At 46.9% G+C, this 144,179-nt stretch overlaps 1 protein-coding gene, 1 non-coding gene and 1 pseudogene across 2 annotated transcripts; 1 reads left to right on the forward strand and 2 right to left on the reverse strand.

Annotated features, from left to right (window-relative positions):
- Positions 1-1,425: 1,425 nt before the first annotated feature.
- On the reverse strand, positions 1,426-120,765 carry LOC135909537 (venom metalloproteinase BumaMPs1-like). The gene is made up of 13 exons (XM_065441519.1): positions 120,655-120,765; positions 90,262-90,455; positions 88,402-88,497; positions 88,204-88,330; positions 73,620-73,658; positions 73,417-73,541; positions 52,648-52,719; positions 52,465-52,595; positions 33,390-33,439; positions 29,591-29,699; positions 17,409-17,549; positions 6,495-6,642; positions 1,426-1,590 (listed from the first exon to the last, which is right to left on the reverse strand). Exons 1-12 carry the CDS (start codon positions 120,692-120,694, stop codon positions 6,501-6,503), a joined length of 1,266 nt encoding a protein of 421 aa, XP_065297591.1. The 5' UTR covers positions 120,695-120,765; the 3' UTR covers positions 1,426-1,590; positions 6,495-6,500.
- TRNAS-GGA (transfer RNA serine (anticodon GGA)) lies at positions 95,672-95,746 on the forward strand. The gene has a single exon. It is a non-coding gene; the product is annotated as a tRNA-Ser (tRNA).
- On the reverse strand, positions 106,315-107,664 carry LOC135909545 (uncharacterized; annotated as a pseudogene).
- Positions 120,766-144,179: the final 23,414 nt, after the last annotated feature.

Consider the following 144,179-nt stretch of genomic DNA (forward strand, 5'->3'; position numbering starts at 1 on the left):
GTCATGTTGTCATCAGCCTTGCGACAGAGGGCCAGCACATCCTGTATGTACACGACATAGGATTCTGTGGACGTCTGAGCGCGGCACGCAAGTTCTTTTTTAGCTGCCAGCTGACGACCGACAGGTCTGCCGAACAGGCCTCGCATTTTTTCTTTGCAAACATCCCAGCTCGTTAGGTCAGCTTCATGTGTGTCATACCATTGCTTCGCAGTTCCCTTCAGATAAAATATTACGTTTGCAAGCATCATTGTAGGATCCCACCTGTTGTTGTCGCACACTCGCTCGTACATCGTAAGCCAGTCCTCGACGTCGACGTTGTCCGTGCCACAAAATGTTCCCGGGTCCCGTGGGTGAGTGAGGATGACCGTGGGCACGGGCTGCCGAGGCGTTGTCGCTTGTGTCGGTTGATTTGCCATTGTGGCAGCAGGTAGATGACGTCCGCTGCGAAGTTCCGTGGTGGTACCCCGCACCTCCACCAAAATGTTGCGGGAAGAAAGCAGGCCCACGAGTGTAAAATAACTTATATTTACAAATGATGGATATGGCGTTCAGGCAACCGCCAGACTTCGTCTTTCTCTAGTCCAACTCAACGTCTTCCTTCACTTCACCGTAACAATATTATTAGCAAATTGTCTTGCCAGTATTAGCGATGAGACGCGACGCTTCTCAACCTTAGTTATTAGGGCCTCGTTGAAGGTTGCTTTGTTCATTTTAGGTGAACACGATGCGCGAACCAACACAGATGCGCGAACGAAATCACGGTAGCACATGTTTTCCTCGACGCGCGCGCCAGTTCTGCCGAGAAAAAAAATTCCGCCAAGGAGGTTCCGTCGAGATGCGCAGAGAGTAGGGCCATCTGGTGGCAGAAAAAGAACCAAAATGCCACGTGACCAAATGCCACGTGACTTACCTAAACTCTGATTGGTGGACGCGCGCGCGCGACGCGTTTTTTTCTACTCCGAGCAGCAACACGCGGCGGCGCGATTTCGTGATGGATCCTGCTGGGCACGCGTCAAAATGACGCGCGCGTCCCACCATCCGCGCGTCAATCGCGCCTGAAATCGCGCCATGCGGTTCCGCCTTAAGACGACGCGAGCAAATGCATGTCGCTCACTTTTGCATGTAGTGTGCCACGCTATATTTTTGCATCTTGCTCAATTACACAATTAGTCAAGATTAATTAACGAACTGCTGAAACAATGAAGTTAGGGAGAAATTGCAATTAGAAAGTTGCAGAGAGGTTTGCAAAACGTCCGATTAGGCAGTTTCTGTCTTGCTATCTGTTAAGTAGTAGTGTCTGCCAGCTCACGGCGGATGCCCGCGAAGTACAAAAAAACACGTCGTGACATGCCCGCTTGCGCGTCGTGATTGGGGTGCGAACACCCCAATAATTTTAACTGACTGGGCTTAATTTGCACTCAGACGTGAGGAAACCCAATACGTTTTTATTTTCAACGTGCACATAATTTGCCGTGCCCGAAAAGTCACTGAACAGCTGCCTCCTTCTTGGTTGGGTTTTCTGTCCTTAGCCTGGGGTCATATGATTTGCCTTTCTTCTACATATCTGTTTTTAGGTTCTTATCCAGGACCCTGAAAATGCATGAGAAAATTATAGTTTTTTATCCACAGTATCTGCTCATTGTCGCGTTCACTCTTTTAGTGCCAGTATAGAAATCAAGATAGGGCAGCATCATTATGTCTGTAAGAAAAGTGCAGATTGCCTTTGACGAGTAAATAGATGAACCTTTCTGGGTCATCAGTTAATTGTTCAAGTTCTGAACCATACCATTCAAGTAACCACAATTGCCAGCGTTGCTGTCAGTCGACTGCTTTATATAAAACATTCGTAGAATATGCCGCACAATATGGATGCGATTCTTTCCAATTCCTTACTATAAGAAATTTTCCTGAGAGGTTATTTGGCGAGGAACTCGTTCGCAGGATAATGTGGTGTTAAAGGAACAAAAAAATATGCGGGTTCCACGCACTATGCAAATCGATGTAAGCGATGGAACCGATGTGTGTGCTTTCATTCAGAGTGATTAGCGGTGATGTTCACGGCGAATTTTTAATTTCTTTAACGCGTAGTCTAATACGAGAGTGATAAGTTGATAGTAAGCCTTACTTAGCCTGCACCACTCCTGTATATCAGCGTAATACACCGTACGCACAACCAGACGTGCTTGCTTCAGACTTTGTAGTACGTAATTGTTTGTAACCTCTGAAAAGGCTAGCATTTCCACTGACTCACACGAAGAATCGCCTCGTGACTGACGGGTCAAACTAGTATTGTATTAGGGTGCTTGTATTAGGGTATGTGACAAAAACCCCATCGGATTATGAGGCACGCCATAGTGGTGGCCTCTGGAATATTTTTGACACTCTGGGGTTCTTTAACATGCACCTGAATCTAAGCGCAAGAGTGTTTTACAGCGAAGCTGTACATCGCTATGGTTCAGTTAATTTTTTTTCGCCGAGAACAAAGCTATCATCATCAATCGCTCACACGCCAGTAAGCACTCATGCTCCCGTAAGCAAGCAAAATATGCAATGGCTCATAGTCCCGTAAGGCAGATGCTACAAGCACTCAGCAAAGGGAAGCCAACAGTGCTTAAATTTGTTCTAATCACGCATACAAATTACAGAACAGCATGTCGAAAATTTTCATCAGCAATGGCCCATACTCCTGTGGGCAATGGCTCATACTGCCGTGGGCATCGGCTCATGCCCCCTTAAGCAAGCAAAAATGCAATGATTCAAAATTCCTTAACGTTCACGGCTACTCACTTTGCGTGAATTAGCTGCGATAACAGTACCCCTGTTGTCGTTGTCGGTGATTTCAATGTGGTCTGCACCGAGAAGGGAGTGGCTTACGCATTCCGCGTTGCAGACATATCCGTTGCGATGCCACACCGATCCGGCCTAATCGGCCAGGCGTACGTGCAGCGATTTGACATTATCAAAGAATGTGATTGTAGCTGCGAGTGAACTAGTGACCACTGATCAAGACAATAAATGAGTGTGCGTACCTTTCGTCACGATGCCAACCCACCAACACAATAAATTAGTTCGTCCCTTTGTTCAAAATTATGTGTCACCTCCGCGCCGAATTCTAAGCAGCTTCGCTGGTGAACTACATTCACAGAGTTGAATTAATCGTAATTTTCTTTTGTATTTAGCCCCTGTGGAAATGCAGCTGCCGTGGTCAGGATCGAATCCGTGGCCTCGAGCAATGTCACACCCACGAACCTACCGCAGTTGTACAGAAGTGTTGTATTGACATGCGACCTTTTCCGTAGTGTCGCCTAGACGCTACGGCGCTTTAATGCGGAGTTCCGTCCGCGCGACCTGCGGCAGTTTTCTGCTTCACATATTTGTGCGGTGTTTATTTTACAGAAACATTAAAAACATACCGTACTATGCCTTCTGATTGCCTGCAACAACTGCTGGGTCTAGTAGTGGCGCTTTTTCTTGCTTTCATACGCCACCTTTTCACTATCCGGCAGTACCACCGCCTGTATGGGAACTGCGAGCGAAGAGTGGCAAGGATGTTTTTTACTAGTTTTGTGACTGCTTCTGTACTACCCGTCCTCTACATCCTCTCCCTACCTCCTCTCTGCCAGTTTACTTACCTCCCCTCTGGACTTGCATGTTAGTAGAAAGGTAGATGCTGCAGTTTCTGCAATGCTTTTTTGGGGCGTAACATAATTACAGGGAGCTCCAGAAGGTATTGTGCACACGCGACAGTATGGAATGGTCCAGATAAGTTTCTGACGTCACGTTACCTCTCTGCCACACTCCTGTCATATATGTATACGCTCTGAACCATCTGCCGACGCTGCGTGTAGTACGGCAGCAGCAGCAGTGAAAAAGTCAAAGGAAGAAGCAAACTTCGCTTTCGAACTACAGAATCTCTCCACTCTGGTTACGAGTGAGAAGAGGTGATCGCTGTGTGCCCTTTATCTCATGGTGGATCAAATTGACGAGTGGCCGTTCAGGTTGGCCTGACACTTATTCTAACGCTACCCGCCGCGGTTTGGCTATGGTGTTATTCTAACGCCACCCGCCACGTCTCAATGGCTATGGTGTTAGGCTGCTGAGGACGAGGTCGCGGGATCGTATCCCGGCCACGGCGGCCGCGTTTCGATGGGGGCGAAATGCGAAACCACCCGTGTACTTAGATTTAGGTACACGTTAAAGAACCCCAGGTGGTCGAAATTTCCAGAGTCCTCCACTACGGCGTGCCTCATAATAAGAAAGTGGTTTTGGCACGTAAAACCCCATTATTATTTTTTATTCTAACGCCGAACGACCTGAGGCGGTGGTGCCACGACCCTTTGCTGCCGAATGTCGACGTTCTGCAGGAAGCAAATTTGTCGAGCTTATCAGCAATGTTTGGAAAGAGCCCGTTGAGGAATTTTTTAAAGCACACTCAACTGTAGGTGAGAACACGTTCCAGCAACGTGTAGCATCATAGACAATCTGGATAAATTTATTGCTTCTTTGTTGATGCAGAAGCGTGGCTTAAAAACGAGCACTACAGTTGTCGCTGGAAAACCGGCCACTCGAGTAATGACGTTGTGAAACGTAGTAGGAGGAGTAGGAGCACCAAAATGAAATGGGAAAGATCAAACACAGGAACGTGCTGCTTTGAAGAATAATAGAGCGAACACTGATATAGTCATGAAACACATTACTGCTTGAGCACTGATCACTTGGGCTAGGTCGTATAGCTTCAGATGTTGCACAGGGTTCTTATATTATGCGCTTCCAGCTCCCGCCATTTCCCATTTACAGTTAACAAAACATATGAGGGCACCTTCAACTAACAAGGGAATCAACCAGCGTGACGAGAGACCTGCTAAGACCAGTTGCTCATTATTCTGACGCTCTTCAGAAAATGCTGGCACTTTATTGTTCTGTTTTTGCTGCCATCGTGTGCCATTCTAATGATCAAGTTGCCGCGCCGATTCCAGAATTGCAAAAATGGTATCGTATTAGTGACGTCACTGCATGGAATAAGTTTTGCATCGCAGCGTACATTTGCTTTCGCGATTCTCTATGGTTGCTGCGACCGCGGGTTATGTTCCTCTTGGCGTATGTCTGGCTAACGTCATTGCGTATTTTTCATCTCAGTTTTATATAATATTTAAAATTCTAGAAATCACACTTCAGACAAATATCCATATGCTTCCTGTTATTACTGACTCTCTACCACATTCTCGATGTGTCCTTTCATAGCTCTTACAGTGATCTTAAGCATACCTTGTGTAATTGTGCATAAAAGAGTTCTCAGACAGTGGCATCATCTCCTCTATGCAGGGACCAGTAATGCAATTTACTCTAATGCAAGACTTGAAGGCCATTGCTTAGAAGTTCAAATTTAAATTCATTTTGTTTCACTAGAAATAACCTGGATGGCTGCCTATGCTAAAAACTGTAATTCAGCAGCTTGACGGAGCCCCAGGGAGGCGTTACATGGCGTGGGCATCAATAAACGCAACGCTGTAGCCATCAAGAGTAACAGACCACATTACGTTGCAACAGAGGCCTGTAGACAGGAATAACGATGCATATTTACAGAAATATAAGCGCACAGATAAGTAACTTTGCTGTGGTGGTAGACAGACACATATAAATGGCGTATGCGCTTGGAACGCATTTTCTGGACTGCGCCAGTTCCGAGATGTTAGTTTGAAAGTGTCCAGCGAGATGCAATGGAGTTGCAGTTACATTTTTTGAGAAAACGAAATTTTATACATGGAAGGAGAAACGTAACTGGAAAACCATTGCATTTGTTCTAGCACTTTAAACATATTTGGAAACTTGTGTGGTCCTGAGAATGAACTCAGAAAACTTGAACTGAAATGATAAGTAGCGCAACTTCGGTGTTGTGATAAGTAGCACTTGCTTGATTTGAACCGGCGGGCAAACATAAGGTGAGCAAAGTGGCGGCCTAACAGCGCTTACTAGAATTTGCATGCTTTGTACACGGGAGGGATCAGAAGTGCGATATGGGCACAAAATGACACTGTAAAATTTCGTCTAAAACATGAGCGGTGATTTATTGCACATCCAGTGCACACCGCGGAAGCGTGCTGAGATGTTGGATAAGACAATGGAGGAATCGCGAAGATAATTTGGAGCATCCATCGCGGTGACTGAATATGTGCATATGGTGTTGCACTACGGAGTAGATGGTCGCTCGTCTGATCCTTGGCACGGCAACCAATTCCCACCAGCACGGAATGCAAAAAAAAGACGTTTTCAAGCTGCATCAAATTACGTTATAAAAGTTCTATTGGTCAAAATTATTCCGAAATCTCTCCACTACAGCCACCCCTATAACCCTTTCTACAGGTGCGGACGTTAAAGCCCACAATTTACTTTAACAGTTAGGAACACAATCAAAACCACATTGGCGGGAGGTAAATCCGGCCCAGACGCATCTATGATCTATTAGTTTACTTCTACACAATGTGAGCGTCACGTACCTTAGTCTACGGTGTGTTCACGCGTGTTGAAATGTTGACTTTGCGTTCTTGTGGAAAATGTGCATCAAGTGAACTCACAATAGCACGTGGAAAAATGCCCAAAGCACTTGTCGCTGCTGCGTATTGTAGGCATGTAGCGCCACCTGACCTGTAATGAAGAAATAATTGACGCATTCCTTGGCATCACAAATCATCTCATGGTATACTCTCACGGCGTGTCTTTATGGTAAAACTAATCTCTAAAGATATATTTTTGGAAAGACTGTCACAAAAGAACAGAATGACACAACTCATCTCACGATGACTCTCGGCGGTTATGCGATTGCCATTCGAGTGATTTAGTGACACACCGCATTCCTGAAGTGACCTTTGCTTAACACGTGTAGTAGCCATTCTGAGACTTTGCTTGCTTCAACTATAGTCAGCGCATTAGGATTTTACTTGGCCGGAACACGCTCGCGTCAAGTTCAGGACACACGAAAAGGAGCTCTCTAGCTGGTATGCCTTCAAGAAGAAGCTGCGCGACCTCTTTGGAAACCCCACCGGTCGCCACCTGGCTGCAAGAAAAGAGCTTGCTATCAGAGTGCAGTCTTCGACTGAATCGTATGTGCCGTACATAAAAGACGTGCACACACTTTATCGGAAAGTTGACGATAAGATGGCAGAGGTTGACAGAGTAAGCCATATCCTTTAAAGGGAATGCGGATGACGCGTTGAGCTTGTTGACCTACAACAATGTTTTCACCATTGATGTCATTGTGAAGGAGTGACGCCGCTTCGAGCTGGTTAAAAGCCTCCACGTCGTTTCACAGTTCCCCCATCTTCCTAACAGGGCTGCGACATCATCCTGTGTCGGCCTTACACTGCACCGACTTCAATGAGAATGTCACGCTTATCGCTCGCCGCAAGCTGGGCGCTGCACGTCCAGCCCCGTTTCATCCACGCTCACTTGACCACACCACTGATAAATCAGCACCAGTGATCTCCTTCATCCAGGAACTTGCGCGGCATGAATTTGCCAATCTCTGCTTTCCTGCTGCCTGCTCCGTCTCCGGACATAACGCGGGACTGGTGCCGACAGCAGTGCCTTGCAGCGTCCTCTATTCTTCCAGAATGCGCAACCCTACTCGGTGGAAACCTCCGGAGAAGCCAATCTGCTTCCTTTGCCACCGAGCTGACCATGTACTGCGGCACTTCCTGGACGTTCCAGTATTGGAGCTACTTTTCCCCATCTCCTGGCCCATATGCCGATACTCGCCGGCATGTACCTCACCGTATATCTCCTACCTTGGACGTGTCTCAATATGACACCCGTGCTGCTCGCTCGCTTTCATCTCAGTGCCGTCGGTCCGCGTCGTCCAAGCCACGCCGCTGTTCGTAGGCGACCGATTAGGGTCCCTCCAGGACGGCAAACTAGACCATGCCGCTCCTGGGGGTAGCGCTGCATTAATTTCGTCGTGCAGAAATCCACCATTGACGCTCCCAACGAGCCGCAACTTATTTGTTGTTCCCGTTGATGGTGTCCCTTTGACGGCGGTAATTGATGCTTGAGCACAGGTGTCCATAGTGACTGCTAATCTCCGTCGCCGAATAAAGAAGATTCTCCCACCTGCTATTGTACGAGAGTGACTGTCGCCATCACTGGAATGTGCACTACCCGTATAAGTGTCGCCGGCCGCCACGTTCCAGTTTTTATTTGCAGTGCTGACACATTGTCCCCACGTCCTCATCATTCGAACTGACTTTAAGGCGCATTCAGCTCTAATCGACTGTTCTGCCGGTGCCTTTTGCCTCGAAATTCCTCTTCTCCCCATACTGGGGCCAAACTCTTGAACAAATTTAGTGCAACCGCTTTCATCCGCCTGTCGACTGGAGGCTTCGCTTTCGTCGATTAGCTGACATGTGTCCCTATGCCCGATGGTGGTTATGTCGTCACTACTGCTCTTGCTGTCTTTACATTGCGCAATATCACTGTTTGCCACTCTGTCGCAGCCATTGCCGAAAACTGGACATGCCTCGTCGTCATCAATTTTGGCCAGAGAAAGCAAGCTCTACCCCTAGGTATATCGGTTGCCATGCTGTGTGCTATAGCAGATCACGTCACGACTTTCTCAGTAGGCGTCTACTACGGTTCTGCACCATCTCCATAAGACGCAATTTGCCTCGAGAAAACATTTATTCCCATGATTGCTGCGGACCTATTGCCTGAACAAGCAGCAGCTCTATGACGCCTTTTGGTTTCCTACAGCGACATCTTCGACCTCACCAACTGACAACTGGGTCTCACTTTACTTTTTAAGCATCCCATGAATACTGGTGATGCTAGTCCCATTCGTCGCCGGTCATGTCGAGTTTACGCATCAACGTGTAAGGTTATTCAAGATGAAATAAACAAGATGCTTGCGAAATGCATTGCTCGTCGAGCCCTTGTGCGTCACCCGTCGTGCTTGTTAAAAGAATGGGGCACGTGCCGTTTTCGCGTAGATTATCGTCACCTAAATGAGTGCATGAAACGGCCTTCCGAAAGATGTGGTCAATACAAAATATGTTTTTCAATTCATGCGCTTACTTGATGCGCATTTATATAAATAATTCTGATCATTAGTAAGAACTTCAACTATGGTCTTGTTATTGGTTGTATTACTTATCTTATACGTATATGTGTATAAGGTGTGCGTATGTTTTTAATTTCGCATGCAGAATGCTCTCCCTCCCTGTAGTGACCTTCAAGAGAGGGCTAACGTATTCCTGAATAAATAAAATAAATAAAAAATAAATAAACCGCATTGTCAAAAAGGGCGTCTACCCATTGCGTCGCATTGACGACGCCCTCGATTGTCTCCATGGTGCCAACTACTTTTCATTAATAGAACTTTAGTCTGGCTATTGGCAAATTTCTGTAGCCGAAAAGGAACAAGGGAAGACCGCGTTTGTCACTACTGATGATCCATGTAAATTCAAAGTTATGCCATTCGGTCTACGCAACGTCCAAGCAACGTTCAAATGTAATATGGAATCCTTGCTTCAAGAGTTACGTGGTCAACATGCCTCTGCTACCTAGACTATCTTTTCGTATTTTCGCCTACATTTGAGACACACCGTGAATGCTTATTAGCTATTCTTCAAATATTCCTGAAGGCTGTGTTTCAACTTAATTCACCGAAATATCAATTCGGTCGCTGGTAGATTACAGGGCTGGGCCACCTCGCCAACGCTTCCGGTATTCGACCAAACCCGCAAATGTTTGTGCCGTCTCGTCTATTCCCGTCCCTAATTCTGTCAAAGACACCCGAAGTTTTGTAGGACTGTGTTCCCACATTCTACTCTTCGCGAAAAAATTCGCAGCGATTTCCCAACCTCCTACTGACGTTCTGCCGTTTACGTGGGGTCCCGCTCTAGCTGCCGCTTTCGCCCACCTGACCACCTTTCGCAACATGCCACCAATACTAGCCCACCTTGCCCCATACCCTTCTACAGAGGTCCATACTAATACCAGAGGTCACTGGATTAGAGCGGTCTTACTAGATCGCCAACAGGGAAAAGACCATGTTGTCGCCTATGTTAACCGCCTGCACACAGCAGTGGAGCACAATTATTTGATTACAGAGCGCGAATGCCTCGCTGTCGTCTGGGCGTTTCCGAATTCCGGCCGTATTTTTAAGGCATGCTCTTCTCTGTAATCGCAGACTATCACCATACTCTGCTGGCTTTCATCACTCAATGATCCTATCTGCCGGCTGGGTCACTGTGCTCTGCGCCTACAAGAATATTTCTATGCAGTAGCGTACAAGCCCGTCCACCGACATCAAGACGCAGGCTGTTTATCATTTCATGCAGTGAATGCAGCACCCGGTTGTTTCAAACACCGATGCCAAAGCTTGTGTTTCTCCATTTTTCAACTGCTCGACATCACCCACGAGCAACACCGTGATGCCACATTTAGAGCCATCATTGATGGCTTGGAATGCTCCGGGATAGTATACTGCTACAATGTTCGTCCCAACGGTTCTGCCTTACTCCTCGTCATTCCTAATTAAGCTCCGCCAGTCAGCTCTTCTTCATGAACTTCACGCCTTACATTTTTTACACGACGTAATTTTTGCAACATGGAGTTCCACACGAGCTACTCGCTAACCGTGCCCGGACATTTCTTTCGAAAGTCGTCGCCGACATCCTGCAGTCCTGCTCAACCAGTCACAAGCTTACTGCATCTAACCATCCACAAACTATTGGTTGTAAGGAGCGTCTGAATTAAATTCTGACACGCATGCTTGCAAATTATGTCTCGTCCGGCCATACTGATTGCGTCCTTGCTCTAGCTGTTTTCACATTTACATACAATTCCTCGTGCTATGACACTGTCGGTTCTTCCCCGTTCTTTCTGGTGTTCGGCCGAGAACCAACGTTGCCGCTGGACACATTCCTTCCATCCGCCATAGCAGAGGCCAGCGAACACGCACTTGACGCCACCATCAGGGCTGCCGAAGCACGCGAAATTGCCAGCGCTTGCCTCCTGACCTCCCAAGAGAACCAACGGCGTTCGTAAGATCGCCAACACAGAGACGTGCACTTTCACCTGGATTTCTGGTGCTGCTTTGGTCCCCAGCCACTCACGTTGGGCTACCAGAAAACGTCGCAGGCCTGCGTGTTACACGCAGCACTGTCACAACGTAAGCTGGAGGAGCGTCTACATATGAGCTTCATTTTCCGCACAACGCACTACAGATCTTCACGTCATTTTCAGAGAACAATCGGAACTGTCCGCCCCGCATTGACGGCGAGCTGCGGCTTGTCCTGCCCTGTGCACAGCGGTCTGCTGAGCGTGATGTTGCCTGGTTGCTGACGCGTGCGGAGCTCTATGAATTGCTTCTTCGGGTTCGTTCGTCCCTTGCGAGGAGGCACCATAACGTGCACCGAGGAATAAACAAAGCTATCCAGACTACGTGGCATAGAAGTCACATCCCTTGACATTGCATCCCCTTCGAAACGGCATGGTGGCAAATAGTCACCAAGGGACCTATAACGTAAAACTATTCCGATATGTTTCTATTCCAATTTCCTGACGTCAAATTTGCGTAACCACCGACGCAAGCACCGGGCAGTCACCCATAGGGTTGTCTGAACAGACCAATCAAACGCTCTCCTCGTTCATAGGACGTCCCTTTTGTTTGCTTGAAAAACGAATAACATTGCCTACACTGAGCAGCTTGTTGTATCTAATTGACCACTTGCAGAAGTCGGAGCGCCACCTAGCGCGAAAAACAGGAAGCTTGCGCCTCGCCGCTTGGTTGGAAGACATCCCGGCTCCAGCCTTGCTTTGGTACGGCGGAGTCGAGTGGCGACGTTGTGTTTGCAGAGCTTCTTTCACGTTTTGTGAAAGTGTCGACGTTCTTTGGTAGTTGCCATATATGACCTGCCTTAAGTATGATTGAAGAGGACTTCATTCTCTTGCCGTTTTTGCAAATGGGACGGACAGCTGACTTCTCAGAGCGCTGGATAACGAGCGACAATGCGTGGGGTTATCTTCATGCCAACACTTCGTCCGTCTGTCAGGCACACCGCCGATGGGCTTTAAAAAAATAGAGGGTTAAGTTAAGCACATAAAACTTAACGTAAACACCGTGGACCCTCCAATTGACCTCATAGGAGCTACGTACACGAAATCCATGAAGTCGGGCATCTACGTGGTTACAGCATAGTTCACAAAAGCCATTGGCGACATTGCCGGAGAGCACTGCGAATGTGTGGCTGGATGAGTGCTTTATGCCTGTCGCATTCCCCGAACTCTTAGTTGTTGCATGGAACAATAGATGTACACGTTCTAGCTTGCAAATTTGATATTCATCTCGTGTTGTTTCGCCAAACAGCTGTGCTGCATGCTTGTGGTTTCTGAAGCCGTATCCCAAATTTCGCATGCGCTATATGTACGCGGTAGGTTATTCAGTCTGTTTTTGCGAGCGCTAAGGCCTCAAACCTTACGCCAACCTATTTTATTATACGTTATATTAGCTTAAATATGGGCAGCGCATGCGTCCGCAGGCCAGTACGCTCCCGCTCACTCGCGAATACTCATCAACGCAGATAGTTTGACGAATTGGTTCGAAGTCATGGTGGAAGAGAGCGCAACACAACTGACATGTACGGAAAAAAAGAAGACGAGCGCAGACTCACAAATTACATGACGTACATAGACTGGCCGCATCTGTTTGCGCCGTTTTTCACAAATCGCTTAATCGTACTCGCATATACTCAGGGTCACTCAGTGACGAGCGCGAAGGAAAACTGCATTCTTTATATTTTACAGCGTCAGCGAGCCCTGCCAGCACGTCGCTGGCCTTCTGTTGAGCGTTGCAGAAGTGGCAGGAGATGACAAGGGAATAGAAGTCGCCTGCATAAGCCACAGATCCTAGAATGCACTGTTAGCTGCCACGGCGTGCCGTCCGGGTTCGACCGCTTCACCGCTGCCGTCCACAAACTCCTCCACATTAACCTTCGTGGGCGGAAATCTGAAGAAATTACAATTTCTATTTCCACAATAATAGCTTGTGCAGCCGAAAGCGACTCAGTTGGCCGGCATGTCACGCCTGAGCTGCCCAGTTTGCTTTCCAACCACGGAGACGGCGCTCACGAAGCGCCGCCCCGCGGCCGGTTTTGGCGCATGCGCAGTCGTACTTCTGCAAGTGGTCAATTGGCTCACAAGAAGCGAGGAGAACGCTCAAGTGGAGAGGGATTCGATGGGGCCGAGCCACTGCACTGAAAACCGATAACCGGATGAAGAGGGTGGTGCTGGCGTCTGCGATTGGTCGGCTTTCCCTTACTTAGCTTGTGGTGGCTGGTCGAAAATCGCGGCGGCATGCAACGGAAGCTTAAGAATGACGCTAAAATTGACCCTCAGCAAAGAAGAGTTGGCAGAATGAGGTAGTAAACGTGCCGAAAGTGCTTGAAAACGTTACATGGTCACGCAAGAAGTTTTATTATACGCAAATACACCCATGCTCTCCGGCAGGTGCGAGTAGCCAGCGTCTCAGCGATCGGCGGCAGCTATCTTTTATTCCTTTCGGAACGGGGCAGCCTGCGGCTATTCCGAAAAAAATTCAGTTTTGTTCGGCATATTAATGCATCTCTATCGCGTACACGTCACTTTGACGCGGTGAGTTCGTGCGGTTTTGTGACGTCGCGTGACAGGCAGGTGAAGTGGGTGCAGCCCGAAAACTTTTCACCAATAGCCGAGGGCTAATGGCGAAAAGGGGTCGAATCAGAAATAACTGTTTTTCTTTTTTCTGTCAAATCATGCATAATCAGTGTGCACACATCATATCAGATGGGGAGGTATTGCGGTTTTTGTAACGTCGCGTGACAGACAGGTGAAGTGGAGGGTGGTCGAAAAAAGTTTTTGACCAATCACGGCTGGCTGATAGCAGAATTGGAATAGAAAAGTTTGGAATAGTTTTACGTTATAGCGCCCCTAGTCTGCTACATCCAGGGTCACCTACATGTAGCATGCTACTGCTAAATGTCAGGACACCTGGTGGAATATAACCGAACTGCAATGCAAAGTTTGTACGTATCGACGCTGCGCCGTGCGTATGTGAAATGACAAAATGACAAAATATGATGGCAATGTTGATGATGATGCTGATTGTATTCCCTTTGAAGCAGGACGGTGAAAAACAGCCACCAAGTCTGCCTAAAATGATCGGGTATATCATTCGCGTTTTTATTTACATCAATATTTATGGATCTCCATAACCTTCTTTTCCTTCTTCAAGATTTCTCTATTAACCTAGGACCGCTACCTACGCAGCTGCGACATGGCGTGCCACCTGGTGTAATAATATATGACTGCAATGCATGTATAGACGCAATGTATAGACGCTACGCGGCGCTAACCTTGCATTGCGAGGCAAGTGGCATAATACGATGCTAATGATGATGAATATTTATTGTCATCCCCTGTGAAACGTGGCGCTGACATAGTTACCTAGCCAGCTTGATTTATTCAGGCACCACAATGTGTTCTTCAAACCTTCTTTAACTACCTTGTACTGATACATGTGCAATTGCTACATGATGTCTTACATGGTGTAATAATATGCAAGTGCAATGCAAAACGGGCACCTATCGACGTTACGCAGTGCGCATGTCACATCTCGTGTCTCCTCGCACGCTAAGACGCGTTTATAGGGCATTTCCCGCTGATTGCTAGCAAGCACTGGCGTGGTTCTGTTTCAGCTTCACACGGAAACCTTGCCTGTTAAAACGTGGTTGGAGGAAAGAGGGATCGATGTGCCATGGGGAAGCAGATGATTTCTGTGCAACAAAGCTGAAACAATAGAACATGTTTTCATTGATTGTAATAATGCCATATTCCTTTAGGATATATTACAGAGAACTTTAAAGATAGACCTACCCATCAATCCACATGGCATTCGCTTTTTGCCACCTGAAAGTTATTTTGAACAGATGGATGTTATCTTTTTAGTTGGACTGCACGCAGCCTGGTGTAGCCTGTTGGCATATAGACAATGCGATGTTAAAGGACGATCTGTGTATGAATATTTTGTGGAAATGGCTGTGAAAGTACGCGACGTGTACAAGACGACTGACTGTGATGAAGCTGTGGTTTCCAATGTTTGATACTTTAACACTTATAGAACGAGTGCGATCTATGATCACAAGCCTTTTGAAGCTTGTAGCCAAGCAGTTATAAAAGAAAAAAAAATGGCGTGGCTCTGTGGTAGGGTTGCTGACTCCCACGCAGCGGACCCGGGTTTGATTCCTGCGGGAACTGAATGTTTTCTCTTTCCTGGCGAAAGCTGCTATGGACACCGGCAGCGGCGTACAGCTATCGCCACCAGAAACGGTTGTTGGAATAAGCGCATAGCAGCTTACGCTGTAAAAGTTCCTGTCTCGGTACATACTAAGCGCTGCGTGCCGTGATTCCAGTGACATATGACATTGCTCCAGTCAATGTTCAGTGCCTCATCTCTCCCACATTCGCTGACGTTGTGCATGTCGCATGTCTGAAACCTTATTTCTCCCACGTTAACACCGATATTTAGACGCACAGTGATGGTGGTTCTATATATATATATATATGTATTTATGTATATATATATTACACTCGGTCACGCTGCTGAAAATGGCTCTGGGAATGACAACTTGCCCCTGGCACCTCTGGCGGGCGGTATCCGTGACGGTATCGCCGCCGCGTGATGTTCGCCGGTGCGAATTCGCACCGGAAAATACCGGACATTGAACAGCGGCCGCCCGAACTGACGTGCCGCGCAAGCAGTGAGACCATCCACTCACTTGTTGGGTGCGTCTTCGCAGCGTTGCAGTGGATGAAGCAGGCTTCGACAGTGCACTCAAATTGCCTGAACTCGGTGGAATGCCGCGTGCCTCGCACGAATGGTCCGACGGCATCGCGCGATGGTTTCTGGAGCACCTCGAGGCATCTAGCGCGTCCTTTGCGTCTTTCACGTACGGGCAGGTCTTCAAAGACCTGCCCGTACATAAGCTGCGTTACTCGCCTTCGTTTCCTTCAGCGAGGCCTCACTTAGCGTGGGGCGAACAGCTACGTATTCGGCCAGTGACTCCGCTGAAATTCTAGCGTATGAAGAGCATATGTGGTTCTGCCTGCTGCGATCCACAAACATATCGCATTCCTGGAGTGCTAGTGCCTAAAGGAGTGGGTGCCTCTATGGGCTCTGGTGTTGATGAATTCGGGAGCCACTTCACGGACTGCTGTGACGGAAAGTGGCCACGCTATCTAAAATTGATGGTGCAGTGTCGAATGCCGACGAATAGACAAAGACTCCCGGTGGAAAAAAGGGCAGGCATCAGTGGTCTATGACAGAGCAGGCTGCGAGCCCTTTTACTAAAACATTGCTGGGTGCAACTGCAGTGGCGAGATGGTGCCGCTCCCGATCTTCACTGGGTTGCCGCCGCAGCATCTCGGCTGGCGGAGACTGCCAAATCAGCAGCAGTGGTGGTCTTCTGCGTGTTTATGGGTTGTGGTTCAGCTGGTGGCGCTGGATTGTGATGCGCTGCCTTCTAGTGGGATGACACGGGAGCAATGGTCGGCATGCGCTTTCCATCGCCTGGTGTGGAGCCGACAACCGTTAAGCCGGTGTATGCTGCGGGGTAGCCTGCGCAGGCGCTGCTGGGCACCACTGCAGTGTCAAGGCGGTGCACCTGATGAGCTCGGGCTGCAAAGCAGTGCAGGCCGCGCTCGTCAGGCGTACATGAGTGGGCGGAAAACAGACGTCAAAGCTGCACTTCCTTCTGCACTGGACCGGTACTTGTGGACTTCATGGCTGTCCCACGCTCTGGCGCAACCTCGAATACCGAGGGGCACTATGGGAATGCTGGCACGATGAGTGGCATGGGAGTCAGCTGTGGAAAACAATGACGACAAATGCGCGAGCATCGGCACGAGCAGGTTAACGGTTATACCGAGGGACACCAACGAGCAAGCCGCGGAAGAACTCGGCGAACGCGCGCAATGGCACCCATCGCGCTCGCATGGTTACGCCGAAGGACGGCGACGCTCAACAGAGGAATGGGCGCCAAGGAGCTGCGCTCTAAAAGGAGGATATCAATGTTATAGGCGTATACAGCAGAGTTTACGATCAGAAATAGGCTGTAGTATGTGCGCCAGAACAATGCGCATATTGCTTGGGTCACCATATACTACATAGATTCAAGACTGCTAATTGTGCTAGTTGAAATGTTGGATTCATGGTTACGATACATCAGCGACAACGCAATGGACAAAGAAAGGAAGTGCACAGTACGAGCGTTGTATATATTGTGCTACATAGATAGTTGAATTGCTTGTTGAGTCTCCTCCAAGAAGTGCGTAATTATGGTCCATCAGGTGCATGGTAGAAAAGCTTCCAGAATACTTACGTTATATATTTCTTGATTGCCCTTTGGCTGCAGCGTGAAAATTCATCCCTGTGTGCTCCATGTGACTGTGGACTCATTACGTATCCCTCTCGGGCAGAGCAATTCACTGAGGTTCCTTCGCCATCGTGGTAAGAGCCAAATCTGCATTGAAAGAAGGAAGAGGGATCACGTTGCAAGTTTCATATCTTGAAAACGACACGTAATATGTTTTAGAAAAAAGATTTTGTCACTGCTATCCAATTTCGTGGTGGTTGCTTCTGCATTCCGAGACACTGGGAATATCTCGCTAAAGGTTTGCCATAATAAACAAATTGAGCCACAGGGCAGGTGAAAACTGGCCGTCAGCATATGCCTATGTCAAAATTAGGACGAAATTCCCCAGAATGCGTTTGTTCCACCGAGTGCGTTGCTAACTGCACTCGTGCAACCCCAGTCAAAAAGCTTAAGAAGCGAGTAAGAAAACTAGCTGAGTACATCGAAGGAATTAGTGCGAAGAAAATGGGTCCAGACTGACAATGATGTCAGGAGCGCTGAGCGATAGAGAGGTGAAGATTAAGTCGGTAACAAAATTTCATGTCGAGTAGGAAATGAGCAACAGAAGAAGCCCAGTCCATGTTTAAGGAAAGCTAATTGAGGCGAAGTGCATATTTCGCGATAAAGTTCAGTAAACAGTGAAGGTATTTGAGTAAACAAACACAAGAAATAGGTTTGGTTATTACGAATTTCTACATGTGTCTCGGATTCACTCACTCTGTTTTTTTTCAAACAGTATTTCCTTTCCGATGAAAACAAAGTCGTCATATTCAACACGTATGTGAGAATCACTCATAAACCAACATTTCTTAGTGAATATGACTTAAACATCTTTTCATCAAACGTGTTTGTTTACTTCTATGTAGGTCAACGCGCCTCGCTCAACCCGGCGCAGCAGCGCAAGGATGCCGTGGCGTCGCTTGTTCAACTCAGGATTGCGGGTTCGATGCCGACGGCGGTGACCGCATTTTCAGGAAGGCGATATCCACAGACGTTCATTTATTTAGATATTGCAGTCTTCACCAGCCTACTTTTGTGTCCACTGCAGGACGAATGCCTCTCCGAGCCATCTCCAATTACCTTGTTTGTGCTGGCTGTTTCCAACTTGAGCCTGCAAATTTGGTAATTTCATCACCCCATCTAATTTTCTCCCATCTTCGACTATGCTGCCCTTCCATTGGCACCAATTCTATAAATTCTGTAAAGGAGAAGTGAAGAGAAGACAAGAAAGATGAAAAGGCGAGAGAGAAAGATGGAGATCGGAGAGGAGGACAGGAAAAGGCGACTACCGATTTCCCCAGGTTGGTCAGCCTGGAGGTGCCGTCTATATGAAGCACAGGCAAAAGAGGTGTGTTGCCTCTGCCGATGGGGGGGGGGGGGGCGCCTTAAAGCTCCAAACATCCGGTATCGGCTCAACCCCCAGGATCCCCCTGTCCCCAGACACGGCTAAGCCGCGCACGTCTACACGCGGGCGGTTCCAACCCTCGTGTGCTCGGGTACGTAGCGTCGCAACACACCAATCTCTTGCTGACGCAGACGACCAAGTGGGGTCTCCCTTTCTGCGACACAGCCATTCTTTTGCACCTCCCTCACACAAAATTATCAACAAGAGGCGGATCCTTAAAATCTCGTAGATGCGTTTCGGTCAAATCGTACACGCTAATAGCTTTGAGCAAAACATGAACAAGGTGAATGCAGGTGACAACGTTTCGACAAGTGGACTTGTCTTCTTCAAGGCCTTGAAGAGACAAGTGCCGCTTGTCGAAACGTTGGCTCCTGCATTCACCTTGTCCACGTTTCGCTAATCGCCTTGAATTTCCACCTCCCGCATTCCTCGTATTTACGCTAATAGCTTTGTAATTTAGCTGCGTTTGCATGTTCAGCCATTTCCCTGCTTCTAGCTATTCTGCATGTTGATGTAGCAAATATTACCGCCTCTGTTCTTGTCATTTGTGCGTTACTTCTTCACTCTTGGTGGTCTAACTCTGACCTTCGCTGGTGTGTGGCTATACTGAACACCTCAACTTCCTTCCTGATTGTCTGGGGCCAACCTAATGAAGCTAGTGTCCATGCTGCGAACTGACGTCCACCGGTGTTGCTTCGCTCTCGCGAAAATGTATTCCGCCACGCACAGAAACGCCTACGCGGCCGGTTTGGTGCACTTGACCGTTGATGTCAGCGACCATGAATTTATTGCCTTACCTAGCGTGTAAATTTGCCTCTTTAATGAAACCACTGCCTCTTAAATTGCCTGATCATGGCTTTCAACCTCTGGTACCATGCACACTGGGTTTTGCACTTCCTTCGAAATATTCCAGAGATCGGCAACTACTTTGGCTGTTTGCTTCGCGATCCCTGTCCCCTGTCCGTGCAGTACGCCAATCACTCCGCCCATTATCACCACTAGATTCGTCGCCTCCATTGTGTCCCAGATGTGTTGCTTGGCTTTCGCTGTCCCTTCTTTGATCGGTCTTTCCGGGAGCGACTAACCTGCACTTGCTCGCCTGCACCAACCCTCTCTATTATCACTTTTGATCACCCATTTGCGCATGTTTGAATCCTCCACACAAGGCCACTCGACGCTTTTTCTTCTGCTAGCTGCTGAAGGCTGAAACTGGGGCGGCGATGCCCTCCCTCCCTCTCTGATCCTCACCCTTCGATTTGTCATCTTTCGCGGCCGGGACGTCAGTGGTAGTCCTTTCGTTATCATTATTGACGTGTGCGCCATTGCTTGCCTGCGCGGCGGTTCAAGTTTCCTAACCTGTTTGGTGCCAGCCCCGTTCTCCGAGCTCGCATCGAAGCATTCGCCATTTCTTCGCAGAATGACGGCATTGAACTTCATTTCTACGTTGGTTAGTTAATAATCTACCACCTTGCTTTGCATGTCTTCGATTTTGAGTTCCTTTCCTAGCTTTTCTACACGTTTAGCTAGCTTATCCATCTCCTGCTCTAGATTGTCTAGTCGCCACCCATGCACACACGTCCTAGAGGCGAAAATTTCACCATTTCCTTCACGTACTGACTCAAACCGCGTTCATTCCCACGCGTAGCAAGAACACTCGCACTAAGAACAACGCACGCGTTGGTACCATCTAGTACCCACCATCATCTCGCACTAACCACGTATATCACAAACGTAACCCTGCCTTCAAAACAATCAATTACTCGTTGCCTACTTATTTATAACCAAAAAGACAAAGAACAAGAAAAGCATGAAAAATAATCTATATAGATTGCTCGGTATATCTAACACTCCTAACAACTAAGTGAGCGAAAAGTGAAATAAGACTTCTCGCTTTCGCTCCAGCTGCGTTGTGAAGGCACTTCCACTCGGCACGTCGGTTCCCTTCGGCGTCGCTTCAGAGAGTGACACTCAACAATTTCTGCAACGACGCTATCGGGCGGAACATTCGGCTCATCTTAAACCTTTGCAACAAGAAAAACAAACCGTGTTTCGGCTAACAGCATCAGCGCCTATTCTGGGTTCTCCGAAAGAAACTGTTACGAAATCACCGGCACGAGCTCTGCAAACACCTCAGCTTCGGGGCATGATACAGAAAATTATGGCACGCCTTTCAGGACATGGAGCATAATGGTTATCATGCAGACCCATAATCGGAACTTTCAATGGTTCTCAACCTTATGTCGGGAGATGTTGCTAACCAAGCGACTGTTAGCCTTTTTCTTAAGAAGAATCTTTAACTCGAGGACACTTATGCGCCAAGTTTGATAATGTTTGTTGCATTTAAAAGAAAAAAGATAAAATGTAGTGATGGTTGGTGTCACATATTCGATTTATGTGGGTAATCTTTTCATAGTAAAATATTCTTGCGCGCACAATTGACAAGGACACAGTGAAGGGGACACAGTGACAAGGACACTGTGTCCTTGTCAATTGTGCGCGCAAGAATATTTTACTATGAATTCGTACCAACTCGCCCAACTATCAGGTCTGCTACGGGCAATCCTTTATTAGAAATTAGCTAAAGCTGGCAATTTTCAAAAACACCTATCAAGGTTTCGACTCTGTATGTGAGCAATAAAAAATATATCACGATTCTGTAAATTGCTCCTAATAGTACATATAAGGTGGACAAAATTCATATATTTTACATGGCACCCCAATCAACGACTATAATGTCAGCAGAAATTTTTGCAAAGCTCTCGTAAAGAATACCAGTAATTCGCGTCAGATATAAAATGGCGTACCAGATTTGTCCATTTTAGATGCTGCAACAGATACAGTTCACAGAACTGCGATAACTGTTATTCGTGCACAGCTATGGATTCGTAAACTTCGTGCTCGTATCTTGAAGGTTACCAATTCCACTAATTCTTTTTAAACTTTCAGGCACTAACGCAAAATTCCGTTTCCAGCAGTCATCAAAATTTACCTTTCTCTTGCGAATGCACCATATTTCGTTAAAGTCGGCCCGGGGGTTATCTCAGAAAACAGAAAATCATTTACGCCTTTTACATGTATCTCAATAGGCGGCTTCGGAGTTGGAACCAAGCTAAAGATGCCGCTTAAGCACCAGCATTTTGCAGGAATTCCCTTCAGTTGATGAGGATGAGATTGTGGAAAATATGGTGCACCTTACACAAAATGAGTTCTTTTATGAAATTGAAGGCACGAAGCAGTGTTCGAGGCTTGAACATGACCATATCTTGTATGAGCTTTTTGTAAAGTTGGAAGGCGAGACCATTGAAACTTTTCTCGAGGTAACGAATAACGTAACAATCGATGGATGTGTCCCGCTTGAGGGAAGTCCAGTGGCGTAACAAATATTTTATGAGTCTCTCTCTCTTTCTCTCTCTCTCTCTCTCTCTCTCTCTCTCTCTATATATATATATATATATATATATATATATATATATATATAGAGAGAGAGAGAGAGAGAGAGAGAGAAATAGAAATTGTACTAACTGAACGAAGGAAATAAATTATTATCAGTGAACGAGGATAAACAATGAGCCACAGGTGGGAATATACACATATTGCCTGCCTAGTTTTATGTCCACTGCACGACGAAGGCCTATCGCCGCAATCTAATTACGACTGTCTCGCGGTAGTTCACTCCCACTTGCGCATGCAACGTTCACACTCTAATCACCGCGGCTAATTACCTGCCATCCTCGAATGCGTTGCCCTTCCCTCGGCACCCATTCTGTAATTCTAGTGGTCCACCGGTTATCTAACTGCTCATTACATATGGCCTGGCAACTTCCAGTTCTTTCTCACAATGTCAACTAGAATATCGGCTTCCGTGCTTGCTCTCCAATCCACACCAATTTCTACCTTTTTTCTAACGTTACATCGAAGAATCTGCGTTCCATCGCTCTTTGCGTGGTCCTTCCTTTGTTCTCGATTATTACCCTCCAAGCATTTGTGCCTTATCAACACCGGTTGAATGCGGTGATGTTGCACTTTACACAGTAGTGCTAAACTCCCAGTCAGGATTTGGCACTGCCTACCGAATGCATTCCAACCCATTTGTATTCTTCTGTAAGTTTTCTTCCCAGAATCGTGATGCCTCAAAGAGTAACTGACCCTGATAAACCCACTCCTGAACACACTATATACCAGGTGTCCCAGTTAATTTGGACTAAGATTTAAAAAGAAACCAAGAGTTCTAGAGAAATCGTACCGGCTGCATAGTCGCGGCAGTAGTCTGTACTTACAGCCAGTTTTTTGCTCACAAAGTATTCCTTATTGAGTTTATAAAATAGATCTTTTAAATTATTGCTTCAATCGCACACACGTCATATACAAAGTTGTAGGGCACCTTAAATAACCTCCGAGTCAAGTATTTATTTCGTGGTGACGTGTGCCTGGTTGTTTTTTCCAAGAAACAACAAAAGCCCTCAAAATACGTGGAACAGGAAAGAGATGCGCGCTAGCGCACCACTACTCAAGCGCCCCCAAGCAACCTTTGAAAAGTATATGGTTGCATTCGTTTATCGCAAAATGTTATAAGGCTTCGTCATGTAGGATGGCTGGAGAGGTTTCGCGACTAGCGTGATGGGATAAGCGTCACCATCTGCGGACGCCAGAATGTTTTGCTTGATCATAAGGCCTTCGGCATAGCTTTAACTTTCCGCGTATCCTGAAACAACTACAAAAGAAATTCAACCAATGTTTAAAACAAATCAGTGGGCAAAAGAGCATGAAAAAAGAAAAAAAGGCATCTCTCGGGAGAGCGCAAACGACCTACTCGGGAGTATATTTCAATAAAAAATAAACCAAAGCACGTAAGGCGTCCCAGCCGCCCACAAATAAATATCCAAACGTACTACTGGCACAGCCATTTGCCCTTTCTGCCTCCTGATTTCCGGAAAAGAGGCAAAAAAATCAGTTTTTAGCCACTTCTATTTTTGTCACAAGTTTTTTTTTTTTGTAAGGACAAGGTGCCATCATGAAGATGCGTTAAGCATTCACATTTTACACAAGTTTCGAGTGGTTATATTCCACTGCCGCTTAGAGGACGTGCTCAGACAGTTCACCGTCTAAAGCAATACAGTACTTACTTCTTTCCAACACTGGTGCTGTTGGAGCTTTGATCAACGACGTTGGACTCTCGCGGCAGACAATGCTTATTTTTGCTTTAGGGCATCTGGTGTGGTAGTTTCGCTATTGTACACGCAATCTTTCACGTAGCCCCACAAGAAGTCCAGCGGTGTGATATCCGGTGACTTTGCAGGGCAGAGTACAGGTCTGGGCCGGCCAATCCACTGTCCAGGAAAAAAGCTTGGCGAGCTGCGCTTGACACACACTACTACTATGCGCGGGAGCACCACCGTTTTGAAACCAGATGTTCCGAAGGTGCGCAAATGGAACGTTGCAACAGATGTCGTTCACGGGGCCCTCGAGGATGTCGTTGAAGTAGCAACGTTACGTCAACAACAGTGTGTCGTCAAAAAAGATGGGTCCAATGCTGTTGCCATAAAAAAATACTTCACCACACAATAAACGACCACTGGTATTGGTGTTGTGTATATGCCAGCCAGTGGGGATTCTGATCACACCAGTAGAACGCGCTATGAAGGTTATCTTGTGCGTTTCTGGAGAAATTAGCTTCATCCGTACAAATCACGCGCGTGAGCAAGTCCGGTTCTTCACAGTTCGCGAAAATCCAATTGGCAAAGTGAAGTCTGTTTGCAAAATCTCGGTCTTCAAGTTATGGATGAAGATGTCCATGGTGCGGGTGCATATGACCTTTTTTTAAAATGGTCCACATTGATGACCTTGACGTTGCGGCCTACGCACTGGCGCCACGCACACTACCGTGAAAGCAAGTAGCAAAGAATGCCAAACATCCGTTTCCGCTGCTTCTTGAACTACCGTCGCAGTCCTGTGTCGCTTCCTTGTGAAGCTACCCGCCTCGCAAAGTACTTCGTACGTTCTAAGTATTGTTGACGGACTAGGGCGTCCTCCGTATTTCGACATACGGATTAGCTTGGGTGCCTTCCTCTTGTCGCTGTGCGCGACCCCTAGAGCCACGATCATCTTAGCCTTCTGATAATTCATGACGGACATGACTGTCTTCTTGAAGAGCAGGTCATTGGCGGGATAACGTTGATATCTCTAGTTATTATGGCCGCGCTAACACGTCAAGCAAATATGATTTATGTAATCGACAACAGCATATGCTGGCTGCACAGATCCGCCAAAACACTTTAGATGGACATAACCTGCCAAAGGTTTGTTTCTATTGCTAAAGGAAGCAAAAGAACAATACGTTCCAGGCGTGCCTATCTGCAGAACAAGTTGAGTCCGCAAAATTAGTCTCAATTGCGCCGTCACTGTTTCCTGGCTTCGAAATCCCCCCGTCCCACCCCTACGGCTCCGCTACGCTTATCAATGCGTCAGCGGCGTGTTCTCATGACGCCGAGACCAGCACTTATCGTGAATCCCTGTGTCGAGCAACCATCTCCAGTGAACGATGTATGCGTAGCTATTCGCTTGGGAGAGTTTGAGTAGAGGCGCGCGAGCGCGTATCTATTTAGTATTTTGGATGTTTCGCGCACTTTTGTTTTTATACGTGACAACCAAGGCATAGCTGAGCGAAAATGTTATATTTGGAGGATATTTGAGGTGCTCTACAACTTTGTAATTGATATGTCTGCGATTCAAGCAATAATAAAAGTTTACTAACCAAAAACAATTAGTTAATACTTCGTCATGAAGAAAAGAATACTGGCTGACTATACACACGACTGCGACTACCATGCAGTCGGTGCGATTTCGTTAGAGTTCCTGGGTTTTTTTTCCCAATCTTGGTCCGAGTTAACTGCGACACCCAGTACATATATATATATATATATATATATATTACATATACGGGGAATTTTCAGATTACCATTGTATTGAATGAGGCTCCAAATGCGTCATTGAGAGTAATCTTTGTCATTGAGAGATCTCGTTTTCAGTCCCACTTAGAACAATTACAGCCCAGTGTTGCGAAAAGTTTTTGGAGTGTGTTGCTGAAGCGAGAGAAAAAATTCGCTGAAATTGTCGCTAAAAAAACTGTCAACTGGATTTTAAATTGAGCAGGTGTTTTCAAACAACAGACCATAAGTTAGCGTGAAGTAAATGATGTAGGTAGATATTCTGTTTGTATAGTCTCCGTGCAGGCACTCATAAATAACGAAATTATCACCAGGATGTAGAGGGCCTTTATCTTAGTAATCTATTCACATCACAGACGATAACAGTTGAACTTCTGCGTTTACTTTCAGATTGTAGGATTACAGACACAGAACTGCCCAAAAGAACACAAATACCGCAGTTGTCCTTGTACAAAAAGGCGCTCAGTCTTCATTATTTTCCTATTTTTCTGGGGCTCGATGTTCGTAATAAGAGGAGGAGATTGTGCAGAATGCGCTTGGCTGTACGTTGTCAATACAATGACGATAATTACTCGAACTTTATAGAGGCAAAATAATGCGCTTCCGCCCTTGATCTCCCTGAACGCCGCGGTGAAGTATTAATTGGTCCGAAGGACATGAGAAACGGAAGCTGATATTGGCTTCTGTACAGTCGGTCCATCTTAATCACCTGATATGTTCAAAATTTGAACGTGGAATTTATTTCGATTGGTTTTTGTGGATAAATTTATTGCTACGCCTACGAATGCCCACAATTGGGACTTCGTAGTGATACCGCAGAATAAGCAACATATAAACACATTAAAATGGCTTCTATTTATGAATAAAAAACATCACTTTTGTTAGCCCGATGCGAAGCCTGAGAATACCGCTATGCTGTGGAGTACAATCACAATGTTGAAGACCATCAACGTGAAGCCAACCGTTTCTTGATCACGGTCTCGTCGCCTATGCATAGTGAGTTCCCCGAGCTTGCGTGGAGATTTTCAATAAAAAACTGTGTTCCTAAAGGCTATTTTTTTGCAAGTTTCATAACTTCTAAGTCACTGAAATTGCGCTAGTTATTTATTTAGGCCGCTAAAGAAGTCCCTGTTTTCTTTGAAAACTTTGTCGCTGAACTCAAAAAATGTCGCTAAATCTGAACAAAAACCGCGGCAAGGGTTCATTGATTATAGGCCGCGAAATTTTGAAAAGCAAAGTGTATTTTGTGTTTTCAAGATGGTTAGGTTAGATGGCCCCGACAAACACAAGATGAAGCAAGCCGCGTAACGTGCAAATTGTTTTGCACTTTCCGGTGACAGCTTCCTCTGCAATGCAGTCGTTCAAGGCGCGTCCCAAAGAAGCCCCACACCGCAAAGAATCTTATACACTTAACTGCTTCGTTAAGCCAGCCGAGCGTCATCTGCCACAGCGCATGGAAGCGAGGCGACAGGCACTTATACCTGCCAAAGCAAGAGATACGTAATAAGAAACGCATACTTAAGTGGGCGCTATTGTGAAAGACAACTTGTTCTGAGCTGTTGTTTTGCTGCATTTGACAGTGTTCAGCCGACAGTGCCCACTTACAAAAGTGAGGAGGCGAATGGACTACTTTGCACCTCCACCCCATGGTATATACGCCTATAGTAAAGACACTTCGTGGCGGTGCCCACTCATAACCCAGGCAAGGTACCAAGAAATTTGGAAGCTCTGCGACCAATTTTCTTGACCCTAGCAACCTGCAAATTGCCTGATCAAATGCTGCTCTCTAGAATGTCGTGGTGGTTTGAACACGATGATGAAAATTTCAGATTAAATTCAGGTCTCACATGGGTACCTAAGACGATCTATATGTAGCGACAGAACAATACCTGCACGTTCATCTTATAGTAATTTCGTGTGGACTTCAGTGGATAGTAACATAACCAAATAATATGATAATGTACACCATGAGGCCTTCCTATAAAACACAAAATATACTCGGCTTGCGCTTTAGGTTACAAAAACAGTGCACTCGTTCTTGTACTGCCGAACTTTTAACGCGATAGCGTTAAGGAGCTCGTGTCGCAGAAAAGCCGGTGTCGTCGGCGTCGGGTGTCGGCGTCGGCGGCGTTGACCGTGAGCGATAAATCACGGCAGGCTTTTCATAAATAAAAAGCAACTTCCAAGATTGGCCCGGTGGGAATCGAACCCAGGTCTCCGGAGTGTGAGACAGAGACGCTACCACTCAGCCACGAGTTCGATGCTTCCAAGCGGTGCAAACGCGCCTCTAGTGAATGCGGTGTTGCCTTCGAAACCAGCCGTGGAAAGTTATACTGCGGTGTATATCGGTAATTATGAACATGTAACGTACAGAAGTCACAATTACACGAGTTGCGAAGTGCGTTTCCGCTGCATTTCTTTTGCGCTTTCCGCACATGCAGAGCCATCTTGCGGCAAACACAGAAGACCCCCTCCTCTCAATGTACGGCGCTGCCCCGACAGGAGGCGCGCCGCGCGCGCATTGGGACCGCTGCCAGGCGCGTCGCGGGACTCCCTCTCCCCTGACGACGCTTCGCCGTGCTTCCGGTTTAGATTACTATCTATCTCTCTGCGCGTGCCGATCACGACGTTTGGCTGGCGCAGATCGTTTTCCCTCCGAGACACCGAGTTCTTTGGTTCGTTTCGTTCGCTCAGGCGCACGTTTCGTTGTCGCGCCGAACGCTGCGTTGCTCGACGTTCACCGCGTGATAGGTGGGCGCTAAGTCCGATGCGGGGCGCATCGTAAGTGATTGCTGTGCCGTAGCGCATTGTCTTATACCCCTTGGCGGGTCGACGGGAACGCTGTCGCGTCCCACTCTTGAAGGCGAAGCTTAAGCGTCCTCCAATTTTTTCTATGCGTACGCACACACAAGAATTTGCGTTGATGACATGTACGAATGAATTATTGAGAAATTTACTTTTTACCAGAAAAATAAAGAATGGAAACCAGGCAAAAAGCTAAAAAACTTAGCTTGAGGATACCTGAAGGAGAGAAAACAAGTACAAACAGACGTAATAGATGTAACGATAAACCTTGTGGTAGCACAAGCATGTGGTGGGGCACTGTTATTATTTCCCATTGTCTTGATAAATTCTGTAGGAGTACTGCTTCACTACGACCATGGACAACCTTCCTCTGTGGCATTGCATGACGATAACCACTATCAAGATGAAAAAACCTACTCCGCCGATCAGTTCAAGCGATTCCAACATGTTAAGCAACCGTACCTAGAGAAGATGTGGGATCTACGAAGACGCGGCTGGTTACCTAAGAGGAAGATAAGTAGCTTCGTTAAGTCCTACGCACCTGGGGGTCCAAGATACCACAGCTACTCACAACACTCCTAATATGCGTAAATATTTAGGCTGCAGGTTGCGTACTCTTTCCGATGACATGCCCAATATACTGTCGGAAGTCAAGAAAATTAATCTCGGTACACCTCGAACGTTACGGGAAAGAGCTCGACAGCTGTTCTACCATATCAATGTTTTGTTTTTTGTGAAACCGTGAGTGTATTGTGCAGCTCTGGAGGTCCGTGTCAGTAAATCGCTTCTCTTACTGTCAAGATTTGACTGACAGACTATATGAGGCCACCCATGATAACATGTAAGACGAGCTCGTTTACACTTTTCGTCTCTTTGTAAATTTCTACAAGTTTAACCAACAATTGCGGAAACAATAGACACGCCAATGAAACCTACACAGCTGGTGCACACACTGGAATATCTGTAATTATGGTCGTACATATGAGTAAACTTACGAATGGCCCATTTCATGGACGGTTGAGTGCACTCCAGAGTATGTTCCAGGCAAGTCTTTCACAACTGCTACGCTGTATTGGCTACAAATTCCTTCCAAGGGTGCAATGCCTATTTGTAAAAAAAGTTTTGACAGTTTTGCTAACAATATATAAAGAAGGGTGCAAAATCATTTTATAAAAGCACAAAATTATGAAACATGCGTAGAACAACATCAGCTGCGTCATTTTATCTCAAAGTACCATATATATTTGTTTATTTAGTTCAAGCGCCATTCAGACGAAGAACAAAGGAAAATTTAACATGAATAAAAAAAGCAATGTAATTAGCCACATAAAAAAAGGACGAAGAAACACGGGTACTAGACGTGGAAACGATCACGAGAAATCTCAATTTGAAGCCTTAGTGTACAAAGTATTATGCTGCTTTGAAATGTAGATCGCTGGCTGCCGCAGTACATTGCCACATATGAGTGGTGGTGCTAGACTAGGAGGGCTAACTAAACTGTTTGATGTAGAATAATGTGTGTTGTCTACCCACCGCAAGGCATAGTGGTTACAGATGGTGGCTCACTTGTTACAAAACGTTTACAACGCCATAAGCCTACATAGAGCGAAGATCATCACATGTGAATTAGTTATCGTATTGCTATTTGCGAAGGTGTTTGTACTTATTTCTAAAGTCGTATTTGGCGCTTTCGCCTTGAAGTTCGTACAAGCGCTAGAATGCCTGCAATGGTGCGAGCTTTACACACTGACAATAGCGCCAACACTAATTCATCCGTTCAAAGAACGGTGCTGCCGTATTGTGCAAACATTTTTTTTCTGCGCTGCTGATCTTTTTTATCAAGTATGCTGCCTAGTGGGTGATACCTGCTATAGCGAGGGCGTGACTTCATGGTAGACGATGACAAAGGTAGAAAATAACGGAATCTGAAAAAGCCTCCAAGGAAATCCGACCAGACGCCAATTCACATTACAGTGAAAGCTCGTTAATTCGAACTTCAATAATTCGAATTTATGGATAATTCGAACTGTACGATTTGGTCCGGCCAAGCTCCACAGAAGTCTATGTATAAAAAAGTCCGTTAATTCGAACGCGAGAAGGTTCCCTCACGGATAATTCGAACTACGCTCGCCTGACACACGGCCAGAGAAGCGCGCCTACTGCCTACACACAAGGCTGTATTGCCTCCGAAACGGAGAGAACGGCGAGAGAAGGCAAAATCGGAAAAAAAATCTAACCGACGCGGGGTCAGCCAGAAGGCAGCGGCGGCTGCCGCCTCTCCGTTCTACGTAACCTCCGAGACTTCTTGCCCGTTGCGAATCTCGGAGGCTTTGCAAATCTTGCACAGCTGCTAATGTTGTGGGGAGATGGCACGGCAAGCTCCAAAACACAGCGAATCAAGTGCGTCGCAGCTGCGCTTGCAATCAAGAACCAACGAATGAGGGCCTTCGCCACCTTCACATGTTCAGCGTCTTTGTCTCGGCAGTCTTCATCGGTTGTGCACCTCTGTTTTCAGCTTAGGAGGTATCGGCCGTCGCGATTCATTGTGATGGTGTTAAGCCTCGGCTAACGTTCGTTTCGGTGGACATCGGTGGTGTGGCACAGTCGGACCCAGAGCTTCGACTTGAAGAGGGCGTGTGCCCGCGGCATACGCCATCACTTTCTGACACGCCAAATTTCTGACATGCCCTACTGCTTCCAAATCGCAGTGTACTGTTGCACTCCTTCACTTTCGTTAGTTCGAACTTTCGTTAATTCGAACTGAAGCGGCTTCCCCTTGCGGTTTGAATTAACGAGCTTTTACTGTACAAGGATTCTTACACGAATGAGTGGCATACTGGCAAAGAGAGTCGAGGATAGCTTATGGGAGCCATGCACCAGCAGACCCCACGATACTGCTAACCTGAAGTTTGGCCCACCCTGCTCGAGAAATAACCGTATTGTAGCCCCTGCGCCGCGCTTGGGACATTTCTAGTCCTCATACGCCTAATCCTTTGGGAAAAATCAACTTGCTGTGGTGCACCGCAATACCACTAAATGAGGTTAGGACTTTTCACCGTATTTCAGATAGACGAGATCTCGCCTTAGCAAATCATATGTAATTACAAGAGTGCAGAAGGTCACAGGTTCATAGCTTCGTAGGTTCTGAGAAAATGCATGCCAGGACAGCAGGTATGAAAAATGCTCAAAAACATAACGTCCACGCAAAATATGCACTACAGATAGTACAGGTACCTACTACGTATGACGATCGGTCTGAAAATTGTTCCTAATAAATTGGCACGTGAAGAAGGAAGTGTTGGGGCATTGTGATGGACAATGACCACTCGGCCCTAACGTGGAAGCGAGGCGTGCCTGTATATTCTCTCTATGAAAGTGAACGTAGCTTATTAATCGTTCAACTAGAAAGTACTTCTCATTCGCAGTGGCTACACGCGGAAGATGTCTATTTCGTCTGCACTTAAATAAGGATCCACGTGTCGGTCCATAAAGATTGGCGCCCGTTTTTACCGCAAACTGTCGTCGTTAGTGTGGTGCCGGCTACTTGATCTGCTTCACAAGCTGCTTAGAGAGCAGGCGAGCTGCATGCTCAGTGTCCCGGTGCAGTGGATCTCATTAGGAGCGCATGTGTACGTCGACGAAGGTCATTTGCCGAATGCGATCAGTGCATAAGAAGTTACACTAGCGAGAATGTTCATAAATCGCCCGCCGATCACTAAGTCTGCCTGAAAACCATTTGTTACTCTGGGCTTGCACATACAAGTTTATATGACCGATCAAAGCACTACCCTTACGTCGTATAGCTATCCACTAATTTACTATCGCAATCGGTGCTTCGGCTTTAGGGCGAAATTGCGACTTTTTTGTCATTCAAGGTATTTACAACCGCATACGTTAGTGTTTGTAGACTTTCAGTTAATGAATGTCTTTGTTTTATTTCAACAGTAATAAACGTGGGCCAGGACACCTAAAGCGTTTCTGGAGCATTATCACAGACACAGTTGGACGTTACTTTCATGAAATCTAAAAATAACTATTGCATCAATAGAAAAATTTCCTAGTTACTTAACAGTGTTCTTTTAAGGTATGTGTTGTTAGTTACGTGTTGGAACCATTTAGTTCGCCCAATATGACCAGTTGGATATTCCGAGACTGGCGGCATATTCGAAAAATATCCTCCAGAATTGCTGAATCAAGATTTTTGATTAAAACTGAAGCTTCCGTGTACTACCTAAAAAAGCAGTCTTCGTTAAATCAGTGGAACATTCTCGCACTTTTCTGCATATTTAACGACACTGATCTGCGAACTACTGGCTAATTGAATCTGTGGTAAATGTTCGTCCTATGAGAAATCACTTGCTCCAATTCGAACGACAGCGTCTGTGTTTTAGGGAATATATACAACGATAGTAACATTTTCAAATAGTTACCCAAGCATTTGAATTTATTCTGCACACACTGATTTCTCTTATACCCAGGGGGTTAATATTTCTATATGAAACTGCAGGAGACAATGAGGGTGGATGTTGGCAAGGAAGACGACCGTTGACAGGCTGTTATTACTGTTGAGATGCTGTAAGGTTGGTCCTAAGCTATCTTTCAGTAAAATGATGTAATTCCAAATAAAAATGACGTGTTTGTAGTAGTGCCTCATGGACTGTTTAGACAGCAATTTGTCAGGTTTATAACGCTTACCTTTCCGTAAGCTACAACTAAGATGACCACCAACGTGTGGTGAAGAGGAGAAGAGTAATTTAATTTCAATGCAGCCGAAACAAAAAGCAGCCTACCTACCAAGCATCTCGGGAGCGCCAGCAGGTGCTGACAAGTCAAATAATCCAGCTCTGAAATATGAAAGAAACAAATGTTGTGGTAATAATTTTTACGGGCAAACAGCGCTTCTACAACAAGTGCCTTCAATAGTCCCCTAAATACCGAAAGTAAAACAGCATCACGCTCCTCAGTTGTAATTGGAACATTATCTACTGCAAATACAAAATCAAAATGTACCATGGAGCTCATCGTCTCCTCGCAAGAAAGCATGTTCTTTAAATGTTTTATAACGTGGAGGTAAACGCGGTACATGTACTCGCAAATTTTCTGGTTTTCTTTGCCTGTCAAAGAGATAAAAGAAAGTTTAGCATTATTATGGACCATATCCGATACTTTAATAAATAAGACGGAGCAACTGCACATTGGATTGCGTTAAAATTGTCGATTTGCAAAATGTGGTAGAACAGTTCCTGAGTGGCTCACTGGGGTGTAATTTGGAGGAGAACGATTGGAAATTTTGGGCTGATATATATTTATTACATTCTGCATCGATTGCTGTGTACGGTGCACTTAGGCTAAAAGAGACCTACGAATTTTTCCCGATGGTGACAAGACGCTGTGAAGTGGCATTTCAATATGTACCAGTCGTTCAATCTACAGTGGTGCTTATTTTGCACACAGCATAGTGCTTTGACGGTGCCTGGCCAGAGCAATGTTCGCCCTTCCTTCATCCTGTTCATTTGCAGTGCAGTCTTGTTTAATCAGTGCAGCGAAGTCGGCTTTCGACACGACGCAGTGCCTTTTATGCGGCCAGATTCTGCGATTGCTGAAGAGGTACTCGAAAATCTAGCACACTAATATGCGAATACGCCTGAATTAGCACTGTTTTCTTAATTCAGAATTTAATATGTTGCGCGGTAGAGATTACAATAAAATACAAGTACTAAATACAATGAAATATATATATATACAATACAATACAATATATACAATATATGTATACAATACAAATATATATATATATATATATATATATATATATATATATATAGTGATGATGACTTTGTACAGATGATGATGAAGTCCGCATAAATGCTTACACTAACTTCCCCCGTGGACGGAAGCGGCCAGCCTGGTCGCACATTAGACAGTGGAACGGAGATGAAAGGGTTTCAGGTGAGAAACGTGCACGATCTCTGTTCCGCGGCAGCGTCGGTCGGTTGGGGCCTCAATAGGTGTACCGCGATAGTTCACCGGCGAGGTCTGCTCGATGACTTTGTAGGGGCCAAGATATCGAACACTCAAGCTTCTCATATAAACCGGGTGTTCGTGCAGGGGTCCATAGGAGCACATCGTCACCAGGGCGGTAGGAAACGATTCGATGAGAGGCATCGTACCGATGTTTGCGATCGTCTTGGCTGGCTGCAGTGTTCATACGGGCGCGACAACAACATTGGGCAAGACGAGACACAAACTAGTCGCAAATGAACGGTGAAGCGTTGACAGGGCCAGAGAAGAAACGTCGAGTGATGAGGTTGGGTGGCGGCCGTATACTAAGAAAAACGGAGAGTATACGGTGGTCCGTTGAACAGACGTGTTGTACGCAAATGTTACAAATGGGAGAGTAACATCCCAGTTACGATGATCAGGTTGAATATACATGGATAGAATGTCCCACCGCGTGCCATGAAATCGCTCCGTTAGGCCGTTGGTTTGAGGGTGGTAGCTAGACGTTGTCTTGTGCACGGTGTTGGACGCTTGCAGAACTTGATTAAGAGTGCTTGAAAGAAATGCCTTGCCTCGGTCGCTCAAAAGAACGTGAGGTGCCCCGTGACGTAAGTAGACAGCCTTCAAGAAGAAGGCCGCTACTTCTGATGCAGCTCCTGAGCGTATTGAGGCTGTTTCAGCGTACTGGGTCAAATGGTCAACATCAGTGACGATCCATCTGTTGCCGACTGTAGTAGGTAGCAGTAGCCCCAAAAAGGTCAATGCCGACGACAGAGAAGGGTTGTGCTGGACAAGGGGTGGTTGTAGGGTGCCAACCGGAGCAGTAGTAGGTCGCTTACAGTGTTGGCAAAGTGTGCACGAGGTAACATATCTAGCTATGCTCGTGGAAAAGCCTGGCCAATAGAATCGGCTGCGTATGCGTTCGTGTGTTTTGTGGTAACCCAAGTGGCCTGACGTAGGATCATCGTGTGAGGCCTGCAGAACTGCAGCGCGAAGAGAGCGCGGTAGGACGGGAACCCATCGATGGCCTTCCGAGTGAAAAATGTACCGGTAGAGCACGTCGTATTCAAACTTGAACAGTTTGAGCTGTTTCCGTAGCCTGGCATTGGGTGGAGATGAAACACCGCTAAGGCGATTGATGATACCATGGCAATAGCAATCGGCGTGCTGGTGAGTGGAAAGCAATGAAAGGCGGTTTGATGAAGTCAAGGAAGAAATCGGTGTAATAGACGAAACGTCCTCCGTGCGGCCAATTTGACAAGGTGATGTGATGTGCTCTGATGACGGTGGTAATGGGCATCGTGAAAGAGCATCGGCATCTTGGTGCTTCCGTCCGGACTTATATATGACATTGAAATCATGTGCTTGTAATCGGAGTATCCAGTGGCCAAGGCGCCCGCACAAGTTTTTGATCTTCGATAACCAACATAGGGCATGGTGGTCGGTCACAACTGTGAAATGTCGACCGTGGAGGTATGGACGAAATTTCTGAATGGACCAGACAACAGCCAAACACTCTTGTTCGGTTATCGAGTACTTCTTTTCCGCGGAAGTGAGAGTGCGGCTTGCATATGCAACAACCTTTTCGCAAAATTCGTGGTCGCGCGGCAGCAGTACGGCACCAATTGTGTGACCGCTGGTGTGAGTATGCACTAACGTGGGCGCCTTGTCATCAAAATGACAAAGAACAGGTGGGGATGTAAGTGCGCGCGTGAGTTCTTGGAACGCGGCTTCACAGTGATCGTTCCAATCGAAGGAACTGGAACTAGCAAGGAGCTTGCGGAGGGGCGAGGCAATGCTGGCAAAGTTCCGGATGAAACGTCGAAAGTATGACGCGAGTCCAATGAAGCAGCACAGTTCTTTTGCACGAAGTGGGCGTGGAAAGTTGAGCACCACGGAAATTTTATCCGGATTGGGCTGGATGCCGTCTTTGCTAACGAGATGACCCAGGACTTTAATCGTTGTGCTAGCGAAACGGCACTTCCTCATGTTTAGTTGAAGTCCGGCATTAGAAAGCCATGTGAGCACTTCATCGCAGCGTTGCAGATGGTCAGTGAAAGTCGAGGAAAACACGACGATGTCGTTGAGGTAACATAGACAAGTTTTCCACTTGAGGCCGCGAAGAACCATGTCAATCATTCTTTCAAATGTGGCGGGATCATCGCATAGACCGAAAGGCATTACATTAAACTCATAAAGACCATCCGGAATAGAAAAGGCGGTCTTTGTCCGCTTCGTGCATGGAGGTTTGCCACTATCCGGAGCGAAGATCAAGGCTGGAAACATATTGCGCGCCTTGCAACGAATCAAGGGCGTCATCGATACGGGGCATCGGATGTACATCCTTACGGGTGATCTTGTTTAGCGCATGGTAGTCAACACAAAATCGTACCGATCCATCCTTCTTCTGCACGAAAACGACGGCTGATGACCAAGCACTGGCGGAGGGACGTATGACGCTTCTTTTCAGCATATCGGCGACGTTCTCCTCGATGATTTTGCGTGCGGCCAAAGATACTCGGTAGGGACGACGGCGTACTATAGTCTGGCCATCGGTGTCGATACGATGGAAGGCAACGGAAGTCTGTCCGAGAGATGAAGTATCCATATCAAAGGAGGCCAGGTGCTTCGTAAGCAATTTTAGCAACGCTTCATGTTGAGCAGCAGTAAGGTCAGGACGTATCAAGAAAGTAAAGGCAGATGAAGCAAATTTGTCCTGTTGAAGAGCTTGCGAGGCGGCAAAGAGGAAGCAGGGAGACTGGTTGGGTATCCACATAACAGGTCACTGCGGAGCCTTGAGGTAGCAGGATTGTCTCAGTGGTCGCGTTTAAAGTGATGGTTAACGAAGAGATTTCTTTGAACCGCACCATGCAGGAAGCGAAGACAATCCCACGGGCAAGACAGCGACCGTAAGGAGTGATGAACACGTCGCCATTGGTGATGTCCGTAGAAGAGAGACTTATGACTTGCTCGTGGCCGGGAGAGGCAGTACAGAATCGGCAGCAGTGAGAAAACGCAGTCGCGGCTCATCGGTACTCCCGCTGCAATGAACTGCCTCGGTCATATGGACTACACGTTGACGGCAAGAGATTAAAGCGCACGCTGACGAGAGAAAGTCCTAACCTAAGATTAGTTCATGAGCGCACGGGAATAAAATCGCGAGCCTAATGTGATGACAGATACCATCAATGAAGACGCGTGCTGTACATTAGGCTGATGGTCGAATGATTGCTCCATTAGCCCCAATCAGGGATGATCCAATATAAGGCGTCTTCACTTTCCGCAGACGAGAGCACAGGTCCGCACGCATAACAGATATAGTAGCTCCCGTGTCAATCAGAGCTAACAAAGAAATATCCTCCATAGACACCAATAACATGTTCGATGGACGTTCAGGAGGACTTGGAGCACTTCGCGGCGATGCAGGTTTCCCTCCAAAACTGCACTGGTTAGTTTTCCGGTCGCTGGAAATGGAGTTGGGAGACAGGTCGAAATGGCGAAGCAGCACGTCGGAGCGGCGATGGGGAGCGGCGTCTCGAGGCACGTGTGTGGAGTACGGTGTTGGAGAAGTCGGCCGGAGATGGAGATCGGCGAACGGGAGGATTATCGTCATAAGTGCGGTAAACGCGAGGAGGTGGCTCATCGCGTTCAAAGGCCGCGTAACCACGACGTTCTTTTTGCTGGCAGCGTCGGCAAAACCGGGAGATATGTCCTCGAAAGCCGCAGTAGTAGCAGATAGGCCTCGACGAACGCTAGGCAGAGTAGTAAGGTGGGTTCGGAGCTCGGGTGACTAAAGGTGTCAGGTGATCGTGAACAGGCGCAGGTGGTGTAATTGGAGACGGCGCGGCTGGCATTGCAGCAATTGGGCGTAAGAAGCCGGTTGTGGGCAAGGAGAAGCCTTGGTATGCTGGGCGTTCTGCAGGGAGGCCAATTCCTCCTTAATAATACCGCGCAGGTCAGTAGAAGCAGGTTTGACGTGAGCGCTGCTGCAAGGGGGTGAGCCATGCGCTTGCAATTCCTCACGAATTATGGCTCGAATGATAGACAGTAGCTCAATACTGTTTGCCAGGGGGTTGTCGGAAAAGTCCGGTTGCAAGCGGATTGATTGCAGGGCGTCGAGGCGCTGACAGACGGAGACGACGTCGGACACCGTCGAAGGGTTTTGAGCGGCGAGTGCGTTGAAGGCAGTAGATCCGATACCCTTAAGAAGGTGTCGCACGCGATCAGGTTCTGGCATGGCACTGTCGACACGGCGGCAAAGCGCGAGGATGTCCTCAATGTACGAGGTATACGACTCGCCATAATGCTGGACGCGCTCAGACAGCCTCTTTTTCGCAACTTCCGAACGAACCGTGGGTGTGCCGAAAATCCGCCGTAGCTGTTCCCTGAAAGACGACCAATCACGGAAGTCTCTCTCATGATTCAGGAACCATGTCTTGGCTACTTGAGAGACGTAAAATGTCACGTTGTTTAACCTCGATATATCGTTCCAGTTGTTGTATTCGCTGACACGATCGTTGTTGTCGAGCCAGTCTTCAACGTCCTCACCAGGCAAGCCAGAGAAGATTTCATGGTCGCGATGCCGGTTGTCGGCAGGGCTGGGATTGGGGGTGGCTGGCACTTGAACCGATATGGTGGACGCTGCGGTCTGGTCTTGCGACATGGCGGCCTCTTGGCGTAAGCGGCGTCCCGAACGTAGCTCCAGGAGAGATCTTGAAGTGGATTGAGGTCGAAGGAATTTTAAAGCGCCTCCACCACTTGAAATACCATGGTTGAGACGACGCTTTATTCCAAGAAGGAAAAATGGCGCCGATACAAAACGAACACGAGCCGATGATGGGTGATGACTTTTTACAGATAAAGATGAATTCCGCATAAGTGCGTACAATGTACATACATATATATATATATATATATATATATATATATATATGTACGTCAGCATAGTGACGTACCCCACCAAAAAAGAAACACAAGAAAGCACATACGATAGGGCCCTTTAACTTGCTGGCCGCATGAGCCTCAGCTCTCTGTTGAATACTGCTACTGACTTATCAATAATGGGCCAGTTTTATATTTTTCTCACAAAGCAGGCCTACAGCAAAGCTCCGGTGATGATAATATTGTTTTTGCTTTGTATTCTAATATCACTTATTACTGGTTCATATTTGCGAGACTGGCAATGCGCTGACACGCCTACACGCACTTTACCACGTGTAAGAGCAATCTGGTAATACACTCCGACGTAGCACTGTCGGTGTAACTTTCAGGTTTCCCACTAAGGTCGTTTTTGATTTCGCGCACACACGAAATACGCGACCATAAGCAAGCCAAACTCTAGGAGACAGAAAACCCTTAGGGTATGCTTTATCGGCATTGCAACGCATCACTTCTATTCTTCTTTGAGATGCCATGCTCTTCGCATTAGTGCGTCCCTACAGTTTCTGCATCAACGTTTCTGCCACAGACGTTCTTAATTTGCTTGAATAGCCCGCTGACAAGAGCCTGTTCTCCTAATTTTAGAAATGCTCGTGGCTGATGGTTGCATAAGTTTTATAGGCCGGGCTTACAAAGTACAAGAAGCCCAGCGCTTTTTTACTGTTTCGACTGCGCGCTATTGTCAGGCGGCTACATCTGGGCACGCACTAAATAGGACAAATAATGTTGTAATCCAGAGACGGAGATATGCAGGGAAAGGAATGGCAACCCAGAGCTATACGACCGCTATGGAGGAAAAAATGGAGCCATAGCGCGTTAAGTAAAAATATCGCAATCAGTGTGTAGATATTCTGGTATGCCTTCATTTTATTTTTCACAAAGAAAATAAACAACATCGATTCTGAAAAGTCGTCTCATTCTAAAGATGTTCATGGAGGGTCTTATTCAACGTGGACAGAAAAACTTCATATTCCTCGCATATTACATGATCCTTCACAAATTGAATATAGGGTGTGCACATTATCCAGAAATATGAGCCTTCAAATGAAAAAAGATGGCACCCTTGAATAAATTTCCACAGGTGGAGCATACAAAGCTTACCAAACAATAAAAAAATCTCAACATTTATTTATGCCGACTTGCTTGTAGGATCCGCTCAAGCGTTGAAATGGTTGCCTAATGTTTCTTTCATCTCAGTGAATAGGCACCTCTGGTGGCCTAGGCTTGCTTGAGAGACCCGTAATTGGACCCTTTAGGAAGTGCATAGTAGCAAATTGCCTAATCCGCACTCGAAATCCACTAATATTGTGGACCTAACACCGCCTCAGTTAAAGACCAGAACATATCACCGCATCTGTTGCCCTGAGATTTACGCTAATGTCGCCAGTATTACAGAAAAACACGTTAAACGTAAAGTCAGATGCAGAAACCGTATAAGGGGTGCATGTAGTTACATAACAGCAATATATTGTGACACACACAAAAAGGAAAATAGTAAATAAATTTGTAGATACAGAAAGAAAGCAACTAAATATTTTGTAGAAGTGAGACCACTGAGCTGTACGCTTTCAACGAAATACGTGCGTCGGTAAACGACGGCCTATTGCTCAAAGTGTTATAGTGTGGCGTACACAAAATGCATCTTAATGTTCAAATGGTGCAGAAAACACTATTTGGTTATCATGGTGCAGTATGCATTTTCACCAATTTCTGTCAGCCACTGTGCCACATGATTTTGATGTTGAAGATAACAGAAAAATTCTGAATTAGTTTGCTTTGAAAAACAGGGAAAAAATCCCTAGTGGACGGATGGTGCAAATTCATGGACGATACATAGTTAAAGTCAATTGTGGGCAACATTAACATTCCAATGTTCACACCACTGAACTTTTGCGCCGAAAGCATACACAACGAAACGTAAGCTAACAAACTAGGTGAGAGTCGTCAACGCACATCTTCATACCAGGGCCACAAATATACTGGTAAACTCACGCATGAGTTGACTCACTCAGACTCAGACGAGCTCAGGAGTCTGAATGAGCTCGGCTAAATAGAATTCTGCTGAGTATGGGTCCGATTGAGACATCTGGGTAGAATTCTGCTGTGTCAGAGTCCAACTGAGCGTGACTGTGTAGAATTCTTACGTGTCTGAGTGTGTCCAGCTGAGCAGAATTTTCAGAATCCAAAGACGGGTGAGCCCAGCACAATTTTGGTGAGCGTTAGTCCAATGTAGGCACCAAGCAAAAACATGCATTTTGTGTGAGGGAGCCAGACTGAACTGTTCGTTTCGTCGACTTATGCTCTGAACAGTGCGTAAAAAACTTTGTTTTATACATCAACTGATGCTGTGCCGCAGGCTACATAGATTACAGATCCACGTACGTCTCTCTATCACATTAGAATGCGTGCCCTGTCCATTCGTTTAGCACATTCTTCGTGGAATTCTTAGCCATGAGGATTTGTAATACCAAATACGAGGGTTACAGAAAACGTAAGGCCGTTTGGTGCTAAAAAATATGAATTCGTTAGTAAAAGTTTTTATGGGCTGGTTTAGTTTAATACCTGCCTACTTCACTTTTCTACGTAATTGCCGTTAACTTCTAAGCACTTCTCGTACTGCTGCACCAGTTTCTTTCGTCCCTCTCCATAGAAGTTTACTGCCTGGGAATTTCTCGTTGTCTTCTTACCGTTATCCTCGAAGCCACTGTTTCAAGTCCAAGAAGGGGAAATAGTCACTTGGTGCAAGGTCAGGACTTTAGGGAAGGTGAGCAACAAGTTCCCTTCGAAAATCTTAAACCTTCCCCTTGGTTCGGGCAGCAGTGTGAAGACGTGCATTGTCAGGGAGGAGGACAATGTCAGACTACAGTTTCCCTCGCGCTTGATTTTTTATCGCAGCTCTCAGTTTTGTGAGCGTTTCAAAGTATACTTAAACTGTACCTATGGTCTCACGTCCCATAATATCAAGCAAAACAGCGCACTTTTGGTCCCACAAAGCGGTAGGCGTCATTTTCCGACTGGAGTAAGGAGATTGCTTGAATTCTTTCGTTTATGGTGAAGAGGAGTTGCGCCACAGCATTGATTATTGTTTTGATTCTGCAGTGGCATTGAATGTCCAAACCGTGTCACCTGTAAGAATGTGTCAAAACAACTAATCTCCGCTTTGTCGCTAGCGGTCCGAAAACGCTTGTCCACTTAGCATTCTTTGGCATTTGAGTTGGTCGGTAAGTATTTTTGGTACACCCCTGCACACATTTTGTAAATTGCAAGATTTCCAGGTGCAATCGTGTAAATTGTAGTGCATCCAATAAGAGGAAATTTATCAGCCAGACTGCTAACGGTCAGTCGTCTATCTAATTCCAAATCCTGGCCCACTTGTTGAACAGTTTCATTGGCCCGGATGCTGGGCCTGCCACTCTGCTCTTCATGCTGCACATTTGTGCGGCCATTTTTGAAGTCTGGAAGCGATTTTCTGACCCTCATTCATTGCTCTAGTTGCACAAACTAGACAAAACTCCCCACGACTTTGAGAACCTCCCCCGCAGGGGCGTCTGCGTCAGCAGGCGTTTGGTGTGTTGCGACACCATGTACCCGAGCACACGAGGTTTGGACCCTCCCGCGTGTAGCCGTGCGCGGCTTAATGGTGTCTGGGGAAAGGGGAATTCTGAGGGTTGAGCCGATGCCGGGTGTTTGGACCTTTAAGGCCCCCCGGCGGAGGCAACACGCCTCTTTGGCCTCTGCTTCATATAGGCGGCATCTACGCACTAACCCACTTCCCCCCCCCCCCGCCCCGAGGGAAATCGACAGTCGCCTTTTCCTGTCCTCCTCTCCATCTATAATCTTTCTTCTGCACCTTTCCTTCTCTGCACTCCTTTTCTTATCTTTTTTTCCGCTCTAATTTCCTGGCGGCGAGGGTTAACCTTGTGTGGCTAACTAGCCTTGGTTACCCAATCTACAGTTATAGTGGTGGCGTACAGCTGGCGCGCGCAAGTCTTGAGAAACAACCCTTGTGGCATCCCCTGTTGGGCCCGGTGATGGGCGGCTGGCGCTGCTGCCGAAGAAAAATACTTTTTATGGTTACTCCTTCCATTTTCCTAACTGATTGTCCTCTTAAAAGGGGGTGCAACGAAGCAACGACTCGATTTTTCTTCAAGAGCTACGACAACTTTGCAGTGCCATGTGATCCACAGTGACGGCAATATAACAGCCAGAAAACTATCTCGGTTCAATGTTTCGAAGTGCCTAAGAGAAACATTAGGCCCAGGATTCTAAGCTACAAGAATGGCTAGGGACGACGTCCTTCTGGAACTGAAAGACAAAGACCATCTTAAAAAGCTTTCAGACCTCAAATTCATGGGTGACATAGCAGTAGGTGTCACGGCGCACCGTTCGATGAACAGTGTTCGTGGGGTAATCTCTGATGAAGACATCCTTGACCTTAGTGAGGAAAAATTGCTTGAAGGTTTTGCAGAGCAAAATGTGACCAAAGTTTAAAGAATCACGATCCGTCGGAATGACACCGAAATTTCCACAAAACATGTAATCCTAACATTCGCCTCCACCACACTACTAGACTCAGTCGGAGCAGGCTATGTAAAAATCTGTGCGAGGCCTCATATACCCAATCCTAGACGTTGCTTCAAATGCCAGAGGTTCGGGCATAGCTCTCAGACATGCAGAGGAAAATTAACGTGTGGCAAATGCAGTTCTAACGATCATCCCTGTGTTAATTGTAATGCAGAATCACACTGCACGAACTGTGAAGGGGATCATCCTGCATTCTCACGGTCATGCCCAATCTGGAAAAAAGAGAAAGAAATTATTACCCTTAAGATCAATGAAAACCTTACATTTTCTGATACGCGAAAGCGACTTACATTTCCTCGCAACGAATGTTTTGCCGCTGTGACGAGGCAGGTTGCCCTCTCACAACGGCCTAAAGGACCCACCCTGGTCACACGCAGTGCACAAAGGGGGACTTCTTCGGCCCCCACAGAGGCAGCACCCAGTGCTGCCAAATCCAACAACACGCAGACCTTGCTCTCGCAGGGCTGCCTTACTGTTCAAAAACCGAGGCCCGAGACACGTCTCCCAGAGCCTCGTGACCCCCCCCCCCCCTCCACAACCTCTGAGGAGGAGATGGAGGTTAACGCAAGTACATCGGTGCCAGCGGCACCAAAAGACAAGCGCAGCTTGCTTGAGGGATGTAAAAAAGAAAAAAAACCCTACAATATTTCCACCAAAACCAAAATAACATTATCACTCTACACAGAACACTCCCAAAGACACCTTTGTCATAATGGGTGTTCAGATATTGCAATGGAATGCCAGAGGGTTTTTGCATAACCTAGATGACGTCAAAGAATTGTTATCTACGTATGAGCCTAGAGTGTTCTTTGTTCAGGAGATGCACTTAAAATTAAGTGACCCGAGCTTTCTAACTCATTTTGGAATTTTTTGTAAAGACCATGATGATGAACATGCTGCATCAGGTGGCGTGGCAATAGTAATATCAAAGACTGCCCCATGCTAAAATCTCCAACTTAACACGCCTTATGAAGCAGTAGCTGTACGAGCCATTTTGCTTAATAGGCTCGTTACTGTATGCTCTTTGTACATTCCACCAGACAAGCGGCTCGACATTACTGAGTTTCAAAAACTAATAGACGAGTTTTCTGAGCTGTATATTGTAGTTGGTGATTTTAATGCACATAGCGGATTCTGGGGGAACTCGCGCTGTGATGCAAGAGGCCGCGTAATTGAAAAATTCCTTCTATCCTCTGCAGCATCCCTGTTTAAGAAAAAGTTCCCGACTTATAGCACTACGCATAACACCTACTGCTCAATAGATCTGGCGGTTGGTTCTGCAACACTTTTGCCATTGTTTGAATGGACAGCTCTCACGGACTGCTTTGGAAGCGACCATTTTCCAGTTCTCTTTGGGGCGATACATACGTATGACCCACCTGTAAATTGAAAAAAATGGAAGGTAAATGCTGCAAACTGGGCAGAATTCAAAGAGCTCGCATGTATGTCCCTTGAATCCGTAATGCAGCTTGACATTGAAGAAATGACCGCCTATATAATTGAACACGTCATTCATGCCGCGAAACAATCGATACGACAAACTTCTGGTAAAATAGTGAATCCTAAGCCCTGGTGGAATGAAGAGTGCAAGCAAGCACGAAAAGAACAAAACAAAGCATGGCATACGTTTTCCAAATATGCAACAGAAGAAAACCTTATAAATTTCAAACGTGCCAAAGGAAATGGAAGAAGTATTCGTTGGGAAGCCAAGAGAGCTAGTCGGGGAAATTATATCGGCTCAATAGACTCATACAAAGATAGCCAGAAAGTGTACAGTAGGGTTTGAAGGCTGAAGGGGAATACCACACTACCCTTGGCCGTGGTAAATGGCACTGCTACTACATTAGAAGGGCAAGCAGATTCTTTGGGCGAACACTTTGAGCACATATCGAGTTACACGAATTACAAAAAAAGCATACCTAACATATAAAAAATTAGCTGAGTCAACATCCTTCTCCTTCCGAAAATCCCATAGTGGTGGCTACATTTGTCCATTCACGATGCAGGAATTAAAAATAGCTTTGCGCAACTGCAACAACTCTGCGCCAGGATTAGACAGTATTAATTATGAGATGCTCAAGCAGCTACCCGAGGAAACACTTGAATGCCTCTTGTACTTGTTCAATAAAATTTGCGGCAGTGGTCGATTGCCATCCTGTTGGAAGGAAGCTATAATAGTACCAATATTAAAGCATGGAAAAGACGCCTCCTGTGTACGGAGCTACAGACCTATCGCTCTAACAAGCTGTGTATGTAAGGAGTTTGAAAAAATGACGAACCGCCGATTACTGTACTTTTTGGAATACAATGGAATTCTGCAACCCCGCCAAGCCGGTTTTACACCAGGAAGGTGCACAACAGATAGCCTAGTCCTACTTGAGAGTTATATGTGAGGCGCATTTGTTCATAAACAATACTGTCTATCAGTATTTTTTATCTCGAAACAACTTATGACACTACCTGTAGGTATGGCATATGCAAGACCTCGTGTCGTATGGCATGTCAGGCAACATGTTTAACACAATAAAAAGCTACCTTTCCGAACGAAAGTACAGAGTAAGGGTGGGAACTGCATTGTCGAAAGTCGTTGTGCAAGAAAATGGTGTACCACAAGGAGGAGTGCTCAGCTGCACACTATTCTTAGTTAAAATGAACACACTACGAGAAACGCTCCCACTATTTATATCCTACTCAGTCTATGTAGATGATATACAGATAAGTTTTAAATCATGCAATCTTTCGATATGCGAGAGGCAACCACAATGGCGACCCTGGAATTCCAATTTTCTGGGGATGTCGCGTCGTTAAAGAACCAATGTCCACTTTCAATATTTCATTTTAATGTGCGAAGTTTGAGAAATAAGTTTGATGAAGTCAGTTTGTATCTGTCTGAGCTGCAACACTGCTTCGATTTGCTTTGTTTTAGTGAAACGTGGTTTACATCAGAGGATGAATGCGCTTCTATTTTTGGATATGACTGTATCTCTGTTTACCGAACGAAAAAACTAGGAGGAGGAAATGCTATTTATGTCCGTTCTGGTTTGTCGTACAGTATAATCCCCGAGCTCAAGATTGTTAACGAATGCTATGAATGTATTGGTCTTCAGTGCATGAACACCTTGATTTCGGTAGTGTACCGCCCGCCATCTGGATCCATGTGCAAGTTTTTAGAATTTACTGAAAAATTATTAGAACTCAGCACCGAACTTAAACTCGAAACAATATTAATGGGCGATTTTAATATAGATGCTTGCCCAGACAACCTAGAATATACGCGTTTTCAGGAAACTTTTGAATCATACGGGTGTTCAAATGTCATCAACGTGCCTACTCGCATCACACCTACAAGCCAGACAACACTTGACCTCTGTGTGACGAGTTTTTCTGCTGAATATGTAAAGGCAGGAGTCTTGATGTGCGATCTTAGTGATCACTTGCCTATATACTGTCTGCTACCTCATAGACAGCCATCCAATATATGCCCTGAAAGCTTAAAAAGAATTTATTCAGAACAAAGTGTTAAGAAATTTGTTGAACTGGTCTCTGGTTATCGGTGGGACGAAGTGACCGCGGAAACTGATGTAAACAAGGCTTACGATGTTTTTATATCTACCTTCGCGTTGTTATACAACAGATGTTTCCCACTTAAGAAGCTTAAAAAACACAACAAAGCCAGAAAGCCTTGGATAACTCGTGACCTCTATAACAGGATAAAATGTCGTAACAAGCTCTTCCAAATCTTTTTGAGTAGCAGAAGCGATGATGACTTTCGGTCTTTCAAATCTGAGCGTAACAAATTGAATTCCGATATTAAACGCTCTAAACAAGAATATTACGCGAACAAGTTTTTTGCTATCATGGGAAATTCAAATCTCATGTGGAAAGCGATCAATGAAGTAATTAACAAAGGCGCTATCACAAGAAAAGTTGCATTTCAGCATAGTGAATTGTCAGATATTGAGGTTGCAAATACTTTTAATTCTCATTTTATTGATGCTGGTGCGTCCTCACAAAATGATACACCAGTCTCTTGCACGGAATATATATTAAATCGATGTTCTTCTACGCTGTTCTTGGCGCCTACTGAGCAGCACGAGATACAGACAATAATTTTATCGTTGAAAGACAGTTGTGCTTCAGGTGAAGATGATATAAAAGTGAAGCCGTTGAAAGCCGTCAGTGAAATTGTAAGCACGCCTCTTTCACATATCTGTAACTTAATTCTCTCTAACGGTGTGTTTCCAGATAGGATGAAGCTAGCCCGAGTGACAGTCATTCATAAGAGTGGCCCAGTTGACGACATGAATAACTACAGGCCAATATCCGTTCTTTCTGTCTTCGCGAAAATTGCTGAGCATGTAATTAATAGAAGACTTTGTGAGTTTCTAAACACGTATAACATAATAGCTCAGGAGCAATATGGTTTCTGCAAGGCTAAATCTTCAGAAACCGCTTTACTTGAAATAAAGGAACAAATCCTTGGCAACATAGAAAACCGAATGTTAACTCTAGGTATCTTTCTAGATTTTAGGAAGGCCTTCGATTGCGTGCAACACGATGTCCTTTTGAAAAAGCTACCTCTTTATGGAATTCGTGGTGTTGCATTATCCTTAATAAAAAGCTATCTGACCTCTAGAACGCAGTACACAACAATAAATGGAGTTAGTTCCGAAATTCAGCACATTAAGTACGGCGTGCCGCAAGGATCCGTCTTGGGGCCTGTTTTATTTTTACTCTATATTAATGATATTGTCAATATTCAAGGCTGTTCCAATATTATATTATACGCGGATGATACTAACGTGTTCTTCTCAGGAAGGGAAATAGGAAATCTTTTTGAGCAAGCTAACATCTGGCTACAGCAACTAAGCTCGTGGCTAAATGCGAATAAACTCCAATTAAACATAACTAAAACTAAGTATCTAGTGTTTAAATCAAAAGGAACAATAATCCACCCTCAGCTAACACTCCAATTTCAGAAGGTCAACCTCGAACGGGCAACAACAGCCAGATTTTTAGGAGTTATATTCCATGAAAATATGTCCTGGTCACCGCACGTAGACGTTCTTAGAAAAAATATCGCTCGTGCTGTCGGTATGCTAAATAGGTCGCGATATTTGCTACCGATAAATGTGAAGCGCAATATTTACAACGCGCTTATACATTCTCGATTAACGTATTGTTTGCTAGTTTGGTCAACCACTACACAAACTAACTTAAAATCAATTCAAACACTCCAAAACCGCGCACTGCGCGCAATAGGTAACTTAGAACGTACTGATACCACTAAACTATACTATAACAAATATAAAATATTAACAGCATCAAAACTTCACACTTACAAATTATTCCTCGAAATTTCACGGCAATTCTGGGAAGACAAATGTTCCTTCCAAAGTAAATACCATGGCAGAAGGACAAACTATAACCTCAGAAAAACTCTGATAGAAAAACCACGTTGCAGAACGAAATACGGTGATCAAAAACTAGCAGTTCAACTTCCTAACCTTCTAAACGACTAGCCCTTGGTATTGGACCTGCTAAATTCGGGAATTTCAAAGCAAAGCTTTAAGAAAACGGTAAAAGAATTGTTACTATCCGAAGACTAATAGAAAGGTTGAACTACAGGTATAGAAAATTTTGTTCGTTTCTTGTTGTTTTTAGAAAACTGTGTAAACTTTAACCTTTCAGCTACAGGTATAGAAAATTTCGTACATACTTTTTTTTTCTCCCTGTGGTTGTTGTGCTTCAATTGTTTAGAAAACTGTATAAACTTTAGCCTTTTTTTTCTTTCTTCTTACGCGAATTGTGTACTCAAGTGTTGAAAATGTGTACTACTTTAATTTCATGTGTGACCTCCTGAAAGCCTGCCACTGCCATGTTGCTGCCAATGTACGGGTGGCACGGCCTAGTCAGGCAAATGTTTTGCCTTTAGCCGTGTCCCCTAAGACAATCTGTTCATTGTCTTAAATAAATCAATAAAGAAAGAAAGAAAGAAAGAAAGAAAGGTTCAGCTGGTAGTGAACAGGCTTTCAAAATGGGCTGACAAGAATGGCTTTCGATTTACTGAGGAAAAGACAACATGCGTGTTGTTTACTCGGAAAAGAGGCGTACATCCTGAACCGAATATTACGATGAACGGACATGCGCTTAGTGTAAAAAAGGAGCAGAAATTTCTTCGCGTTATATTGGATGATAAACTATCGTTTGTGCAACATATAAAAACATAAAAAAGAAATGCTTAAATCTATGAACATCTTCAATATTCTTTCGCACCAGTCAAGGGGAACTCACAGGAAATGCTTGCTCTCGCTCTATAACAGTTTGATTAGAACACGTATCGAATACGGGAACACCGTTTACCAATCAGCTTCACATTCTGTTTTAAATATTCTGGATCCTGTACATAACCTTGGCATGGGACTAGCCCTAGGTGCATTCCCTACTAGCCCTGTTCCAAGTTTGCACGTAGAAGCTAATCAGTGGAATCTAGACCGACAATGTAAGTATTGTAGTTTTATGTACGCTCTTAAGGTTAGTTCCAACCGAGAACACCCGTGTTACAAGATGTTGAAGAGCAAGAAACGCAAACCCTCTTTGCAAAGCGGCCAACATTAGCAAAGCCATTTCCACTGAAAGCACTGTCGCTATGCCAAGAAAACAACATATTGCTGTCGGACGTTCACCTGCATTACACTAACGAGTTAGTAGCACCATGGGTACCAATCACCACACATTGTGACTTCTCGTTCACAGAAACATACAAAAAGCATACACCCCAAGAAGCTGTAAAACAACACTTATCACTACAGTGTAAGTGCAAGTGTCCAGAATTTTACACTGATGCTTCAAAAACTGCTGAAACAACATCATGTGCTGCAATTTGTCCAAATTTTACAGCCTATTTAAGATCAATAAATACACAAGTATCTTCACAGCTGAAGCTCATGCTATACTCGCCGCAGTTAAAGAAATAACAATAAAACAGATAAATCAATCGATAATATGCACAGATGCCTTAAGTGTGGTCCGGTCGATATACCTAGAAAAACAAAGAAAGAATCCGGAGATAACCGCTCTCATCAGCAGCTTATCCTTAGCCTACAAGAGAGGGCTACATATTATAATCTGCTGGGTACCTGACCATACTAGTATACCTGGTAATGAAGCGGCAGACGCAAATGCGGCTTTAGCAGATCTAAGGCCCCAAATAGATGCAAGGTATGTTCCACATACAGATATGAAACCTGTCGTTCGAGGAATACTGCGTCACGCATGGCAAGAAGCTTGGGACATAGAAAATAATAACAAATTTCACATCATCCAACCCTACATTACTGAAACATCTGTACACCGGAATAGACAGGAGGAAGTAATGATGTCGAGACTGAGGATGACACAACATGCAACACACTCATACTTGCTAACCGGTACTTATCCACCGGTCTGCACTAGATGTGAAAATCAACTCACAGTCATCCATGTCCTTATGCGATGCCCCGGCATGGAAGCCACGCGAAAAAAATACTTTCATGAACTTTACCGCGCCAATTCACCTATGCACCCTGCACTTTTCCTATCGGCTCAGCCTATGTTCCCCCCCTCGACCGGCTGTTAAGTTATTTTAATGATGTGAAGTTTTTTGAAGAATATATCTTACCGCTTTTAAACTCATCTTCCCTACGCTACGCGAAATCCTACATAATCATCCTAAATTCTCCCAAGAAATGCAAGGCTTATGTTTTTAATTCCTAGGCCTTTAGAGACACCGCAGTAGATCACAGGCATTGCAACCAATTATGCCCGCTGACATGTTTATAACATTCTGCCACACTACTAAACATTGTTGCTGACGCTCTTTAGCCGTTGTAGCCCTTGCGCCATAAAACACTAATTAATAATAATAATAATGAGACGCTGATGATCTTTTTGCAAGAAAAAATTGAATTACACCTCGCACTTCTTAACAGGCGGGAACTAGAATTTTCGCGGACATTATAGCCTGCATTCCCCGACAAGCAGACCATTACTGGGCCAAAACAATAAATAGTTTACCTTCACAAAGAATTCACAGATGGCGCTGCGCAAATAAAACGTTACTCTGACTTGTAAATATTTAAATTAAGGAAACGAATACTTCTTGAATAACCGTCGTACTTGCAGCTTTACTTTGAGGCCCACCCAATTTGCGAAATGGTATTACAAATCCTGGGTAAAAAACTGCGAGCTTGAGGTATGACTTAAGAAGGTATAATACACTATAATGTCGCAGTGATTCGGCGGTCCCACTGCAAAGTTTCAATTTAAGCTTCTGCAGTTGTATTTTTATTTACAGGAATGGACTTACCCCGTGATTAAAATGACCAAGTCAGATTGCCGAGTGGAAGGACTTGTAGGCGCGTAGTTCCTCAGTTTCGTCACAGTATCGTCAGCGTTCAGAGCTCCAGTTTGCAACAGGCTGACATATTCGGCCTTTGCCTGCAAGTATGATACGCTATACTACTGGAATCGATCATGGCGGTTTACATACCTTTCTTGTTTTCTGGTATCCTACAAGAGCAATTCGGACAGGGGGCGTTAACTGCTGCAGCTGCAGGCTGACCTACAATAAAGTAAATAAAAGCAAGCTTTTTTGACCAAATAACCTTTTCGATATTTAAAAGTGCCGATTACGATGCTGATAGGAAACCGCCGAAAACAATGTCGCACATATGCCACCGACATTGGGCCTGGCAGCCCGCTAGCGGTGACCCACGCTAACGTTTCATGCTTCTTCCTGGAGCGGGTAATGAATTCTTATTCCCTTTACACAAAGCCAAGTAGCCAATGTGTAGTCTTGGTGCTGCCGAGCCCACGCGTTTTGTGCGTGACTGTGCGCAAGTGCTGTTAAAGCTTCTCATGCTAGCTGGTGATATCGAATATAACCCCGGCCCCGACCAAGAGATTCTCACTGTATTGGAAGAGCTGCAATCTGAGGAGACGGCAGTGTTAGAGCAACTAAAGTGGAGTGCGAAAATAAACTGGTTTATCATAATAAGACCTTATGCGAAATTAAAGCGAGGCTAGACAAAATTGAGACAGCTTGTGCTGGTATCGACTACATGACAATTGAATGGAGTAAACAGCATGAGATAAGCAACGAAAATACACCAAAGAGTAATGTCTGCCGGGCTAAACGATGCTGAAAATTTATCCAGGAAAAATAATCTCGTTTACTGTTGCATCGAAGATAAACTCAAATAAAGATGGTTCGACTACGAGAAGATCATAATTGCACATTGTAATCAATATGAAGACATACACATAGAACCGCGTGATATTGAGCGTGCACATCGCATTGTGTCTTCCCAACCTGTAGAATGCAGGCCTCTAACAGTAAAGTTTGCTCACTTCAATGACAGAAATAATGTCCTGTCCTCGCCACAAAGTATACAGATACAGGTTATGCCTTTGTACAAGACGTCGCTCCAAGCACGTGCCTTATCCAGAAACGCCTCATCGAGATTAGAAGGGCTCGAAAACTGTGGTACAAGTTGCGAAATGAAAAGCTTGTCCCAAATGAAAAAAAAAAGACGTGCTTTTTTGATCACACTCCTAATCAGGTTGTTGAGGAATACCCATGCCCGTCATTGAAAGCAAATTGTAGAGTGCGTTAACGGTGTCGTCGTACATCATAATTTCTGCTTGCTAACATTCAAAGTGTTTTTTTTTACTTTTAATGCACTATACTGCCTAATAGGTTCATCTTTATGCGATGTCTTACTGCTAACGGAAAGGTGGCTTAACACATCAGTCGATGATACCGAGATTCTTGCCTTCCTCTCACATTGTGACATACTCCGGAAGGATAGACCCCATAACTCACGTGGCGGGGGTGTACTAATCGCCACTAACCAGAATCTGCATTGTTCACTGGTAAAACATTCTTCACGCTAACATGGCGGATGAGCAATGCAGAAATTTAGACGAAAATCTGTGAAGTGACCACTATATTATTAACTATTCAATGACCACACCCCGGCTCAAACTTCCACCAAAGCAGGCCAAAATCACAAACTGGACGGCGTACAGGAAATATCCAATGTCCACAACACCCCCCAACACAGCTGAGGACTGGGCTCAAAAACTCAAAGCTCCAAGTCACGCACGAAGCCACAACACGGAACATATCATTTAACGCGAAAACACCTGCAGTCTACCCACATCTGCTGTACCTGTGGGATGGCCGGCGCAGCTTAACCAAGCGCTGGAAAACTCAAAGACTGAACACTAAACTTAGGGCAAGAATAGCAACGCTGACAGAACAAGCAAATGAGTATGCCAGAGAGCTGCAAGCACAAAATTTGCTACAATTTTGCGATTCACTGAGAGGTACGCTATCCACCGCTAAGACATGAGCTATCTTACGTAGCATGACAGATGCGGACTCTACAAAGACGGCAACAGCGAGAACGATACGCACCCTAGTAGGTGAATACAAAGGTGACACCGATAAACTGATCCAAGCGCTCAGGGAGAAATACATTAAAACAGGGGGCGATAGGGTCGAATCTCTCAACTACAAAGGGCCGACAAATAAACCTCTAGATGAGCCCGTTACGGTTGCCGAATTGTATGCAACGGCGCAGGACATCCGACGAAACACAGCACCCGGAGTGGACGGCATCACCAATGCAATGCTGCGCAACCTCAGCAATGGGCAACTCGAAGGACTAGTCGACTACTTCAACAAGGGCATATGGGAAACTGGTACCATTCCACAGCAGTGGAAGGAAGCCACCATAGTCCTAATCCCTAAACCGGGAAAACAGAAAACTATTCAGAACTTGAGACCAATCTCACTAACGTCATGTCTCGAGGAGCTGTTTGAAAAAGTGATACTCACCAGGCTAACTGATTATATCGAAAGTAACAACCTCCTATCGGTGTACATGTATGGTTTCCGCAAACATCTGTCAACACAGAATGTATTCCTTAGGCTAAGAGACGAAGTAATAAACAACGTGGTGAAGAAAACACAGTGGTGGCGTTGGACCTAAAGAGCGCATTCGACACTATGTCCCATAGGCTCATCATGGAGGAACTAGAAGAAATGGGATGCGGAAAGAGAATCTTTAACTACGTCAAACCCTTCTTAACTGGTAGGACTGCCACGATAGGTTTAGAACATATGCGATCACCCAAGCTCAATATCCCCAACAAAGGAACTCCACAGGGAACTATACTCTCACCATTATTGTTTAACATTGGCATGAACAATTTGGCAAGAAGGTTGCATCAAATCGAAGATCTCAAATTCGCGCTCTATGCGGATGATATCGCCTTATAGATGCACAAAGGATCGTTAGGCCACGAAGAAAGCACCCTACAAGAAGCCATCAACACCGTTCAACACTTAGTGGCAGAACACGGCAAGGCCTGTGCACCAGAAACGTCGGAATGGGTCAGCGTGCATGGACGAAACTACCGTAACAGGCCAAACCTACACCTCCAACTAGAGAACCGAATGCTTCCAGAAAAGACCAAGGTTCGTGTCTTGGGCCTCTGGATCCAAAGCAGCAGGCGAGCGGATCACACTATCGCGACCCTGAAAGCGACAACGAAGCAAATAGCAAGGCTAATAGGAAGAATCAGAAAGAAAGGGAGAGGCCTATAGGAAAACGAAACGATACGACTCGTTCAACCTTTTGTCATCAGCCGGATAACATATGCTCTTCCCTATAAAAACTTACATGGCACAGAAATCAAGATGGTGGATCAGATCATACGGTGCGCGTACAAGGTGGCGCTAGGATTACTGGTGAACACCGGAAATGAAAGACTACACGACACAGGAGTTTACAACACCTTGGAAGAGCTCAAGGCAGCGGTTATGATAAATCAGACAGAGCGCCTGTGTCTCACACAAGCCGGACAACAACTACTGACTGAACTAAGATATTCGGTGGAACCGCAATATTGCAGTGGCCAAATCCACCAGATACCAGGCCACATCAGGAAGCAAATACAAGCCACACCGATACCAAAGAACATGAATACCGAAAAGCACGAAGGCCGAAGACAAGCCCGAGCCAAGCAACTAATCAAAAGCTTTGGGAATAATCAAGAAGTGCAATACATGGACGCCGTTCGGACTGCTAGAGGACACATCATTGTAGCAGTTCGCAACACGCAGCGGAAAAGAGCCGAAATAACGGCCTCAATAAACACAACATGCACAGCCACTGCTGAATCTTCAGCAATCGCGATGGCAATCAAACAGAGCGACAGCGCCGGCCACTTGGCACTGGTTATCTCCGACTCTCAAGCAACATACAGAATGTACGTGCAAGGCAGGTTGCCACGAATCACGCTGAGAATCTTAGGTGACGCGCTCCAAGAAGAACATGCAATCATATGGTGTCCAGGACACGAGGACATCCCAGGAAATGAGAGGGCACACTCCCTAGCTCGAGAACTCACAAACCGAGTGGGGAACCACAGCCCTTTCCGAGACAGTCCACTTACAGCCCGAGACATCCTCGAACACCAACGTCGCAGGAGAGAGCGCCTTGCGCCCCCCCCCCCCCCTCGCATCGGCAACTGGGGGTACAAGAAGCCCGCGCATACTGACGAATACAGACATACACCTATCCCCACTTGGGAAGAGCACACCACATGAATCCCGCACTACATGCCAGCGCTTGTCCATGGTGCGGTGCGTGGCCGTCGCTGCCAAATGTGACGTGGGAATGTAAAAAAGACCACGAGAAGCGAATTCGCCTGAGATGCTTGCCTACAATAGGGAGCCGTTGGAAATCCTCCACGCCTGGCCGGGGCTGGGGGCCGAAAGGGGCCTCTTGGACCAGGCGGAGAGAGTCGCCAGGATCACTGGTGTCCTGGAATAGTGACCCACCCAACCGCTTCCCTCCCACCCTACCATTTTCCTTACTCCCGTCTTTCCTCTCAATAATTAAGTTTTTCCACCACCACCACCACCGTCACCAGCAATATGACGTTCATTTGGCTGCAGCTGCGCCGTAGCTTGGCAACGCATCGCGTGACTAGCCGCGCTGAGCTTTGCAGCCGCCGCCGGCTTGGCGCATGCGCTCTCCGCAGCTGGGGCGTGGCCTGACCACGTGACTCTCCACGTGCCTGGCTAAGGGGAGCGCTGCGCTCGCCTAGTCAGTGGGCGCTTGGCCAGGGGTAGCGCACTCTCAAGTTCAACAAATTGCCACAGAGAGCGAAAAAATCGACCGCGCGCCGCTGCATGCTAACAAAAGCAGCGTAGTAGAATCACTTTGGGATGCTTACGTTAGTTTTAACATTTCCCGGTAGAGGCGCCGTAATAAGAGCAATATTATCTTGCAAACTTTCTCTTACAATTACCAAAGCATTTTTGTTACATGAAAAACAGGGCAAAATTATCATTGCCTATTAGATATTATGCGAAGCATATTACGAGAGCTCAACACAGCTCCTCAGGCGCGGCGGTGTCGCCTTCAATACCACGTGACAGCGTGACGTCACGACAGAGGAGAAACGGGGCTCCAACTCGCGCCGTCGCTCGCGGCGTCGCGGTGGTATTGGCGGCGAGGAGTTACGGAGTCGCCCTCTATCGGAAGCGCCTCGCTGGCGTAGTATGAGGGATCACGTGGCGCGCTCCTCATAGGTTTTGCTGTCAGCGCTCACTGAAAACACCACGCGCGAGCTCTCCCGGACATTTCTGTAAATACTTTCGAAACAAGAGAAGTTTCTTACTGTCTAAATAATAATCTTGGGCAAACTGAAAGCACACAATCGTTTACAGCCGCTATCTCTTTACCGAATACGTACAGTGAACGCCACTGCGCGCGGTCGCCGCGATGGAGTCTCCCGAACCGGCTTGTTGCGTGAAAGGTAGATAAACGCTGAGAGCGAACCATGTGAAATATGTTCTTATAGTGTTTGTATAACTAAATGGAGCGTAACAGAACGAAGCCTCAATGCAGCGATCGCGCAGATTCGCAGCGACCGACTGCGCGTCTGCATGCTTGTCCGCGCACCGTTTCGCTTTCTCCGCGTGCGCGTTTTCGCACCGTGCCATGAGCTTTAGGCCGCAGAATATGAGCATTTGACAGTATACAAGCAACCGTTGTTCCGTGGGCGCTATCAGAGCTGTTCAAAAATAATTTCATTGTAGAGACTTCGACGCCTACGGGGACTGTGATGTGCCGTCGCGACGATTCAATCTTTTTTTTTCTTCTAAATTCTTTGACATTTCGATACTATTTCTCGAGTTGCGTCGCACTGTATGTTTATCGGCGTTCTCAGCGTGCAATTTCCCGCTGCTCCTTTTTTGTAATCCAGTGCATTAATTCATAACATAAACATGACCATATGCCATGCTTTCTTTAAATGTGCTTCTTACCGCTGCCTTTCCACTCCACTGAACTTGCCAGTATCTATAGTATCGACAAGTTCATAGACCAAACCGTCATGACATTAGTCGGGCAGCGGACTCGGGCGTGCGTCTCAGTGCGTGTTTTCAGAACATCGCAGACCGGGCGCCGTAGCAGAAATCTTCCTCGCGTCTGTGCTTGCTGTATACCCGAGTTGTAGCCGATGACTGTTTGCCGGTTTTATGTTTCACGAGCCAAGCTTCACGCAGCTTTTTGTCCTGCGGGTACGTTTGAATAAGGCTGACACCGGCCTCCGTTACGTGCGTCCGGCCCTGCGGCACCGAGCAGTAGCCTACCATGTCGCGCGCCTTCAAAAGCAGCCACTACCTATTGTAGTGCTTTCAAGCGTTGTAAAGGAGACACTCGAAGCGGGTAAATTTCGCCACCAAATGAGGACCGCAGCGTAGGAGGGAATTTAAACTCGTTTTCAGCTCGCTTCGGCGCGCCCGAAGCAGCCGACGCGGCCACTATGTCCACGTGATCCCTCCTAGCACGTCACGGCGACGGTGGCGCCAGCTTTTCCAGTGGTGGAGCTCGAGGCCAATATAAGCAGCTACGCTTGCCTCTGCTAGACACTCATGAGGTGAGATGCCTCCTGGAGACAGAGCTGCTCGTTGGAATGAGAAGCGAAGGTTGCGGCGTGCTACAGAGGCTGTTTCTAGGTGGCTTTGCTACGGCGCAGCGACTACGCGCCCCGCATCGGACGCGGTGAGCGTCGAGCAACGCAGCGTTCGGCGCGACAACGAAATGTGCGCCTGAGCAAGCGCTGCACGCCTGAGCCGACGCCGACGACACCGGCTTTTCTGCGACACGAGCTCCTTAACGCTGTCGCGTTAAAATAAAGGCTAGTATGCTTTGCATCCGGGGCTTAACCTAAGCTAAGCCACAGCCAGTTTTTGTACTCTTTGTTAGTAAGTTTATTGTTTCTTCATAATTATAAACGCAAATAGCGTTCAGCCATCATCGATCTTTCATGTAACCTCTGGCCTGGTTTTAAAATTTTTACCGGTGTGTTCGAGTGCACGGCGGCACGGATTCATTCGTTCATATACACAGATTGGTTGCTTCTTAGTTTCTAAATCTAGTTTCTTGCGCTTCGATGTCTCGCGTTATTTAACTTAAAGCGAAGTTACGTGTTTGCAAACGGACATGTAAGCCCGGAAGTTGTGTTTCGGTCGTGAGCCATTCGGAACACGTCTGCATCGAAACGGAAGCTGGATTTGGCTGCGGCTGACAACGGCAATAACGGTGAGTCCTTTAACACCGCTGCTTGAATCGTTATATAATATCCATCTCATTACCTTCCAGGCGGGCACAAGTTAATTAACTCGATCCTGCATTACATATGGGCAGTCTGGATCTCAGTTGCTGTTTCCTAAATAAACCTTTACCTGAGAGGCTGTCGTTCTACACGAACAACCAGGAAAGAAAAAGGAATATCGGAACGCGCGTCTCATTTGTATCTTATTGCAGCCGTGGTCGTAGGTGACTGAGTAGCCTTATCAATATACATATTAAACTTTTTTCTTCGACTCCGCCGGCAACTTCTTTCGTCCACAAAACCGAATCATCCTTTGGTAAAATGAAGTGAAAGTACATAATTTAATCTATTAAACAGTTGCAAGCATACTAATTCACCCATAATTCGTACTTGTTGTTCAGTTTGTTTTACCGTAGGGCATTTATTTTTGAAGTTGCGAAGCGGTGCATCACGTTCGTGCAGAAAAATAATGCATCAGTTCTAATAGCTTCATGACTTTCATGCATTTGCTTGTGGAACAAGCAATGTGATCTTTTTTAGTGTATAACTTAATGCACAAATATTCTCATTTGTGATCTTAATAATACTTAAGCTGTTGACATGCATTGTAGTTAGGCAGACATCAATTTTATGGACAATAGCAATATTTATTTAACATGCTGCTTAAGCACCCTAGAACAGACAGTGTACATTTGCATGTGTTCTTTAGTCGCAAACCATTACAATATATATGTCACACCTTCTTGCATTTCATATTGCAAAATTTTGCTTTTTCAATTTCTGATTCAGTCATAATTTCTGTTTCAGACATGCAGTAATGAGGACAGCACCAGTATAAAGCAACACACTCCACTCACTAAACAGAAGCTGCTGCCTGCTACAAAAAGGTCATTGTGTGGACGTCGGCTACTACTACAAGGTAAACAACACATGGTTCAGAAATCAATATGTTTGATATATACTGTATTGGCTTGCTGCTTGCAGCAGATATGAATGTTTGTTCATAGTTATGGTTCACTCTAATTGATTCGAGCATAAAAGAAAACAAACATGAGTTTGGCTAATCTGTGCTGTATCTCATGTGTTACCGTTCTGCCCCAACAGAGTCTATGCCAGGAACATCTTGGTCATCACAGGAGCTCCTATCTGCGCCAACAGGAAGGGGCTGGAGGCGAATTTACAAGGCTTTTACACCAAGAACAAAGAAGTGCATGCAGAAGATTATGGATGAGATCAAGTCTGCAGAAGACTGTGTCAAGACTGAAAAGAGCTTCAGCCACCATTCCACCAGCACGGACATTTGGCTGAGTAATCCAGGTAACTCAAAAGGACTTTCTAAAAATTCTTTATCTTCAGATGCACCTGCAACATCTGACCAAGCATGGAAGACACTGGCCAAAAGATCGAGTTCCGTCAGTTTGCCCTCAATCAGCTTCCTAGCCATGTCAATTCCGTTTGTGCCAAGTGTAATTTTTCTTCTATAAATGCAAGCTTTTTCATTGCCCATTTTTGTTAGAGATCATTCACCCTCATCCAAACATAAAGGTCAACTGATTCTTCGCTGATACTTAATACCAGTCACTGTCTAGTAGACTAACATATCTGTAGCAGTATGTTCTAGTGTATGTTGTCACGCACAATTCGTCTCCTGAAATAGCTGATGTAGCATCCGCATGCGTCTTGCATTAACTATGCACCATGTGCTACGCACCATGTTACTTTTCTTGATGTTTTTAGCCTTCAATGCTTGCAGAGCAGAGTGGCTTCTCTCTTCAATGCAAGCTTTCCCATTTCCCATATTCCTAGTCACGTTAATGATTGCTCTTCTTCCTCGAGAGCCTGGGTCTTTGCGCAAGCTACATTGAAGTGATTGAATGCAGAATCTGGTTTTGCTGCCCCATTTGGTTGTGGTAACCATGTTACGCTTCTCGGATGTGCGGGCCTGGTCAGTTGCATTGGTAAGCAGTCTCTCGAGGTAAGCATTTGCTCCTGCAGTCCTCACAGCGACATGGAGTCCCAGTATACACACGCCGTAACTGGTGCTCCCCGTTAGTTCTGGCCTGCTGCAGCCATGGCCAAATTGTGCTTGTGGCCTACCTCGGCCATGATTTGCTCAAAACAGAGACCAGCATATGTGCTTACATGCTTCGAAGTGTATGAAGTTGATAGCCATATGGGTGGAAAGGCCCGCAAGAATGGCTGCCGAAGGCGATGCCCACAAAAGCGACTTGTCCACATTGAGACTAAGTGGGACACAAAGTGTGAGCCACACATCAGCGGCCCTTGAAAGAAAATAAATGCGCATGTTGGAAAGGAGTTAACGCTAAATGCCGGGTAGTCCATGTCGCTGTGTTGGTTGCGGCAGCAGATGCCTGCGTCACCAGATTGCTTCGGAATGGAAGTTGCTCATCTTCAATGGCAGCTGTTGGTTCAAACAGGCGCGAGACTCTGCCTAATCTGTTTGTACCGCTGGTTGTTGCTCGTTACCAGACCACCACATGCGACAAAGGCAAGCATTATGCCTGTAAGATGGCTCGTAGCCAATGTATAATGTATTGTCAGAACTTCATGCGGTGACTGATTGCTGTTTAATTTTGTTGTTATGTCCCTTGGTTACGGTCGCAGTGTTATGTTTTTCGAATATTGCGGCCTGGTCGGTTGCACTGGGAAACAGTCTCTCGAAGTAAGCATTTGCTCCTGCGGTCTGCGCAGCGACATACACTCCCAATTTACACACACCGTGATTCGTGCTCCCCGTTCACCCTTTCCTGCTGCAGCCATGGGCAAATTGTGCCTCTGGCCTTTTTCGGCCGCGATTAGGGACGAATGGAGACCAGTATACGTGCTTACATGGTCGGACATGTATTAAGTTGGGTGGAAAGGCCCGAAAAAGTGGCTGATGAAGGTGATGCCCGCGAAAGCGACTTGTCCATATTGAGAAAATGTGGGACGCCAAGTGTGAGCCATACATTAGCGGCCTCCGAAAGAAAAGAAACGTACAGGTTGGAAAGGAGTCAAAGCTAAAATGATGGGTAGTCCATGTCGCTTGGTAGGCAGCGGAAGCAGATGCCTGTGTGGCCCGACTGCTTCGCACCGCAAGTTTCTCATCTTTAACAGTGACTGTCGCTGCAAACAGGTAGGACACTCTGTCCAATCTGTTTCTGCTGCTGGTTGTCGCTCGTTACTAGACCACCACGTGCGACGAAGGCAGGCACTACGCCTGTAGGTAGGCGGCTCAATGTATCCTAAGAGACCCCTGTGTGTGAATGCTCACTGTTGTCGTATGGTTCATAGCCAATGTATAATGTATTGTCTGAACCTTATGTGGTGATTGATTGTTGTTTAATTTTGCAGCTATGTCACTTGGTTACGGTCCCAGTGTTATGTTTTTCAAATATTGCGGCCTGGTCGGTTGCACTGGGAAACAGTCTCTCGAAGTAAGCATTTGCTCCTGCGGTCTGCGCAGCGACATACACTCCCAATTTACACACACCGTGATTCGTGCTCCCCGTTCGCCCTTTCCTGCTGCAGCAATGGCCAAATTGTGCCTCTGGCCTTTGTCGGCCGTGATTAGGCATGAACGGAGACCAGCACACGTGCTTACATAGTCCGATGCGTATGAAGTTGATAGCCACATGGTTGGAAAGGCCCGCAAAAGTAGCTGATGAAGGCGGTGCCCTCGAAAGCGACTTGTCCATATTGAGACTATGTGAGACATCAAGTGCGAGGCACACATTAGCCGCCCCCGAAAGAAAAGAAACGTGCAGGTTGGAAAGGAGTGAACGGCTAAAATCCGGGGTAGTCTATGTCGCTGTGTAGGCTGCGGCAGCAGATGCCTGCGTCACCCGAGTGCTTCGCAATGCAATTTGGGCATTTTTAACGGCGACTGTCACTGCAAAAAGGTGGCACACTCTGTCCAATCTGTTTCCGCGGCTCGTTGTCGCTCGTTAGCCTGACCACCACGCGCGACGACAACGGTGAGCCGTTTACGAGCTCGCGTACTTATAATACTTAGGAATTCCTAATACTTAGGAATTCACATAACCTCTGATCTTCGATGGAATGCACATATCTCGTATATCGAAAAAAAAAGCCCTAAGACAACTGCATTACTTGAGGAGAACACTAGCTCAATCTACTCAGGAAATAAAGCTTTTAGCCTATAAAACCTATGTACGACCGCTATTAGAATATGCTGCGGCAGTATGGGATCCCTGGACCGAAAGCAACAAAGTGAAACTAGAAAATGTCCAACGCAAGGCAGTCAGGTTCATATTTAATTGTTACAGCTGGAGTATAAGCCCAACAGCCCTGCTGCACACCGCAGGACTCGAACAGTTGGACATCCGACGTCACCGCGAACGACTAAAATTATTTTACTTATATTGTCATAATACAATAAAACTAGAGGAAGGCATTCTAGTTGAGCCCATTTCCCACCGCCCTACGCGTTCCTATCATTCCAAAAAAGTCGGCGCAATTTCGTGCAAAACAAATGTTTTTAAATACTCATTTTTCCCCGCACCATTGTTCAATGGAACGATCTGCCTGGAAACGTGGTCAGTTCCGAAACGGTTATCTTGTTTTTACAAGCCCTGAGTGAACAATAGGGCACACATGCAATTCGTTTTGAATCGAGTGTTTTGTTTTTTTGATTCTACTGTGTTTTGCACTCCAGCCGAGTCTCGTTGTTTTGTTGCAATGTACGATTTCTTTGTTCCTGTTACTTATGTACCCCACTCCTGCCTAAGGCTTGTAATCCAGGCCGGCAGTATTTGCTAAATAAATAAATAAAAGTATCTCGACATGCAAATTTTATTTCTGCTATTGCACGAGAATGTACACTGCTTGTCTTCAGCCAATAAAGTCGCACGTTCTGTTCACTCACTTGTGGCTTGTTTGTATGGGCATCAGTAGAGGCTCTTGGCAATTAGAACGCACCAGCTACGCGGCAGCGAAGGCATTGAGGCACGCCGCATAGCCGGCAGAGCAAGCACGGCGCGTACCAGCGTACGCGACCGGCAAGAAACGGCCATATTGGATTTTGCTCTTAAAAAAAAGTGCACTTCCGCTTCCGAATTGAGCTACGTCCTCTGGCGTCCACCTAAGCAAGTTCCATGCGCTGCCGCTGCTTATTTTCGAACCACTGCGGAAGGTACAATTTCCCTTCTCTAAGTTGGTTCTTTAATCTATGGCTTGGCCATGGATGAGAGTGAAGGCGGGGGCAGGTTGCACGAACATTTAATAACGAAAATAATAATGAATTTAGGATCGCGTTTTTTTGCCGACTAGGCGCTGTCTATAGAACATTCAGGAATGCGTTCTTAAATTCGTTATAGTTTTCGTTAATAAATGTTTGCACAAGCCGCCCCGGGTCTCCTCTGAGCGTTGCGCGAGAGCGGGACGCTTTGAGCCGTGGTAGCGACGCAGCCTCTGACCACTACCAAAACTTAGGACTGCTCCTGCTAGTACAAAACAGCTTGCATATGAAAACTGCGTAAGAGCTAAACTTGAATACGCGGTGATAGTAGGGATCCGCACAATGAATAGGGCATCGTACAACTCGAGTGTGTACAAAGAAAAGCTATACGGTTTATTTTTGGCAAATATAAAAGACATGGTTCACCATCCATGCTAATGAAACAGCACAACATACACGCTTTAGAACTCAGACGGAAAGTTAGTCGCCTCATCTTTCTTAACTATTGCCTGCAAGGAAAAATAAAAACGAAATTGCCTAATTGTGTCCAAGCTCATTTTATAAGGAGGACCAGACATACGCAAGAACATTCACTTGCACCAATTTTCGCTTGCACAGAGACATATAAAAATAGATTTTCCCCAGAACTGTATCTGATTGGAATGCCTTACTGTGTAATGTTTTTCCGACTAGTAATATTGCGACACAGTTGGAAGGTCACCTCTTTGTTTCATGAAATTTTGGTTTGGTTTTTCGATGCTTGTCGCTATTTGATTGTTTTGATTGCTTGTTTTAGTTTAACTGCTAATATTGTTTCAACCTGCTTGCCATTGTTTTGTAATATGATTGGCTACGCCCCTCCTGCCAGGGCCCACATGGTCTGCAATATTTGAAATAAATAAACCTCGTGGATGTCGGCCGGTGAGCGGCTTCGCAGGAGAGGGTGCGGAATGCAAGAGGCGTCGCACCGTCGAGATGAATGTAGCGACCGCGTTCGCGCCCTGTCCGCTCGCGCTTCGACGCTGCGCATGTTCGCGGCGTCTCTTTGCACGTCTAACACTGTCGCACGAAAGGCGACACACCGTCGTACTATGCGTGTCTAGCCAAGCCTAATCATAGTCATGTTTAGCCACCGACCTCGGCACAGTCGTCACACCTGGCTTAACGATGACTGTATACCTAAGTATAATAATTACAGCTAAATTAAAGGTTAACCAAGTCAAACCAAGGCTTAACTAGGTTAAACTAAGCTTTAGCTTTGAACATCCAGGGTTAGCTGAGCTAAGCAACAGCCAATTTGTTTTACGGCTCCTCTCGCAGCCCACATTCACAGATTGGAATTGCTGCCATTTTTTCTGTGCGTTCCTTGTCCACGCAAGCTCTAGTCTGCGTTTCAACTGCACTTTGGTAAGGGCAAATCAAGACGCGGCAAGCATCTCAACGCACTGGCTTTCCCGCGAGGAGTTTAGAACTCGAAGGGCCACTCATCTGTATTCAGTTAGACATTAATGCTTTTGTAGCGAAGAGATTGTAGAAGAGACGCTAGTGGGTTCAGCGCTACTGGCTCTAAACGCTAGTGGGTCGAGCGCTCCTGCTCAGCAACGGCTCTCGTGCTTGGAGGCTCTGACTGCCCTGCCCGTCGACGTTGCGCCGCTCCCGAGCTCTGCCAAATAAACACCTTTAGAATTGGTGGAGGTGCGGGGTAACTTCAGACGATCATCCTGGAACTCCGGTCCCGTACCTTACCATCTACCATGCCCCAAGACGCCTCCCAGCAAACGCCTCCTCCTGCACCCACTGCGTGTCCCGGGGTGCCTCGTCATCGCGAACCTCCTATCTACACTGGAGCGGATGACACTGACGTGGACGAATGGCTCACGGCGTACGACAGAGTAGGCGACCATAACAAGTGGGATGAAGCAGCCAAACTGAGCCATGTTCTGTTCTACCTCGCTGGAGTGGCCAGCCTGTGGTATAACAACCACCAAGCAGAGTTCCAGACATGGTCGGAATTTAAGACTTCCCTCGCCGATGTGTTTGGGCGCCCTGCTGTTCGCAAGCTGCGTGCCGAGCAACGTTTGCGAGAACGAGCTCAACAGCCAGGCGAAACGTTCACCAGCTATATCGAAGATGTCCTGGATCTATGCAGGAAAGTCGATTCGACCATGGCGGAGTCTGATCGCATCCGAAACATACTGAAGGGCATAGAAGACGACGCCTTTAACATGTTGCTGGCCAAAAGTCCACGCTCTGTGGCTGAAATTGTCACACTGTGCCAGAGCTATGAAGAACTCCGCAGGCAGCGGTCACTGACCCGTCGATCTCTACCGCGTGACGAACACCTCGCTGGTTTGTCTGCCATGTCCAACCAGGCAGCGTTGCTCGCAGAAATGAAGGCGTTCGTCCGCGAGGAAGTTGCTCGGCAACTCTAGTTGATGGATTTTGCACAGCCGCATTCGGTACACGCGCCTACGCCAAGTTTTGCGCCTCCGCTTCGCCGCGTCGTAGCGCAAGAACTGCACGAGGTTTTGCCTGAGCACCACCAGCGTGTTCCTGCGGCTGCGCCTCACAGCTACGCCGAAGTCATGGCCAGGCCCCAACAGATGCCGACGGCTGTGCCACTCAGCTACGCGGAAGTCGTCACCCAGCCTCAACAACTCCCTCAACGGGGACCTCTCACGTACGCCGAAGTCCTCGCTATGCCCCGACAACAGCCGGCTATGCAATCACTTCACCAGGCGCCACGTCCAACGCGTCCTTCCACATGGATGGGACCTGCCGCAACGACTCGGTGGCGTACAGCGGACAATCGACCAATATGTTTTGCGTGCGGCTATGCAGGCCACGTCGCACGCTACTGTAGTCGCGTGCAGTCGCCTAGCGCTACACCTTATGGGCCAAGTTCTATGGCGAGTTCTCCGCGCCCTTATTACGATGACGAACCTCGGGCTGCGTCACCACCATTCCGCCGGTCCGCTAACATCCGCCGCTCAACTTCTCCACGCCGACGCTCCCCATCACCGATGCGGCCTCGTCCCGAAGCTCGGGATGAGGAAAACTAATCGTCGCAGTCCATGAGGCAAGGGCTGCGACGCCGTCGAAACGCGGAAGTCCTCAACGTAGCCCGGCCAATGTGATAGACGTGTTAGTTGACGGTGTGCGCACATCTGCCCTCGTGGATACCGGAGCCGCTGTATCAGTTATGGACGCAAAGCTTTGTCGCTTCCTTCGAAAGGTTACGACGCCCATTGGTGGATTCTCCCTCTGCACAGCAGGCGCACAGCGTATTCACCCGATTGCGGCGTGCACCACTCGTGTTCTCATCGAGGACGTTGTATACGCCGTCGAATTTATTGTGATTTCCTCGTGCTCCCACGAAGTTATCCTGGGGTGGGACTTTCTCGCCCGCCACGATGCCGTCATTCATTGCGCACGGGCCGAACTAGAACTGTCGCAGATAGCAGATATGACGCTTGCCGATAATGCTCCTTTTGCGAACAAACTACTCGTCAGGCACGACACAAACGTTCCTGCCAACTCGTCAGTGATTGTGTCAATGCAGTGCAGCAGCCTCTCTGACGCCATCGCACTACTTTCTCCGTCGGGCCGCTTTTACACTCGAAAACGTCTGCTGCTGCCTTTTGCGACTGTGAACGTCAAACAGGGCTCCACAGCTATTTTTGAATGTAACCCCTTCTCATACCCTGTGATGCTGCTTCAAGGCGAATGTCTTGGCCACGTAGAAGTGCTCGACGCCGTACAAATTACGGATGTTCCCGAAGACACGTTCTGCGCCAGTTACAACACGCTCGGTTCTCTGTCGACGTCCGACCCTTTGCCCACAGGTGTGTTCGATTCATCTATTGCCGATGGCCTCACCCCACCTCAGCGTTCGCAGCTTCTGCGCATCTTAGAAGAATTTCGTTCTTCTTTTGATGTCGAGCAACCTTCCTTGGGCCGGGCGTCTGCTGTCACGCACCATATTGACACTGGCTCCCAACCACCATTGCGGCAACGACCATATCGCGTCTCTGCGACGGAACGTCGTGTAATTAATGAGCAAGTGAACGATATGCTTCGCCGCGAAGTGATCCGACCCTCGAACAGTCCATGGGCATCCCCTGTCGTCCTTGTTACGAAAAAAGACGGCTCGATACGGTTCTGTGTAGACTATCACCGCCTGAACAAGATCACTCGCAAAGATGTATACCCGCTGCCGCGAATTGATGACGCCATCGATAGCCTACAAGGAGCAGAATTCTTTTCATCTCTAGATTAACGCTCCGGCTATTGGCAAGTACCCATGGCTGACGTCGATAGGCCGAAGACAGCCTTTGTCACACCCGACGGCTTATACGAATTTAACATCATGCCGTTTGGACTTTGTAATGCGCCAGCAACTTTTGAACGCATGATGGACACAGTCCTCCGCTGTTTGAAGTGGCATACGTGCTTGTGTTATCTCGACGACGTTGTTGTTTTTGCCTCTGACTTCACCACGCACCTTCAACGCCTACGGCATGTTTTGACTTGCTTAGCGAACGCTGGCCTTCAACTGAACCTAAAGAAGTGCCGATTTGCAGCGCGGCAGCTTATGGTACTAGGCTATGTCGTCTCGAAGGATGGAATCCTCCCCGATCCAGCCAAACTTCGTGCCGTAGCTGAATTTCCTAAACCGACGTCCGTCAAAGAATTGCGCAGTTTTGTAGGTTTGTGTTCCTACTTCCGGCGCTTCATTCGCAATTTCGCCGCCGTCATATCACCCCTGACGAAGCTCCTTGGCAGCAACGGACCTCTCCATTCGTGGTCGTCCGAGTGCGACGAGGCGTTCACTAAGCTCCGTCGTTTGCTGACGTCTCCCCCCATTTTGTGCCACTACGATCCAACGGCACCTATTGAGGTACACACAGATGCCAGTGTTCTCGAACGCGCATCTCCTGTAAACTATGTCATCGAACCAGTTGAGCCATCTGAAGACATGCGCCGCCGGGGACGAGACATTGTCCATGTCGACCGTTTAAAGCCTTACTACGACCCGCTCATCGTGACGAGCTGTTAGGTCGCCGGACGGCTCCCTTCTCGCTCCCGGGGGGTGGTTGTAGCGAAGAGATTGTAGAAGAGACGCTAGTCGGTTCAGCGCTACTGGCTCTAAACGCTAGTGGGTCGAGCGCTCCTGCTCAGCAACGGCTCTCGTGCTTGGAAGCTCTGACTGCCCTGCCCGTCGACGTTGCGCCGCTCCCGAGCTCTGCCAAATAAACACCTTTAGACTTTTTATTTTATACACTCATTTTATACACCACCACCTAAAAACCATTGGCTGCGCCGTCCCGTGCCCAACGACGCTCGAACTATGCCCCAGGTTTAGTCAGCCAGATAGCTGCTACGTGACGTGCGCAGTGACGCATGCACTAGGTACTCATTTAGTTAGCGAGAACCATGGAGCCGCCGTGGCGTCGGGCAAGCGTGCTTATCTCGCAACCCGGAGACCCGGGTCCAATTCCTAAAATTAGCCGGACTTTATTCTCAAGGGCATCATTTACTTTCTGGGCTGGAACGTCCCTGAGAAAATAGAAAAATCGCTTTGCTGTGGGCCATTTTCGGTGCCACCATTCCCTCTTCCCTCCGCCTGCAATGCCGGATTTAGCGCACTGGGACATGGCATGCTTTCGCAGTGAAACTTGCGCAGGTTAGTGCTGCGCGGAAAGGAGAAGTTCAGAATGCAAGTGACCTAAAAGAGGATGGCGTAGTTCTCGTCGAGCAGTCCAACATTTCAAGGTGTATTTGGCCCCTTGAACTGTTAGTAGAAGAAGGGCAGTATGGGCCTCTAAAAGACACAAGGCGGGATGTTCGTGCAGAGAGCAGTGAGGAAACTCTACAGTACACCGAAAGATCCCTACACTCTTGAGTTCGACATCATTGTATCCTACTGTCATGGAGTTGTGGCTGGCTGAAAGTTTCTATTCTGCTACTGAGTGCGCCGGCGTTAACTTGAAAGATTTGGGCTTAGTGTGACAAACTGTTCAATGCCATTAATCACTATCTAAGCAGACGCATCGTCGAGGAATACGTTAACAGCCCTTCAGCTGCCTTGATTTTTTCATTCATAGTGTGCATTATTGCTTTTGAGATCGGCAAAGTTTTTGGTATGCGGATAGCTCTTGTGATTCATACATCCCTTTCCGCCAAGTTGCAAGTGTTCAAACACGCTTGCAACTTATTTCTGTTCTGTGTATTCTGAACGTTTCATCAGTCGCATATTTAGGTCTTCACACGTCGACCTCAGTGCGTTAAGTGTATTCAACCCTTCTGGTGCATTTCCTCCTAACCTGTAGAGCTCTGTATTTCCAATAGATTGCATAATGTTAATCACTCCAAGATTATCCAGCTACTGTGCAATTTCCGCTCTTCTTCCTACGCTGTTAAATTCTGTCACGGACGGAGCTCAACTACATCGCCACTAGTTCGCTCTCTCAGAGGCAGCAACTACGACACCATGTTATCGCTGCAGTAGATTGCGTTAGTACAAGAAAGGTATGCGGTCTCCTTCGCCAAGACATCATAATTTGCCCCAGATCCCGAGCGTAGTCTTCGTGGTTATCGTTAGGTAAACGACGATCATATCCGCTTCTCCATAGATTACAGAACTTTAAATCAAATGGTAGAAAAAATTGGAGGACGCATAAGCTTCGCCTTCAAGAGTGAAACACGATAGCGTTATCGCACCCCGTTCGCACCGCCAAATCATTCGCTCGGCATGCTCTTGAATCAAACAAAGAGGAAACGTGTGCCTCAGCAAACAGAACGAACCAAAGAACTTGGTGTCTCACAAGGGGAAATGATATGCGCGAGCTAAACGTCGTGATTGGCACGGACAGCCGGGCCACGACGCGCCATGAAGGCGGATGCGATCACGGGGCTGACGCCTCGATGGGATCGTCTTCTAGAAGCGGGCGAGTGGTGCTCCAGGTGTCGGGGCAGCGCCGTACATTGCGAGGAGGGGGTCTTCTGTGTTTGCCGCAAGCGCAGAATAAATGTAGCGGAAACGTACTTCGCTACACGTTTAACTGCGACTTCTGTAATTTACATGCTCCTAATTACCGATATACACCGCAGTATAACTTTCTACGGCACGTTTCTAAGGCAACACCGCATTCACTAGAGGCGCGTTTGTCCTGCTTTGAAGCATATAATTTATGGCTGAGTGATTGCGTCTCCGTCTCATACTCCGGAGACCCTGGTTCGATTCCCACCCAAGGCCATCTTGCAAGTGGTTTTATTTATGAATTGCCTTCCGCAATTTATCGCTCACGGCCAACTCTACCGACGCTGACAACACCGGCTTTTCTGCGAAACGAGCTCCTTAACGCTATCGCGTTCAAAACGCATAGCTCTTGCGGCAGATTTTACGATGGTGTCGATTGCGGAAAGAGCGCGGAGTTCTTTTAAAATAAGAATTGCTCTCGTGGTAGTGGCAGCTACCCTCCGTCGATTCCTCGCGCATCAATGCTCTCATCTTCAAGGTTGCACAAAACGATGAAAATAGGAGCGCATGCTTAAGAAGCTACGCACTTCCTTGAGTGTCATTGGCATAAGAAATCTGCCCACATTAACCTAACGGGATCCTGACGTTGGCCATGTTTAAACGCAAGAGGGCCCAAAATGTATATTTATTTTCACTTAAAAATACTTAATAAACTAAGCTGCAGGCCGTATTGCGTAAAGCAGGTTAGAACTTGTTTCAGGCATTGGAGATGTGTCAGGAAATCGGTCGTGAACACGACAACATCGTTTGAATACCTGAGGCACGATGGCCACTTCAGGCCGTGCAAAATTAATGTCTATCATCTGGTCAAATGTGGTCCGTTCATTAAAAAGCCGAAAGACACTACATAAAATTCTTACAAGCTTTCCGGCGTGACAAATGCTGCCTTGCAGCGGTCAGCCTCGGCCATAGGTACTTGGCTTATCCAGAGCGATAATTTATGGGGTAAAAAACTGGCTTTTCCATACATCGATGCACGGTAAAGGATAGAGTTCCTTTCGCACGATCTTGTTGAAACGACAATAAACAATGTAAAATGAGATTGAGCCAACTTTATGTCTAAAAAGAAGGATGTAGCAAGGATGCCCCTGGGCTACTTGGTGGCTGAAAAACAACGCGAGTGAACATGTCGGTCTTACACCGACATGCTTACGACAGCTCACCAATAACTCGCCTTTCGGTCACCGAAACACGGTAAGTTCGCTGCTGCAGAGGAGCATGAAAGCTAGTGTCGGTGGGAGACGATTGCTCTATGGAGCTAGTCTTGAAAATTCAAAATTCTGGCAAATGTAGCACAACATCCACATGCAATACCGTGAGTATTCCGATCTTACAAGCAAAATAGATGAAAATAACATTAGGACAAGCATATTTACCTTGTACATGTAAGTCATTATGTATTCTAGAGCTTTGATCGACTTCTGTCGAAGACCCCGCGTATGAGAGTAATCGCTAATGATAGCGACCTCCACGACAAGTCCAAAGGGTTCCGTTCTTGCTTCTGATAAGAAATGAGGGTGATAAGTTCATTGCCAGAAACGGCGATGAATATGGACTTGTATCAAGGATTCATACTAACCTGGAAGGGACAAATTTCCATTCGTGCGAGATTTCACTTCTGCAATAGAAATTGAGAATTAGATATACTGATGGGGCATATGAAGAAAAACAATGGGCAAATAAGAAAATTACGAAAGGCTTGAAACGTTCGTATTGCCAATTACATATTTGTATGTATGGAAGGGGTACTTTATATCTACAAGCAAGTCGTAGATCAGTTAGCAATTAAGTTATTCATACTGGAGCACAAACATGGCTGTGTGTCTGTGTATTTCATTCATGCAGACATTCATGGGAAAATATTTTTTGCACTGTAAATTGAACGTCTTCGTCAGTGGTGCTTGTTTGTGAAGCCAATTTTCCAGTTATTTGATGAACTGCCACGAATACAAATTACGGCAGAACTCATCTTTGAGAACTCATCGAAAATAACTGTCCCCGTTAATGCAATTAGCTTTCGAGCAAAGTAGAGACGAGTAGTATCTGATGTCATGTTTATTTAATATGTCTGGTGGTAATTTCGAGACTTCCGTTGCTTCGTTAATATGCGGCATACTGCGGCATCATCCAGCTTCGCTCCGGCACGTGCGTGTACAGGTCGCCCATTACCATGGCTCCATGAACGCGACTGTATCGCACCGACGCAAGAACGTCGACAGAACGACAAATGCGATTAGACGACAATGAGATGACAGTTAATCGTTCAGTTGTCACGACGTTATAACGACGTGATTTCACAACAATAACATGAGGACAATGAGATAAAAACGAGTGTACAACTACGCTGGCCTGAAGATGATGTCATGAGGACACCCGCATGGCGAAGCTTAAGTGGCGACGACAGCGCACGTGGGGTGGCATGACGACGATGGCATGGTAACGGTGGCTTAAATACGATGTACAAATGATGGTATTATTACGATATCATGGAGCGATGCTCAAAAGACAAGCCGCCGCGAGAACGACGACGAAGTGGGTCTGTGCCCTTGGCGCGGGCGAGTGTCGGCCTGGCGGTTTGGCTCCAATGTATATACCCTGTATATAGCATCTTCCATCTGTGTTTTTCCACACGTAACATTCTGGTGGAGGTCAGCGATCGCCGTCCTCACCACGGAACTCCGGAGTGGTGGGTACATCGAGCTTGTCACCATGCCTCCCGGTGACGAGACCGCCTCTGCAACGGCGTCGGCTTGTCCGACTGCTCCAATCATCACGGTTGCCCAACATCGAGACCCTGGTGTGTTCTCTGGCCTGGAGAGAGAGGACTTTGAAGAATGGATCAAGCTCTATGAACACGCCAGTGCTAATAACAGGCGGGATCCAATGATCATGCTCGCCAATGTCATCTTTCATCTCGGCGGCACCCCACGCGTGTGGCACCAAACGCATGACGACGAGATAAACAGTTGGGACAGTTTCAAAGACAAGCTCAGGGAGCTGTTCGGCGACCCCATTGGGCGCAAGGCCGCCGCAAGAAAGGCTCTTGTGTCTCGTGTTCAGACATCTACAGAGCCGTACGTTTCATACATCCTCGACGTCTTGGCTCTCTGCCGCAAAACTGACGACACGATGTCTGAAGCAGATAAAGTGTCGCATGTGCTAAAAGGCATCGCCGACGATGCCTTCAATTTGCTTGTTTTCAGCCACGTCTCGACTATCGACGCCATCATGAAAGAATGCCGTCGCCTTGAACAAGCTAAGAGTCGCCGCATCACATATCACATCACGCGGCCACCCAACACTGCTGCTACGTTGACATGTGTGGCTTGACCACGTCAGACCACCCCCTGCGACGACATAACCCGTATTGTTCGCGGTGAGCTCGAGGCCGCCTGTTTGCCAGCTTTCTCTGCGACGCCTCCCGATCCACCAGCAACCATGATTGCGCTGATTGCGTGTTCATCGTCTCCACCCACGGTTCCCCAGTTCTCTAGCAGCCCTCCTCGTCCCCGGATGTCCTTTTCTGCCACATCTCGACGCCACCCGTCCGAATGGCGTACCCCTGATGACAGGCCGATCTGCTTCCACTGCTGTCGCATCGGCCACGTCGCTCTTCACTGCTGCAACTGATGGCCACCACCTACTCGGATATACACCGCCGCTCAAGCCCCCCCCCCCCCTTTGGACCTTCTGTTCCCTATGTTCCCTATGCCACCCGCCATGAACCCATTGCCGCTGATGCTCCTGCCCCGAACCTTCGCTACAGCCGCTCTCCCTCACCTCGACGCCATCAGTCTCGTTCGCCCTAACCCCATCGCTTCCCTCCGTCGCCTATCGCCTACCGGATCCAGCCGGAAAACTAGCCACTGCAGCTTCTGGAGGTGCAGCTGCGTTGTCCACCCGCCCTCAAATCCTCTGCCCACGTTACACACGAACCAAAACCTTCTTGACGTTGACGTTGACGGGTATCCTGTCACGACACTCATCGATACAGGTGCACATCTTTCTATTATGAGTGCTGCCTTCCGACGACGACTGAACAAGCTCTTCACCACAGCGTTGGCACGCATCGTCCGCGTTGCGAATGGCGGTACTGTGTCTATCATCGGCATGTGTACGGCACGTGTTAGTATCGCCGGCCGCCACACTCCTGTCCTCTTCACCGTGATTGCTCATTGTCCCCCCGACCTCATTCTCGGCCTCGATTTCCTTTCCGCGCATTCTGCTCTTATTGACTGCTCTTCCAGTACCCTTCGCCTTGAGTTGCCGATTCTCGCAGAACCTTCTGACACACCCTAGTGCCGCCTACGCCCCACCGGCCTTATTCGCCTGCCATCAAAATCAATAGCCTATATTGAAATCTTGTCTTCCCACCAGTCCCTGATGGCGAGTAACTCGTCACTCCTCTACCCGACATTCCACTACAGTATGACGTTAACGTGCCTCAGAGTATACTTACTATTATTGCGAACCGCAATTTCATACCTATCTTTAACTTTGGATTGGCAAAGCAAATTCTACCGCAAGATATTTGCCGTGCCAACGTTGATTGTCTCGGCAACCATCACGTGGCAACTTTATCGACCACTGCTTTTTGCGACCTTAGCAGGCCCATCATGCCAGCCTCGGCCGCCGATGCCAAGATACAGAAAATGGTTGCGACAGACCTGTCTTTTGCGCAGGCTGAAGACCTTTACTAAGTATTATCGTCCTACAGAGATATTTTCGACTTCAACGATCACCCTTTAGGCCAGACGCTCGCTGTCAAGCATCGGATTCTTACTGGCGATGCTACGCCTATTCACAGACCACCGTGTCGAGTTTCTGCGTCGGTACGCCGAGTAATTCAAAACAAAGTCTACAAAAAGCTAGATAAAAACATCATTGAGCCTTCTTCGAGTCCCTGGGCGTCACCTGTGGTGTTGGTTAAGACGAAGGACGGCACGTGGCGATCTGTGTAGACTACCGTCATCTGAACAACATTACTAAAAAGGACGTCTACCCGCTGTCACGTATAGACGACGCTCTTGACTGCCTGCACGGTTCCAGCTATTCCTCGTCTATTGATCTTCGTTCGGGATACTGGCAGATTGCTGTTGACGATATGGACAGAGAAAAAACCGCGTTCATCACACCTGATGGCCTATACCAATTTAAAGTAATGCCGTTTGGATTATGCAACGCCCCTGCCGCCTTCGAACGTGTGATGGACTCCTTGCTCCAAGGTTTCAAATGGTCCACATGCCTCTGCTACCTTGACGACGTCATCATCTTCTCGCCAACGTTCGACACCCACCTTGAACGTCGCTCAACTATACTTGATGTATTTCGAAAGGCGAAGCTGCAACTTAACTCGTCCAAATGTCGTTTTAACCACCAGCAAATTGCTCTTCTGGGGCATCTCGTTGACGCTTCCGGAGTACAGCCTGATCCCGACAAAACTCGCCCTGTCAGAGAGTTTCCGGTTCCGAAGACACCGCAGACGTTCGAAGTTTTGTAGGGGCTATGCTCGTACTTTCGTCGTTTTGTTCCAGATTTTGCGACAATTACTAAACCCCTAACTACTCTTTTGAAGAAAGGCGTACAATTCTCGTGGGGTAATGCAGAAGCAGCCGCCTTCTCTCGTCTCATCACTCTTCTCTCCTCGCCACCTATTTTCGCCCACTTCGACTCTGATGGCCCTACAGAATTGCGTACAGATGCCAGCGGTCATGGCGTAGGTGCCGTCTTAGCCCAGCGTCAGCGTGGCCACGATCGCGTTATTGCTTATGCGAGCCGCCTCCTCACACCATCGGGGCGCAACTATTCCATTACGGAACGAGAATGCCTTGATGTAGCCTGGGCGGTTGCGAAGTTCCATCCTTACCTGCGCCGTTCCGTCCGTAGTTCCGTCCTTCCGTCCTTCCATCACCCTTTTTTCCGTAGTCACTGACCATCATGCTCTCTGCTGGCTCTCGTCGCTAAAAGGTCCTACAGGCCGCCTTGGTCGATGGGCTTTGAGGCTACAAGAATTTTCATATTCCGTGGTCTACAAGTCTGGCGGTCTGCACCAAGACGCTGATAGGTTGTCGCGTTACCCTGTTGATGACCCTGACTCCTCCAATAGTACCAGTGCTGCTTGTGTATTCTCTGTGTCGCAGCTGCTTCATTTCGCCGACGAGCAACGTCGTGACGCCTACATCAGAGCACTCATCGACCATTTTGAACACTCTCCGGCCGACGCCACTCTATGCCTCTTCGCCCTCCGCGACGATACTCTGTACCGCCGTAACCTTCATCCGGACGGCTCTGAGTTCCTACTAGCCATACTTAAGCACCTCCGCTCAACTCTTCTAGAAGAGCTCCACCACGCACCAACAGCCGAACACCTCGTCGTATGTCGAAGCTATGACCGTGTACGTCACCGTTTTTCTGACCGGGCCTTGCCCGTTCCGTATGACGTTACTTCGCCGCTTGTGAACTTTGCCGACGACGCAAGAAGCCTTCCCAGTCCCCCACTGGTTACCTGCAGCCGCTCGACATCCCTGCCGAGCCCTTCCATCGTGTCGGCTTAGACCTTCTCGGCCCATATACGGAATCTACATCAGGAAACAAGTGGGTTGCAGTCGCGGCGGACTACATTACCCGCTACCCCATAACCCGCGCTCTTCCGACCAGTTGCGCAACTGATGTTGCGGACTTTCTCCTGCATGATATCATTTTGATTTATTGATGAACGTACGGCCACAGACCGTGGCCGTACGTTCTTAGCCAAAGTCATTGACGACATCATGCGAGCCTGCTCAATGCAGCATACGTTTACCACCTCCTACCACCCTCAAACGAACGGCCTCACTGAGCGTTTCAACCGCACCCTTACAGACATGCTATCTAAATAAGTTTCAGACGTCCACCGTGACTGGGACCAGGCTCTACCTTACACTACATTTGCGTATAACTCTTCCCGTCTCGAAACTGCTGGCTTTTCGCCTTTTTACCTCTTGTATGGCCGTGAACCGACGCTGCCACTGGACACTGTGCTTCCGTCCACCACAGCTTCAACTAGGGCTTATGCCCGTGATGCTATCGCCCATGCTGACCATGCTTGCCAACTTGCGCGCACTCGTCTACAAATCTCTCAAGGCAAACAAAAGCAAGGCAACGACCTCCGTCACCGTGATGTTCATTTTGTGCCCGGCACCCTCGTGTTCCTTTGGTTACCAACGCGTAAAGTTGGCCTTTGTGAAAAACTGCTTTCCTGCTACACAGACCCATATCACGTGCTTCGCCAAGTAAGCAACGTCACCTACGAAATCGCTCTAGCCACGCCCACTACGTCCTCCACTGTGACAACCAGATACATTGTCCATGTCGCCCGACTCAAACCCTACTAATCTCCACGCGCCTTGGGTATTCAACAGCACCGCGACGGCGCTTTTGCCACCGGGGGGTAGTATTACGATATCGTCGCGCGATGCTCAAGGGACGAGCCGCCGCGAGAACGACGACGAAGTGGGTCTGTGCCCTTGGCGCGGGCGAGTGTCGGCGAGGCGATCTGGCTCCAGTGTAAATACCCTGTATATAGCCTCTTTCATCTGTGTTTTTCCACACGTAACAGTGTAATAGGATATGACAATGAAGAAAGAATTACGTGAATGGATCGTGAAGGCGGTATGCCTACGATGGCATAAGCACAATTAGATGATGCTGTAGTGAGAAAAACAAAGATGACGATGGTAGAAAGGCGTTAGGACAGCATTGCATCAACAGCATGACAACGACTCTGGGAAGATGAAATGGCGTGACTACCATTGCATGACGAAAGTCGGATAACGAAAATGGAATGACGACGATACAATGAACGCCACGGCAACAAGACGACAGTATGGCAATGAATGCATGACGATGAGTGCAATACGATTCCGTGACAATGACGATGTCATGACAACGGTATGAGCACAATGACATAAAGATGAGCGCATGGCAGCAATGGCTCGACGACGACTGTATCACAACGCCTGTATGACGACAAGTCCATGATGGTAGTCGAATGGTGAAACTAGAGTGACGACGATGACCCGAGCACTGTAGTACGACAGCGCATGCAGTACAGCGACCATCTGATGACGACGCCATGGGTGTTATGACATGTCTACGACGTCATAATTACGATTTATTGATTACAGAATGATTATGATACAATAACGCAGGACTGACATTGATGGAATAGCGAAGGCGGTATGACAAGGATGGCATGGTGACAATGGGATGCTGTTACTGAAGTAAAGCGGATGGTTAAATGACCTCGTGATGACACAGCACGACGAATGGGCGACCGCGACGGCATCACGGTGATGGTATGACAACGAATGCATGACGACGAGGGAATGACGACGATGACATGACAGCATGAAGGATAATGTGGTGGCGAACAAGTGTATGACGGACATGGCATGACAGCGGCTCTCTCACGAAGCTTGTATGACGATGAATGCGAGAAGACAAAGGAATGCTGGCAGTTGGGTGACGAACTGCAGTGACGTCGAATAAACGACCACAACGGCATCATGTGCCGTTGTAACAACCAGTGCATCACGACAATATGTCGTCGATGGCCTGCCGATGACATCTTGGTGACAGCCATCTCAGAAAGCGCGAATGACGAGGATGCAGCGACCACGACGGCTACACATCTACGACTACATACCTGGTGGCCGAAGCAATTATGCAGCTGAGGAGGAGGAGGAGGAAAGAACTTTATTGGGTCCTGAGGAACCCCTTCCCACCCACTCTTGGTTTAGTGGTAAGTATATGTTTTTGCCACACATTAAGAGACATACAAAGGAAAGACAAATAGACGACGCCATCTTTTGTTCTTTTTTCTTTCTTTTGGATGTGTCCTAAGTTGCTGCAGTAAAGATGCCCTTCAGCAAACGCCAACGAACGCGAGGAAAGAGTTCTGCTGAAAAAAATTACACAGCTCAAGTAAATGTGTCGTTGGGGTAGAAGCCGTGACGATGGGGGCACGGCGGAGGTGAGGTCATGAAGCCGGGATCGTGATGCGCGTGCACTGGCCTGAGCGTCGAGGGTGCTTACTAAAGCCAATGGTTTCCAACAAGAAAAGCGTGTTTATTCTGAACGTGTATAGTGCCCCGAGGGACAGGGTGCAGAGATTCAAGTTGCTTCTGCAGAAGGCTTCTAAGCTTGCCAGGGACCATCCGCTGATCGTGGCTGGGGATTTTAATGCTCCGTATCACGTGTGGGGTTACAAGCATGACACAGTAAAAGGGAGAGACCTTTGGCAGAACGCTGCGGAGTTTGACCTTACGCTGGTCACTGACCCTGCCTTTCCGACACGTATAGGGACGTCGACGTGTAGGGATACTACCCCAGACCTCTGCTTTGTAAAAAACGCAGCCAAGCCTAGTTGGTGCAATCTTGCCGAAGACCTAGGTAGTGATCATTATATTAACCAAGTCGTTTTTGAGGTTGAGGGTAGGCGCCCTAGGGCGTTAACGTTTATAGACTGGGATAAGTTTCGGATGATCCGGGAGGAGAGAGGAGAAAGGGGGAAGGTATTCGAAGGCCTGTACCGGCCGTCCCTGGAGGATTGGGTCACCTAGGTGAGGGAGGATGTAAAGGAGGCTACGAAGGAGATCACTACGGATTTGGAGGTGGATAGTATTGATAGCAGGCTGGCCCATCTGATTGAAGCCAAGCAGTCTATGCTGGCTAGGTGGAAGAAGCAGAGGCTTAATCGAAGGCTGCGCAAAAAGATTTCTGAGCTGAATAAGCTGATTGAGGAGCACTGTAAGCTTTTGTCTAGGCAACAGTGGGATGAGGTATGCAACTCGGTGGACGAGCAGGTGCGCAACGGGAGGTCGTGGGGCTTGCTTAAGCATTTGCTGAACGACTCCAATACGAGGGTTAGTCAGGGGCACGTCCTTGCTAGAGCTGTACACGAAGCAGTGGGGTCTGCCTCAGAGGAAGAGCTGGTTGAAAAGCTGGCCAACAAATACCTTCCTGTTGCGGACCCGGATGCTTTTCTAACGGAGCAGGCCTACACGGGAGAGGACAACTTTTCCCTAGATGAGGACTTTTCTGTGGAAGAGGTACGCACGGTTTTGCATAACCTTAAGAGCAAGTCGGCTCCCGGAGCGGACGGGATATCGAACAAGCTTTTGAAAAATCTGGACGATAGGTCAATCAAGTACCTTACCGGGGAGGTTAACGCTATGTGGAGAGACGGGGTGGTTCCGGAGCAGTGGAAGACAGCTCTCACGGTGCTGATTCCCAAGGCTGGCAAAGTCCCGAGCATCGATAACTTAAGGCCTATTTCGCTCACTCCGTGTGTGGGCAAGGTAGCCGAGCATGCGGTGCTTAATCGGCTTACAAGGTACCTTGAGGAGAACCAGGTCTACCCCCACACTATGATTGGTTTTAGGGCTGGGTTGTCGACTCAAGACGCAATGAAGCTCATCAAGCATCAGGTCATTGATGGAGATGGAAGGGGCGTTAAGGCCATCCTAGGGCTGGACCTGGAGAGGGCTTTTGACAACGTTCGCCACCCTTATATCCTTAAGTCCATTTCGGATCTTGGCCTCGGCGCGCGCTTTCATGACTATGTCAGGTCCTTCCTGTCAGGCAGGAAGGCTACCTTGAAGGTTGCGGAGCTGGAGTCAAAGATGTTCAATCTTGGAGACAGGGGCACTCCTCAAGGGGCCGTCATCTCGCCCACATTGTTCAATCTGGCCATGGTCGGATTGACCAAGAAGCTCTTGGAGATTGAGGGGATTAGGCACACCATTTTCTTACTATTTATTAATGATTTGCCACACGAGATATCATCTAAAATTCGAATGTATGCAGATGACTGCGTATTGTATGACATCATTTCATCTCCCTCTGAGCATGTTCGCCTTAGTGAATCATTCCTCAGATTTGCTAAATGGTGTGAAACATGGCAAATGAATATTAACTTCCGTAAGACTGTCGTTATGTCCTTCTCTAATAAAGCTAACCCGTTCCTTTTCAGCTACGGATTTAATGATAATTTAATTCAACGGGTTTCTGAATATAAATATCTTGGTCTCGCGCTCACCACTAACCTGTCCTGGTCAAAGCACATTGATTCCATTACGACTAAAGCTCTACAAAAACTCGGTTATTTACGTCGTACTCTGTCTAATTCTCCGCGCGACACTAAATTACTGTTATATAAAACTATTGTTCGCCCTATACTTGAGTATGGTAGTATCGTTTGGAATCCCTACAAGCAGTACGAAATAGACAGAGTTGAGGCCATACAAAGGAAAGCGATCAGATTTGTCTACCGACGTTATGACCACCAGTTCTCGCCATCGTCAGTCATGTCTTCACTCAACCTGACATCTCTCGCCGAACAGCGACACGTTCATTCCTTAAAATTTTTTCATGGCATTATTCACTCATCTTGTCGCCTCTCCAGTAATGAATATATCACCTTTGCAAAAATCTCTTCTAGTAGGAGACATCACGCGCTTAACATTACACCATTTTTTGCACGCACTAATACTTTTAAGTATAGCTTTTTCCCTAAAACAATTGAAGCCTGGAATTCGCTACCAGGAACCAACTGTTCTCTCCCATTAAATGAATTCTTGTCTGTACTCCCTCATCACTGCGCCTAAACTTTCTTTGTTGCCTATTGTATTTCTTTCATGTATTGTATTATCCACTCCTGCTATAGCCCCAGCAGGGGCTGCAGTATGTGTAAATAAATAAATAAATAAATGTATGCAGATGACGTGACCATATGGTGTCCCGGTGGTAGTGAGGGCTATGTCGAAAGTGTTCTGCAGGAGGGAGTAGATGTAATTGAGAATTATTTGGACCCGACGGGGTTAAGGTGCTCCCCCTCTAAGTCGGAGCTGTTGCTGTACAGTCCCAGTAGATGGGGACGTAAGCCAAGGGGATGGATCCCCGTGGACCAGCTGAGCATTCAGCTTCGTACAAGAAATGGCAATCTCATACCTAGGGTAGATAAGATTAGGGTTCTGGGGATGATTATTGAGTCAAACGGCGCCAACACGCTGACGATCCAGAAGATCATTGCCAAGACAGAAAATGCGGTACGCCTAGTGAAGAGGGTGGCCAACAGGCAGACGGGGCTCAAGGAGGACAGTCTCATTAGACTTATGCACGCATTTGTATTGTGTCACTTTACTTATGTGGCGGCCATGCACAAGTGGAAACCATCGGAGAAGGAAAAGCTTGACACGCAGATTAGGAAGATCACGAAGAAAGTGTTGGGAGTGCCAATGTGCACCAGCACCGACCGACTTCTCCAGCTGGGAATTCATAATACCTTGGATGAGATAGCTGAGGCTCAGGAGAGGACGCAGATGGTGCGTCTCTCTACGGCTAGCACGGGTCGGCAGATTCTGAGAGAGTTAGGGGTTCCTCAGGAGAAGATTTCGCAGCTTCATGTCGCTATTCCCGTGAAGGCCCGTAATCGGTATCACGTCAAGCCTGTTCCCAGGAACATGCATCCGGAGCGAAATGTTGGTAGAAGAAAGGCAAGGGGAGCTTGCCTACTGAGACTCATTCGTGATGAGAATCAGAAGGTTGGCTTCATCGATGCTTCTTTCAACGAGGAGAGAAAGGTGTTTACCATAGTTGTCGTGGACAATGAGGGCAGTCTCGTTAACGCTGCTACCGTTCGGACTGATAGGCCAGAGGTCGCGGAGCAAGCGGCTATTGCGCTCGCCTTGGTTGACAGGCGCAGGCCTTTTGTATATAGCGATTCAAAGTCGGCCGTTAGGGCCTTTGAGAAGGGCACGGTGGCTAAGGTTGCTTTTAAAATTATGCAGACATGTGAGATCTCTCAACACTACTTATGTTGGTTCCCTGCTCACCTTGGGATGATCGAGGGAGCCCCTCCGAATCTCAATGAGTCCGCTCATGAGGCAGCGCGAGATCTTACCCTCCGCTCTGCCCCGCGAAACGGCGTGGCGGTACTCCCCGAGAATAGAGACTCCCCTTCCACATACAATGAAATCACGAAGTATTACCTTCTTAATCGCAGGGTTTACAGTTTGCCGCATCCTAAACTAAACAGGGCTCAGGCACTCACATTACGCTTACTACAGACTGGTACTTATCCTTGCCCACGGAGACTGAACATGTTTTATCCAGAGACGTATACAGAGCCTTACTGCCAAGATTGTGGTGCTTTAGCCACGCTCGAACACATGCTCTGGTCTTGCGAAATAATTGAAGACTCGGCGATCAAGAATGCGTCCAGGTGGGAGGCTGCACTTCGCAGCCCAGACCTGGATGAACAATTCTGGGCTGTCCAGCAGGCTCACGATGTGGCCGTGAGGCTTGGCCTTCCGGTCTCGACGTGGGAGCGGCCCGCTTAGTGATGAATTATCACTACTTGCAGGACCAAATAAAGTTTTCCTTCCTTCCTTCCACTCAGTCTCGTCTAGTGCAACACGGAAGTGCGACACAGCAAGCGCTTCCAATTACTTAAGCCTGCTGAGAGACCTGGTATCTGCCCGGGTGTTGTTCCTTCTGCAAAGCAGGAGGGACCTTTCCTGTTGCACAGCAGCATCGTCTCGGACCGTGGGCTAGCCAGAACACCGTCCGAGCAATGCGTCCGCAATGCTATCGCTATCAATGCTTCACCCTTGAGGCGAAACCGAAAAGCTTTTTTTCATTCTTGGACAGTTCGTATGATGATTTCACTAACAAACACCAATAATCTTAAAGGCACCCAGTATTAGACACCTCATACGAAGACGTAGCCAACACCAATAGGTCGACCTGAGCTAGTGCGCTTATGTAGCAGACTAGAGCGCACTAGCTCTGGTCGAACTTTCCTTCTTTCCTATTAAAAAAATGTGCCTTCTTATTTTTTTTTCTGAATGCATGGGTCAACATAGACGTCGTTTCCATTTTTTTAGCAATAAACCAATACGCTATGCCACCTGAAATCTGGAAAACTCCACGTGGTCCCTTCATGTACACCAATTTCCTAATAAATAATCGTATACTTAGCAGCCCCTCGCTGCACTATCTACTACAAGCACGTCGCTCACTCTTACAGAATTCTTATCCTGTCGGACCTGCTGCAAATAAATGTTATCATTATTGCACACTAACCTTATTTTAATAAACATGCTCGAGTATGTTCAAACCTGTCTCCAGCTTCATCACAACTTATTCGGCTTAGTTTTCGCGCACTACTCTTTCAGTGCCAGATGTCCCTTCATTCCTCAGTTTTCATTACCTATGGCTACATAGAGTCATTAGCTACTAACTACGTATACTCAAACGGTGCTTGCCCACTAAATAGCATAAAAGCGCACTTAAATGTGGTTTTGATTTCCGCTGTCGAAGACAAAAAGATTTTCGCCGGTTTAGTTTTTCCAGCAAATTAGCGCTAGAATTATTACAGATCACCTCCAAAATTTTCAATCAAAACTGCTGACATCAGTGCCCACGGTTAAAAGAATGCTCCTTATTGGCCTACTTTAGGTGCTGTAAATAAATCATTCCGGTAAAACATCGTAGCAACCATTTTCTTATAAGAAAACAGTGCTTTGCGATAACGTGAACCCGATGCTACAAGTTTGTTGCATCTATTCATGCTGCTTTAAGCGTGGGTCATATTTTAAACTTTCAACATTCCGGGAACCTTATGTGTAGCGACATACTGAGAAGGTAAACGTCGAGCCGAAAAATAGGTAAGCCCATAACCGGATCTGAACCATTAAGTTCAGGTTTAGCAGGGAAGAAGTTTGGGCGTGTTGGTAGTTCAATTGTAAACTGGGCTACATAGCGCAATAGACGGCACAAGGGCGAAGCAGGAACACGGGACAAGCGCTAACTTTCAACAATTGATTTATTGCAGCTGGTAAGCATATATATACTCAATGGGAAGCCACTGCAAGAGACACACTGAAGGGAAGGAAGAAAAGGTAAGCAGTCACGTGACTACTATGCCTAAAAATTGAAGCTCTTTTTTAGATAAAAGTATAGACGGCGTGCTAACACAATCGTCCCCTGCGCTAGTTATCTCAGCTGCTTCGACAACTTGCCTCGTTATCCTATTCCTGTGGCGATAGACAGCAGTTTGTTTTAAGAGAGGGTAGCATGGTGCCTTCACGTCACATTTTCTACAATGGGCAGCCAGATGCCCACTTATTGCGATGCTCTCCACTTTATTACTATGCTCCGCCATACGCACGTGTAAACATCTGCCAGCCTGGCCCACGTAGTACTTCCCAAACGAAAGTGGAATCTTATACACCACGTTACGAGTGCATACAACAAAAGGATCCTTGTGCGCAGTAGCGCGACCTGGCTTTTGTTTCCTCGTGGGAAAGCTCAACGCCCTCAACCTCAAGAGTTTGTTAGGTGCTGTATAAACAACGTTTACACTAGACCGTTGCACTACCTTTTTTAGGTTGTGGGAAACCTTATGAAAGTAGGGAATTACAGCCACCTTTCGTTTGTCCCTTTGTTCTTTCTTCTTTCTTTCGTCACCCGCTCTCTGCTCATCACTCATACGCGAAGTTATCTTCTTTCGACGATGCAGGCTTTCAACAACCAAGATAATGTTGTGCCTCGGATAGTTCGCCGCTTCCAGATGAGCCACTTGCTCAATAATGCCTTGATCCAGCAAGTGAGCCCATGACTTAGAGAGAGCGAATGACAAGAACGTACGATACTTCTTTCTATGAGTTTTGAGTGTGCATAACTGTACCTCAAGGGCAGCTTATTAGCTCTGGGCTCAAATACCGAACACACGTGTTCAGATTTGAAATGGAAACGCAAGTCTAAAAACCTGATATTGCTTTGCGCAGGAAATTCAGTAGTGAACATAAGTGACATATAATACTCATTGAATGAGGGAAGAATGCTGTCAACAGCATTCTTAGATTTTTAGTATTTTTACTTGTTAGAGATTCTTAGTATTTTTAGAGAGATCACTACTTGATCCGGCCGCCAGTTCTCATGTAGATTGCTGTTTTGACTGTTCAAACCCTGCTGTTGACAGTATTCTTGCCTCATTACGTGTGTTGGGTATATGAGCCCAGAGCTAATGAGCCGCCCTTGAGGTAGAGTTCTGCGCACTCAAAACTCATAAAAAGAAGTATCATGCGTTCTTTCTTGTCAACTTCAAATATGCTTACTTATCATTTTGTAGAAGGCGTCGTCTCTTGAGGCTGGAATCCGCGATATTACATGTGGATTTCTTCCCATGAAATCCATGTGGTTTCTGAGTGGTTCTATAAAATGCGTCGAATTAATGAGACCTGCCTGCGAGAGAGGACAAAACGTGAAACTGATTTTGTTACGACTGAGCAGGTGGTGTCAAGGCAAACACTCACAATATGGTAGCGTCCTCTCCCTTGCGGCTTCACCAAAAGAGCGGCTTCATGGGCAGCGTTTTCATAGAGGTGGCGCTCGTAATAGGCTCCGTTGACCTGAAGCAACAGATTTTGCTGATTCCGCTGTCGTGGTGCCACTCACATTTTTCCTGACTTGAAGAGTTTTTATTTTTACCGACTGTCACTTACAACGATTTCGTATCCGTTATTGCAGTGTTCAAGAACACCAAAATTTCATCCATTGAATTTAATGGTGGTGTTTACTGGCAGTGACAAGGCAGCCGCCTGAGCGCAATGGCATGAGCGATACGCTAGAGTAAATCATGTGAAAGTTTATTAAACATGGCTCGGATAATTCGTTATGAGTTGTATACTTGTATAGTACTTCTTTTAAAGTGTGGTTTCCACTTCAGTGGCTTATAGAGTATATTGGTTATAAATTGAATGCAGGACACTAAGGCTGCGAGGCAGATTTATTTACTGGTATAAAAGAGGCCATGGAAGTAATACTTGCCCTTCGAAGTGTTTCATGCCATTTTATACCACCAGTTTGCGCCACATTTGTTTACCGACTCTACGAGCTTACTGTTTTCCACCAGCCACAAATTGTTTTCCTCCTAATGGAAAACTCATTATGAAAACTCATTCTCTACTCATGGAATGTTGTTTACCTCAAATTTTCACCAACATCACTGTGTTGCTGACATGTTCGGGTTCCAGATATATTATCAGACGCAGCATTCATCAAATAAATGACCTGCCCAAGGATCGATGCTAAATTTTTCTGCTTCTAAAATTTATAAGCATGCCGTTGCGGAATTTATGTACATACCTGGTTTTGCTTTAGAGCAGTTTATGATCATATATAGGCGTTTTAAATGTACGGGTTAACGCGTTCACGTGCGACGAAAGCTCATACGAAAACCTCCTAGTACAAAGCAAAACGTTGACCTGTTTCACTGGAATCACGATGCATTCAAAGCGATGACAAGGTTTAGCGTAGCACCGAAGCTCCTGCGACGCCGTTCCAAATCTACGCGCTGGCGACGCACTTGTGCGACACAACACGCACGGCCCGGCGTCATCTATTAGGCGTCTCGCAACACTGGCGTGATGAGGAGCGCTGCCCCTGGATTCGCAGATGTCGCACATCAGCGGTGCACGAGATAAGACAGAAGGGACACTATGAGCTCTCCTAGCTTGACGTGTAGTGTCTGTTCCACTCAAAACCATTTGCGCAGCTTGGTGCACTATGGAGACAGCTGCAGAGCAGATATGCTAGTGTAATTTCGCGCAACGCACGTGCTAGGAGTAGGAGGCGAAACGCTGCCCTGGTTTTACTGCAGTGCCAGAGTGCCCAGCCCAGCCGATGCAGGGGAGAGTGAGAGCACGTCCACTCGGTTTCGTGGCTTCCGCACTTAAAATCACTATGCATCTCGAGAGACCTTCTAGCACTCCACGCACGTGGTCCGCACCTGCGCCATCGACACTTTGACAGCGCGGTGGTGTTCACAATAGGGCGAATGTGCCTTGAACATGAACGACGTGACCGACAATGCCGATGTTGTCTTGCAAACGTGTCCACAATAAAATAAATAACCACGAAATACGGAAATTCACACACACCGCATTTAAAGCCACAGCGATAACTACTGCTTCCAAGAAAAGTACTATTATGAATCATGCTATGCTTTATATGACATCGGAATGAGCATAAAATTACGACGGAATTCTTGCAAAGTTTTCTTTAGGATCTGCAACCAAGCAACTGTATTTTTTCACTTTTTCGGTTGAGTAAGCCATTGGCGAACTTAGGATAGTTTGGATGAAAGGAATTAAACAACTTTTGTTAATACTAACGTATTTCGCGCCGGTTCCGTTGCCGGTGTAGTCCTGAAGCAGAAGCCTCGGTGCCAAAACGGACGCTCTCTTTAATGCCAGGGGCTGCTTGTGCTCAAAAGCTACGACTTTCCTTTGGTTGTCTTCTCTCTCTTCGTAAACGACGGGATAAACTGTGACGCTGTCCACTGTGGATCGGGCCTGGTTACTGATAGCTAGAAATAAGGGCAGATGAAAAGAGAGTTTACATCGGTGTTCTTCTTTTTCGTTTTTTAAACAAAAGTTTCAAGTGGTGTGCTTTCGGCTGTTGCTTCGAAATCATTGCAAGTTACTTGCAGTAATATAAACTGTGTCAATAAAAAACCAACATAATCCTGCGTTCTTGCATTCAGCCAGAGAATTCGGCGATGATATGCTGTGCAAGTGCCACACGCGCTGCATCTTGTTTTAAGCAATAAAGGAAATCGGTGAACGCTGTTGGCAGCAAGTAAAATATATTGTCGTGGGAGGCACAATCCGTCGCGTAATCTGAGGATGTTTCTTCTCTCGCTGTACACTGCGTATAATTTCCAGCTGAAGTTCTAATGCAACACAGAAAAATGACATTCTTGTCGAAAAATTACAAGAATTATCGCAAATTATTCTAAACTCGTTTTTCGAATATATTTACCCAATTCTGCGGGAACTTCGTGCAGTTCGGTGTCATTCAATTATTACGTTTTTATACCGCGTTAATTTGATACTGCATTGAGAAGATTTCGAAACCCACAATAGTGTAAATGATTTGTAAGGTGTTTACCAACAGTCCACGCAAAGAATCTTCATTAAAATTTCCCCATTGGCAGGCCATTAAAATGAAAACACCCTTTCATATGAGTGTACACAAACAACACCCTTAAAATGTAGGTGTGAAGGCAGACACCACCATTCTATATAGTACAATACAGACAACAGCCTTCCGAATAGGCGCTACACCCACTGACACATTCTGGTTCATTACACTCATGTAGCTGATGAATGGAGTGCCGAGGTGTTGCATGTGGTGCCTATCCTTGGGTATTTACTATCTCGTTCAGTCAGCTAAACGCGTCAGTCGTGTCCGAATTGCTCTCCTGGTCGAGCAGGTAATGCTAACGTTCGACGCTTTCTAGAAAAAAAATTGGAGAAGTCGCAATTCCAGTAATTAGCGTATCCATGTACTTTTCATCGTTATTCTTTTCCGAGTGGATACAGAGCATAAAGGAAGAACTGGGCATGCGACCCATTAGGTGAGAGGCAGGTGCCGCCAGCCCGCGGCGTCCTGCGCGTTACGATAGTGCAGCCTGGATATGGCTGGCGGTTGATCCGAGAAGTTGGTCCCACGCTTACGGTGACGGCAGGAGCTGATATGGAGCCAGGCAAGGCCCTACCTCCTCATAGAGCACAGGCGAAAGTGGTGTGCACAGCGTATAAGGCCTAGTTAAGCTGCTAGTCGCCTGGATATATACGGTACGGTATGTAAGGATTAGAGAAAGCCTCTTTGTAGTTGGCCTTTGCGGGTACAAGCGGACACTTGAAAATGGGGAACTCTGCACCGAGGATAACGTCACCTAGTCACCTGGTCATGCGATAATATGTCGTGATATCGTGGTGGGTGGTGAGGCCATCGTATTTGTATCGGGATGAGAGGGCCTCACCACTCGGTTGACAAAACCTCGAGCAGTAAGGTTCGCTGCCTCATTCTCCGCATTGTGCCCGTGAGCTGGAACCCATATCACTTCGATGAGATCGCCGTTCTGGAAGGAAGAAAGCGGACCAAGGAGACACTGGGTTGATGAAGCCACTCTGGTGCGAAGGAAGTTAGTGATGGCCTCTTTAGAGTTTCTGACCACTGCACCAATGTCTGGATTTAGCTTGGCGAGAGCGATGGCTGCTTCTTTCGCAAGTCCTGATTTAGGTGTCGAAATAATCGCGGAGGTAGCGAGTCGCCCCGAGGCGGTCACCGCATCGACTGTAATGTGAGAGTGGTCAGGAAAGGAAGAATAAGCAGCCACGTCCATGTAAAGGACATCTGGGCGGCCGTTTTAGGAATCGTGCAGAGAGTGCGCATGAGTGCTACGCCTGGCAACGTGGATGCCTGCGAGCATATTTTTAGGGAGCAGTTTGGCAAAAGACCTTGGCCCTGATCAGAGGTTGAAGGGACGCGTTTCTCTTGTGAGTAGGGCTAGGCTGTATGCCCAGTTTAGCAAGAGCACGCCTGTTCGTCGTTCTAAGCGCTACATGGTGTTGCTACACTGTTCAGTGGACTTCAATGAGCTCATTTGCTGTGTTGTCCACGGCCAGGTGGAGGAGCAGGTTGGTGCTGTCATAGCGTAGGATACCAAGCACCGTCTTGTAGGCCCTAAATGCCTGGTTCAGCTTAGAAAGGTCTGTTTACTTAACCCCGCGTTTATGGGTGGCAATTCTACGACTGAAGGATCTCATCTGCCACGCAATTGTTTTCAGCATGATGATGGATGCCTCATAGTGCGTGTTGTTTTGCAGCAGCATTCCTAAGATGTGCATGGCCTGCACCTCAGGATAGTTGACGTTGAGGCGAATCGCAAGAGTGACAGGTGGTGCAAAAATCAGAGCAGAGAGTTGGGCTAAGTTGCAAAAACGAGAAACACAATTTGCAGGTGAGCAATTGAGCCCCGTGGTCCCAACATGCGACTGTATGTTGTGAACAGCCTCCTGAATGGCAGTCTGAGTGTCCCCATAAGAGCCTTTGCAGGCTCAGATTGCAACATCATCTGCGTAGAGGGACTGGGAGATAAGGGGGATGGCTGCCAGCTTCACAAGATGCTGGAATGTAGTCAGATCAAAAAGGAACCGGGAAAGAACAATGCCTGGAAGGGTGTCCCGCGTTCCAAGAGAAATGCAATCACTGGTAAGTTTGCCGAATGTGAGCTCTGCGGTACGGTTGGTCAGAAACGTCCGCAGAAAGTTGCATGCACGGGAATTCGGGTTGACGTAATTCAGATTGGTAATTATGCCGGGGTCTAGTGTACTACCATGCGCGTATACCATTGTACCACCATTATGCTCAAGACGGGCCACTGACCGCAGGGCCACGTTGGTCGGCAGGAAGCGGAGAACCACTCAGCTACGCTTCCCTTCTGGGAGCCGGCAAAGATACCCATATAGCCGCCGCAGTATGAAGGCGCTAATTCATTGACGATTGCGTAATGCGATGACTGAGCAAGAACGGCGAAATGATGCGCAAGAATACACTATTGGTGTAATAATGGCATCGCCCGCCTTTCCACCCCGACCTAGTGACCCAAGTTGTCTGAGAGCTTCAGCTACTACGTACACCCAGCCACAAAATATTACGGACGACGAAATCTGAGAAAAAGTTCAATATCTCTGGAACCTCACAACGCAGCCTCGTATTTGCATTTCCGGACTCGACTAGAATAGGCCAGCAACACTGTCGTATACAGTTTTTCTGGCTACGTCTACAGACTGCTCAGGTGTTGAATGTATTGTGAGGGCCCGTGGTCCACAAACTTTTGTGGCCGAGTGTACGTGTGTACACGTTGTCGGGATGCTGTAGTGGTCGTCACATCACCGTCATTCTTGCTTTGTTAGCCGACTATTGACCAGCCATCATCGTCATACCATTGTTATGCGTTCGTTGTTGCACCGCCGTCGTGATGCCGTCGTGTTCGTTAAATCATCGTCATCTTCGTGGCCTCACTTATCATGCCATCACGCCTTCCACTCTGAACCCATAGGCAAACCTCTATAGCTTGGGGTCGTTGCATGCTCGGGGTCGTGATGCTCCAGCTTTTGAAGGTGACCCGTTATGCCACCATCGTCCCGCCATCGTCGTCAACAGTCATAGTGCATTCATTGTCACACTATCGTCGTGATGCCGCCATGGTTGCACCATTGTCATTCTAACTTCGTCGTCCGACTCTCGTCATGCCTCGTCATCACGCTGTCGTTTAACCATCGTTAGAACTTCAGTAACGTTATTCCATTGTCATAATCCCTTTGTCGTCATGCTGGCTTCGTCGATGCCTCAACTTCATTTCTTGTTCGTCATTCTGAAGCAAGTTGTCACCATTGAATCTCGAAGATGCCGTTTTTGTCATGCCATTGTAGCCGTTGCATTGGTGTCAGACAGTCGGTATCACAGATCCGTCGTCATAACATCATCGCCATGCCGTTGTGATCATGCCATCATCATCATTCTAGCTTGGTCATAGAGTCGTCTTAATCCATCGTTGTCACATACTCGTCATCGTTATACCAATTGCGTCGTTGAATTGACGTCATTCCTTTGTCATTCTGTCATCACCAATGTGTCGGTGTCATGCAGTCGTCATCATGCCTCCACGCTGATGATTTCCCTTGGCAAATGAGCGCCACAAATAAAATAGGAGGATGTCGTGGAACGTTGTAGCTAGCAGAAGCCAAGAAAGCTTCAGAATCACTACAACCTGTATTAAATTAACCTGGCTTCAGAGATACGGTGTGTGGAATCATTGCTCAAATGATAATTATCGACGACAGTCATCATTAGATGAGTTCTACCGTTACGTTTTTTCGCCTTTTGTCATTGGCTCCCAATAAACCATATTTCCACAATTCCAGGGGTTCGCCAAAGAAAGGGTCATGTGATAAGAAATACGTGTAGGAAGCAGTGAGAATCAGAGCAGTTGCAAAATGTGGCAGCTATTTGGAATATCGTCCATTTGCTGCTCATGTCTCCTTGTGTCTTGCGTTCTGGTGATGCCAAGTCGATATTTTGCACATTTCAAAGATATATCAAATTTCTCCCATTCATGAGGGTTGAACAATCATTTTTGATTGACGTAGTTTTTCTGCGGAAACCCGCAAGGTGGAGAGAAGTAATGAATAAAGGGAAATGAGACATCCATCCGTTCGTAGCAATTGCTACAAAGGAAACCCATACGGGTTCCTCGAAAGAAAAGCCTCATAGTTGAAGAAAAATTCGTCCTGGTCCGGTGCTCGAACCCGAGACCACCGCCTTTCCGGGGCAGCCGCTCTACCATCTGAGCTAACCAGGCGGCTAGCAGATCGCAGGGCGAAGTCGAATTTGTCGACAACACGAAGCAAAGGCAAGAGTTGGACGTAGTTGTTCTGCGGAAACCCGCAAGGTGGATAGAAGTAATGAATAAAGGGAAAATGAGACATCCACCCGTCCGTAGCAATTGCTACAAAGGAAACCCATACGGGTTCCTCGAAAGAAAAGCCTCATAGTTGAAGAAAAATTCGTCCTGGTCCTTTGTAGCAATTCTTACGAACGGCTGGATGTCTCATTTTCCATTTATTCATTACTTCTCTCCACCTTGCGGGTTTCCGCGGAACAACTACGTCAAACTCTTGCCTTTGCTTCGTGTTGTCGACAAATACGACTTCGCCCTGCCATCTGCTAGCCGCCTGGTTAGCTCAGATGGTAGAGCGGCTGCCCCGGAAAGGCGGTGGTCCCGGGTTCGAGTCCCGGACCAGGACGAATTTTCCTTCAACTATGAGGCTTTTCTTTCGAGGAACCCGTATGGGTTTCCTTTGTAGCAATTGCTACGAACGGGTGGATGTCTCATTTTCCCTTTAATAATCATTTTGATGGTAAACTTCATATTTAATTCCAAATTGATTTTAATGACTAGATTTATTGTATAGGTACTGCCTAATATTTCAATATAAAAGAGTCGCCTTGTTTATTTAATTGGAGCGTAAAATGAATGCCTATAAAATTTCATTGTATCTCTTTACGTGGTATCGCAAGTTCGAGGCCATGGTCTCCTGAGAAAGTGCACCAGAGTGTTTTGTCTAAGTGTGCAACTTTTAGCGAAGACCAAGGCTTGGCATATGCAAGAGCACAACCCGGTTAAAATAGGCAGACGACAGTGCTTTTTAATTGTTTTCAATCAATAACAATGAAATCAGATCTTCTACAACATAAAGACTGAAATAAGTTGAGTCCACACACAAACTTTCATGTTTATGAGATTGATAGCTGCGAACAATTCATGTAACTCTGCATCTATCTAACATTAGGACCCCATTGCATTCCTACTTCATGAAGATCGCTTGTGGAGCATCACATTATAGAAGTTCTTGGTTGAATTTTTAATATATGTCATAGCTATTTTAACACATACAGTGATGTTCTTGCGCAAAGGAGGGAATGAAAATCGCCGAGACTTATTCGTTTTTCCAATACCTCTTCATGCTTGTGTTTCCACAGTAGACGCTATGATATAAAACAACCTTCAGAAGGCGATGTTGACCATATGGGGCATGATTTAAAGCTTTTCTCGTGCCAACAATTATGTGGCTTAAGCATAGCGTGGCTGAAATACACAGATTTCTTAGAGTTCTATATGTGCAATGGCTTCTTTAATTCATTTTCTTTGCAGTGGCTTAGCCTGTGAGAATATGTCGCTGGGTTTTCAACCATTCTAGGAGAGAGAGAGAGAGAGAGAGAGAGAAACAACGTTATTGATCCATAATGAAACGGAGCGCGTTAAGCACGTGATGGGGTGGCTCCCTATTCACGGGCTCTTAGGCTTCCAGGGCCGCCTGGCCCCTATGGATCAGACGGAGCTGGTCTTCTACGGCGGGGATGCATAGCAGCATGTATACCCGCCGTGGTGTTGCTCAGTGGCTTGGTGTTGGGCTGCTGAGCACGAGGTCGCGGGATGGAATCCTGGCCACGGCAGCCACATTTTGATGGGGGCGAAACGCGAAAACACCCGTGTACTTAGATTTAGGTGCAGGTTAAAGAACCCCAGGTCTTTAACGTGCACCTAAATCTAAGTACACGGGTGTTTTCGCGTTTCGCCCCCATCAAAATGTGCCTGCCGTGGCCAGGATTCCATCCCGCGACTTCGTGCTCAGCAGCCCAACACCAAGCCACTGAGCAACACCACGGCGGGTATACATGCTGCTATCCATCCCCGCCGTAGAAGACCAGCTCCGTCTGATCCATAGGGGCCAGGCGGCCCTGGAAGCCTAAGAGCCCGTGAATAGGGAGCCACCCCATCACGTGCTTAACGCGCTCCGTTTCATTATGGATCAATAACGTTGTTTGTCTCTCTCTCTCTTTCCTAGAATGGTTGAAAACCCAGCGACATATTCTCACAGGCTAAGCCACTGCAAAGAAAATGAATTAAAGAAGCCATTGCACATATAGAACTCTAAGAAATATGTGTATTTCAGTGGATACCAGGGCATTGCAACATTCCTGGCAACACAGCAGCCGATGAAGCAGCACGACAAGCGCACCTGAAAGATGATACGGCTCCGCTCCCAATATCAAAGAATGAATTACGCTGCAGTATAAGGACAACGTCTTTCAGCATGTCTAGAAACACTTGGTTTGACCAGAATTCTAAGAGCTCTGACTTATATCATATTGATCCATTTATTGAATTCAAATTTTCATTGTCATTAGATAAAACTGTGGAAACGCTTATTCATCGATTAAGGCTAGGCACTGCCTACACAAAGGATTTCTTACACAGAATTGGCCGAGCGGAAACCCCCGAATGTAATTGCGGTTTGTAGATGAAGATATATATCACCTCCTTCTAGATTGCCCACATCACGACACACCAAGATGCCGACTTAAATCAGCGCTAAGTAAATTAGACCGCAGACCTTTCAGTTTAAGGAAACTTTTGGGCCCTTGGCCAACAACGGCCTTGCAGAAGAGCGCTTTAAAAGCACTAAAGACTTTCTTTGAAGACAGCGGCATCGCTGGACGCTATTAGTGCTTTCATTGTTCTGTTCATTTCAATGTGACTCTATATATCCATCTGTTTGGGAATTATGTTATGTTGACTGCTTTGTTGTGACTGTATGTGCTAATATATTTACACGATGTATATACCACCCGCTGACTAGACAATGTGTTATTAGGCAACAGTATTGTTTGTACTTTTGAGACTTTCGACTACATAAATGTGGAGACATTTGCCATGTATATTGTATGTACCCGCTGACCCGCTGACTAGAAAATGTGTTATTAGGCGACAGTATCGTTTCTACTTTTGAGACTTTCGACTACATAGGTGTGGAGACATTTGCCATAGTCTTCCTGTGGAAACGTTGCTTTATAAGTCCTGGTGCTTGTGTGAAATGATTATTTGATATGTAACCGTGAACCCTGAATGATGTATGACGGAACCACCCAAGAGATAAGGAGTAGCGGGCGCCTTAAATTGCGCGCCAACATCTCCTTATATCATATCAATAAAAAAAAACTAAAAAAAACCCAGGTGGTCGAAATTTCCGGAGTCCTCCACTATGGCGTGCCTCATAATCAGAAAGTTGTTTTGGCACGTAAAACCCCATAATTGTTTTTAACAGGATGTATAGATATACGGTATAGGGTATAAGAGGGGGTGGTCTTTGGAGAAATTGCACTCTCATGGGCCGTGCCGGAGGGTGCCTAGTGCATTGCAGTCAGCACATATGTTCCTGTATCTTTCTGGGTATGTTTTGTTCTGGAGGCAGGGGGAGGGGGGGAGGAGGTTCCTTCACTTGGCAGCAGCGACAGCATATCGATCGAACTACGAATCGGGCCTTGCCTCAGGTTGCAGATTCGCATCGCTGCAGAACGGACCTGCGTAAAGGACAACGGGCAATAAACCAAGGGCGCTGCTGAAAGCCTGGAGCATTACACTCCCGGCGGCGTAATACAGCGAGTCCTCGTGACCACCGCAAGGCCCATAAACAGACAGTGGTGCTCGTGGACACATCACTTGGCAGCAGCGACAGCATATCGACGAGAACTACAAATCAGACCCTGCCTCACGTTTCAGATCTGCCATCAGAAAGTCAGCAAAACCACATACGCAACACTGTTAATTTAACCTGCGTAAAGGACTACGGGCGACGAAACAAGGCCGCCGCGGATGCCTGAAGCATTCCAGTCCTGGTGGCGTAATACAGCGGGTCTTCGTGACCATCGCAAATCCCATAAATAGACAGCGGTGTTCGTAAACAGGTCACTTGGCAGCAGCGACAGCGTATCGACCAGAACTACTAATGGGGCCCTGCCGCACGTCGCAGATATGCCATCGGCAAGCCAGCAAAACCACATCCGCATCACTGCTAATGGGACCTACATAAAGGACTACGGGCGACCAAAAAGGCCGCTACGGAAAGCCCGGAGCATTCCAGTTCCAGCGGCGTAATACAGCGGGTCCTCGTGACCATCGCAAGGCCCATAATTAGACATGGGTGCTTGCGACAGGTCACTTGGCAGCAGCGACAGCATATCGACCAGAACTGCTAATCGGACCCTGCCCCATGTTGCAGATCTGTCATCGGCAAGCCGGCCAAACCAAATCCGCATCACTCCTTATTGGGCCTGGGTAAAGGACTACGGGCGGCCAAACAAGGCCGCCGCCGAAAGCCTGGAGCATTCCAGTCCCGGCGGCGTACTACAGCGGGTCGTCGTGACCATCGCAATGCCCATAAATAGACAGTGGTGCTCGTGGACAGATCCCTTGGCAGCAGCGACAGCATACCGACCAGAACTACTAATCAGACCCTGCCTCACGTTGCAGATCTGCCATCGGCAAGCCAGCAAAACCGCATCCGGGTCACTGCTCATTGGAACTGCGTAAAGGACTACGGGCGACGAAGCAAGGCCGCTGTGGAAAGCCTGGAGCATTCCAGTCCCGGCGACGTAATACAGCGGGTCCTCGTGACCATCTCAAGGCCCATAAATAGACAGCGGTGCTCGTGGACAGATCACTTGGCAGCAGCGACAGCATATCGACCAGAACTACTAATCGGGCCCTGCCTCACGTAGCACGTTACCCAAATTTCTCATTTTTTTCCACCTGATTAGGTTTTTTATAAGTGCTGGTGTCGCTGCTACCACAGTGTGCTGTGAACCGTATTTGCCCTTTGTTTCTTCTGGTAGGTAAGAAATGTCGAAGCAAATGCAAGAGTGCTTACAGTAATTCAAGCAGGAGCTTTCATATGAATTCAAGAATCGCCGAGAATGTCTGCAAAAAGTGTCCGTATTGAAGAAAGAAATCTTCGGGCAGATTTAGAAGACATGAAACGCAGCATGACTTTCACTAGCAATGGCCTTGATGAAGCTAATAAGAGACTTGAAGCCTCCCTCTCTCAAAATAAGCAACTACAAACAGAAAACGATGCGCTCCGTCTGCAGTTCATCGCGATCGAAAGCGACCTTCCTACATGCCAAGCTGGCCTCGTGAGTCAGAGCAATGCTCACGTAACCAGAACTTGGAAACCGAAAACGTCAAAAAGAAAATAACGAAACAAATTAATGCCTTTCAGATATCCTCAGAAAATTGGCAAGCAAAGTGATGAGCTGACTTCAGTCACTGACGTAGACCTATGTCACAGGGTTTCAACAAAAGAGAAAAATAAAAAAAAAACATCGTGGCCCAGTTTGTGAGGCGAGATAAGCGGGACAAGATTTTTGAAAAAGTGCGCAAAACGAGGATCAGAAACGCTGACTGAATGATCGTCGGGTTCACCGCCAGACGAGCCATTTTACATAAACGAGTATTTTGTCAGTATATTAAGATACTTTTAGGCATGGCTGTGGCGTGCAATCACAAAGCGCGATGGAAAATTGATTGGGTCAAAAACGGGCAATATTTTCGCACGTCGCGACGAGAAATATCAAGTTACAGCGACAAAGCATGAAAGTGCCTTGACAAGATCTGTCCGTACGGCTAGAAATGCCACGTTTTCTTTGGGCAGTCTGCTTTCCGTGGCACTACTAATATGGCTGCCGACTGTATTCTTCATGAGGATGAAAAAAAAAATATTGCGCCCTGCGAACTAGACAAACTGCTTAAACTCTTTCACGTTAACATGAAATACATTCAGCGGAAATATGATGACATCACTGCTTTGTTAGAATCATTCAACGTCTCTTTCGATGTAATAATATTCACTAAGACTTGGTACTATAATTATGATAATTTTGTTTTACCTCGTTACAATCAATTTTTTTTAAAATCGTACTCTGTATTACGTTGTGTTTAATTCCCACTTGGACTACTGCGCATCAGTATAGGGAAACACCACACTTACAAACGTACCTAAACACACATTATTACAGAAAAAGGCACTACGGTCTGTTAATAACGTCCCGTTTCTAGAACAAATAGATCCACTTTTTCGTTAACATAAAATTATAATATCGTCCAAATTTACATCCGCAAATGACTAACAATGTATAAAAGCGCTAAATTCGGCAAACTGGAAACATTTTTAGACCTAGCAAGTTTAAAGGACGCAATAGCGTTGTATCGCTTTAGGTACCAACCACCATTTGAAATTGCCTTCTCTCGCACAAGCTATAGTAAAGAAAGGGTTCGACAGACAGTGGCAATTACATTAAACGAATGCTGTGCACGAGATATATAAATACTAATACTAACGAAAAAAGAAATGTTCGATCTCTGTATAGCCTATAAAGAACTGTACCATAAGATAGATCCACTTGATCTAATTATGCTGAGATGCGTGATTAGTACTTATGGTGATGTGATAAAACGTTGCATTACTGCTTATGGTAATTAGCAAATACGTGTCTTGATGCAGTTTCTCTTTTTTGTATTGTTTGTATTTCTTGCTTAAATGTCTCACATTATGTTAAATACATAGTCTGTGAACTTCTGAAACTGTAAAAAAGAAAGAATACTTCTCTGTATGCTCATTTATTACCTATGTATCTTGCTGTATGTTGCCTATGTACGGGTGGCAGGAGCTCAGTCAAGCTGCGACGAAGCAGCTTTTTCGTGTACACGATCATGTACACGGAAGAGAAACATAAAGACTGATTGATTGATCCTGCCTGGATTTGCCTGTATATCATTTGTTCGGCTCTGGTCAAGGAGTGGTGGCGGTGTGGGAATATCTTGCCTGTAATACATGACTGTATCTGAGTAACTGGTGACGGGTTGCCATGCCCTTGCCTATTCCTCGGTGGCTCACTTGAGCGCTCGGGCGTGCTGGTGAGCATTGGATTGGATTGGAGAAACTTTATGTATGCCTGCGGTTGGGCGCTCGCGCGCCCCGACGAGGGCCTACGTCATCCTCGAAGTTGCCGTTACTCGGCGCGGGTCTCCGCTCGCCGTTGCCGGCTCGCTGGGTCCGTGCCTTTCGAGCACCTCGAGGACATGCTGGACGGCCCAGAGCTGATCGTCTCGGTCGTAGCTCATCGCGGCTGCCTAGAGCCGCGGTGGGAGTGTTCTTGATTTAGCGCCTTCTGGATATTTAATGCAGTCCCACAAGATGTTCGTGTAGTATGCGGTCTCCCTCCGGCAGACTCTGCACATATCTGTCGGATATGTCTCGGGGTACATGCGATTCATCAGTTTCGGGCTCGGTAGCGATCCGGTCTGGAGCTGTCTCAGTACTAACGCCTCCGCTCGACTCAGTCTCGGGTGCGGGGGTGGAAGAGTCCTGCGAGCCAAGCGGTAGGCCTTCGTGATTTCATTGTAATCCGTCATGCGGTCCTTGGTTCCGAACCACGTCGGACCGTCTGTCGCCGGGGCGCGGTTGGTTAGCGCTCGCGCCGCGGCGTGTGCCGTCTCGTTATGGTTCTCATTGCGTTCCGACGCGTCGCCCGCATGCGCCGGGAACCACTTGAGTCGTACTTTTTGTTCGTCTAGTTTTACCGCTCGCAGTACGCGCTCAGCCTCCCTGCAGATTTGCCCTTTGGCGAAGTTTCGCACCGCCTGTCTTGAGTCACTCAGCACCGTGTAGCAGTCTGCGTCGGCGATGGCCAGGCGATGGCTACCTCCACCGCTTGTTCCGCTTCGGTGCTTCTCACGCTCGCTACCTTCCTCGTGGCGCCGGTAGACGCCTCTAGGACGACCGCTGCGAAGGCGTTCCGTTGGTATTCGGCCGCGTCCACGTACCGCACGTGTTCGTCGTTGGCATGCTGGTCGATGAGAGCCTTGGCCCTCGCCGCTCTTCTTCCCTTGAACTCGGGATTCATGTTCTTCGGTATGGGGTCGCTTCTGGTCTGGCGTCGGACCTCTTCGGGGACGGGGAGCTTCATCTCCACCTCGTTCGAGCGTCTTATTCCCAGATCGTCCAGTATCTTCCTCCCGGCTTTGGTCATGGACAGCCGCTCCAGTTGAGAGGTCCGTTGCGCTTCGGCTATTTCTTCGAGCGTATTGTGTAGCCCGAGTTGTAACAAGCGGGTCGTGCTTGTGGACTCGAACAGGCCCAGCGCCGTCTTGTACGCTCTTCTGGTGAGCACGTTGATTTTGTTTCGTTCGTGTTGCAGCCATTTGTGGTAGGCTGCAACGTACGCGACGTAGCTGATGATGAAAGACTGGACGAGCCTAACTAGGCTCTCCTCTCTCATGCCAGCCTTTTGGGAAGTGACCCATGCCAGCCTTTCGGGAAGTCGAATCGCGTTGGCTGCTTTTGCCTTGAGACAGGTGGTGGTTTCGCCGTTCCTTCCGTGCTTATCGTTGACCATGCCCAGGATCCTAATTTTGCCGACCTCGGGGATCACGCTGCCGGATTTGGTCACGATTCTCATTTTTTCGTTTTCGCGTTGTCTAGTCTTGCCTCTGCTGTATTTGGTAGGTGGGAGTATGAGAAGCTCCGATTTGCTCGGAGAACATCTCAGTCCGGTGCCTTCCAGCTGGTCTTCTATTGCGTCGACGGCGACTTGCAGCGCGTCCTGGATGTGGGCGTCGCTGCCACCGGTCACCCTTATCGTGATATCATCCGCGTAGATGGTGTGCCTGACGTCTTCGATGCACCCGAGCTTTTCGTCCACTCCGATCATTACCATGTCGAACAGCATCGGCGAAATGACCGATCCCTGCGGTATTCCGGTGCTCCCGAGCTTCTTCTCTTGCGTCTGTAGGTCGCCTGCTCGTAGCTCGATGGTCCTGTCCATGAGGAAGTCCTTGATGTAGTTGTAGGATCTTTCCCCCATGTTGAGCTTGGAGACTTGGGACAGAATCGCCGAGTGTTTCACCTTATCAAAGGCGCTCTGCAGGTCGAGCCCTAGGATGGCTTTGTTGTCGCGGGCGCTGCCGCCATGATCGATGATTTGTTGTTTGAGCTGCAGCATCGCGTCCTGCGTCCTGAGATGCTGCCTGAAGCCGATCAAAGTGGCTGGGTACAGCCCTTCTCGTTCCAGGTCTCGTTAGTCTCGTTAGTCTTGCCACCTGTTGAGCAGGACGTGCTCCAGCACCTTGCCCACGCAGTACGTGAGCGAGATGGGCCGTAGGTTATCCGTGTACGGCGGCTTCCCCGGCTTGGGGATCAGGATGGTCTTGGCTGTCTTCCACAGCTTTGGCAGCGCGCCCGCTCCGCAGCACTTGTTGTAGTATTTTGCGAGCTTTTCCATCGAGCCGTCATCGAGATTCTTGAGCGCCTTGTTCGTGACGAGGTCCGGGCCGGCTGCCGACCGGCTGTTGAGGTCGTGCAGGGCCGCGCGTACCTCCTCGACGTCGATGTCACGATCGAGGTAAGCGTTAGGCAGGCCGCTGTACGGCGCGTGTTGTTCGGTAGATGTAGTCGGCAGATATTTGTCGTTAATGTGCCTGGTGACTTCGTCGACGCCGTGTGCTGAGACCGCCCGATGTATAAGCTTGGCGACTTGGTGCGACTTGGTCTTTGTTTCGTCGAGCAGGTGCTGCAATAGGTTCCACGTCTTCCCGCTATGCATCTGCCCGTCTGCCACGTTGCAGATCTCGTTCCACTGTTGCATGCAGAGAGCGCGGCAGTGATCCTCGATCGCTCGGTTCAGCTCTGCCACCTTCTTTCTCAGTCTGCGGTTAAGCCGTTGTTTCCTCCAGCGATTTAGTATCCACTGTTTGGCCTCGATTAGATGCGCAAGCCGGCTGTCTACTTTGTCGATCTCCGCGCCCGTTTCAATCTTTTTGGTCGCGTCGCGTACGCTCTTGGTGATTTCGGCCGTCCACGAGTCGATGTCTTCGATCTCGTCGTCACCGTCGCTCTTCTGGCTTCTGGCGTCTCGAAAGGCATCCCAGTCTATCCATCTGTGTGTTTTGACGCTGGTGTCGTTGTGTTCCGGTATGCCGATTTCCACGATGGTGTGGTCGCTGCCTAGGTCGATCCCCGTGTTTCTCCAGGTGATCGCGCCCCGGATGTCGTTCTTGACGAACGTGAGGTCCAGAGTGGTGTCCCGGGACACGGAGTTAACAATTCTCGTCGGATGTGTCGGGTCCGTGATGAGGGTGAAGTCGAGTTCCATGGCGTCTTGGTACAGGTCGTGGCCCTTTGCTGTGTACTTGTTGTAGCCCCAGGCAGGGTTCATCGCTTTGAAGTCTCCGCACGCGATCAGCGTGTTACGGCCCCGCTGCGGTGCTGGCTCTGTGCAGTAATGTCTTGAATCTCTGTTTTCTCTGAGATGGGTTGCTGTAGACGTTGAGCAGAAATATGCTTCCTTCTCCCTTCTTGCCCGGGATGATTTCGGTGAGTGTGTGCTCGATCTTGATATTGCTTTGCAGTTCATATTCGACGAACGTGAGTCCCTTCCTGACCAGGGTGCACAGGCCTCTGCCGTCGGGCGGTCCCTTGTGCACTCTGTAGCCAGGGAGGGACGGTGCGTCGGTTAGTGTCTCTTGTAGTAGTATAACGTCTGGCTTGCGCGCGGCATGTACGATGTGCTGTTGGATGACCGCCTTCTTCCTTCCGAAGCCGCGACAATTCAACTGCCACGCGGTTACAGCTGCTGCTGCTGGTGTTGCGTTGGCGGCCATGATTGCGTTGCCGTGTACGGGGCTCCCTGGTTGGGTGGATGATGCGCGAAGAGGGGCGCAAACGTCGGGTGCCCTACCATCGGCTGTAGGGTCCTTTCGATGTAGGCGAATCTGTTCGTGTTATCGGCAGCACTGAAACAAACATTGTTTGTTTCAGTGCTGTCACTGTTGCGATGTTTGTCGTGATTAGCTGTTCGAGTTTGCTGAATGTCGCTTCGAATTTCGCTTCGAGGCTGTCGATGCGATCGTTTTCTGTTTGCGTGCGCGTGGCCTCGATGGCTCGCTTCTTCGGTGCCAGTTCCTCTATGGCTTTCTCCTAGATGTTCGAAGTCGTTTCCTCGGTCTTGCTTGTTCTTGGCGTGGGTCTCTGTAGAGGCTCGTTGTTGCATAGCAGCAACTGATGAATCTCGGCGATCTCTTTCGTGAGGCTGTTGATGGTCGCTCGCAACGCCGCATTTTCCTGTCTTAGGAGCTCATTTGCCTCCCGGACCTTAATAATATCTTCTTTCTTCGTGGTTTCGGTGATTTTCTGCGCGTTCCTTATGTTGTTTCCTTTCGCCGCGTCGACCCAGCTCACTCGCACACGTGATGGTGACGTTTTCCTGCTGAGGCTTCTCTTGCAAGAACTGCTGTCTCTGGATTTGGGCGCGCGGTTTTCCGACGCAGTCCTTGACTTTCGCGCAGCTGGCGGCTTGTCGAGTGGCGGAAAATCGCTCTCCGACAGCAGCTGGCGTTCGGCCAGTCGGCGCTCCCATTGTCACTTGCGCACTACGTAGCGCATCTTGTACTTCGCCTTGCACGTTCGGTTTCCGGTCGGGTGTTCACCTCCGCACAACTGACATTTTGGGGTACAGCGATGGTCTTCTGTAGGGTTCGCGAGTCCGCAGGCCAGGCACGTCTTGATTGTGGGGGTCGGGCAAACGTCCTTGCGGTGTCCCACTCGGCCGCACTGCTGGCAGACGTCAATCTTTTTCTTGTAGAGGCGGCACGGAATCAGGGTGACTCCGTATCGGACAAAGTTCGGTACCTTGGGCCCCTGGAACACCACAATCGCAGTGGTCGTGCTTCCAATCCTTTTTGAGGCCACTGCTAGCGGGTTCCTCTTGTTGACGATCTTTCTATCTAGCTCTTCGGCACTCGCGTCGATGGGGATGCCTCTGATGACGCCCTTCACGGTGTCGTGAGGTGCCGTGCGATATGCGCTGACCTCGTAGGCTTAGCCTCGAATGGATATTTCCTGGATTTTAGCGTACCTTGCCGCGTTGTCTTCGTTTGGTGTACTTACGACCATGATGTTCTGTTGTGTGTTGGGGCAAATGGTATCTGCGGCGCTTTCCTCGCTCGTGATCTTGGCCGCAGCGAGTATGGATGCAGCGACGGTGGTGGTGCCGGTCTTGACGATGTCCAGTCCCCCTCTGTGTCTGACAACTATCTTGGTTTCTTCTAGTGGCATGGCTGGCATGCGTGCTGCCTTGATGGCCGAGGCTCTGACGTTCTTGTAGAATTTTGACCTCGTGCTTTTTAGACTCCCGCCGGGTCCGTCAGGCTTGCCGCTGGCGGGGCTTCGCTGGCGAAGCTTCGACATGCGTTCCCCCGCGAGCGTCCATCCGGCGTCGCTGTGGTATTCCTCGGGTGATGTCTCTGTTCCCTGAACTTGAACGCACATGTGATTGTCCACGATTATTGTTGTTTCAGAGGGCGCCTCCATCTCGGAGCTGACGAGCGGCAGCCACCGAGGTGTACGGCAGGCCGCTGTCAGTGCGATGGTGTTGTTGGGCCGAGTGTCCGCGGAACACGCCTAAGCCAAGCAATCCTCCGCATGGCGGCAGTAGAAGCAGTCACGAAATGTGGCAAAGAAAAACGCACCTCTGGGGTCAGCTGGTATCGGTCGATGCCGCTCGCCTTCACGGACACATTGGTGCAAGCAAAACTTTGGTACGAGGTAATTAGCACTGCGTAATTGGCTAGCAATCACGGAGCCGATCTCTGACTAGGGACGAGCGCTGCTTCGTCGTCGTCCGCCGTTGATGAGCACATTCGTTGCCCTGAACTGAGGAGTGGGCCGGGACCCAAGCTGGTTGGATTGTTTAGGAGGCGTAGCTTTTCGGATTATTTGTAGTGATGCAAGGGACACCCGGCCAAATAGGTAATTCTTGTACGCAGCTTGTTAGTCCATGACAGTCTTGGTGACCTTAGGTTGCAAGAGTGCGAGGGCTATCGCTGCTTCTTCTGCTTCCTCCGAAGACCGAGTGTTGATTGATGCGCATGTGACCGGCTGGTCCAGCCTGGTGACCACGACCGCTGCGCTCGTGGAGCGTTTGGGTAGAGAGGTGTCTGTGTATAGGACAGTGTCGTCTTCCTCCAGGGTCTAGGAGATGGCTCTTGCACGGACTTCGTGTCGTCCGGCGTGCCTTGTGGGGTTCATATTGGACGGTAACGGTTTGCATTCCAGCTTCTCAGTCGGCTTTTCGGGTAATTGATCGTGGCGGGCGTAGTGTCGTTTTTACCATCCCATCTTGCGGAGGGTGCTTCTGTCTGCTTTGTTCTAGTTAAGGCGGACCCTTTGATTGGATTGATGGCCTTCTACGAGCTCGGCTACTCTGATGTTATCAGCCAATTGAAGTAATTTTGTCGTGAACGAATTTAGGAAAATACCTAAGGCCTGCTTCGTGGCTTTCCTGATTATTGCGTCAAGTTGTATGACGTCCTTCTTGAAGAGTTGCATGTACGGCGCTGCGTAAATGATTTGTCAGATAACAAAGGCCTGAACGAGGCGCAAAGTGTCCGATTCCTTGAGACCGCTGCGCTTGTTGGCCACTCGTCTGATCATGTTCAAAGTCTGGTCTGACGTGAGCTTGATTTTTCTCATCATGGCAGTTGCCTTGCCGTCTGCCTGGATAAGGAGACTCAGGATCTTGAGTTCAAGTACCGGGACCCATCCTTGGACAATCTCTCAGAATGGATTTGTGCCCCGGTGACCTTAAATCTGGAGCTATAAAACATGCTAGGTATGCTTCGTGCATCTCTGTGCATAAAGTGACATTAATTGGCTCTTTGGCAGGCATAGTGCATCAGAGTTTCCCGCCTGACACCGCTGCGTAGACATCTCACTCTATGCATCGGATTGATTCGGAGTTGGATTCGAACATAGTGAATGATGCCGTGCATAAATTATACAGACACATTGCATGCGACTGCAGCAATGCCAGCACTTGGGTGAAAAAGTTTCTCGCGTTTGAGCAAGTTACATACAAAGAGAAGCAACGTGACCTCACAGATTATGCGATTACGGTTACGTGATGACGAGAGTATATTCAGCCACGCTACATGTCCCGTTTATCGGGAGACAAATTCATTATGCCTGTCAGGTTGCGTGTATCGACAGGGCTTGTGGCGAGTCCTCGTGCTTCTACGTAGCTATTGAGAGGGGTGGTCTTCTGCGGTCCCTTCTTGTGATCGCTTGCAGGACAACCTTCGCGATCTCGACCATCTTCCGTTCTGAGGATCGCTGAACGGGGCGTGTTGGATGGCGTCAGAGGAACATCAGGCGACCTGATTCGCTGGAGTGTTTTATATGTAGCGACTGGCTCACGTGGAGAGAGTGGCGGTAGGTGCGTCGTTCCATGCTTATAGTAGACCTTCTGGCGTTGACTGATCTCCTGGAGCCTGTTGTAAATGACTGTAGGGTACTTTCTCTCGTTCTAGTGGCTCATGGGCACAGACAGCAGGATCCTGGTTTGCCGTCTCATGGGTTTCTGCAAAGGGGACTTTAGGACATCATTCCTGAGGGTGTTGCGCCATTCGAGCAACGCCCACTGAAAGTAAGATGGTTAGGTCAAAATTTCTTTCAGAGCTTCTTGGCCTCTTGTAGTCCTCTTTTTGTCATACCGTTAGAGGGGTATGATACGGTCTTGACGTAAGATGGGCAACGCCTAGCTGCTGCAAAACATCTTTGAGAAGCCGACTGCATCATGGTTGGCAGTTATCACTGCAGAGGTTAAACGGCATGCTGTGCGGGGAAAACAGAATCCGTATACCACGGCGTAAGGGCGTTAGGAGTTCTCTGAAGGAGTTCCCGGATCTCAGAACGGAATAATTAAAGGGCACAGTTACGGCAAACTTACGGGCCCTCATGGAAAAAAAGGTCTATGTCAGTGAGTTGCCAGGGCAGCTTTGGCATATGTCATGGAAATAAAAAACATTTTTGCGTTCCACCCTTGATATTTGTGGCGGACAGCGTAATTTTTGGAAAGCTGCTGTATCTCATGCGACATGTTTGGCCAGTACATCATGCGTTCGTACATCCACCAAGCGTTCGTCTTTTCCGCTCCCAGGTACGCAGCATGAAGAAGCAGCATAATTTCCCGCTTCTTTGAAGATTGTATAATTACTTTGTTGCGGCCAAAAACAAGACCGTCTTGCATGTGTAGTTCTTTTTAGGAACAATGTGGACGCAAGTTTTTGGGGACATCGATTTTTTCTGGCTAACTTGTTTTGACGTAAACTCGAAACTTAACGAAAAGCGAATCTTCATTGGTGGCCGCAAGTAGATCTCTCAGGTGCTGTTGCGAAGCTGAAATGTACTCAAGCAAAGTTACTTGAAATTTCTCAGTTTCATTTTGCATAAGCTGCTTGCTAAGGAAGCTAGTTAAAGCGTCGTGCAAGTTGTTGATCAAATTAATACATCACTACCAAGTTAAACGTATGCGCTGCTGGCGAAGAGGACATCGATACTGTGGTTCCCTCAATATATCCACCAAGCGGCGGTGATTCATGTCGACAGTTGCATTTCCCTGGTCGAATATTCAGCCGTGAAACTTGGTGCAACCATGAATAATTGCCAGAGTTTCTTTATTAATCTGTACGTAGCGTTGCTGCACCTCTATAAGTGAGCCTGACGAGAAAGCTAGGAGGAAGCCGTGTTAAATAACACCTGCACCAAATGCCATTTGGATTGCGTCGACCGAAAGAGTGGCGGCTTATTTGCACGGAAGAAGGAATTGATTGCCGCGTTCACTAAGGTAGGATGGAACGTTTCTTAACTTCACTGCTGAATGATCCTCAGTCCAAAAACACGAATATCTATGCGCAGCAAGGTTCTTAGTGGGGCAGTCTCGACGCACGTGTAAGGAATAAAATGATGCACATAATTCATCATGCCTAAAAAGACTTGCAGCTCCTTACTGTTCTTTGGCTCTTTCATTTTAAGTGTGTCCTTCGCTTGACAAGGGTCCAGGTGGAGGCCCTCTCTGCTAAGGATGTGCTGTAGGTAGCGCACTTCAGGCTGCAAAAAGGTCCATTTCTATCTCAAGTTTGAGGTTGTTTTCTAGATATCCTGCCAACAAAAGTGACAGGTGGTGGTCATTCTTTGTGCGGCCCCAAAGTGGTATTTGATCTAGGATCACGACTACGCAGGGTAAGCCTTACTGCATGCGGTACATAGCTACTTGGAAGATTTTAGGAGCTGATGCGATGCCGAAAGGCATTCGAATAAACTAATGGGGCCCGTACGGCATGTTCTACGCAGAGAGCTTAGAGCGAAATTCCGTGAGTATAATTTGCCAAAATCCTTACACCCCATCGTTCGTTCATAAGTTGTTAGCACCAGACAGCTGCGACGGTGCGTCTTCTAAGGGTGGCATTGAGTAATGTTCGTACACCTGGACATTATTAGGTGCTCTTTGTCCTTTTTATTAACTATGAGCATATGGCAAGACCACTCGGTAGGCTCAGTTACCTTTGTTATTGCGCCTTGTGCTTCCATATGCTGTAGTTCAGTCATGACCTTGCGCTGAAAAGCCGCAGGAACACTTCTTGCTGGAACGATGACGCCCACTGTATCTAACCTGAGATTCATATCCTACTTGGAGTCTCTCGGCTGCACGGACCCCTGAGATACATCTGCAAAAGGCTGCGGTGGCGGGTATAGTCCATCCTGTATTTTCTGCATACGATATATGAAGCCGATACTTGCAGCTACTGCACCACATGAAAGCGGTAGGGGCGTCTTGTTCGACAAGAACTGTTTATTCCTTGGTCCTGTAATTTGCCCAAAGCAGCAAATGAACTTTCGTATGCACACTGGTCTGTGCCCAAAAACTACTTCGAGTGTGACATAGCAAAGTTGTGGAGGCTTTTATCGAGAAATAATTCTAGAATCATTTCAAAACAAGGAAGTGTGTATCGGTGTCCTTATTGATTACTCGAATGCATTTGACTGCATGAATAATTGAATACTTTTGGAAATACTGAAATTATACGACATTCGCGGAATCGCAGCTGTTATAAAAATTGTCTACTATATCGCTGCCTCTGTGTGGCAATAGCAAAACAGGTTTCTATTGTCAGGATATGACCATAGGAGTCCCCCAATGAACTATTCTCGGTCAATTATTGTTTATTTTGACAATATTGATATGACAATTATCAGTGACAAACCGAGCGATATATTGCAGTCAAGTGACAGAAGCCTCATATCTAAAGGTAGCAACATACAGTCCTTCATGTTAGTTGTCTCCAAAACAGTGGAAAGACTCAGTTGATGAAGTATTGCACACTGCCTGTTAGTGAATTTCAAAAAAAGGAAAAAAAAATCCGCGTTGTTTCATGTACGCCAGAACTCTTTCTCATTGGAACCAGTGTTTGAAACTGCTATAGAGGAATGGTGGATACTGTAAAAACGCCGGGAATACTTTTTAACAAGAACATGAGCCCGGATCTTCCTGTCTATTTGATTATATGTTATTCATGCGCAGAGCATATATTCAAGAATCAAGTTAAGAAATACTTTATGCAGCAATTCTCTTCATCCTAACCACTGCTTTTGTGATTTCATGTCATTTCATTTTATTACCTTAACGACCCCATTCGGGCTATTACATAAGGGGTGGTTAACATGTGAACACAAGAAAAAGCAGGTGTTACATCTAAATACAAGTTTCAACAGTTTCTAGAAATTGTGAATGAGATGTGATGGTAGCGACATTAATGGGTAGGTCGTTCCAGTCCTTGGCAGCTCGAAGAAAAAATGACGATTGAAAAGTGACAGTTTGTGTTCGAGGACGAGAACTTGGAGTTAATAGCTGGTGCGCTGTGAGATGCGTGACGATGATGGCATGACGTTAGGCGGGCGGCTTAGTGAGCTGTAAAAAATTTGTGATAAAGAGAGAGCGTGGCGATGCAACGACGAAAAGCAAGAGATGCCAAGCTAGACTGTACCTTTAAGTGTGAAATGCTGATGTTATATGAGTATGAAGAATGGATGAATCTAGTCGCATGATTCTGCACTGACTCGAGTGCATTGATGATATTGTCACGTGGTCGTGACGTCAAAGAACACAGTAGCAGTACTGTGAAAAGCAAAACCAGCTTTTATTGGGCGAACCTGTGCCCACAAAACAGGCTACACTTAAAACACAACAAGAGCGGCGAACACACTCGGCGATCGTCGAAAATTTGATCAGCGGGTCAAGCGCGTCGGCTTTTATAGAGCAGTCATCGAATGTTCCAGACTAATCGTTCGGACCCGCGTGCCTTCCATAAAATTCTACACCATTCGCGTCAGGTGATGAAATCAGATAACATAACGTTCGGCGACAACAGACAGCGGATAGAAGCATCGATAACGTTCTAGAAACCTCGGATACATACAGGCGCATCCCACGCTGTGCGATTACATTTGTTAGGCTGCGAAACGTGGTTACCCGATAAAGATAAGTATACGTGTCAATATATGTTTGATGAGGGTGCCAGATGGCGGCGGCGTATTCCAGTTGTGCTCTGACAAATGATTTGTATGCGAGTAGTTTGACGTGCCGTGGAGCATGATGAAGATGACGCCTCATGAACCCAAGGTACTTGTTCACTGACGAGATTACGTTAGTCGCGTACGTATTCCAGGAAAGGTCGTGGGACAGGGCACTTATAGGCTAGAACGAATTCTACTGGGACGTTTTCAATTGCGTAAGCGGACAGATAAGGAATACGACGGCGGGAAATTGAAGTAAATTTGCACTTGTTGGGGTTCAAGGCCATTTGCCAACGGTTGCACCAGTCCTGCACGTTATTAAGGTCATTCTGGAGAGATGCTTGGTCAGAGATGTTAGTCACAGTGCGATAAATCACACAGTCGTCATCGAACATACGAATAGGACAAGACACATGCAGCGGGAGGTTGTTAATGTATATTAGAATAAGAAGCGGTCCTAAGACTGAGCCTTGGACACCTGAAGTGACACGGAAGGGTTCGGAGGAGACGTTATTGACAAGGACGAACTGCGAACGATTAGTAAGGAATTCTTTTATCCATTGTGCTACAAGAGGATCCAAGTTCAATCTAGATCATTTAATTAGCAAGCACTTATGAGGCACTGTGTCAAAAGCTTTAGAGTAGTTTAGAAAGATGTCATCGGTTTGAACATTGTTATCAAGATTAACGTGGAGATCATTAAGGAAGATAGCTAGTTGTGTTTCACATTAAAGCCCTTTACGAAAACCATGCTGAGAAGGATGAAAGAAGTTTGCAGATTCTAAAAAGTTCATGATATGCGAGTATAAGATATGTTCCATGATTTTGCAAGGAACACTAGTTAACGAAACGGGGCGGTAGTTTAAGGAGGAGTCTCTGTTACCTGCTTTCAATGCTGGAACGACATTTCCCAATTTCTAGTCACCCGGTAAAGTACCTGTAGAGAATGATTGCGTGAACAACGCAGTGAAACATGCCGCAGATATATACTTAGCATTCACTGGGATCTTTGAGTTATTTCGTCTACACCAGGAGAAGTACATAATTTGTTTTTTTTTTCAATGATTGATAGTATACCATCTATCGAAAATACAATGGGTGGCATATGTGTTGTTATGTTAGTAGGTAGTGGAATGTCTGGAGTGGTAGTTTCTTTTGTAAACACGGAAAAAATTGCAGTGTTGAATATATCAGTGCACTCGGCGTCCGTGGCGGTGTCGCCTGCTGAATTCGTCACGGGGATGGTACGAGCTTCTTGGGGATTTAAAATGCTCCAGAACTGCCGAGGATTTGGGGTAAGTAGCTGGGGCAGGTCGACGTTCTAAACAATTTTTTTAGCAGTGCGAAGGGCACTCAGGTAGGCGTTCTCTGCCGTGTAGTATTTTGACCAAGCCTCGGTGCTTCCAAGGCGCGTGGCTAGCCGGAAGCGACGTTTCTTTTGGTTTTCAAGCTTCTTTAATGCTATGGTGAACCATGGCGTATTTTGATTAGTGTGCATAGTTATTCTTGGTATATGTTTGTTTACGAGTTCAATAATGTTATTTTCAAATAGTGTCCAGTTTTCTTGAGGCGAGTGCATATGGAATAATGTCTCAAAAGTTGAAAAGAAGTCACCTAACCCGTAATTAATACCTTCGTAGTTCCCTTTATCATATCGGCATATAGTGTTGTTGGATTTTCGTTGTCGCATGGGTTGAAAGGTGAAGGTGGCATGGATTACTTTATGATCACTTACCTCACGGAGGTAAGTTATGGATGATAGACTGTCAGGGTGGCTGCTTAGTATAAGGTCGAGCACATTAGAAGCGTCTTTTGTAACCCGCGTAGGCTCTTGCACAAGTTGAGTTAGACTGAAATTAAGACACACATTAACAAATTCTTTAGCTGCTTCATTACCTATGATTAAAGCACTATTGTTAGACCAGTTGATTTGCGGAAAATTAAAGTCGCCGAAAAGCAGGATTTCTGCGTTAGGGTGTTTTTTACCAAGTTTGCTCAAGATGTTAAGTTATGCGAAAAGTCAGGAGCTTTATGTGGTGGTCTGTAACAAACGTCCAAGAGAACAGTCTGTGGTGAAGCGCGGCAGATTAGCCATGTTATTTCCAAGCCAGTCTCAATAGTTGCAAGCGTGCACGATAAATGGTGATGCACTGCGATTAGCACACCACCACCTCGTGAGATTTCGCGGGCTTTCCGGTAAAGGCGGAAATTCGGCAAGTCAGCAAGAACCTCAGTATCGGTAATATCGTCAGTCAGCCAGGTTTCAGTTATTATCAGCAAATTACTCTTAGACGACAACACGACGTTAGATAGAATATAGCGTTTAGGGAGGAAGCTGCGTGCGTTGGAAAAGATCACGGAAAAGTAGTGGTTAGCTCATGTTGACACCGTAGGGCAAGGGGCTCTCCCGCGTCGAGTTGGCTGCTATTGCAATTATTTCACACTCCGTGTGCGTTCATCGAAAACATAGTGCTTATTACCCATAAACAGAGTTTTAAAGCGCAGGGAGTAGGGTGCCGATTTGCTTTTTGGAAATGAAACAAGGTGTCTGCGGGCCAATTGAACAGGACGTGTAAAATCCTCTACAACTATGTAGTTTGTTCCTTTAAATTTACGGCTGTTAGAAAGAACAAGATCTTTTGTTTTATGAAAGGTGAACTTCACTATTATGGGGCGGTTACCATTAGTTGCATGATTGCCCAAGCGGTGCGCGCGCTCGATTTCTGTTGGGTCAAGCTTGATGCTCATATGTTTGCGACAGTGGTCAATGATTATATCTTTCGATTGGATTGTAATCATAATTGACTTACCTATTATACTAGATGTTATATTACTCCTATTTTTTATTGTATTGTACATTTGCATTGCTTGTTCACTACTGAAGTCTTCTCAGCATTTTTTGTCTTATTTAGCAGTTTTATATTCTTGTTTTTTGGCGCTGTTTCTCATTTTTTTCAAATTGCCACCGCAACCAATGCTTGATTGTATCGTTTTTTTTTCATTTTGTTCATGTATGGAAGTCCCCCTGGCAGTTTATAACTTTGGGACTCCCTGTGTAGTGCTAGTTTTGCATACAATTCTTGAAAAGTGACATCGTTGATGATGAATAAATTTGAACTTGAACTTGAAATAAGTGAGTTGGCATGGTAGCAATGTTTCCCTCGTAACTTCCCGTAGAAAATTTAATTACTAGTCTACGACACGCTGTTCTTATCACCCATTTAATATTGTTTCTTCGTATGAGAAAATTCCATATTGTGTAATATTAACGAACTTCGCGTTATACAAAAGAAAGCGTTACATCATATTGTCGATGCAGATTACAATGCACACACTGAGAAATTATCTCGAGAGTTTAAGGTTATTCCAATACTTATCCTTTACAATATTCCTTATGCACTAGACAAAAGAAAATCTGTATATAACGCTGAGAAAGCTGTTCAACATGTATTGTCTTTGAGAACTAATACTGTTGCATATCCATTTCGCAACAGGGAATGTTGGCGGGATCCGTTTTGTCGCACCGAACATTGACGACAAATGTTATGGCATGCACTTGCGCTTTTATTGAACAGATTGGTCTCCCAAAATATTTATGTTGAAAAATGCAGCGTACGTAACATGCGAGAAAATTTCTTGATGTGCTTATTTTTATTTGTCACTATAATTGTATTTCTCAATATTTTGTAGTTTACTGTGAAGTTCCTTTCGCGTTACAATTGTTAACACGTAAATATGTTTTGGACTTTTTATCAATTGCATTGCACTGTTATTGTCTACTGTTATCTTGATATAATGCTAGTTGTAAGCCTTCTACATGGGGGGCAAAGGCGCTCTCAAGTGAACACATTTTAACTTTTTGCCTGAGCTACCCGGATTGTAATGATGCATTTAAACGGAACTTGAACTTTCTGGCAGCTTTGCAACGTCGCTTCTTGAAATGACAACAGTCGCCACCAATATCTAGCTTGCACGTGAAGAGATGGCCCACATCGTAGACCGTCGGCTCCAGGGATGTAGATCAGTCGTGCTGCAGTCACTGTTTACAAAAACAAAAAGAAAATCACTGTCTTCGGCCCGTAACCCTCGCATTTCTTGGTTGACGCCGCGCGGAAGCTTGGACGACTTTTATGTTCCAGCGAAATGAATCAGCCTTCCGCACTTCCGGCATGTTCTTTTCTTTTGATGGGCACGTACCACTGTGGTCCATGTGACCTCTACATTTGTAGCAAACGTTTTTCCTTGCACTACCGCGTTTACTATGGTGTCGTCGCGGGCGCCTGTAGCTTCACTTATCTTACTGAAGTGCTCTTCGCCTTATGCGGGCAGGAAATGCCGACCGCTTTTTGGCACGTCGGATTTTACTCAACCAGTCTTGACTGTAGGCGCCTGTTCTGAGCAGCGAAAATGATTCGCATGCGCAACATGCTGTCTTCAAGGTTGCCAAATTCACAGTTCTTCGCTAACACGCGCACTTTTGTCAACCACTCGCTAACAGTGTCGCCTTCCTTTTGGTTCCTTGAATGGTCGCAAAATGCTTGAAATGTTAGGTTCGTTGTGGGCTTGCAACGTTCCTCAAATTTTTTCATCAGCACTTCAACATCATCTGTGTCATCCGCTTTCCTCAAACTTGAACGTACTGTACGACTTCCGAGCATTTTCCGCGAACGTATCTAGAAACGTGGCTGCTTGTTGAATTGCGTAGCAGTGGAAAACAGTTTTCTAACGCAATCCAAGGGTCCTGCGATGCATCCATTGTCTTCGGGGGGGGGGGGGGGGGGCAGTACCATGGACGCCATCTACATATCGTCTAGGTTTCCCAGCCACCATGTAGCCAAGCCAGCAGGGCGAACAAGTTTATTGCGGTTGAGCAAGTTACACATAAAGACAAGCAACGTGACGTAGGCGATCACGGGGTTACGGGTACTTGGTGACGTCTGCACATTCAGCCGTGCCACAGAGATAAACGTTGCATTGGATCAAACGCCATTGTACGTAACGCCCTTAGCAATACAGCATTTAATCACCATGTGTGGAAAGTATTGCTGCAAAAGATTCTAGCCCGTACTTTGGGTCGGCATAATGTTTAACGTTTTATCTATTTCACCAGAGCCCAACCATCAAGTTAGTAGCCACCCTTTTCCCCTTCCCTTCTGGGTCCCTGATTTCTATGCCTATATTTTGCTGCCTTGAATCACTATAAAATGGGACAAATGTTTGGCGTTCCATTTATGCTAATGCGCACGCTATTTTTTCAAGTGCACTGTTATCTCCAGAAGTAGCGGTAGCGATGTACCATTTTCGTTCAAAGTACGAGAAGCAGCCCTTTTGGAAATTTTATGCTTTCTTTAAGGCGCGATTCATTTAATGGTGCATGAAATCCTTGTTATTTAGAGGTATCGGCCGTTTTCAATTTTAAGCCTGAATAACATGGACAGCACGATGTACATACGAACGTTTTCTTTGAGTCAGACACCTCAAGCAATGCTTCCGCGCTAGCCTATGAAAATGTAGTGAATAAGATGTATAGGGTAGGATGTGGATGTCTGCTCATAGGCTAGTTCATGTAATGGCTGATATATAGACTATGTCGACTCACAGGTATCTCTAGAGCAGAAAGACCTCATTCTGGACGAACGTGATATTGAATGACCTTCTTCCTTTTCCTAGAATTCATATACTTAGGCTACCCCCCTACAGGGACATTCACATTCACACATTCACACTGAGTATGTGCCCATTACTGGTAAATCCACCCAAATAGGTAGGTGTAACTGTTACGCAAACAGCACTGGATCTGTAAATGTACTTAGATATATTCAGCCATATCTCATTTTAAATAAGCCTCTCATCGCAAACATTATTGAGAAGCATCATACACGGCCTCCATCTTCGTTGCGTCGCTGCTGCGAAGCCTCACTCTGTGCACCCTTCTGATTTGATGTTAGTCTGTTGGTAGTGCTTGTGAACAGTGTAGTGCAAATGAATATTGCTGTATGATGTTAACATTACGACATGTACGGCGGATGAACATAAACATAAAATACACTTGCACGTTCCATCGGAAATAAAATATGCACAAATGTACCATCGTATTTGTTAGCCTTGCTTTTATGCACCCTTACCAAAACTTTCGCGTCTTGTAAATGGGAAAAATAGCCCAACAAAAGGGCAACACACAGACGAAGCGAAGACAAAGATAAACGTTTGCCTTTTTTTTTTCCTTCCTTATGGTTGTGTTGGTTTTCTCTCTGTTGTCTTTTGTTGTCTTTTTGTTGGGCCAAGTTTCTCTGTCAGCAATGCAGGTCAACTAGCTTAAATATTATTGCTTCTAGACGTATGTTGGAACAGTGTGCGTCGTATAATCATGTATTCTGGTCAGAAACATCTTATTTGGGATAGCTCAGTGAATAATTGGGCATTGTATCATCGTCTCAGTTTCTGATATATTATGGCGTGCTTGGCCTAATTTCATTCTGGAACCTGTCCATAGGGTCTCGTGAAGGGAATATGGACCAATCAGTCATTATGTTCCGTATTTAAATTGAGCTCATCTGGCAGTGGTTGGTATAAATACATTCTGGAGAGCGTTCCTATATGTCTCTCGTTGCCAGTATGTTACAAATGCACTTGAAGCATACATTATGGTTATGTCTTATAATGGTTCCAACACTTCAATGGGATTGCCAACTCTCAAAACGAACTCTAGCCACTATGTACCCTGTTCAAATGGACCTCAGATGGCTCTAGTTGGTACAATTATATTCTGGAGAGCGTTCCCATCTAACTCTCGTTGCCAGTATGTTACAATTACACTTGAAACATTCAAATTCTAGTGATGTATTATAATGGTTGAAACAATTCAATGCGATTGCAAAGTCTCAAAGAAAATCTAGAAGATACGCTTACCTACTGCTATTCTACAAAAGCAGAAGTACAGCAGAAGCATTTTATAGTGGTGAAGATCTTCCGTCCGATGGGTGCTTAAAACGATGAGTGAGTTCCAGGCACCTTTGTTGTTTTAGCACAGTGACAGTACTACATTTGTTGCTTCTGCGCAGTAATCAAAATCTTGGTGTATAGTTGGCACAGAAGTTTATTTGAAAGTTCGTAAGGTTTCCCGCAGAGAGTAAAGATCGCGAACAGCTGTACTTGCTTCATAGGTTATTCTTCCGCAATAGCCCGTTTCCTTGATAGGGCGCTTGCAACGTTTTCACGCAACTCGCAACGGCCTTTCTAGAGCGTCAGCACAGTCAGCAAATGTGTCTGCCGACGTATACGGCGGACTGATGGATGTGCTTTATACTCAAAGCAAAACACCCTTTTTGAGAAAGCAACGCTCTATAGACAAGCAAGCTGCGTGCTGGATTTGTTGAACCTCTTACCAGAACAGAATCTAACGGAACGAAGGTGTAAACACAAACACGCGATACGATGAAGTACAACTGGCATTCAGCCGGTGCTATGGCGTATGAAAGGAACACCTTAATGAAACGGACATTTTAAAACAGAAACATGCTCTATGGAAAATATGTTAGTTTGAATTACTAGATAAAAGATTAGCCTTCGAAACATTCTGCATAAGACGAGGAAGAAATAAGTTCCTGAGTATCACTTATTTTACAATAACAAAATTGAGCACCTGAGAATGATGCGCACACATGTGGGGTACAAATTCTTTGCACTGTTTCTGTCTGATGGAATCCAGTGTCCGAAAAGTTCGTTGACTCCACTTCAATTTTGTTAGCAGGTGAGCAGCGAATGCATTCAGTATTTTTATTCTTTTTAAAAGCGGGTGACTACCATACTACCATAGGAACTTGGGATTGTGTTACTGCAAATATATTTTGCAATATATTTGCTTGCAAAAGGGAAGATCATGGTAATTTGAACAAGGCGTAGGAAATGAACCGTAGGAAAAAGATCGCCAAAAATAGATGGCAAGAGCATTGTTGCAGGTCTTGCATCTTTAAATGCTACTTCACCCAATTTGAGACTGCCTATCTATCTATCTATCTATCTATCTATCTATCTATCTATCTATCTATCTATCTATCTATCTATCTATCTATCTATCTATCTATCTATCTATCTATCTATCTATCTATCTATCTATCTATCTATCTATCTATCTATCTGTCTGTCTGTCTGTCTGTCTGTCTGTCTGTCTGTCTATCTATCTATCTATCTATCTATCTATCTATCTATCTATCTATCTATCTATCTATCTATCTATCTATCTATCTATCTATCTATCTATCTATCTATCTATCTATCTATCTATGTGTCTATCTATCTGTCTGTCTGTCTGTCTGTCTGTCTGTCTGTCTGTCTGTCTGTCTGTCTGTCTGTCGGCCTGGCTGGCTGGCTGGCTGTCTAGCCAGCCAGCGAGCTAGCCAGCCTCTTACGCTGACCCAGTGTCCCAAGCTGCCTACCTGCTTCGGCACTAGGTATGTGCTCCTGGTCGAGATGCGTCGAGGTCGTTTCACATTCGTGATTCCAGCTTCTTGATATCTTACTCTCATCATGTTGTCGCCGCGCCTTACATCCCAATGCTGACGCCCAAGTTGTCTAATACCTTGGTCCACTAGGTACGGGCCCCTGGTCCTGATGCCTACGTGGTCGGTTCACTACCGTAATACAGTCGTCATTCATTCGTTGCTACACCACCATGGCAATGCCGTCGTGGTCGTTTAATCTTCGTCATTGCAGCTTGTCATCTTGTCATCTTGTCGCCTTGTCATCATCTCTTGTCATCCGGCCCCCGTCGATACTACTCCGACCCAGTGGTCCAAGTTGCCTAATAGATTTGACCACTAGGTGTTTGTTCAGCGTGGTAATGCTATCGTGGTAGTTGCATCATTGTAATTCAAGCTTTATCATCCAATTATCGCCAGGTTGTCGTCATCACGCCATGGTCGCCTTGTCGTCGTCGTCAAACTGTCGTTTTTCATGGTCATCACTTCAGTAACATCATGCAGCAGTCGTCGTTTTACATTTCTCGTTCCATGGATATCAACACCCCATCATTGTATTGTGATCATAGTCTCGTCATTCATTCGTTAATATGCGCAATTGTCTAGCCATCGTAGTCATACATTAGCTATCATGCTTCCATTGCCAGACCATCGTCCTAATGTCTGCGTGGTTGCGCCGCCACTACGACTTGGTCATACCACTCTCGTCACGCGTTATCGTCGTCACACCATTATTTCCTACGCAAGCTTCGTGGTACAGACATCATCTGGTGAATGATGAAACACTCCTCGTCATTTGGTTCACCTCATGCCGTTCTCATGCCATCGTTATCACTGCATCGATGTCATACAGCCGTTCTCTTGCGTTTGTTGTCCTACCTTCGTCAGGATGTTGTCGCGCGCGTTTCATAGACATCACTGTAACTTCCACAGCGGACTCTAAGCATGCTGTCGTCGTCATACCGCTTTCGTTTCAACTTTTTTATCCCTTCGCTATATTCATGCCATTGTCGTCGTACCGCCTTGTTCAATTCACTGACGTCATTCCTTGTTCATCCTTTTATCGTAGCCGTGGCCTTGTCATTCAATCGTGATTGTGCCACCACTGTCATGCTATTGTCTTTATTGCAGTGTCGCTGCACCAACGCCATCGTGCATACGTTGTCATACCGTTGTCAGCGTAGTATCCCCTCCGTGCCATCATCGTAATATCCGCTGCTCCTTCCGGCTGTTGTCATAAAGCCGTCTTCATCTCAATGTCATCATGTCGTCGTGATCACGCTGTGGTCCTTATGCTCTCATACAAATTTAAATAACCACATTTCCTATCTTCTCACGCAGTCATTATTATAGCCCTTTGTCGTTCGATCGATATTACTCCTTCTTCGCCAGTCCATCGTCAATGCGTTGACATCATGGAGTTGTCATAACCCTATGCTCATGGGCGACCGCGGCACGTGAGGGCTATAAGAAAGTGGGATAACATAGGTGTATGTGGCATATAACCCCTACACGTCATCCCAGCATCATCACCCCTACATGTGTTAAATAAACGTGACTTCAGGAATATGATTTTTCGGTGCATTGTTTGATTGCAATTCGCATTACCATTGACAGTCGTCGCGAGATGAGTTCTTCCGTAATATATTTATATTTGTTTCTTATTAGGCAATTTCCGATAATACATGTTGCTAAAGGAAGGAAAAAGGGTGGATGTGTACAGCGATATTGTAGTCGTCGAGTCAGTATGGAGGAGACCAGATACACAATATTGTTCGTCGTATTATTGGCCAGAGTTGATATATTGATACATTTTTGTTCCCTACTAAACACTCTCGGAGTATTATGGTTTTCTAGCAGTATTACGTAGGTTAGAATTGCCGAACTCCCTCGAAAGCGTTCTATATCCAGAACCTTTATTTGCACCCCTATATAGCTGGTTTCGCCATCTGTAAAACAGACCGCGAAAAACCATCAACGCCAGCCTTCTGCGCATAGGCGCCGACACGCCTGACTCTTCAAGCGACATTTATATCTTTCCTAGTCTGAGGAGTTGCCTGCTGTATTGCTTACTCATTTATTTTAAGAAATATTTGGTAGTCACATACAATTGCGCTGGTGCAATGACACCCTTGCAAATGAACCCTTCGCGACATTTTTAAATTGGAATAGACTTCAGGCGAAACAGTCACTTCTGCGTACTTATTTGCCTATTAGTATGGATTGCAGCGTGAGTACAGTTACCTACATTGCGAAAATATACGAAAGACACGCATGTTAAAGTTGAACACTCAAATAATTCGTGTTAACGGCAAAAGAATGCAGATACCTTTTAATGCATTACTCATGGATGGAAAAGAAAATCTACGCAGACGTCACTGCAATTGTGAATACCCTTGATATAGTCAGTCGTGGTGCAAACCAATGCAATTTCCTTGCTTTTTTTAGGAAGTGCCATCATGGTCCTTTCATCATCGTCGTTCTAACTTCGACAACCGACTGTCGTGTTGCTGTAATCGTCAGCCATATTCATCAAACACTCGTCGCCGTGCAATTATTATCATGTCTTAGGTTTTTCATTGTCATCCCGTTATTAACGTCTTTCCATTGTTATATACCATTTTTGTGATACCGCCTCCGTTGATCCATCGACTTCGTTTATTGTTCATAATTCTACTATAATTATGCTGTCGGAAATCCTCAGAGGACGCCGTTGCCGTGCCATCACCCTCACCGCACCGCTTTCAGATGTTTGCCAACATTTGTTTATTGTTATAGTGTTGTAGTCATGCAATCGTGTTCGTACCGATGTCGTAATTCCATCTTCGTCATCCAGTCGTCATCACGCATTCATCGGCGTACACGCGTCGATGTCACCGTCAGGTGTCGCCATCAGCTCACCTTCTTTACCAATCAACTTCTCCCTGTCGTCATCGTGTCCTAGTATACCGTGTTTGCTGTTTGTTTCCTCAATGTCCTTCCGTAATTCTGTCATAACTATTCTCTCGTCTTTCAATCGTGATTACGACTCCGTTGGCATGCCATCATTATGCTCGCGTCGTCGTGAGACATTCACTATCCTACATCCGAGGTTACGCTGTGGTCGTAACGCCGGCATGGTCTCCTCATTCCAGCTTCGTCATCCCGTTGTTCTCATGGTCATCAGTGCATCTCATCATGCCCTCGTCGTTATCTTGTAGACTGCATGTTGTTGTCGTCACACTGTCATCGTTATTCTATGCCCAAAATTAGAAATCGTCATCTCATTGTCGTCATGCAGCAATAATTATACCGCCCTTGTCCTTCCATGGACGTCATTCCTTCTTCGTCATTTTAGTGTCATCACTTCACTGGCACCATATCGGCTCCGTCATGCAGGCATGCTCATGAGTGACGTTGGCAAGCGGGTGCCATAGCCGAGTTGGACGTCACCGGAGTAAGTCCCATATAGTCAAAGCAGCCGAAGTCTCAGAGTGATAGCTACCAATGTTAAACAAACGCCACCTCATGAGTAGAGTGTGTCGCTACATAGCTTGATTGCTAATGCCTTCACTGCCGACAGTAATCGTTATAAGTGTTCTTGCATAATTGTTTCACGCTATAGTCGTGCACTGTGACTTGAACTCATGTACAAGTATGAAACCCGTTTAGCATACGCACTCAATTCGAAATTCGGCATAAAATTGTGTTGTACATTGCTTTAATTGAAATAATTTTCTCCATACTACCGCAAATATTGTAGTTGGTTAAATTGCATTGTTTCATATCACCGGAGTATAGCACACAAGCTAGTTGCATATCCAGCAACGTAGTGTACTGTTTAGAATGGGCCGCTTGCAGCAAACAATGCGTAGGTAAGATTGCAGAACAAATCCGCACAAGGCTCAACAGCCATCCCGCAGATACAAAACACAATTCACCTAAAGTAGTAGCCAGCCACTTCAACAAATGTGGCCATATATTGGGCAGAGCAAGACTGTACACAATACAAACTATATAGAAACAAACAATTACATACAAACAAAGTATACGGAATCATACATCATAGACAAGTTTATATGCCGACACCCAAAGGGGATTAATTTGGCACGTGGCAACTTAGAATCCGAAAGCAGTGATTGGAACCAGAAATTCTCATATCATTATCAATGGCGCAAAACACGTTATGCCACCAGCTAGCCTCTATTCTCAATTTCACCCATCCCTCCATTTCCAATCCTTCCCTGCCCCGCTTTAACACAGGATTTATTATTCACTTCCGCGCTTTTACGCATGTATCAACCAAACGAGCCCTTTTTTCTACGTACATCTGACCCTTCGCGTTTTTTTCTTCTGTGGTCACCTTCTTATTAGTTCTTCTGTTTTTCCTTTCCTTCTGGGGTTCCATTTCAACTTTTTTTTCCTTTTCAAGACCCACATTGACGCATTTAAATGTCGCAGACGGCAGCATACTTTTTCGGTGCCTCAACTCCAAAGCGTCACACCATTACTGTGCGCCACGCAACGGCGTCGAAGCCGAGCTACTAAGGCCAGCGTCCCTTGAAAGACAAAGCTGCTGCCTTTCAACTACCTTATCCATTGCCCCAAACCACGTATCATCATTTTACCACCGTCTAAATCACCCGACGCACTGCTGCGATGCTACTCTAGTCATTCTTTTAAACCATGCCTTTTTGTTACATGAACATTGACAGGCTGACCGGCTGTTCTAAATCCACAAGCACGCCACTTTCGACACCTCTGAAGGCTGCCTAATCTTCGCTTCCCCAACACTCCACTTTTCTCTGTGCGTTTCTTTCAGTAGTGTTTTTTCCTGCCGCCTACCCACTCTTTCGCTTTTGCCCCTGGTCTTTGAAAGCTCGCCTAGAGCAGTCAAATGACATCGCTCATTTTCTTTGCAGTCTCTCCCATTACAGCCAGCCGCCACTGTCAAGGACTGTCCGTGACGTCAATCTACTAATCCGGTAAAACTAACGTGCTGAGGAAAACAAGACCGCCTTTGACATAGATAGATCCTCTATCGAAACGTTGGCCCAGCCTTTATGAGCCATCTCATCCCCGTTTATAACTTTATACCGCATGAAGTAGTCAAAATGTAACGTAGCTTGAAGACGGAGTCTTACAAAATAGACGCTGCTCTTTAATGGCGGGCCAGAAAAAGGACGTCGAGCTCACGCGCGTCATCGTCTTTCATGGCGCCGACCTTTGCGTGCTCCATTCCGTGGTGCGGGAGCCCCTCTCATTGTGTCAATTGCCCCCCATGCGAAAAGCGACCATCTCGGTCGCGTGAAAAAGTTCTTTCAGCGTCAAGAAATGGAGCTCCTCATGTACATCTCGGCGTTCACGTACGCGCATAGTAGAGTTTCATGCACACTGCATGAACAACTTCAGCGCGAGGACGACGACGGAGCGAACCGGGGTCAGAACTGCAGGCGACGACTTCGTAGGTCACGTCCCTGAGGCGGCGTGTAACCTTCTAGGGACCAAAATACCGGCGGAGCAACTTTTCCGAGAGTTCACGGCGACGGATAGGCGTCCAGACCTACACGGAGCCACCGGCATTGTAATGGACGTCGCGTCGACCCTGGTTATAGCGGAGGGTGTCGGTATGCTGTTGGCTGCGGATACGATGCCGAGCAAGCTGACATGCTTGTTCGGCTCTTTGTACAACTCTTACGTGTGTTCGCTGATCGGGCTATTATCAACCAGAGGTACCATGGCGTCAAGTGTTGACGTGACGTGGCGCCCTTATACAAGTTCGAACGGCGTAAACTGTGTAGTCTCCTGTACAGCAGTGTTATACGCGAAAGTCGCATAGGGTAAAATGTCCCACGTCTTGTGCTCTACGTCGATCTACATGGAGAGCATATCAGTCAGCGTTCTGTTCAGACATTCAGTTAACCCATTGGTTTGAAGGTGATACGCAGTGCTCTTGCGGTGAGAGCAATGCGTCTGCTGGAGAACGTCCTGCATAGGTTCGGCTGTAAATGCTCTCCATGTACATGTACATGTACATGCACATTGGCGTACATGTACGTACGCCAATGACGTGAAACTCTCGATTTCTCTCGTTTTGGATGGTCCACTACCTACGTAAAACCCAATGATCGCCATGTCGTAGGTCCGCATAGAATGGCCAGCGTATAAATCGTGTTACTGCCATCATACGGTTGTCTGCAACGTGGTTGTCGCCGTCTTGCTGCAGACACGTACACTTGCGGCCCACGCACATAACTACTCAATTTACAGGAACATATTGCTACACTGGGTATTATTTTGCAGAACTCCAGGAAATTCTTGATAGCGAGGTGCTTGCAAAATGCTTCGCGCAACATAATTCCCCAGAGCGCGGGGGGGGGGTGGTGGCAACCACTTTATTGAAAATCCGGCAAATTCGTGGCCTGGACCTAGGCCCCCACGAGGAGGTCCGGAGATCCTGTCTCCTCGCCACCTCACGGGCTTGCTGGATGGCCCATAGTTGACCTTAGGTTTTAGCTGTGAAACGCGGCTGTCCATCACGCCGCAGCTTCATATAGAGAAACTGCATTTTTTCAGCATAAGCGCACAGTTTTTTTTCTTTGATTTAGACGTTCAGTATGCATCACTTGATATTTGGCCATTTATGACCACGCCCCCATCATGGATATGTGCTACTGGGGCACGGAACCTATAGAACTCTTAAATATAGTTAGATTTGTTTAGTCCTTCAGTACACATTCACCATAGTCTCTACATGCGACAACAACATAACAACGGCATCCTTCAAAACCACCTCGGCATGCGTGCCAGAGGCTGCAGCCATCGCCTTGGCCATTCAGGACGCCGAGCGCCAAACCAATTCGGCTGTCATATTATCCGGCTCAGAGGCGGCTTGCCGCCTGTTTTTACATGGAACGGCAGCCAAATCAATAATAAAAATTTTTGGCACTCAACTAGAGGGGCACCACGCTGTCGTATTGTGTCCGGCACACGAGCGACTGGCAAAGAACGCGAGGGCAGACCATGTTGCTCGAGGATTAAACGTCAAAGCAATGGCAAGGCCTAGCGACGACCTTCCACCGAATTCTTGTGACATCCTCCTACAGCAAAGGCAGCAGCGGAGACGTTTTGGACATCCTCACTCCGATTTAAACAGCCAACAGGAGAGGGACTGGCGTCGCATTCAGACGAATACATGCCCCAACCTGCACGACCTACACAGAATACACCCCACGAGGTTCACTGACGAGTGCCCGTGGTGCACAGACACACCCACACTAAAACACATCCCATGGGAGTGCCCCAGGAGGCCTCCGCGCGTAGACGGACCCATATTTCACCAACATCCACTAATGAGGAATAAGCAGTGGGAGGCATGGCTTGCGGACGAGGGTCGAGAGAGCCAGTTGGCTCTTCTGGACCAAGCCCAGCGAGCCGCTCGTGCCAATGGCGCACTGGAATAGGGGCTCCAACCATCGTGCCTTTTTTATTTATATGCAATAAAGTTTTACTCTCTCTCTCTCTCTGTATGCATACAAGTGACATTCACCGCTCTTTCATTGACAAGCACAGTACATTGTCTTTGTCCTTCTGGTATCGCTACGCAGATGTCTCATGCTGTGCACCCGATTGATTTGTAGCTTTGGTTCCTAGATACCAGATACAATATTTCCTAGTGTTCTCATTTTCCTTCTTGAAACGGAGGTGCGGTGCCTCCAAACCCCCAGTCTAATGCTCTCAAAACACGCTGTGCCATTTAGCCTTAATCGAGCCACTTTAGGTTTCATTTCTACTTTGTTGAGAATTCATCACACATTATATGTTCACGTGAAAAGATGACAATGTGACATTTTGGCAATTTCTATGGCTCGCGGCATTATTCGTAATGCTGTGAAATCGGCCCTCGCATGGAGTAGCCGCATACTAGACGATCGAGTGAGCCGCAATGACTGCTAAAACGTGGCGATGTGCTGCTCCTACATACGAAATTCTGTGTCACAGGCGTCAAAATTAAGCATCGTCCTAGGAACTGGGCTAAAGCAAGGACAGGTAGAGCTATTATAAGAAAGGTTTCATGGCGCTAGGAAGGATGTCACAATTTTTGTATTGTCTACAAGTTGAGAGCCCTCATATTGTTAGAATAAAGGAATAGTCGAAAATATTATATCAGTAAACCTAGCAGTGAATGCTATTGGCTGGATTCAGGGTAAGCATGAGGGAAAATTTATATGGAGCAGCACATTTTGAACCACCACGGTAGCGCAGTCTCGACAGCGTTGTCCTGCTCAGCTCGAGGTCGCAGGCATGATAGCAGCTGCTGAGACCCCCTTTTGATAGAAGCAAAATAGATAATCGCGCCCATCTACTTAGATTTACCTGGAGCTTGACGAAGCCCAGGTGGCAAAACTGAATACTGAGTTCCGTACCGCAGCAGGCCTTATAATGAGGTTGTGGTTTTTCACATAAACATAAGGAATTGTTGCTGACTTCTATTGCGAAAGTTCCAGTGAGGCTATGGGGTTAATCGTTTATAATAACGGCAGTTTCGAAGTGCTTGTTGTGGTTAAATAGGTTGTGAATGAAAAGTTGGAATAAAAAGCAGATAACGTGCACAAAACTCGACATCTGGAAACACGAAAATTAACAATCATGGGATATACTTCTAATGTTTGCAGTAAGATGCTCGTATTACGACAACCGAAGTGGTTTCAAGTTGCCTGTTCTTAACTCGCCGGAAAAATATTCGATTGCTGTGCTAGAGTACTCGGGTTTCTGTGCCTACAACATACAAACTTCTTTTTCTTTTCCTTGGGGGGTTTTTCCAATACGGTGATAATCGTTTTAACCCCTTACATCTGGTAACAGGAAGATGGCAGTAAGGAGTACGTACTCCCCACTGCTCCACAGTGCCACCCATCATACATTTAGGTAAGTTTATTGCTACTTCATGTGCTACACAGCTGATGTAAAAATACCGGAATGAACGTACTGCAATAAGATAACAATAAACGTTATTAAACGTATAAGTAGATACTTTAATAGATGCAGCGCTGTGAAGTGGTAGTGAGCCCGAGCTGGTTACTCACATCTTACTGTTCTCTGATGGATGTGCGAAAAGCCTTTTAGCTAAGTAAGAAATACCTACCGCACAGCAGAACAGTAGTATTCGAAAACCTTGGAGTTACACATTGAGGAAAATTACACACTCGAGTGTGTATTGGAAGCCGACACAGGCTTTTTGCACTCTTGCTTTATCTGAAAACATTGAAAATGGGTGTATTTGCTAGCTGAACCGTCTTAGTGCACCCTTTCATTGTTTCAGATTGCTTAAAGACTCTCTTATGGGACATATAATGGAATATAGAATATATATAATAATGGGACATATATTATATATGTATTATAGGATATAGACTTTAAGAGTGTTCGGGTACTGGAAATTTCAAGAGAGTAAAAGCTATGAGTGTCTCATTCCTAGGGGTTCGTGGAAAGTCATTGCTTGAGCACACGATGTGGCCACAGTATACTCTCAAAAATGACTGCGTCATTTTGGGCTTTTGAGTACAACATTATCCGTGATCAGCATTGCTTTAGTTTCTTTCTTGAAAACTCTGCGCTCACTATTCTCCTGTCGAAGGTGCTAAGTCACACTCAAAACGCGCATACTGTTCGCGACCTTGAAGTACTGAGCTCGCAGCATTAAAGCAAATGCAGGGAAGATAGATGACTATATATTATGGTTGTGGGAAAAAATAAGTCCCAAAGAGTGCAAAAGTTTTTAGCGAAATACGCAAACAGGCAATGCATGGTATGCTAGTTGAACAATTACAATGGAAATGTTTAGCAACCCGTACGCAAACAGTCGATAACATTAATTGATTTTTGTAGGTATGGTAAAGAAACAGTTAAATTGTGTCACCTTGGTGTTAATTTATAAGTGAACTGAAAGACTGAAAAGCATGGCGGGAGCCTATCACTAACGGCGCTACACAACTCTTAAGCTTCTGTATTATTCACGGTGCTTTTGCCACCGGAGTGTTTGAGAGGTGAGGTATCTAATGGCAAACTGTAGGTCCACAGCTGGAAGCTATGTCTTATTCGCAGCCCCGCAAAATTTTGAGGGATTCGTTGGATATATATTTATTATATGTTTGCCCGTGCGTCACACGTATTTTTAAAAAGTTCGCCTATACTTAACAAAAATTTCGCAATCTGTGCTCCAGTGCAATCTTTGGCTTCAGTTCTTTGGTTTTATACCTTTGAACAATCATCATCATCATCATCATCATCAGCCTGGTTATGCCCACTGCAGGGCAAAGGCCTCTCCCATATTTCTCCAACAACCCCGGTCATGTACTAATTGTGGCCATGCCGTCCCTGCAAACTTCCTAATCTCATCCGCCCACCTAACTTTCTGCCGCCCCCTGCTACGCTTCTCTTCCCTTGGAATCCAGTCCGTAACCCTTAATGACCATCGGTTATCTTCCCTCCTCATTACATGTCCTACCCATGCCCATTTATTTTTCTTGATTTCAACTAAGATGTCATTAACTCGCGTTTGTTCCCTCACCCAATCTGCTCTTTTCTTATCCCTTAACGTTACACCTATCATTATTCTTTCCATAGCTCGTTGCGTCGTCCTCAATTTGAGTAGAACCCTTTTCGTAAGCCTCCAGGTTTCTGCCCCGTAGGTGAGTACTGGTAAGACACAGCTATTATACACTTTTCTCTTGAGGGATAATGGAAACCTGCTGTTCCTGATCTGAGAATGCCTGCCAAACGCACTCCAGCCCATTCTTATTCTTCTGATTATTTCTGTCAAATGATCCGGATCCGCAGTCACTACCTGCCCTAAGTAGATGTATTCCCTTACGACTTGCAGTGCCTCGCTGCCTATTGTAAATTGCTGTTCTCTTCCGAGACTGTTAACCATTACTTTAGTTTTCTGCAGATTAATTTTTAGACCCACTCTTCTGCTTTGCCTCTCGAGGTCAGTGAGCATGCATTGCAGTTGGTCCCCTGAGTTAATAAGCAAGGCAATATCATCAGCCAATCGCAAGTTACTAAGGTCTTCTCCATGAACTTTTATCCCCATTTCTTCCCAATCCAGGTCTCTGAATACCTCCTGAAACACGCTGTGAATAGCATTGGAGAGATCGTATCTCCCTGCCTGACGCCTTTCTTTATTGGGATTTTGTTGCTTTCTTTATGGAGGACTACGGTGGCTGTGGAGCCGCTATAGATATCTCTCAGTATTTTTACATATGGCTCGTCTACACCCTGATTCCGTAATGCCTCCATGACTGCTGAGGTTTCGACAGAATCAAATGCTTTCTCGTAATCAATGAAAGCTATATATAAGGGTTGGTTATATTCCGCACATTTCTCTATAACCTGATTGATAGTGTGAATATGGTCTATTGTTGAGTAGCCTTTACGGAATCCTGCCTGGTCCTTTGGTTGACAGAAGTCTAAGGTGTTCCTGATTCTATTTGCAATTACCTTAGTAAATACTTTGTAGGCAACAGACAGCAAGCTGATCGGTCTATAATTTTTCAAGTCTTTGGCGTCCCCTTTCTTATGGATTAGGATTATGTTAGCGTTTTTCCAAGATTCCGGTACGCTCGACGTTATGAGGCATTGCGTATACAGCGTGGCCAGTTTCAGTAGAACAACCTGCCCACCATCCTTCAACAAATCTGCTGTTACCTGATCCTCCCCAGCTGCCTTCCCCCTTTGCATATCTCCCAAGGCTTTCTTTACTTCTTCCGTTGTTACCTGTGGGATTTCGAATTTCTCTAGACTATTCTCTCTTCCATTATCGTCGTGGGTGCCACTGGTACTGTATAAATCTCTATAGAACTCCTCAGCCACTTCAACTGTCTCATCCATATTATTAATGATATTGCCGGCTTTGTCCCTTAACACATACATATGATTCTTGCCAATTCCTAGTTTCTTCTTCACTGTTTTTAGGCTTCCTCCGTTCCTGAGAGCATATTCAATTCTATCCATATTATACTTCCTTATGTCAGCTGTCTTACGCTTGTTGATTAACTTCGAAAGTTCTGCCAGCTCTATTCTAGCTGTAGGGTTAGAGGCTTTCATACATTGGCGTGTCTTGATCAGATCTTTCGTCTCCTGCGATAGTTTACTGGTATCTTGCCTAACGGAGTTACCACTGACTTCCATTGCACACTCCTTAATGATGCCCACAAGATTGTCGTTCATTGCTTCAACACTACGGTCCTCGTCCTTTGAACAATGCATATATCCTAAGAGTTGCAAACACGCTTACCTTTCCATCATCTTGGTGCAGACCCCGTCAAGCACGGCACACTAACATTTAGAATATACGTTTTATTTTTTTCCAGCAGCAACGCCCTTTGAGCGACTTTAGGAAATGTCAGCGCTCCGATTGTTATGGCACCGTAGCTTTCTCTAAGTCATAGTTGAACAAAGTAGAAATATCATGAATTTGAGTAAAAACCGTTGACTGTGCATAAGAGTGGTTTGCTCTAAGTTATTGCTCGAGCCCCTCATGTGGTCACAGTACAATCTTAAAAATGTCTACTCCCTTTGGCGCTTGCGTTGTCTCACAACAATAATTGTCATCTGCCTTGCTTGTGGTTCTTTTCATCAAAACTCTACACTTACTATTTTTCTCTCGAGGGTACTAAGGCACGCTGATAACGTGGACGCCATTCGTAACGCGCAAGCACCGTGCTCGCAGGGCTAAAGAAAGAAATTGTGCACAAGATAGACGACTATTTTTGTTGTGAGAAAAGATAAGCCGCAAAGTGTGCAAACTTCTTTAATATTGTAGATTATGATTGTCATCCTGCTCCTACGTATATAGAACAGCCGCGGTTCTTAAATGGAAAGACATAGCTTTTTCTTTTATTGTCTACCCTGCCTTTCACTTTTTAGCACTGTGTGTGTACGAGACCTCAGTTTTCTGCGAAACACGTGTGCTTTCTCGGAAACATTTTGTGCCATTTTGTCGTTTTCAGTTTTAGCTGCGTGTTACCTTGAATGTGCCATATTGTCTTCAGGGCATCTGTGCTGTCTTTTCAGGACAAGTGCCCTTTATCCCTATACACCGACATGACGATGAAGCACCAAACACCCTTTTCCAGCACGCGCGGACCGTATCACGCCGCTTCGCGCTTTGTTCTACAATTCATGCGGTGTACAGCAAACGTGGACTGGTTGGATCGTTGTTTAGGAGTTTTGAGCGAGCGCTGAAATTCTGTAATCAAATACCGAGGACAGTGCAGAAAATAAGCTCTTTGTAACTTACGCCTAGGAACGCGACAGTAAACTATTACCTATGCATGTATACGTGAGAGATGATAAACATAACGAAGATACCATTATGAGGCAACATGAACATTGAGGACCTAGATTTTACTTTATTAATTTCCATTGATTACGAAGACCAGCGCGTGTTTAACTAATCAAGTAGGATGAACTTCTATTTCGCTGTAGAAAATGAGGATCAAGAAGAGCAGTTTATGGAAAGCGGAACTCAGTTAAGCTCACCTTGGAGCTTAGTTTTCGAAACGTGTATTCAGGATTTAAAGGCCATGTATAATTAGAGACATTTCATTGCACAATTTAATAAAACATTTAAGGAGTAGTGCCGAAACACAGTACAAAGAAAAAATATGCCGCTGTCAAGCGTAGGTCTCTGCTGAAAATTCTCATTCAATTTCAGATGACAGTAATGGCAATATAATGTTGCCTACGGGGTACAAATTTTGTTAATTATATATATGAGAAATTAACATCGATTTCAACATGGTTTCTCGATATGAAATAAGAAGGAGGTCACTTGCTGCTGCCAATATATTTTTCCGCAGAAAAGCTTTTCAAATGCAATGATGCGGAGTCATAAATATGATGTAGCTATAGCTTCTTTCTACTGATTACAAGGCGAAAGCCTTAAACGACTCATTTCACTTTTATCACGCCCGAAAAAAAAACAGCACCTCTTCTTGTGCCTTCAAAATAATGGCACATACTCCCGAATCTCAATCTCCCCCGTTGGGATATTGAGCATGATTCTGCATGGAAATATATTATAATGTCTTGCTTCCTGTTAGCATAATAATCTGTACTATATATATTTACATATTAGTGATTATAAGTTATTTTTCTGTTTTCGTTTCCTGCGTAAATGTCTTGTCAATTTTGACGATGATGCTATATTACAAAAATGACGCGATTCAGTGCAGTGATGAGGAAGGGTGCTTTACATGAGAGCCTCCCAGTTGCAATGACGTACTCATGGACAATTCGACACAGTTTCGGGCTCGACCACAGGTACTTGCCCCGAAAGTATAAATGTTAATCAACGAGAGAGCAAGGCTCATACGGAACTGCAGCTGGTCTAAGTAGGTCTTTCTTTGGGATTTATATTTTCACCGAAGAGTAGAAAATGGTCCAGTGATTCTATATCCCCACACGCGCACAACGGTTCAATGGCGTGAACCCACACCTACTCAAGTACCGATTAATTTTCGGTATTCGACATCGTAATACGGTAATGGAAACTTCGCGTTACAGAGTGGGACAAGATCGCACGTTCCCGGAGAGCGCTAGATGTTTGTAATTCGGTTCAGCAAAAAGGTATGTGATATTTTCTACCTATGCTCTTTTTGTCATCAGCGGAGTCTTGTTACCGCCAACGGAGTAAGGTTGGGTATAAAAAAAAACATACTGGCCCACCAAGCGATGCCTTTGACAACCTGTCTGCAATCTCATTAAGTGCTAGTCTACAGTGTCCAGGTATTCACAAAAACTGAATTTCTTTAGCACAATTTTAGCAAAAAGTGTAGCGACCGGTGCAATAATCAATCACTTCTGCTTTCTACGCCAGTGATGCCAAAAATGTAGACGAGCGAAATAAAATACATCAGATTCACCAACGGCTCATACCCGAAAAAAAAGGAGTGTAATCCAGTGGCACAAAAATTACGACTAAAAGAAATGATAAAACGTTCAACCACCTTCACTCTGTGAAGGTGGATGACCAGCGAAGCTATTTAGCACAGGACACAGACGTGACAGAAAATTTGGAACAAAGGTGCGAATACATTTATTTTCTTGATGGGTGGTCATCGTGACGATGGATAGGCACACGCATTCTCACCTCACTTCTGTTCTCACTTCCACGAGATTATATCAAGATTGTGATCAGGCCGTGAGGTGGACTCCATATGTCCAAGATTGGAGCTGTTACGGTGGATCACGCAATACTCGCCGCCGCTGGCATCAGCCAGGAAGATCTATGCCAAGATACTCTATGCCCGATTCTACAGCAAAATATTATTGTCGCCGGTAATTCCATGCACGATAATTCGAGCGGCTAAGTCCGGATGAGGCAGATACTCATCTCGAGTAAGCTATATGAGCTGAGTGACTACGAGACGGCCCCGCACTTCAAGTGCAAGGGAGCGATCCGCAACGTCCCCCTTCAAGACGGCCCTGACGTCATCGATGCCAAGACTGTCAACACCAATAATCCACTCGCCATAGTAGCGAAGAGAATAGCCCAAAAGGGAACGGTCATCGTCGCGTTCGACGGGCATCGTGTACCGAACTTTGTCAGGTATGGACAGTTACTCATGCAGTGCTCGCGCTACCGCAAGCAAATCGACGTATGCTATACGTGCAGCTGCCTCGGCCATCGCGTCGACGTGTGCCCCACTCCTGGTGACGCGATTTGCCGTGGTTGTGGTGCCCGTAGTCCCGATGAGCATCATCAGTGTACCTCCAAGTGTAAACTCTGTGGAGGCCAGCATTTCATGGCTAGTAAGGACTGTGCTCAAAGGTTCAAGATCCCTTACATCGTATATTCGTCGTCGCAGTGAGTGCGTCAAGATGGCGGATACCGCGTCACATTCCCCTCAGCGGCGCTCCGATACCGCGGCTGAGTTCGCGGCTTCGTCCACCCCGGGAGCTCAGCGCAGAGAACGCTTCCGTTTCAGGGACTGCTCGAGAGACTGTTCCGTATCCACGGGCCACTCTGCCTCGAGGGCACGTTCTGGCTCCCGCCGTGGGTCCTGAGGACGGGCCTGTTCTCGGGGAGTCTCCGATTCTCGGCCTTGCTCCATCTCCAGGCCGGGTTAAGACACTTCGGGGGGGGGGGGGGGGTGCAGGCCCTGCTCCCGCAGCCCCACCGCCATTAGAAGGAAGAAGTTGACGCTCTCCTTACCGAGAGGGCCCGAGGGGGACGTGAGGACCGAAGAGGTGACGACCAGCCTCACGATTCGCACCTCGTAAACGAGTTCGAGGAGTTGCGAAAATCAACGAGCAGTTGAGGAAAGAAAACGCGCATGTTAAAGAAGAAATGAGCAGGCCAGCCGCCAAGATAGCGGAGATTAGTAAGCTCGTGCTTTCACCCTCCTCGCCGCAACCCGCCTTGGCCCCGGTCGCCATGGATACGTCGAAGACATCCCACGGGTCTCGCGGGCTCAATCGTCTAGTGGTAGAGAACAGACAGGGCGACGACACTGTAAAGCTACTCTAGGAACTCAAGAATGCCTTCGCCAGCATGCAGGCTAGCTTAGTAAAGGTCCAGGAAGCTATAGTGCACTCCAACATGGCCTTAGGGGCACACAGTGAACGCATAAGCAAATTGCAGGAGGTCGAAGAGAGGAAAGAGTCTAGCCCGGCTCTTTCGCAGGTCACAACACGACGTTATGTACTAGCACCACCGACGGAGGGCACGATTCTCAGGCCCGCTCAATCCTTCTCTCAGCCTAGACATGGATAGTGTGGACGAGAACTTGTATCTGGAAATGGAACTGCGGAGGGTTTCCCAACAAGAAGCCACTTCTGCAGCAATATTTAGAAACCCTCACAGCGAAGTCCCAGATTATCGCAATACAGGAATTTGCAACAAGTACCCCTATCAAGCTTGCTGGTTATCTGGTAGTATCATCACATTCAGGATGTAGGGGAGCTGCTACCCTCGTAAACAAAGGGTACAATTTTCTCTCTCGTGACCTCGGCGCAGTTGGTGATGGCATCGAGTACGTCGTGACCGAAATCCTCATGATCCCTCCCCAGAAAGGGCCTCACAAGAAACAGCTTATTTATCCTCAACGTATAGTGCAGCCCCAGCTATCTCAGGGCGAGGGCAATCTCTCTCCTCAAGAGGGCCGCCAGCCTGACCAGTGGGCACCGCCTTGTCGTCGTCGGGGATTTCAGCACCCCACTTAGGGTGTGCAGCTACACCCATGACACGACCAAGAGACGCGAGCTGTGGCAGATTGCGATGGAAGTGGACTTAACCCTTATCGGCAATAAGGATTTCCCTACTTGGAGAGGCAAGTCCACATGCCAGAACATTACCGCATTTTGTCGAGAACATAGGGGAGGTGAAGTGGGTCAACACGGCTCTAGACCTCGGAAGTGACCACTACGTCGTCGGAGCCTCCCTCGACATTTCGCGCTATAGGATGAGGAAATTCAAGTTGATCGACTGGGACGCTTTCCACAAGATCAGAGCCGAGCACACTGACGGGCGAGAGAGATTTTGAAGGTTGGTGCAAAGAGACGAGGGATGACGCCGCGGTGTCAACCAAGGAGGTAGTCGCTGACCTCGACGTTGACAAGATGGATAGCAGGTTGGCGCACCTGCTGGAAGCCAAGCAAGCCCTCTTCACGAGATGGAAGGGGGAGAAGCATAACGGGAGGCTCCGCAACAAGGTTCCCGATGTTAACAGGGAGATCAAAGAGCACTGCAAGAACTTGTGTAAACAGCAAAGGGAGGAGCTCTGCGAATCCTTCAAGGGTCAGCTCAGATCAGATATGAGCTGGGGTCTGCTCAAACACCTTATCGATGAGGGCAGCACCATAGCCAGCCAGAGACGATCCCTCGCGCGAGCCATCTACCTCACTACGGACTCTACCCCGTACGGGTTGATTGTCGACAAGCTCATAGACAAGTACCTGCCAGTCGCGGATAGCTCTGCCTCTACACAGTTCTCGGACTGCGCTTGGTGTGCGGTGCCAGGCCAGGACTTGGACCAGGACTTTACTGCGGCTGAGATCCGAAATGTCCTCTTCTCCCTCAACGTCAAATACGCCCCTGGCCAGGATGGCGTCACTAACAGGATACTCAGGAATTTCGATGATGAGGCTATCGGCTTCCTCACTGAAAAGATTAATGAAGTCTGGTGCAGTGGACTGTTCCCCACACAATGGAAGACGACCTGCGCGGTACTCAACCCCAAACCCAGTAGACCACCAGGAATCGACAACCTTAGGCCAATTCCCCTGACGTCCTGAGCCGGTAAGGTGGCAGTACATGCCCTGGTCAACCAGCTCAAGGTGCACATCGATACCAATGACATGTACAGCCACAATAAGATTTGTTTGAGAGCCGGCCGCTCGGCACAGGACGCCATGAAGCCAATAAAGTATTAGATCATGGACCGGAGCACGGGAACTACCAGAGCCATCCTTGGATTAGACCTGCAGATGGCGTTCGACAATATCTCATACGAATTCATTCTCCAGTTTCTTGCCGGCCTTGGGCTCGGTAAGAGGGTTTACGACTTCATCCGATCCTTTCTTAGCCAGAGACCTGCGAAGCTCATATCGACGGATACCTCTCGCAAGAGATCACCCTCGGTTTAGGCGGCACGCATAAGGGCTCAGTCATCTAGCCAATATTATTCAGCATCGCAATGATAGGGCTTTCCAAGGAGTTCGAGAAGATTCAAGGAATCAACCATACCATCTACGCGGATCACAATAATATCTGGTGCGTCGGTGGGAGCGACGGCCAAGTTGACGCCGCCATCCAGAGCACCATAAATGCGACCGAGCACTTCCTCTGCCCCACAGGGCTCCATCCAAGTCTGAACTTCTCGACAAGAAAATATCCAGAGGCGGCGGCTATCGTGATTGGAAATCGGCGCCCGAAAGCGAAAAACGGATTTTCACAGGTGACGGGTCCCGGTTGCTCCGAATATCGGGGATGTATATCGAGTTTAACGGCGTCAATGGAATCGCACTCAGAAAGATTACTGCCAAGAGGGAGAGTGCTGTCGGTATCATCTAGAGGATCGTCAACAGGCACCAGGAAATCAGGGAAGATAATATCATCTGCATTATGCATGCTTTTGTGTTCTGCCACGTTTCATACTCGGCGGCCATGCATAACTGGCATATTGTAGGGAGGAACAAGCTCAATTTCCTCATCAGAAAGGTTTTAAGCTTGCCCTCGGCTTACCTTTAGGCACTCACACCGAAAACTTGCTCAAGCTAGGGGTCCACAACACGCTCGAAGAAATAATCGAGGCACGAGAGGGCTCACAGATGCTCCAGCTATCCAGCACCCCGGCGGGCCACAAGATTCTCGATGAGATGGGCCTCAACCCGGTTTACCAGTGCCCCGACCCTGTGCGGATTCTCAGCGATATCAGGCCTCAACTACACATCGCGCCCATTCCCCGCAATATGCATCCCGCAAACAACGTCGGAATACATTGGGCAAGGGGTACAGCTCTACTCGAGCATGTCTAAACAACAACATTGAGACAAGCTTCGTGGATGCCGTTACATATGTCCAACAAGAAGAATTCGCCGTCTCCATCAGCGACTGTAATTTCAGGCTCACTTACTGTGCTACGGCATGCACTTCTATGCCCCTGGTAGCCGAACAGGTTGCAAGTGTGCTGTCTGTGCACGATTGTCGCAGAGTGGCAATATATAGCAATTCCAAGGGAGCCATTAAGGCCTACCAAACCGGTATAGTCTACCTTCAGGCCCTCCGCATTCTCTAAAGCACCAAAAGTATCTCGCCGCATTTTCTCACTAGGTTTCCCGCTCACTTGGGGTCGACTGAGGGCTCTCTCTCTAACCCTAACGAGGGCGCTCACAAGGCCGCGCAGACTCACTGACTCAAAGGGGAACTGCGCCGCCTGCGCAGTTCCGCCCCGCGGTAAACCCTTGCTCAAGTTCCGCGAGATTGCCATATACTACTGTCAATCAAGACGGGTATTCCCCCCTCCCACACCCCGCCACATGTAGGGTGCGGGCGGTGAGCTTTCGACCTTTACAAGCCAGTCCGTATCCTAACCTTACGGGTCTTCATGCAATACACCCTGGAAGGTATCCCAGTGCGGACTGCCTGTGCCTGTGCCTGTCGACTAAGGGCAACATTTCACGATGTGTTGTGGGAGTGTGAAGCCATCAACTTCAGCGAGGATAGCCGAACTAAATGGCCAAACCATGGCCGTCCAGAGTGCCCGCTATCGGGCAGTCAAGCTCGGCTCGGCGGTCCCTACGTGGGACTAGCCGGGTGGTGCGGGGTCTCCCCTGCGTCGTCTGGACCGAAAAGTTATTTCACTCACTCACTCACTCACTCACTCACTCACTCACTCACTCACTCACTCACTCACTCACTCACTCACTCACTCACTCACTCACTCACTCACTCACTCACTCACTCACTCACTCACTCACTCACTCACTCACTCACTCACTCACTCACTCATTTCTGTTATTATTATATTTATATCCTATTGCCGTATAATTCGGACTCCTAAGGAGTAACGCGCCTGCTAATAGTGACGACAGGAACAGAGACGAGAATGCAATCGTCTCTGGCGTGCCGCAAAGACCGCCGATATAGATTAGGCACAAAACGCCGAGTGCTTGTGGGACGTCACTCTTCGTAGGCGCTTAACTCCTCGTGAGTCCAGACTATAGGCGGCGTCGTCACTACGACAACAGAAAAGAAATGAAATTCAAAATCGAGAACGGCAACTTGTCTTTCTGGTTTTTTATATAAAGTCGCGTCGACGACGGGACCGCCGCCCTGAGGAACTGTAGGGAAAGCATACAGGCGTGAGTTTTCCATGGCACAGTCTCCACGGGAGCCGTCGGAACTACCCGGAACCCCGACAAATAGAAAGCGGTGCGAACGTAGACTTGTCCGATGAAGGTCGCAATTTTGGGTTAAGATACGATTGTAAGATCCTACTGCTGTACAAGAGTTTGGCCGTCAGCGACGTCATTAGCGCGTCACGGCAGATCTACCACAACCACGTTGGTCAAGCCTAGTGCCGCACTTGGCAGTCGCCCCCTCCGCTCCCAAGCTCTATATTTCTCTGCCTCTATCTTTTTTATTCCCCTTCTTCTTACTTTTCCACTCCTTTCTCCCTACTCTTTTGTTTTCAATATTCGAATAAAATTAGTTCTTGTCCTTGTGGCTTTGGCCTCTTTGGATCCCAGAAGAGACAAGGGTAGCTGAAGGACGCGTTACGCCTCCCGGAGCCCTCTACACGGAGCCCACAAGGGTATGTGCTATTACGATAGGAGTCTTTTTGCAATGTCACGAAGATTGACCCATCTTTTCGTTAACGTAGAAGAAACATGCATGGAACCCTAGCGATAGACCGCTTCGCTGAGTGAGTGAGTGAGTAAAGACTTTATTTGAAAACAAGGTATTGACGGATGACCTTGTTGTTAGGCAGCCACGGACCCCTGAGCCCGTGCGGCTTCTTCAGCTCTCTCGATGACCTTGGCCTGCAGGTCAGGTTCGGAGCTGAGCATCACGGCCTCCCACTGCTCAGTACTACTTATTACTTGATTTGTGTGGTTTTCAGCTGGGCACGACCACATAATATGGAATAGATCCGCTTTTTGCTTACAATGCTTACAAGTATTAGGGTATTGGTCCGGGTAGTAGTAGTGATAGGCTACGGGATTGGGGTAGGCGTTCGTCTGAAGTCGTCTCCAAGCTACTTCTTGTCGCTTGTTAAGCGATTTGTGTGCTGGCGGGTACACTGCCCTGGCTAACCTGTAGTGCTGAGTTATTTCCTGGTAACTGAACATGCGATCCCTCCCTGACCCTAGCGTGAGCCGTCTGGGTGCTCGTTTGGCGAGTCCTCGAGTGGCGGTGTGGGCGGCATCGTTGCCGGGTAGGGAGGAGTGTACTGGTGCCCAAATTAT

This window comes from Dermacentor albipictus, chromosome 5 (genome assembly GCF_038994185.2).
Source record: "Dermacentor albipictus isolate Rhodes 1998 colony chromosome 5, USDA_Dalb.pri_finalv2, whole genome shotgun sequence".
Lineage (NCBI taxonomy): Eukaryota > Metazoa > Arthropoda > Arachnida > Ixodida > Ixodidae > Dermacentor > Dermacentor albipictus.

Coding starts and splice junctions, on each gene's coding strand:
- LOC135909537 (XM_065441519.1), bottom strand. CDS start 120,694: ATGCTTCTGCTGTACTTCTGCTTTTGTAGAATAGCAGTAG. Junction 88,331..88,401: donor GGAGAGGACGCTACCATATT/GTGAGTGTTTGC, acceptor CCTCTCTCGCAG/GCAGGTCTCATTAATTCGAC. Junction 17,550..29,590: donor GTCCATGAAATGGGCCATTC/GTAAGTTTACTC, acceptor CTTTCAATGCAG/ATTTGGCTCTTACCACGATG.